Below are 144,179 nucleotides of genomic sequence, written 5' to 3'. Positions count from 1 at the left end.
TTGGTGACGTGTTGGACCCGAAAGATGTGGAGTGTTCTCTTTGTATGAGGTGAGATTTAATTTACAGCTTGATTCAGACGACTTTATCAACAGTCACACAATGCAATAAAGCTAGCAGTTGTGTAACGTCTGGTAAATTGCCACTGACAGTTATATAGCCTGTGATGAAATGTGTGATAAGCTGCAGCTTTACGGTATCAATATACAGGATTGGAGATTCTAAGAAAAGGATTAAAAAAAAAGAGTCTTTGTCTTGGCAAGTAGACATCCTGACATTTCTACGTATTTCCCAATGTTTTTTTAAATTTGTAGGCAAAATGATCAATCGATTCATCTAAAACATACCTGGGAGATTAACGGCTGATGAATCTAGTATGTCCATCATTTTTGAGGTGTTGTACTTTTGTGTATTTCCCACCTAGACTTTTCTATGAGCCAGTGGCGACGCCGTGCGGTCACACGTTCTGTCTTCGGTGTCTGGAGAGATGTCTGGACCACAACCCAAAGTGTCCACTCTGTAAAGAGGAGCTGTCTGAGGTACGTGTCGGAACACTCATCCATACTTTATAACATAAGGTGCCATTCAGTTTGCTCTAAACTGAATCCATTACGGATGCAGTGATCCAAATTTTCATTACACCAAAGTCAAGAGTGTCTATTTTCCCCCAAATTTGAAATCTACATACATCACTGTGGTCATTTTTATGTACGGGAACAAGACACCACGGATTGGAGGGAGTTGGTGGCCTGCCATGGAAATGCTGAATTCTGAAATGAAATTGATGCACAAAACTGTGTTTAATTTGGATTGGTTACGTCATGGCCGATGTCCAATTGCTTAATAAGGTCACTATCTTGGCAAATACGTATCACACACAGAATAGGATGATGTTAATGGGCAAAGTACAGAGCAGGCCACAACATGGATGTTGTTGAAAACTGAAATCAATCTCACTCACTATGTTTCTGACACTAAAAACACATTTCTAATATAGTTTCTGTCTGCATATCTCTCCAGTACCTGGTCCAGAGGCAGTTCTGTAAGACAGTACTAATGGAGAACCTGATATCGAAGTATCTTCCATCAGAGCTCATAGAAAGACAGAGAATCCACCAGGATGAAATGGCTGAGCTCTCTAAGTACGTTTGTGTCCTCCACTACCTCAACATCTGGTTTGACTTGTTCTTTATGCTCTATTCGTTCTGGTTTCTCTTCTCTTGTTAAATATTGTCTTCTCATTGATTACGGCCACTGTCTGTTGCAGTTTGCCTACGTATGCTAACTCATAAGACAAACATCACGCATTCAACCAGCTAATTGTTAATGCTAGTTAAACTTACCCATCGTTTGGTTTGCCTGTTGCGCTCTGTTCTTCTATCTTCTTCCATCATATTAATTAGGATCATAGTACGCTGGAGCCTTCGTCTTCTGTGTTCGGCCTAGTCTTTAAACGCTGCCGTTCGAACTCCGTTATGAGGATCCCGGCAAGGCACAACAGGAACATTCCGATGGCCTCCTCCATGCTGGGTTGTTGTTGTATGTGGCGCTAAAGTCAAGGGACGACGCTATAAAGACCGTTGCCGTGCTTGCGTCACTCCCTTATCCCTCCTACCAGTTCCTATGGACACTTGGCCAGTGCGAAGGCAAATGGCAGAACCGGTTTTGGGGAGAGTAGTTAGTAGAACTGTTTCGAAGTGGACTGTTCCTATAACTACGTTCCTGTAACTACTTGGTCAGAAAGAGGCTTATATATACTTAGAGAGTGGGACACCCCCCCCCCCCAAATAAAAACTCTTTGGATCTACACGATTCACGTGGATGACATTTTCCCATTAAAAACGGCGATTTTTGCCGAAAAGCGACTAGTTTGCAGGTATGATGAACCTGGAAAGGAGCACGATATGGGACCTTTACATATGGGATGTTCATTTTATGCACAATTAAAGGACTTTTTTTCATTGACGTAGGCATATAAGTTAAGATTGAAAGTACTTTCTTTACCTTGAAAACAGAAAAATATATACATATTTCCATGACTCTGCTGTGCACCACATTAACACATGCTCCTTTTTTTCTTTTCTCTCTTCAGTCTTAACAAGAATGTGCCTATATTTGTGTGCACCATGGCCTTCCCCACTGTGCCGTGCCCTCTCCATATCTTTGAGCCCTGCTACAGACTGATGATTCGTCGATGCATGGAGACGGGAACCAAGTGCTTTGGCATGTGTCTGGAAGACAACCTCAAAGGGTCAGTGCTAGGGCAGTACAGTACAGTACATATGTGTACTTATGGTAATGTGTTTAATACATGAGTGTCAGAGTATATATCCAGGTAGTGTAATATCTTGCCCTCTCCCTCCTCCCGTCTCTAGGTTTGCAGACTACGGGTGCCTGTTGGAGATCCGCGATGTAAAGTTCTTTTCCGATGGCCGTTCCGTTGCGTACACCATTGGCAGACGGCGGTTTAAAGTCATTCAACACAGCGAGAGGGATGGCTACAACACAGCCGATATAGAGTACCTGGAGGACGTTAAGGTATGAGGAAGATATAACAGAAGGGAGGAGTAGCTGGGAGAGGGATGGTTGGATGGAGAAGGGGTGGCTTGATAGAGAATTACCAGAAGATGTTCTAACTCAAAGTAGGGCTGCACAATTGATCGCCATTTTATCGAAATCGCAGAATGGACTAGTGCAATATCCAAATTGCTGGGGGTATCAAACCATTCTGAACTAATTATTGTGGTGCTGCAGAGACATCCCAGACTACAAATTGTATCCTACAGATCCTCGCAGAAATCACACTATAATCATTTTAATTTGTGTTTTAGTTTAATATTTCAATGAAAACGAGAATAAGGATACAAAAAATTATCATTCCCTCCAATTCCGTGAGACATATCGCACTCGTAATATCAGTCAAAAAGAATCGCAATTAGAAATGTTTGTGTCGTGTCGATCGCACAGCACTAACTCAAAGGTGTGTGTGTGTGTGTGTGTCTGTGTAGGTGGAGGGGGTGGCAGAGCGTGAGCTGCAGTCTCTGCATGATACGGTGTACGACCAGGCCCTGGTGTGGGTCAACTCCTTGAAAACCGAGCAGAAGGAACGCATCGAAGGACACTTTGGACCCATGCCTCAGAAAGACTCTGAACTTCAGGTAAACACAGGATTTAAAAACTCCCACTTTTTACTTATTCAGCCTTCTTTCAAATGTATCTTATGTTTCTTTTTAAATAAAATATGACTTGTGATACAGCCTCCACTGAAAACATATTTTTGACATCTCTTTAATTTCCCTTTAAAGTTATTTCGACTTCATTTTATCTTTAAAAAAAATCCTCTCACTAATATTTATTTTATTTGAGTTATTATTACATTTATTTTGTTCACTTTTGTATTGCACATTTGTTATTCAAATTTAAATGTTTTGGTTTTATATTATTATTATTTTTGTGTGTGCCATTTTTCAATTACCTTGTTTTATTTTATTCTTTTCTACATATACAGTATATTAATTTTATTTTCTCTTAAAACAGAAAAAAAGATGCATACTTGTGCTGTATTATGTAAACCATCTGTGTTCCCAATAAAAAATAAATTAAAATAAATGGATAAAAACCCCTCTCACTGTGTCTCCTCCTCCTTCAGGACAGTCCTAACGGTCCCTCGTGGTGTTGGTGGTTACTCGCCGTGCTTCCGTTAGAAGGCCGAGCCCAGCTGCCGTTCCTGGCCATCACCTCTCTGAAAGAACGCCTCAGCGGCATCCGCAAGGTGCTGCTCTTCATGGCCCACAGCAGGCACCGGTGACATGCGCTCCACATGTGTGCACCCTACCTGGAAAAATATGCAGTGACTAACCACCTGCCCCACACACACCCCTCCTCCATAAGCAGCAGTTGACCTGTTGCTTTTCCATTTTGATGCACAAAGACCTGATGTTGTTGCACCTTCCTTGTTGTAGCGCCATCCCATTCAGAAAGCAGCAGTGGACTCATACACACTGCAAAGTCTTACAACAAAAAAGCAGCAACAAAAGACTGTTGGTCTGAATACACACATTTCTTCCATTCATAACATTCCTTTCACACAGAAAACCAACCAAGCAGATCTGCAGACTGAAGCTATGTTCAGACAGGAAGGATTCTTTCTTTCTTAAAATTACATTACAAAAGCGACTACATTTAGGTTTAAACTAAGGCTGTCAAACGATTCATTTTTTCTTATCTGCGACTAATCGCTGAATTTCAATAGTTAATTAATCACATCTTTTATCACATGATTAAAATTCAATTATTTTGCATTTCATAACCAGTGTAGGCTATGTATGCGTGCAACTATTGACCCCCCGCGAAGGCAATGTATATGACTGGTCAGAACATGCCAACCGTAGTAAGTCTACAAGACCTGAGTCTTGTACGATGTTGACTGGTCTGAAGTTAGTTGCCACCTATTTTGCAAGCGCTTCAGTTCATTTTTTTCGATTTGGTCTGAGGCGACTTGCACTCTCCAAAACAGTGCTTTGCCTGAGTCCGCTAGCATCAACCTGATTAGCTGTACTAGCTGCGTGCTTAGCTCGTAGATGGTAGCTTGAAGGTGCCCTGCCACACAAAACCGTTTTTACTTGTATTTTTGTTAAATATGTTAGGTCCATATGTGTTTGTGTTATGTATTGAATCTGAAAATGAACTGCTACCTCCTCTGCCAGGTCTAGCCACTGAAAAGAAATAAGTGGAGAAATCAGGCCAATTACAAAAGCTGGTCAGTCTGAGCTCATTACTATTCATGAGCTTGCCCAGTTGGGCTGGGTAAAGGATGCTGATAGCCAGGCTCTCATTGGCTAGCTGTTAGCCAATCAGAGCCAAGCAGCTTAGCTCGTTGAATATTAATGAGAACTGGCACAAATCGAGCTGAGTCTTCCTGCAGGCTTTCTATACCACGCTAGAATGGCTTGAAACAAGGTAACCAATGCATTTTTTCCACAGAACTTCAGACATTACCACAAAGTCATGAAATATGGCAGGGCACCTTTAAACTTGAAGTGCTTCGGTGATATTTTAGCTCCATTTCACACAAAGTGCATATTGCTTTTGACATGTCAACGGAGTCATCTCCATGGCTGCAGCAGGAGGTAGGAAGTGTCTGTGGCAGCTTGACAAGAAGTAAAGGTGCCTCAAAGGGTCAAAATAGTAGCAGCCAAAGATTCTAGAGCGTAGCGTTTCTTCATAGCAAAGATTATTTGGGAACGGCACCAGTGACGGTGTAAAATAAAGAATCTTTGGTGCACGCGATGAACACAATTATAACGCGTTATGCTTGGTCATTAATCTTATTGCGATTAACGCATTAATGCTGACAGCCCTAGTTTAAACAGAATCATCACCTTCCTTTCCTTAACATTGGACGCCACTGTAACAGTGCAAATGCCCACATGCTAAGTAAATGTTTTTGTCTAACATCTCCATGTGAACAACAAGAAACTGTTGTGGTGATATGTCTTAATTGGTATGCCCATTACTAAGTGTAGTCGTCTGAAGACATCTTTACTACTCTGCCACCTTTACCGCAACTTTAACAACAACCATTTTTGGGCTGCTATTCTGTCTTCCTTCCTTCCTTCCTTGCTTCCTTCATTTCTGTCCCTGTCAGACTCTACATTACGCAGCTGAATAACAATAGATTGAAACTTTACATTGGTGTGTTTTTAGGCCCTTGTTCTTGTGTTTTATCCATCAATTTTTGTATTTGTTGGATTTATTTTTCTCCATTATTTATTTTGTCATTATTTATGCATGCCGTGACATTGTTTACATTTCACAGAAAGAGATGTTGATCTAGCTGCTCACTTTCCAATGGATTTAACAAAAAAAAGTTACAATCTCGAAGATCTCCATTTCGTTCCTTTTTGGCATCACCTATGGCGATAAGCTGTAATTGCCGGTGTGTTTTTAGATCTCACTTTCCCTTGTTTTTGAAGTTTCATTGTCTGTAGTCTGTGATTTTTCCGGGGGAATGTCGACACCAACACCCAGTTCGTAGTAATGTACATGCAAGGGCTTTCAACACTGGGCTCAGTCACCATTGCGATACCTCATCTGGCAATGGATAGTGACTTAACAGACATTTATTTATTAAAATGAAAATCTTCGAGATTATTGCTTTAACATTTAACCCTAAAAACAATACCCTGGTAACTGTAGGGTGTCATTACTGTAAAAAAAAAAACTTTTAACAACTTGGAGCCAATATGGCTGGCAACGAGTTGAGACAGATTCTCCCCCAGACCACATATTTTTAGATCACTGGGGACCCAAAGCAAAGCAGTTTTTTTTTTATCGGCCTGTCACAATCCAAGCTATGTTAACTAAACATATTCGGATTCACTCGCCGTCAGCAGGGATACTTGTAATACTTACAGGCTTTGAGAGAGCATGTCAGTAATGCAGAAAGCAACATCTGGATTTCTGATACCATTATGTCCTAAGATTTATTTAGTATTTATTCCTACTTATTTTGCACTTCCACTTTAAGTAAGGGAAAGAAATGTTGCAGACAGGCCTCAGGATGTGTATTTCTACTATTTCTAGAAGCAGAATACATTATTTGTATTACCACGGAAAAAAAGTCAAATCTTCTGGTGGTTAAATTGGTAAACGGTCCATACGTGTAAGCCTATCTGCATTGTCTAGCAGGCCAACACTTCTGGAAAAGATCTCCATTCATATGAGTTTGATTGGAGAAAAGGCCAATGCCTTCTTACCACAGAATAACATGGTATGGAACAATTCAATATGTTAAGTAGTACCAGGCTAATATCAGGCTCATTTTATTGTTCATTTACCCCCTCTATGGAAATTGATCCATTCAAAACATGATGTTGACAGTAAATAAATAAGTGTAAATGGGAATCAAACAAGAAAAACGCATTTTGAGAATTCCCACAAACATATTTCTGAGAAAATTATGTTTGAAAACATATTGGGGCCTTGCTGATATCTGTGACATGTCTGCTTTTACATGGCAACAGCTAATCTCTGGAAAATGCAAGAGATTGTTGAGCTTTGCCTTCACAACATTTTATTTTATACAAGTGTTTGACCTTACATGTTTCTATATTCAATCAGGTTCTTTGTATTGTGTAAATTTCTTCACTTACTGGTGTGTTTGTCTCTCCTTATTTCATGTGTAATAGTACAGGGAGTGCCATTTCAGATCATCCACATGTATTATTTTCTATTGAAAGGGTCCAAACCATGTAATGCTATAAAATAGAGAAACGTATTAAGTACAATACAACAATCTTTTAGTATTTTCCACAAACATTTTTTATATTGTATTGTCAGATGGTTTCAGTATGACGCAATCTAAAACAAGCAATACTGTATTCAAATGTATTGTGTAATGACCCAAGTGTAAAATTCCATTGGAAGATGCTTGTCTCAACCTGGGCAGGAAAGGGAAAAAAACATGTATACAGATTTAATCACACCTCCAGCGTAAAAGCATATTGCACAACTATTTCAGATTCAGATTTCTGATAGACGTGAAGAAATAGAGGTAAAGGAACAATCCACCTCAAGTGAAGTCACATATGTTATTCCTATTGTTTTTCTTTTCTTACAATTTGTGAACATGAGTAAACTGTTCCAAGAAAAACAGTAAAACTCTCTTTATGAATGTTCATCATTGATAGTAAAGCCTCTTGATGTTTTGCCTGTAGATACCGTCATATTTTTTGTTTTTCCCCCATCACAAATGTTAAAGTATGACACCAAAATGGAGTTTGGCTTAAAACTGATATCTGGGAATTATTGTTCATCTGTGACAGCAGTTCTAGTGCCTTAAATTGGACTTCTTCCATTTTCACTTTGTATAAACTGCAATGGTAACTACTGTATGCTAATGTTTTCTGCGACAACCTGGGATTCCCTAAATAGCATCTTAAGATGTCTTTAAGAACCTGGCTTATGGCGGAGGTGTTTTTTTGCTGAGAAACAACACCAATTAATGCTAATCTGTTATGTAATCTGGTTCCCAGAAATCCTACATATCCAGCCAGCCTAATTAGCGTTTGACATTTTGGGAAATAAGCTTATTAGAGTTAGAAGATCAATACCACTTTCATGTCTTAAGGGTTAAATTACTAATTCAAGTATTAGCTAGCATCAGCAGCTGGTTAGCTTAGTACATAACCTACCCTAAAACCACAACTTGTCGTGTTTGTTTTATATATAACATGTTAATAAGTGAATTTTCGAGCCATAGGTTCTTTAAGACATTATGGGATTGATTTGACTCTTTCCCAGACTGGCAAGCAACCAACACACTTAGCCTTATCCCCTGTAATCCGTTGACTGATATTATGAACAGCAATTATAGCATTCCAATTGCTATGTTTTTTTGTGCTTTTAAATATATGGAAAAAGGGTGAATATTTTCGTCACTGATGGGATTCCATACACTTGGATTATCACAAAGATGATTTCAGAGGAGAAGGTGTTAGTCAGGAAACAGCACAGGCTGAAAGCTTTGACCAACTGGCATTTGTCTTGGTGTCAACTATTGAAGCCTGATGGTATCATTTTGACATTTTGTAGCAATTCAAACTCTTGATAACTTTGACAAACTGGCACTGACACCAACCTTTTTATTTTAGTGTTGGGTGTAGAGTTGGCCACAAACACACTTCCTGTAAGTGATGTCAACGCCTCTGGTTTGTTCAGTATCCACAACAAAATGTCAACAATGCAGATCTAGAAGAAGTGGGATCCATTTTGATCTTTTGTTATCCAGCTATGCAAAAACAGTAGGATGGTGGATTAGCGCCTATTGATACCTTCATCTTTCAAAATTCAACCATTTATCGTTTGAGGAAGTGTTACAAAGTGTTAGTGTAACTAGCATCCTCCTAGAGCACTTACACAAAAAGAAAAACTATGCTTCCTAAGTTGTTGGTGTTTTCCTGTCATTGTGTAGTCTATGTCCAAAGTGTAATTTGAGAGTCTAAACAATTAATGTATATCATCCTAGTCTCATCACTGGTCCAAAACGTACTTTCCAAATTTGTTCCAATGTTAAAATGCACCATCTTTATCAACACTTCACACAGAGTGTGTCATTTGTCAACCAAAGTTGTTGATTCAAAGCTTTCTGTGTAATGCATTTGATACTGATCTCAAATACTTGTAAGTATTTGAAGGAGCACTTGATTTATCTCACCTGGCAAAGTGAATAGCATCTTGGAAACAAAGTGCGAGTTGACAAAATTCTGATATAACATTCATGCTTTGCGAACTCTAAAAATCTTCATCTCTTTAAAGGTCCCATGGCATGACAATTTCACTGTATGAGGTTTTTTAACATTAATATGAGTTCCCCTAGTCTGCCTATGGTCCCCCAGTGGCTAGAAATGGTGATAGGTGTAAACCGAGCCCTGGGTATCCTGCTCTGCCTTTGAGAAAATGAAAGCTCAGATGGGCCAATCTGGAATCTTCCCTTTATGATGTCATAAGGGGAAAGGTTACCTCCCCTTTCTCTGCTTTGCCCGCCCATGAGAAAGAGAGAGACATCATGGCTTGCAAACAAGCAAAGCATGGCAGTTGGTCAAGGCCACACCCCCATCCTCCACCTTGCCCCCCCTCTCTCCTCCTCAATAGCTAAAGACACAGAACTAAGAAAAGCTCATTGTGGGACTGGCGCTAGTGGCTGTAATTCTGCACCAAGGCTGAATTTCAGGAAAGGAACTTCAGATACAGTATTAGGGGACCACTAAGGCCTATATAAAAGCTTCAAAAAAGCAGCATGTCATAGGACTTTTAAAAAAAAAGGCGCTCGTCATATTTTCAAATATTTTCACTTACGTCAGTCACTACATTGCCTGCTTCTTTCAAAGGATGTTAACCTCCTGCAGAACTCCATAGCCTCTAAATGTGTCTGGGTGAATTGGCACAAGATGAATGTATGTCTCGACATCTCTCCGATGTTTTCTGTACATGTCTGTTTTTGATAGTAAAACTTTAGTGTGCATAACTTGTCTTGAAGCTACAACTTGTGAATAAACCAAAAGGTTTGGGATGTGAACGTACTGGACTGGACTTGAGTCTGACGTCTCCTTTGTTTGTGTGGGCCGGCTGAGTTTCTCAGAAAGTAACAGATCAGTTTACTAGTTACATCACTTTGTGTTTAATAATTCATAAGATGAATCATGACCTTCAATGTAATGTAAATTCTTTCCAAATAGAGAGAGTGTGAGAGTGGGAGATAGTCAGTGTTTTCAGCAACACCTGTTGATAAAACCTAACTCCATTTTCGGAAGATTTTCATGAAAGTAAAATGTATTTTTTAAAGCTGTTCTTAAAAACTCAACTGTAGTTTTGGAGGGCTTAAAAAACAGTAACGAATTACTTTGTAGCCTTAAATAAAAAGACTGATACCACTCTTGTGTTTGTAAGATAAATATGAAGCTACTGCCATCAGTTGGTTAGCTTATTTTAGCTTAGCATAAAATATGGAAACAGGTGAAACGGCTAGCCTGGGACTGTCCAAAAAGATAAAAAAATCCACAAAATAGCACTCATTAACACGTTACATCTTGTTTGTTTTATCCGTAGGAAAATGGGTCGTTATGCTAAGCTAACTGTTCAACCCTTCATTTTAATGTACAGACACAAGAGTTGTATCAGTCTTCTCAATCAACTCTTGCCAAGCAAGCAAATAAAATTTTTTATATTTCTTTTAAATCTGTAATAGTATTTTCCTGCATCTGAAAATTGACAATTCATTTTTGGTAAATTTAACTAGTTCACAGATGCTATTTACACTTGGTATCTTTGTAATCTGCTATAATTTAAAGTTCTGTGGGTTTGAACAAGGTTTAGCTGGACAGCATGCACTGCTGTAATAGGTCTGTAACAATTATTACATAATTGTCCAATTTTTTTTTAAAACGTTTTTACTGCAATTAATGAATGACATTAGCTGAGGTCTTAAGGTGTATGACCAAAACAGATTCCGCAATATGTAATATTGTAATATATAGTAATATTGGATGGTGTACACAAACTGAACAAGAACAAAAACCTTCTCCCATCCCCCACCCTCTGTGGTCTCGAGGAGAGGGGAGCCAGCGTTGAGCTATCATTTTCTTGGTTGCAGTTGGGCCGGCTAGCCAAATCTTCCTCTGTCTCTCAAGCAGGGGTAATTTAGTGTCGTCATTAAGTAACAAAACAATCGGTATTCCAGTAACTAACTGGAATACAGTTAGAAAAAAATGTTTCTTGATAATAAAGAGGCGTAGTGTACTTCATGTGTATTTGTGTTCTTACATTATCTGGGTCACATAACAGTGATATATAACCAAAAGATAGATCCTGGAATTCATTCAAAACTTTAATTTGTTTTTAAAAAGTAATACATAATTAAATATTTTTGAATTTGACTGAAAGAGACAGTTAGATTGTTAATCTTAATTATTTCTAAGACAATGCTATTGTACAGCAAAATTTGGAATTGTTACAGCTCTACTGCTGTATAGGCTACTGCCTGCCTGTGGATAGTGGAATTAAAGAGGTTACAAAATGGAGTTGGAGACAGAGTGGAAGAGAGCAGGAATGAAGTAGGGTAACACTTCAAGTTGAGCCAGATTAGATATAGACCAATGTGACACCCTCTCAAATGTTCCCATGCTGGCAATGTGCCCAGAGTTGTTGCATTTCATAAGTAAGTCCTGTTATATAGCAGTTACGCAACGAATCACATTACGGCCTTCAGCGTAGAGTTACTCTTCAACAACATTTAGTAGGCTCTATCAGGTTAGGTCAGTAGAAGGTGGGCTGAGTAAAACACTTAGGGGGTTACAGCCAAAACAAACGGTTGATACAGTCACTCTGCACTGCTGCTCATAAAAACCAATTTGGGTCATGAAAACATTCCTCTGAAGTAGAGAGTCTCTGCAGGAAAGTCTACAAACCGCTGATGGACACAGATTCAAGCAGAGTAGTTCACAGAAAAAGAAGACGGTGGTGGTTTGCATGTGTGTGTGTGCGTGTGTGTGTGTGTGTGTGTGTTTGTGTGTGTGCGTGCGCGCGACTGTGTGGTGGGATAAATAAGGCAGAATAAACAAGAGCGAGAAGCCAAGAAAAAACTGTTGAAGAGAACAAAACTGCCACTTAGAGAAAACAAGTCTGTGTGTGTGTGTGTGTGTGTGTGTGTGTGTGTGAGAGAGAGAGAGAAAGAGAGAGTGAGAGAGAGAGAGACAGGGTCATTTCGGGACAGTGACAGCTTGTTTTCACACATACGTCTCCAATATGTTAGAGCTGCACACTCACAGAAAAAAGTTAGATATACAGAGAGAGGGGGGAGCTGGACAGACAGGAAGTCTGGTTATGCAAGCAATTTAAATATAGGTCACTCAGAGTTAGAAACTTACAAAGAGGCAGAAAAAAGTATTAGAGAAGGATAGATTGGAGGGAAAGAGCAGTGGCTCCTTAACTTCCTGGCTCACTCTTTATTTGTTGCTCTTCAGTGTAATTACACTGCAGATTAGCGGGTTTAGCTCGCTGCAGTCCCATAAGGACTCTTAGAGATTTGAAGGCCTACTTATGCCAATCCCGGCGCCTCTAAATATAGAGACATAGAAGCTTTGATGAGACCTGTATATTGCATACAGTAAACGTCTTTCGTCAAAACCTCTACTTGGTGTCTAGGATGTATCCATCCATCCATCCATCTTCGTCCGCTTATCCGGTGTCGGGTCGCGGGGGGAGCAGTTCCAGCAGGGGACCCCAAACTTCCCTTTCCCGAGCAACATTAACCAGCTCCGACTGGGGGATCCCGAGGCGTTCCCAGGCCAGGTTGGAGATATAATCCCTCCACCTAGTCCTGGGTCTTCCCCGAGGCCTCCTCCCAGTATCCTGTTTATGCAAAACAGCACTCAGCCTATAACGAATCCAGAGAAATGTGTTTCATGCTTAAATGTAATTATGGGAGATTTAAAATGCCTAAATTAGCCTAAAACAAAAAAGAAATACAGTGAAATGCAATACACATTGTCATATGTATTTTATTTGTATGCATGCATTTAATGTCTTAAATGAAAAAAGTGTTATTTGACAATTATTTAGCTTTTTTTCTTTAATAACTAAACTCCACGCCACATCAACAAAATAAAATCAACACACAACACTAAACACAAAGTAAAGAGGTGCAGCGTGCTTCAGTGTTGTCCGTGCAAAGCACTGGCACTAGTTTTCATGAGGAGGCACAGGGGAGCGTCTTCTTTTTTTAAAATGGAAACGCATTGTCCATACCAAATTGAAAAACAAACTGTCCAATCATGGGGCTGAACAAAGAGCTGATTGCAGCCATGACATATTTGATTTATTTTTTTATTAAAGGTGCCCTGCCACACAAAACTGTTTTTACTTGCATTTTTTTGAAATATCTTAGGTCCATATGTGTTTGTGTTATGTCGTGAATGTGAAAATGAACTGCTACCTCCTCTGTCAGTTCTAGCCACTGAAAAGAAATAAGCGGAGACATCAGGCCAATTACAAAAGCCAGTCAGTCTGACGTGGTGTTGCCTGAGTGCATTACTATTCATGAGCTCGCCCAGTTGTGCTGGCTAAAGGATGCTGATAGCCAGGCTCTCATTGGCTAGCTGTTAGCCAATCAGATTCAAGCAGCTTAGCTCGTTGAATATTTATGAGAACTGGCACAAATTGAGCTGAGTCTTCCTGTAGGCTTTCTATACCACGCTAGAATGGCTTGAAACAAGGTAACCAAGGCATTTTTTCCACAAACAATGTTACAGAGTCCATGGTACAACTTCAGACATTACCACAAAGTAATGGAATACGTGTGGCAGGGCACCTTTAAAGTGGCTATATGTACATTTTTGTTTGTGTTGATTCCAGCGGCCCCTTTGGACAAAAGCGGTAATGTGCTTTTATCATACCTGCTGTCGGAAAGGTATTTTGTTTACTGAGTTAGCGTTACCGGGGCAAAACCGGGTATTATATTTATATTTATATTTGTTATCTTTGCGTGTTTAAAAGCTATAGTGCGTATTTTCTGTCTCCCCCATGAGGATTTCTAAGTAATGATGCAGTTGCTAGTAGCCAAGGAGAACACGGAGGATTAAAAAAACCTGATGGACTCTTCAGAAGAGTTTATTATCTTCACTCGAGTTTCTGCGCGGGAAAGTCGCGGGACGCCACCATCTTCTGGACATAGTCATACTGAGAAATCCAGAGAGAGCTGTGTGGAGCTGATAGTCTTAATTAGCTCTGTAGCAACTCATTTGGCAATGGCTTCAATGTAACAGACGTTCATTAATATCCAAAAGTAACGCACTAGATCTTTAACTTAACATGCTTATTTTAAACAACATGACTCCAGAAAAAAATTATTTATGTTTACTAAGGATTTTTAGTAATGACTACTAATGTAAAATTGATTTGTCTACTGCATCAACTTACCACTCTGGGATAATACAACTTAACATGTTAAGTTTATGGCAACGGGTTTCCACGCAAATTTCTAGTAAAGTTAACGAATTCGGGATAACTTAAGGAATACTAAATCTTCTAGTATGTTAAACAAGGTAACAATCACATTTTGCGTGTAATGAAATGAGAGGGAAATGAGAGGAAAGAATCAGATTGAATCTTTAGCTTTAATGATGATAATGTTCTCATTGATTGCACAGTTCTTAAAATATGTTACTGGAAACAGAGTGGTCACCGATGGCAACACGGGTCTGTTTTTCCAGCAGGTTTAAACCAGCTAGGGCTGTCCTTGTGTTGAAATTCACTGTCACAGGGGGCAGTTTGTACACAGCGGTCAATGAGGTCGGGCCAGTCTGACCAAAGCCCAAAGCACGCAGAGTGTCTGACTGAAGAAGTCCAGCTGGTCCTCTGCTGCCAGCATGGATCTATAATAAGAAATGGATACAGCTTACAGTATCAGAGTTGCTCAGCTCAGCGGGGCATGATGCCATCATGGAGCCAAAACCACCTACTGTGTAAAATTAGCCGGATGATTGGCACTGCTTCTGGACTCTGCGACCCATAAAGCAGGTACCCTAGAGACTCCGCTGGCCCAGCTGGCTACTTCCGAATGGATCAAATTCTGATAGTGAAACAAATCATTTCGCTGTGGTTGGGACACTCGAAAGAAAGTGCATTCACTGATTTACAGACATCTCTCTCAACAGGGCGTCACGTGACAGGCCTGGAATTGTAAACCCTGCTACTGTTTGGCCACTATGTTCAATTTGTTGGTAACACTTTACTTGGAGGTATCTACATAAGAGTGACATGACAGTGTCATGAACACATGACACTGTCATGACACAGTCATGACACATGAACCCTAACCCTAGAGTTAGGGTTAGAGTTCATGTGTCATGACTAGCGCCCATCCCGGGCGTTGCTTTTTGACCCTAACTCTAACCCTAACCCTAACTCTAACTTGTCATGACAATAACCGAATGACACTTACTAAAAGAAGCGTTATGTCATAAACGTTTATGACTTGTTTATAATGCTTATGACACGTTTATAATGCTTATGACACGTTTATTATGTTTGTGACACGTACATGACGTTCATGTCACTCTGATGTTGATACCTTCAAGTAAAGTGTAACCAATTTGTTTATAGCCCTACGCACTACCTGGGGACCTGGCTGCCAGAGAGATGTTATGTCGTTTCAGCCTTTTAGCTTTTTGTCCACTTCAAACTGCAAACAGCCAGTGCTTTCTGTTACTTTTAGCTACTTTACTGGACATGCTGTTTGTCTCAGGTTCTTAAGAGCCAAAATGTTCCCTTAGGAGGTGGTGGGGACCAAAACAGAGCTAGGCGAACAGAGCGCATGTATGTTTTATGCTAAAGTCAAGCTGAATGTTTTAAAACAGTTTTTTTTAATACAGTTTTCCCTGCCATAAGCGACCAAAAATGCAGGTTAATGCAGCTTTAGCAAACAAGTAGATGATTGATCACCCGTTGAAAGTGGGAAACTTAAACTGTTCTGCTGTTGTTTCTAGAAGAAACAAAAACTCGTCAACAGAACCTATGGGGTTACTGCACGGTGACCATCAAATTATGAATTACCACCAGAGCACCGAAATCGTCAGCGAAGGCCTTGAAGATGAAAACCAACTCCACCATGCGCGCGGTGTCCGACGGTTGCACAAATGCATGACCAGAGCAGCGCTCGCCAGAAATCCCAATGTGCACAGAGGTGCGAGGGCCCGCCCAATGCTGCTTGCATCTTTAATTTGATTTATTATTGTTCAATAGTAAAACAAAACGTAATAAAAGCCATAAGGTAGCCATGCACAGATACAGTTAAGCTTAAGGATTCAATGTGGCATATTTTAACATTAAAACATAATGCATACATATATGAATATGTCAATTATTATTTTGATTAGCTTAGTATTGTATGCACCACTAAAAGGTTTGTGTAAAGGTTCTTGGCCGCCTTATACGTAGGCCCAGTTTAATATGCAACTAAATTTTTTACACAATACATAATAAGGGGTCCTTGCTCCATCTCTTTTTCAGCTGAAGGGTCCTTAAAAACTTTGTCCCCTGATAAAAAGTGACACCAATAACGAGGTTTGACTGTGTGGGAGACTTACATTTATTTGCTGGTTACTCTTAAGTTTTATGTCTGGGCAGAAAAATGTCATATAATGTCTCACAATGTGACACAAATGCTAGCAGACATGGTCACTACCATGTCTGCTAGCATCTGTGTCACATTGGTTAAGCATGAAATTGAATTATGAGAACTATAATTACTATAATTACTTTTAACACTAAGATGATTTTTTTCACAGCAGGATTAGTAGCTATTTTGTTTATGCAAGTCTTTCTTCAATAGTTTCTGTGATCCCCTACTTATCGTAGTGCCCCCCACACCCCCTGTCAGTGTCTCCTCACCTCTGTGAATTCTGCCAAGTTGGTTGGTTATATAACCTGTAAATGAGAAGGTCAGCACCCAGCAGTCATCGCTATGGATACTTGGCATGGACACACACACACACACACACACACACACACACACACACACACACACACACACACACACACACACACATCGTACATCTTGGCTGGTCCAGCTTGGAACCGCATGTATGTATGTGTGTGTGTGTGTGTGTGTGATAGTGCATGTAACAAAAGTAGGGCACGCACACACACACACACACACACACACACACACACACACACACACACACACACACACACACACACACACACACACACATTTCATCAATCATACACATTAAAACATTGGCTCGTGTTGCAGGATTCAGGATGCAAGTAAGCACACAAACATTTGGCTCCAAATCTGGCCACACACAAGGAGAAAGTCACATTCACGCAACACAGATGTGCATACGTGTACATGCCACGACTGCACAGTGTTATAAAATGAGTTAAAAAAAAAAAGTATCATAAATTCTAAATAGTGTCCCTATAAGACCTGCATATGCTAAATCTGTTCAGTGAAATTAAGCCACTAGTTAAAAGTAAAAAAATGTGTTCCGGTGCAGCCCTTTTGTGCCATAAGGTCTGATAATTTAAAAGTCTCAGAATGTTTTAGGTTGATTAGATTTATTCTTAAAGGACAAATCCGGCGGAAAACGAACCTAGGGGTTAATAACACGTGTAAAATAGCACCACACAATGAATGCTGTGTAACCAGTAACCAGTAACGTAGCTCAAGCACGGCGTTCGTCGTTCGACTGGTCGTGACTGTTTTCCCTAGATGGCGCCTGCCTGTACACGTGAACGGTACAGTCTTTATAAACTATCTTTCTGATAAACTGTCTGTACACTTACAAAGTTCTCAATACTTTGGTTTACATGTAGGGACCCTCATAATGCATTATGTAGAAGTGTGGTGCTATTTTGAGTCTTGTTAGTGGTATAGAAATAGTGATTTCTTTATACTTTTGCATACCTCGACAACTAGCTTTATAAGCTAATTAGTGGTTTGCAATAAAACTGGTCACATTCGATTAGCATGAAAACATATCCCAGAGAATGGTCCACTCGGTACACATGTGTTATTAACCCCTAGGTTCATTTTGCGCCAGATTTCTCCTTTAAATATTTGTCTAAAGCAAGGAGTCTGCAACCTGCTGTTATGGTTGTGTTTGTTTCTGTTTCCTGTTTTATTTTGGTAGTCTGGTTTTCATCTTGTCTTGTCTGGTTTTACTTCCTGTCCTGTGTTTTCCTGCCTTTTTTGATTGTTCTGCCCAGCCCTAATGTGTTTCACCTGTCTCATGTTATCTCGTTACCCTGTGTATTTAGTCTTTGTGTTCCCCTTGTCTCGTGTCAGATCATTTTACCGTTTTCAGTTTGGATTGCATGTTTGTTATTCTTCACTGTTTTGTCTCCGCGTTCCTGGTTGCAGTTATTTCTAGTTTAGTTTGGACTTCATTTTCTTATTGGACTTCTTTTGCCTGCTTTTTCCAGATCTCCTTTTGTTTATATATTTTTCGGTTTGGAATTAAAATCATTATATCTATTCCACTGCCTACCTTGTCTGTCTTTTGGGTCCGCCGTTCTCCGGAACCTAACACCTGTGGAGCCCTCTCCAGTAGCTCCACGTGGCTTTGACATTGTTGTAGGCGTGAAGTTCAACACTCAACATTTCAGTCAAGTAAAATGTGCATCATGGCATATGTACATCTCCAGCGCTGCGCTTTATCCTCTAAATTTTGCCCAACTTTAATAGCAGACTTTTATAAGCCTCATTTACTTTCACCGCAAACAGCTTCAAAAAAAGTCATTAAGAAACAGTGATTTTGGAACTGCTGCGGAAAAGTGCAAAGAACAAATGTGACTGTTAAAGATAGGGCCATAAAAATGGCAACAAACTCATCATCAATATCACTGTTACCTTCATTATGAGGCTCAATATGTTTTGCGGCTCCCGGCAAAAGAAAGCTGAAAATGGCAAGTTTGCTGACCTCTGGTCTAAAGTAGTCTATATCCATGTTCTATGTTCCACTTCCGGGATTGCTCTGTTGCCAACGGGATTCCACCGGATTTCACTCATTTAGGCCGGATATCCGTTGCCTTGGGCTTTCTTTGTGTTGGCATTTTAAACTCGGGTGGATTTCTGAGGACTATGGTTAACTGCTCCTCAGATCTCTTCAGGGTAAATCCAGACAACTAGCTAGACTATCTGTCCAATCTGAGTTTTCTGTTGCATGACTAAAACAACTTTTGAACGTACACATGTTCCACCAAAACAACTTCCTTCCCGAGACTATTTTACAGTGGCGTCGTTGCTCCGCATGGCGCTCAGCACCGCCCAAGACAATTGTGATTGGTTTAAAGAAATGCTAATAAACCAGAGCACGTTTTTCTCCCATGCCGGAATACTGTGTGGACTAGCCAGACCTTCCTTTGTAGCGCTGTGGAGGAAGGCCCAGCAATGCAAGACTAAAATCCGTCTGTCAATGCACTACTTTCCACCACCGCAGTGCTCTTTCTCCACCCATCCCTTCTTTCTCCCCTCACCCCCAAAAGCCTACCCACCCAGTGCCTGTCTCCCCTATCAGGCTTATTTGTGTAAGAGTGACAGTGTTTCCCGCTCACACTTGAACCAGTCCCTACTCACACATTAATGGACCCACACACATGCAAACACAAACACCCACCCTCCCACCCACGGTGAGCCAATGACCTGACTTCCATTGGCATAGGAACACAATCCAACATCATGCAGACCACAGCTTTATTTGTAACACTATACTTGTGAGGACAGACTATACGGTATTGACTCGTTAACCCCTCCACAGCAGTAACGTGACGAACCCAGCATTTACTCAATTCATGGCAAACTTATTTTTAAAAGCCCACTGATACAATCCTCACTCTGGGAGATTTTTCTCATCTTACTGTTCTTGTGAGGACATCCAATAGAGAACACACATGGTATTTACCAGTCATGGAGGATCTCATGAAAGATTTCACCAAGGTGCATGATTGGAAATGTAGGATCCAGTGTTTTTGGAGCTTTACTCACATGGGGGGCTCAAAGTCATAATATCTAAACCTGTACTGCTTTAAATTTGACCTTTTTTTCATTTATCTGTCACTTGGGAGTAACCATAGCCTGGTTGACACCAGACTCTTCTCAGTTGTAACTGAGAGTGGGTCTGGGGAAGGTTCATTCACAGCTCATTTCGAAAGGGGCGTCACCAACGGATGCCGCTCAAAAGCCTCTGGGCGCAATTGAATAGTCCTTCAACCAATCAGACCAACAATCTGGGTGACGTAGCAGCGACAGCGGAATCAACGGGTTGCTGCGCTTCGGTGGCCGTCACGTTAAATGTAAACAAAAAGCTGCTCGCAAATTGGAAATGTGTTGTGGATCAGTGTCTGTCTCCCTGTCCCTGCCTGTTTTCCTGTTCCCCTTTCCCGTGTGTGTGTGTGTGTGTGTGTGTTGTCTGTGTCTGTCTCCACCGGCTTCCATGTCACTCAAGAGGATCTAGGTCAAGGGGCGTGGCCACTCTCACCTGCTCTGCTCCAGCCAGCTGCAGATCATTCCAGTAATCAACCAACAGCCAGCTGCAGCTCATTCCAGTACTCAACCAACAGTTATCAACCCAGGCTGTTCACCTCTTCAGTGCCAGTTTGTTGCAACCATTCTCGTGGTAATGTGGCTCTATGCTGTGCTTGAGAGACTTATCCCTGTTTTCAGTTTGGTTGTTGCCTCATTTATGCTCTGGAACACGCATTCCTTCTCTGCTCAGATTCTGTCTTTGGACCCGCTGCTCATCAGCTTTCATCTGCCTCCTCGCCGCCTACTCACCTCGCCACTCCGCTCTCAACCAGCCATTCCACCCAGCCGTCATCTTCGCTGCCTGGCCACATACCCGCCTTCTGATCTCCGGCTTTGACCCTACCTGGAGCAGCTATCCTGGCCATCTCCCTCCTCCACTATCAAACATTGTTTCTAATAAACACTGTAAACTGCTCATCTGTGTTCGTGTGCCTGTTTCTCAGTTCCGGGTCTGACTGGAGCCTAACAGAACGAACTGGCCATACAATGAACCCGGCTGAGGCGCCACACAAAGCACAGGAGGACTGCATGCAGCACGCCCTCCAGTCTCAGGGATTGCTGTTGGGGCAACACGACCACCTTATACGGACCTTATTTGAGAACAACCAGCAGTTGTCGAATCAAGTTTCCAAGTTAACATCACAAGTGGCTGATCTGGTAACTCCTAATTCCTCCCTTTCATTTCCTCTGTCTGCACCTCCTGTTTCCCCAGGCTCGGCTGCTCCCGCTCCCCGAGAGCACCCTGTCACCTCGCCTGAACCCTTCGCCGGTGAGCTAAAAGAGTGTCGTGGTTTCCTTCTTCAGTGCCGCTTGGTTTTTGCACAGAAGCCCCACTCCTTCGCCTCTGAGACATCCAAGGTACAATACGTTCTAGGTCTGCTCAGAGGGAGGGCTCTGGTCTGGGCAGAAGCCGTGTTCACTAATCAGCGCACTGAGGGGTATTCTTTCGCTAATTTTTCCTCACGTCTTAAGACTGTGTTTGACCACCCAGACCATGCCGGTAATGCCTCCAAGAGACTCCTGAAGCTACGACAGGGGACAATCAGTGTTGCAGACTATTCCATAGAGGTCTGGACGTTAGCCGCTGATTCCAAATGGAATGATGAAGCACTCCAGGGGGGCATTTGTAAACGGTTTGAGTGACCATGTCAAAGATGAGTTGGCTGTTCGGGATGAACCCACTGACCTCCATTCTCTCATTTCTCTAACCATTAAGATTGACAACCGGTTAAGGGAGAGGAGACGGGACATGAGCGGTCGAGCCCCCCCACTAACAGGGAGGAGCTGTCCTCTAACCACCAGGCCACACCCCGGCCAGCTCAGTGCTCACCCCCCTTTGAGTCCTCTACTAAGGAGCTTCGGGCTGGCGAATGCCTTTTACTGTGGGGACGCCACCCATTTCCTCGCCAACTGTCCCATTCGACCAAAAGACAGGGCTCGCAAGTAAGGGTGGGTGTCCTTGCGAGCCCTACATCTATCTCCCAACCCATAGGCCCCCGATTAGCTGTTCCTGCCTCACTCCAATTCAGTTCTCTGTCCCTTCCGTTAACCGCATTAATTGGAGCGGAGGATAATTTCCTCGATGCCAACTTTGTTAAACAAGCGGCTATTCCCGTTACATCTCTGCCTTCCCCTATCCCAGTCACTGTCATTGACGCTCATCGTTTTACCCGGATAACGCACCAAACTGTCCCCATCTCTCTCATTCTGTCAGGCAATCACAGAGAGACGATTCGGTTTAAAGTAGTCTCCTCACCAACCACTCCCCTTATCCTCGGTTATCCCTGGCTTAGCTGTCACAATCCCCACATTGATTGGGAAAACCACAAGATCCACAGTTGGAGCACTCGTTGCCATTCTGTCTGCCTCGGATCGGCTATTCCGCCCTCTGATAACCTCCCTGCTCTTCCGGACAAAACTCCTGACCTCTCGTCTGTCCCTGATGAGTACCGAGATTTAGCAGAGGTTTTCAGCAAAACTAAAGCTCTCTCTTTACCGCCTCACAGACCCTATGACTGCGCCATAGAGCTTCTTCCCTGTGCTCCCTTACCGTCCAGCCGGCTATTCAATCTGTCCCGGCCTGAGAGGGAAGCCATGGAGACCTATATTAGGGACTCCCTAGCTTCAGGCATTATCCGTCCCTCGTCTTCCCCTGTCGGCGCTGGTTTTTTCTTTGACAAAAAAGATAAAACCCTGCGTCCCTGCATCGACTACCGGGGACTCAACAACCTCACCGTCAAAAACACATATCCCCTGCCACTCATCAATTCGGCTTTTGAGCTCCTTCAGGGTGCCACTGTATTAACCAAACTCGACCTTCAACGCCTACCACCTCGTCCGTATCAAACATGGGGACGAGTGGGAAAACGGCGTTCAACACTCCCCTAGGGCATTTTGAGTACCTGGTCATGCCATTCGGTCTAACGCCCCTGCGGTTTTTCAGTCCATGGTAAACTATGTCCTGAGGGATTTCCTCCACCATTTTGTTTTTGTCTACTTAGACAATATTTTGATATTCTCCCAGTCCCATGAGCAACACGTCTCCCACGTCCGCCAGGTCCTCCAACGCCTCCTGGAGAACAAGGGTTTGTTAAGGCGGAGAAATGCGAGTTCCACCGTCAATCTGTCCCTTTTCTGGGATTTGTTATTGAGCGGGAACAGGTTTCCCCGGATCCAGAAAAAATAAAAGCAGAGACCGAATGGCCTACACCTACCTCACGGAAACAGCTGCAGCGATTCCTCGGCTCCGCTAATTTCTACCGCCGTTTCATCAAAGACTTCAGCCGGGTGGTAGCCCCCCTGACTAAGCTCACCTCCCCCAAGATCCTGTTCCTGTGGACATCGGAAGCTGAGACTGCTGTGAGTACACTCAGACAGTTTTCAACTGCTCCTGTTTTGATTCATCCTGACACCAGTTCGCAGTTTATTGTTGAGGTGGATGCTTCTGATTCTGGAGTGGGAGCTGTACTGTCCCAACGCACGTCCACGGATCAGAAGCTCCATCCGGTGGCTTACTTCTCCAAGAAACTGTCCCCAGCAGAAAGGAACTATGACATGGGGAACCAGGAGCTGCTTGCGGTGAAGCTGGCTTTGGAGGAGTGGAGGCATTATCGTCTGGACAGACCACAAGAACCTGGCCTACATCCAGTCGACCAAAAGTCTAAATTCTCGACAAGCCAGATGGGCTCTGTTTTTTTTTAGTTGTTTCAATTTTGTGTTGACGTACCGTCCAGGTACACATAACATCAAACCTGACGCTCTCTCTCGCCAGTTCTCAGACGCAGATGTGACCTGCACACCCGAACCTATCCTGCCCGCTTCCTGCTTGGTGGCGGTTGTCCACTGGGAGATCGAGGCTCTAGTCAGGACTGCACAAGAGACAGAACCCGGGCCTGCTGACGGACCCCCCAACCTTCTCTACGTCCCTTCTGCTGTATGACCCCAGGTTCTCCACTGGATCCATACCTCCCGCTTCGCTTGTCACCCTGGCATGAGACGTACCCTCACACTACCCAGGATACACTTCTGGTGGCCCTCCGTTGAGGCTGATGTTAGAGCCTACGTGGCTGCATGTGCCATCTGTGGCTGGAATAAGGCATCCCACCAGTCTCCCTCTGGCCTGTTGCTTCCCCTTCCAGTCCCAAGCCGCCCATGGTCCCATGTGGCCTTGGATTTCGTCACTGGCCTTCCTCAGTCTGAAGGTAATGACACCATACTCACCATTGTGGACAGATTCTCTAAATCTGCCCATTTTGTTGCATTACCGTCTGCCAGTGAGACAGCGGACCTCTTTGTCAAACATGTATTCCGTCCCCATGGAATACCTGTGGACATTGTTTCTGACAGGGGCCCACAGTTCATTTCTCAACTCTGGAAGGATTTCTGTTCTGCTCTGGGTGCCTCTGTCTTGCTCTCCTCTGGTTACCATCCTCAGACCAATGGCCAGACGGAGAGGACTAATCAAGACCTGGAGGCTGCGCTACGCTGTGTGGCAGCCCAGAACCCGGCTACCTGGGCCAGACACCTTCCTTGGGTCGAGTACGCCCACAATTCACTCACCTCGTCTGCCACCGGCCTCTCCCCATTCAAGGCATCATTGGGTTACCAACCCCCTTTGTTCCCATCGCAGGAAAAGGATCTGGCCGTACCTTCAGTGCAAGACAACCTCACCCGCTGCCGCAAGATCTGGGACGACAACCGGGAGGCTCTCCTCCAGACCAGAGCGAAACAAGAAGATGGCCAACAGACACCGGGTTCCTGCACCCCAATACCAACCTGGGCAGAAGGTCTGGCTCTTGTCCAGCAACATACCCCTACGGACTGACTCCCGTAAGCTGTCGCCCCGATTTCTGGGACCTTTCGAGGTTGAGTCCATCGTCAACCCGTCAGCGGTGTGGTTGAAGCTGCCTCGCTCTGAGGATCCATCCGACCTTTCATGTCTCCCAGTTGAAGCCAGTCTCCTCGAGCCCCTTATGTCCACCTACGGATCCCCCTCCTCCGCCTCGTCTTATCGATGACCATCCGGCCTTCACTGTGCGGGGGCTCCTTCCATTACTTGGTGGACTGGGAGGGTTATGGTCCGGAAGAATGGTCCTGGATTCCCAGGAGTTTTATACTGGACCCTCAGTTGATCACAGATTTTCATAGGGACAAGCCTGGTGGGACGCCGGGTGGCATCCGTTGAGGGGGGGTTGTGTGTGTGTGTGTGTGTGTGTGTGTGTGTGTGTGTGTGTGTGTGTGTGTCCGTCCACCGGCTTCCATGTCACTCAAGAGGATCTAGGTCAAGGGGCGTGGCCACTCTCACCTGCTCTGCTCCAGCCAGCTGCAGATCATTCCAGTAATCAACCAACAGCCAGCTGCAGCTCATTCCAGTATTCAACCAACAGTTATCAACCCAGGCTGTTCACCTCTTCAGCGCCAGTTCGTTGCAACCATTCTCGTAGTAACGTGGCTCTACTCTGTGTTTGAGAGACTTATCCCTGTTTTCAGTTTGGTTGTTGCCTCATTTATGCTCTGGCTCACGCATTACTTCTCTGCTCAGATTCTGCCTCTGGACCCACTGCTCATCAGCTTTCATCTGCCTCCTCGCTGCCTACTCACCTCGCCACTCCGCTCTCAACCAGCCATTCCACCCAGCCGTCATCTTCGCTGCCTGGCCACACACCCGCCTTCTGATCTCCGGCTTTGACCCTACCTGGAGCAGCAATCCTGGCCATCTCCCTCCTCCACTATCAAACATTGTTTCTAATAAACACTGTAAACTGCTCATCTGTGTTCGTGTGTTTCTCAGTTCCGGGTCTGACTGGAGCCTAACAAAATGGGCTTGAATGAGCTCTTGGCACGGGGGAAAGCCAGCCTCCACAAAGCGTACCTCCTATGGAGCCATTTTGTTGCTAACAAGCCATCACCCGCTGTTAGCATCCCATTGACTCCCATTCATTTTGACGTCACTTTGACAGCAAATAACTTCACATCTGAAGCGTTTAAAGACTCTATTTGTCCATTGTTTATTTCTAAAGAAACACGACAATGTATAAAATGCTCCATTACCTTGTACCTCACGTTATGGCTCCGTAACAGATGTTTTTGTAAAAATAGGCAAACAATTGTGTCATAACCACGCAACTTTCTGAGAAGAAAATGAAAGCTTGCAGGAAGTTTCGACTTATATTGGCTGTTTAATTACTAATGTTAACTAGCATTTTAGTTAGCAATAATTAGCCTGTGCCCATGTTATCTCCTTACATATACCTACGCTCTCCGTCTCTGTAAGATTGGGAATGATTGAGATTTCTCTTGGCACAGCTACCAGAAGACTTCCAACTTTCAGACAGGTTGCTCAGGTGACATAGATGTCATCTCTCTCAGTTGAGTGCTTCTAATATCCTTCACTGGTCTCCGTGGAAAACAATGGGGTCACATTGTCCATTTCGTTTACTGTCTATGACTCTTGGCCAGACTGACTTGCAGAGCAAATTTGGAAGTTTGTCAGGGTTTTTCACAAACTAGAGTAACCTATCTTTGTGGAAGTGCAATACCTAATTGCTGGAGAACTCCTTTCAAAAAGGTACTTTGATAGGGCATTAGGCTGTTTTGAGGATTGAAACAGAAAAAAAAAAAGTTTCCGTATTTCTTTTGGTAACTGTTGAATTATATTGTTTAAAATGTCTTTAGGGGATGCAATTCTGGTTGGGAAATAATGAATCCTTTATTTATTTAGTATTTGTGAAATCTAGTAAACAAGTACTGGGCTCCGTTTATAAAATGTACATGGAATTTATAGTGCATTAAAGGCATTTTAACTTTCAAACCCAAATAGATGGACTTGGCTGTGTTGATGGAAGAAACATTTACCTTTTTCACAGCAGACATTCTGACTTGTCATAGTAGGAAAAGCACAGCTGAAATTGATAACCTTAACGATGGCTCCATTCCATCAAGTGTCCCAGTAAGATATTCCATTGAGTCAGCATGCACAATACCAGGGCCTCTCCTAAGTGGAATGCAGCCATCATTAATGGTTTAATACCAGGACCTCTCCTAAGTGGAATGCAGCCATCATTAATGGTTTAATACCAGGACCTCTCCTAAGTGGAATGCAGCCATCATTAATGGTTTAATACCAGGACCTCTCCTAAGTCGAATGCAGCCATCAATGGTTTTGAATACACCTGTGCTTTTCCTACTAAGACATGTCAACATGTCTGCCGTGAAAAAAGGTCTATACATTTCCTTCATAATTCCACTGTGAAGAAACTGTGTATGGACAAAAACACAGAAAATACAACAGCAAAAAAAACTTTGATTTGTTCTTTACTGTACATTTTATGTACAAGACAAATTCTCAAAAGGCAATTAAAAAATAAAGCAAAATGCATAAACCATAACCATAACTGTGAGATAGATTTAATTGATACAAAGTAAACTTTCAGCGGTGAAACTTGCTTTCCTCTAGTGATGCAGCAAACCAATCTCCTGGGTGATTAATTAGCAGTGTATTGATTTCTGTTTTATTGACACGTTTGGTTATAAGTGGAAAATGTTTTCATAACCACGCTGCCAACATAACGATGCACTGAAAAATATTAATAACACACGAAAGTCATTGTGATGATAGGTTACTTTGATTCTCGAACAGATACGTTTTTGGAGATGATACGATTTCTGTAGGCTGCACAGACACGGTGTAGTTATGTATTGAAAATATCAAAAGAGAAATTAAATAAAAAAATATCATTTTCACTGACAACCCGGAACATGATGGACACACTCAGCACGCGCTAACACAACAAACAGTTTAGTGTCAGTGGATTGTGTTAGAATAAATCGATTTATAGAGAACCTGATACACTGGGACAACACACGAAAGCAGATTGAGGAAACATGAATCAGCAATTTGTACTAAAGCTCATGACGGGCAGCAGTTAGTTCAGCAAATTCCGCTTAACTTGGATGTTAGCCCATTTTACTGGTCTGGTCACAACATTTTCCACATTACTCAAAATGTGAGCATGTATCACTGGCTTAAAATAAGAGCACACACACACACACACACACAGACTGACAGAAAGATAACGATTTGTCTCTTTGTCACTTTTAACCAACTTTCTGTGGATAAAGTTTCCTCTTTATAAAAATTATTCTGTCTTCACTGAAATATTTAGTGATATCGGTGGAATCATCTGATACTTTAGATAAAGATTTTTACTTTCAGCTGCGAGGCCGCAGATATTTTGTCTCATTCAGGCACATTTTAATATACTGAAAATAATAGGAATCCACTTCAACTAAGACGCATTACCGTTTGGGGTCTTACCCTGTCGCTTAGAAAACATGACTGTACAACATAAGGACGTAAATAAAAAAGGTCTTCAGCTGAAAACTTAAGCCCGGATACAAACCAGGAAGTAAGAAAACTACAGAAAACAACAGCTCTTTGTGTGCAAGTGCATTCTGGGTCCATCCAAACTCTCTGCCCGCTTCAACCCCGTTCCAGATCCGCCTGGCTTGGGCCTATTTACAAGATCTTACTGAACCCTGTGCCCGTCACTGGACGATCTGGGGCATCTCGCTCCAGGCTTTGGCCTTCTTCTTGGCCAGGGCCATCCAGGGGGGCTCATCCTGGGGTGAAGCCGGGGGAGGCGGGCTCCGCTGCGAGGCCGGGGTCTGGCCGGAAAGGCCCGGAGCTCTTGAACCAGACTTTTCCGGGGCGGTTCTCGATGAAAACGGAGGGGAGCTAAGTGTCGTGCTCTGGGGCGGGGGTGTCTTGGACGAGGCGGCATTTTTGGAGGGAGGCGGCGGGCTTATGCGAGAGGGAGATTTTTGTGGAACAGGAATCGAAGTAGGGGGTGACAGGGATCTCTGGGGGGAGTTAGGGTGGGCTGGGTGTTTGGCGGCGGCAGGGGGAAGCTGGGGTTTGGGAGGGACGGGGCAGGGGAGCGACTGGGGTTTAGGAGGTTGAGGTGGCACCGGAGTTGGAGGAGAGAGAGCCCTCTTGGCCTCCTTTTCTACGGACGCTGAAGGCTTTCTGCTCTCCAACGGACTCACTGGAAGGAAAGAAAACAGAAGCACACACATCAAACAACCACACAATGTGACATCATATTAGCAAGAAAGCTGTCATATCAAAAAGTGAAAAATGTGGTTTTCAGAAAATAGATAGATAGATAGATAGATAGATAGATAGATAGATAGATAGATAGATAGATCTTTATTGTCACTGTATGCGATACAACGAAATTTGAAGTTTGGACACACCTCCTCATTCAATGCATTTTCTTTATTTTCATGACTATTTACATTGTAGATTCTCACTGAAGGCATCAAAACAATGAATGAACACATACGGAATTATGTACTTAACAAACAAGTGTGAAATAACTGAAAACATGTCTTATATTTTAGATTCCTCAAAGTAGCCACCCTTTGCTTTTTTGATAGCGCTGCAAACCCTTGGTGTTCTCATGAGCTTCATGAGGTAGTCACCTGAAATGGTTTTCACTTCACAGGTGTGCCTTGTCAGGGTTAATTAGTGGAATTATTTACCTTATTAATGGGGTTGGGACCATCAGTGGTGTTGTGCAGAAGTCAGATTGATACACAGCTGACAGCCCTATTGGACAACTGTTAGAATTCATATTATGGCAAGAACCAATCAGCTAAGTAAAGAGAAACGAGTGGCCATCGTTACTTTAACAAATGAAGGTCAGTCAGTCCGGAAAATTGCGAAAACTTTGTCCCCAAGTGCAGTCGCAAAAACCATCAAGCGCTACTACGAAACTGGCTCACATGAGGACTGCCCCAGGAAAGGAAGACCAAGAGTCACCTCTGCTGCTGAGGATAAGTTCATCCGAGTCATCATTTATTTTTCAACAGGACAATGACCCCAAACACACCTCCAGGCTGTGTAAGGGCTATTTGACCAAGAAGGAGAGTGATGGAGTGCTGCGCCAGATGACCTGGCCTCCACAGTCACTGGACCTGAACCCAATCGAGATGGTTTGGGGTGAGCTGGACCACAGAGTGAAGGCAAAAGGGCCAACAAGTGCTAAGCATTTCTGGGAACTCCTTCAAGACTGTTGGAAAACCATTTCAGGTGACTACCTCTTGAAACTCATCAAGAGAATGCCAAGAGTGTGCAAAGCAGTAATCAGAGCAAAGGGTGGCTACTTTGAAGAAACTAAAATATAAGACATGTTTTCAGTTATTTCACACTTTTTTGTTAAGTACATAATTCCATATGTGTTCATTCATAGTTTTGATGCCTTCAGTGAGAATCTACAATGTAAATAGTCATGAAAATAAAGGAAAAGCATTGAATGAGAAGGTGTGTCCAAACTTTTGGCCTGTACTGTATATAAATAGCTCAATAAATAGGTACAAATGTGATAAATTTGCAGGAAACGGCATACAATTATGCATGTAACAATATATCAACGACACTAGTTGCACAACGGGTTTGAGCAAAAGAAGCAACAAAGAATAATAATCACACTAATTACACACCAGAGTGAAGAACAGTCATATTATGTTTTTTTAATAAGTGGTTTAATTTTTTCCATTTTTATACTCTATGACCAACACTTACTTTTAATTTACTTTTACCACCCTCCTCGGCAATTAAGACAAATATCCTTATTATATTTCTGTTGAATTGTTATCCTGAACAGTCATGTGTTTATGAGTCAGTTGTCATGTGATCAATGCGACCATTCAGCGCCTCAGAGACCAGAGGATGAATGTTAGAATGTGGGTTTGGTTGCAGTAGCACAGTTTGTCCAGATGAGGTCAGAAATGCATCAGTCAAAAGCGTTACCTCCACACAACAAGAGCAGAACAAACAGTAGGAACCTTATTACACCTTATTACAGAGATGCAGCATGTTCAATGGGAGTGTGTGTGTGTGTGTGTGTGTGTGTGTGTGTGTGTGTGTGTGTGTGTGCGCGCGCTCTGACCTTTTCCGGTGGACTCCGCTGTTCTGTTGCTGGGCTCCCTGCTTGCAGCTGAGCTGACAGACATTGGCAGTGAACTCTTCTTCTCTGGTTCCTCCTGACGACAGAAAGCAGCACAGTCACTTACATAGATTATGTGAACCTAACCGAAAGCAACATGTCTGCTATGTCAACTATGTCAACATTGGACTGTAGGGGTGGGGGGGGAGTCGATACACATAGTATCGCAATATTTTCCGTGGCAATACTGGGCTGATACACGGATGCCAAGTATCGGCCTTTCATTATATAAATTGCACATGAGAATTTGACTTTTTTTCAGGTTTTCATGACAGTTTTGGTCACTTTGTCTCTTTGACAATCCCATTTTACAGCAATAAGAATTAATAGACGGAAGATGTTGACAAAGTTTTTCTTTTGGTGACACAATTTGAAGTTGGAAAAAAAGGTAATAAATTGCAATGTATTGCAGAAAATCGCAATATGTTTAAAATTGCAATAATATCGTATGGTGACATAGGTATCGTGATAATAATGTATTGTTGATTCCCACCCCTCTTGGACTGTGACTAACATGTGTATCCCTGCTATTAAGCTCACATCTAGGCTACAATGCAATTATGTCCCTTTGGTCTGATTGCATGCATTTTGTATTGTTGTTGTCAGTTCATATTTTTGCTCCACTTCTCATAGGACACCCATGTTATTGTGTTTTTTTATTTTTATTATTTATTTTTTTACTTTGTGATAGTCAGGTTTCCCTTTTGTGCACAATCTTAGACACTTTATTCTACACACACACACACACACACACACACACACACACACACACACACACACACACACACACACACACACACACACACACACACACACAAATTACCTTCTTGATAGTAATTTCTTCTAGTGAATTTTCTTTATAGATCTTCTGTTTCTGTTTGGCCACAGAGATCCAGCTGGGAGAATCTGATCCAGCAGAAAAGCCACGACCTGCAGCTGGGTCTGAATCAAAAACACAGCAGATACACTGTTACACCGTGAGCTATTTACCATTTACTTACTAGTCTGATTTAGCCCAAGTCTTGGGCAAATACACGTACATATGCATAACAAAGCTGTGAGCATTGTGCACTTAGTGTATGAAAATGAAAATGGTGTGTGTTTGCGTGTGGACACACACCTGAAATGCGCTTGTTTTTCCCTACACTGTCTCCGTGTACATCCGGTTTCTTAGGGAGGGCAGGCTTGTTGCTGACTGGCTGACTTATGGAGGGCTTTACACCGATTGGCTGTGGGGAGTCCACTCTACAGCTGGTTGGCTGAGCCGGAGGCTCGATGGGAGGCTGAATAAGGGAAAAGAAGATCATAAATACAAAATTCAATACAAATTCTTATTTTACACCTGCATTAATTAATTTATTTGGCCTCTTGGGGGCAGCAGAAACAAGCTACAAATACAGCACTAACACATTATCACCTTATTGTTTATAGTTTATTTAAGGATCCCCATTAGAAGCACATGGGTGTGCCTCTAGTCTTCCTGGGGTCCTAAAAAGTTGACAAGGCGAACATGTTAGCAAACGTTGCCCAAAAGTTGCCTTTTCATTTACACATCCAATGGATAGGGAGCAACATTAGTGTTTATTAAGTGTAATATGCGTCTAAAATTCCCTCTTCTTTTAGTTCGGTTTTTGCTCTGTTGAAAAAGTATAAAAGTTCTAAATAAAGTGTACTCTTAAACTGATATTAATGGTTTAATAAACTATAGATAAGTACCTCATGCAACCCCGCTTCAAAATATCCGAACTATCCCTTTAAATATTATTATTATTATTATTATTATTATTATTATTATTATAGCTGCATTAATGTCCTTCAATACCTCTGATGAGTGTATTAAAACTATAGTGCGTAGTTTCTGTCTCCCCCCATGAGGAATTCTAAGTAATGACAACAATTCTGTCGGTGCGTCCACATGATAACAAGCCTTCCGTGATGGTGCTTCATCCCCACCCCTCATGAAAAAAACATGATGAACTCTTCAGAGGAGGTCATTATCTTAAAGGTCAATTCGGGTGCAAAATGAACCTAGGGGTTATTAACATGTGTAACAAGTCAACAATTCTCTGGGATTTGTTTTCATGCTAATCGAATGAGTCTCTAGCTTGAAACAAACTACTGCAAACCGGTGATTAGCTGCTAACGCTAGCTTTTGGGGCAGAGGGTAAATTGCTATTTTCTACCACTAACAAGGCTCAGAATAGCACCACACTTCCACGGTAGCATAATGAGGGTCCCTACATTTAAACCGAAGCATTGAGAACTTTGTAAGTGTACAGACAGTTTATTCAAAAGATAGATTATGAAGACAGTAGCATTCATGTTTACATGCAGGCACCATCTTGGAAAGCAGTCATGAGCAGTCGAACCACAAACGCCGTGTTTGAGCTATGTTACTGGTTACTGGTTGCACGGCGTTCGTGGCTCGACTGGTCATGACGGGTTTGCGCTAGCTTTCAAGCTAGAGATCCATTCGCACCTCTGTGTTTTCCTCCTCCGAGCTGAAGCGGTGCGGAGCTGACGTCTTCCTCAGCCGAACTCCAAATGGATTGTCGGGGTTTCCCTCCACTACGACAGAACTCTCTGTAGGCGGAAAGGTGGAAAAGTTGGCCTGTGGTGTAGATTTTTTAAATTGAACTCCAACAGCAAGTTCACCTCATGTGACTTAGAGCAGACTACTTTCATTGCTTGTACTTTCTATCTATTCTACATTTACTGGGTTTTCATTTGTTTCAACTTGTTTCTATTTAGAGCTTGTTTTATGTCCACCACACCTATGTGTGTGTGTATATATATATATATATATATATATATATATACACAGTATCTCACAAAAGTGAGTACACCCCTCACATTTTAGTAAATATTTCATTATATCTTTTAATGGGACAACACTGAAGAAATTACACTTTGCTACAATGTAAAGAATTAATTTTACAGCTTGTATAACAGTGTAAATGTGCAGTCCCCTCAGAATAACTCAACACACAGCCATTAATGTCTAAACCGCTGGCAACAAAAGTGAGTACCCCCCTATGTTAAATTCCCATACAGGCAGGCAGATGTTTATTTTTAAAGGCCAGTTATTTCATGGATCCAGGATACTATGCATCCTGTTAAAGTTCCCTTGGCCTTTGGAATTAAAATAGCCCCACATCATCACACACCCTTCACCATACCTAGAGATTGGCATGGTTTTATGTCGGTTAGCCTAATAGCTGGTTTGATTTGCACTGAGAGATGATTTTATGCAAAGTACCCCATACCAAACCCTAGGTATGGTGAAGGGTATGGGGATGTGGGGGTATTTTAATTCCAAAGGCCAAGGGAACTTTATCAGGATGCATAGAATCCTGGATCCATGAAATAACTGGCCTTTAAAAATAAACATCTACCTGCCTGTATGGGAATTTAACATAGGGGTGTACTCACTTTTGTTGCCAGCGGTTTAGACATTAACGGCTGTGTGTTTTTGAGGGGACAGCACATTTACACTGTTATACAAGCTTTACACTTAATACTTTACATTGTAGCAAAGTGTAATTTCTTCAGTGTTCTACCATTAAAAGATATAATGAAATATTTACTAAAATGTGAGGGGTGTACTCACTTTTGTGAGATACTATATATATATATATATATATATATATATATATATATATATATATATATATATATATATATATATATATATATATATACATACATACATACAGTATATATGTATATATACATACGTGTGTTTATATGCATATGTTTCTGTCTTAGTGAAGCACTATATGCTATATAAATAAAATAAACTTTAAACTAGTGCAAAGAGAAAACGTAACTGAAAATAATATTTAAAAAGGCCCCAAAAAAGACATGACCTGAGTACCCAAATAAAGAATCTTCATGGTCTACTTTTGGACTTGTTCATCGCAGGGGCTGAGCGGGGCGGGGGCTTCTGGGGCTCCAGCCCCGAATGTTTTCTTAAAGGCCCAGAATCTTTTAGGCCAACTTTACTGTCTTTCAGTGGCTGTGGCGGGTTCTGTTTTAAAGCTAGATATTGGTATCATATGAAGCTAAATAACCAAAAGGTAGGCCAAGGGAGGTTTTAGCAAGGGATAAACTGGCAAGGACACTTCAAAGGTGTCCCTTGACCTCTCACCTCCAGAAATCCAAATGAAAATGGTTTCTATGGGTACCGATGAGTCTCCCTGTTACAGACATGCCTACTTTATGCTAATCTAATGCATTGTTTCCCGGCAACTATGCTATTTTTCACAAATTCGTTTACAAATTTGTAGGCATTCTATTAACAAATCGCTTGAAAAATGGTGCAAATAGCTGTCATAAACAGCTGAACAATAACAACATCTGGCCCCGCCCCCTGGTTCACCGTGCTTACTGTCTGTTCTTGCAGCAGCTGAGGTCTGAGGTTGAACGGACGATGGAGACGATGATGCAGTGCCGGTCCCTGCGTTCCTCACTCTGCCAGGGCTCGACACCAGTTCAACCGTAGCTGAACTCGATGGCTCTGCTTCCACGTCAGGGTCCTTCTCAGCCTCCACCTCCGCACCTCCGGGCCCAGTGACAGCGGACGGCGAATTGGAGACGCAGGCGGGCGGGGAGGAGGGAGGAATCAAACTCTCTTCTACATCGCCGACAGAGAGGGATCTCTGCCAGGCGGGGGCGACGGTGAAGCGGGCTCTGCTCTGATCCGGACCTCTGGACGGCGGTTTAACGTCTTCCTCCACAGAGGCGGGAGGTGGAGCTTCTCCGTCCAGGGCCCACCGTTTTTCCATTTCTACGGTTTTCACGTTGTCAGCTGGTTCTTCTTCTTCTTCTTCTTCTTCTTCTTCTTCTTCTTCTTCTTCTTCTTCTTCTTCTGTGGCTGCTGTGTTTTGCTGTGTGGCTGCTACAGCATGACAGCGTGTCTCACTTTCGGCAGTTGGGGACTGTGGAAAGAAAGGTGTGGCTTTCTCTGAGCTCGGAGAGAGCAGGTTGATGTGGATGGTGCTGGTCTTGCTGGGAGTGCTGGCTCCACTCTCCGGTGACAGAGCCTCGCAATGCGACTCGGGAAGAAACAGCGAAGAAGGCTTAGCCTGTTCTGTGTCTTCACTTTGATCCCCCCCCCCTTGCTTCATGACTAAATGGGATGTTTCGACACCCTCCCGCTGCCGAACTTGTTCGGTCAGATCTGCGTCAGGTTGGTTTGCTTCGCCCTCTTCCTCTTGCTCTGATTTCTGCTCTGTGCGGTCCATATCTACGCCTTCCTCCCCCTTCTCCTCTCCATCTCCCCTCTCCTCTCCGAAGCTTTCATTGGACGCTGTTTGACTTCCATGCGCTACAGCGAACACCTGATGGCCCCCCAGGTCTGATTCATCGTCGTTTGTGCACGCGTTGACGCCTCCGACCGCAACACCCTCCTCTTCCTCCTGCAGCGACACGGCACCGTTCTCTTCAGGAAACGTCTCCGTCATCTCTTTTGCGTCGTCCCTCTCGTCTTCCATCGCTTCCTCCGCCTCCTCAACTCTCTCCTTTGCCTCCTTCACGTTCACCTCTTCATCGTCCTCTTCCCTCGTCTCCCGTCCCTCCTCCTCCTCCACCGCGGGCTGCTTTATCTCCAGCTCGATCGCCTCCTCCTCTCCCTCACTCTCTTCTTCTTCTTCTTCTTCTTCTTCTTCTTCTTCTCTTTCCTCTTCCTCTGCCTGGTCGACAGCGTTTCCTGTAAGCGTGTCAGGTTGTTCCTCGGGGCTGACTTCCTCTGCCTCGTCTTTTTCGCCCTCCTCTTCTTGCTGGAAGATAAAGGAGAGAGGAACGTAAGACAGATCTGAGTTTTTAACTGCACACGGTACAGATAGACGCAAGCTGGTAGTGGCGCATTACTGGTTTGTAACCCTTTGAACTCTGCAGTAGAAATGGTCCGCCAGTGCCTACTTTGGTATTTTCGCTTATTGTGATGTCATTTCTTGGAGTTTCTTCAAATGCTTCATATCCCTAAAATCAGTCCAACCTAAGCTATGAGGCAATGTAAGTCAATAAACCATAATGATTAATAAAAGTATTTCAATTGTGTCATGAATAAAAAAAAAAAGGATAGCGCTGCGCCTAGTTGGGTGGCACCGCTCTCCCAATAAGAAAACAATGGAACGGCCAGCGCGGAGCAGTTTTAGCGTGGATAATGTGTAGGCGGCTAAAGGGTTAAAGTAGTGAAAGATCGTGGCCGGTTGGCTTGGTCGGTGGAGCGGGCGCGCATGTGCGGAGGTTTGTTCCTCGATGCAGAAGGTCCAGGGTTCGAATCCGACCTGTGAAGGTTTTCCTGCATGTCTTCCCCCCCCTCTCTCCCCCCTTTCATGTCTCTCTGCTTTCCTGTCCAATAAAGGCAGAAATGCCCTAAAATAAAAAAAATAAAATAAATTTAAAAAAGTATTGAAAGATCAATGTCAGAGGACAAAAATAAACGAGTTGCTAGCCAATAGAGCCAAATTTATAATACCCTCTAGAGCAGGGGTCTTCAATGTTTTTTAAGCCAAGGACCCCTTAACTGAAAGAGAGACGGGGAGGGACCCCCTACTATATATTATGTATAAAATGAAGTTGCATATTAAACTTGGCCTACAATATCATGTGGCCGTTCTATACATAGCTTTTTTTGCATACTAAGTTTTGAAATTGGCTTATAATTGTTGGCATGGTTTTATAAATCATGTTTTAATGTTAAACATAAAGTAAATGTGGCACAGTGAACCCTTAGGATGAACTGTATCTGCGGATGGCCTTAGTGACTACCTTACTTATAGGCCAGTAAGCAGTGGGGATTTATATTTGCTAATAATATGTTGGATTTGTGTTTACTGATGTTAATTTTTGAAAAAACTTAAATTAACAATAATTTTGAGGCCCCCCTGCATTGACTCTGAGGACCCCCAAGGGGTCCCGGACCCCCTGTTGAAGATCCCTGCTCTAGTCTTTAAAACCCCCTTTATTATTATTATTATATATATATATATATATATATATATATATTTTGTCGTGTGTATGTGTATGTGGGACCTGTCTTGAATGAGGACCAGCAATGTTTAGCGGTGGGCGGGTAAATGGGGGCGGGGGTGGGCGGATGGTAGGGTGGGTTGGGGGAAGCAAAGTGGGTTGGTAGGGGTGGGTCAGTATAATCCATAATAAGTATTGAGGGTAGCATAGTGTGTAAAAGTAGAGAAATTCTGATGAAACTGATTTTAATGAAATTCTAAAATTGTTTTATTGTTGTTTCACCCTTATTTGATGTACTTCCTGGTACCTAATCATGATGAAAAAGAATAAAAAAATTAAAAATAAAGAAAAATTGTTTCCCGAAGCTTCATTAGGCCATCACTAGGTTAAAGCTACTTCAATTACAAAATTCAAAAATAAATCAAAGATACATACACCATGTTGACTGACGTGTTCCACCACTAGTTCCTCCTCCTCTGCTGCTTCTTCTTCCTCTGCTGCTTCTTCTTCTTCTTCTTCTTCTTCTTCTTCTTCTTCTTCTTCTTTCTTCTCTTCGACTTTCTCCTCTTCTTCAACATCTTGACAGGAAGGAGCGCTCAAAGTGCTAACCACTACCGGTGTGGTGTGGTCGGAGCCAGCCAGATAACCGACAGGCTCGTCCACCTCTGCCTCCTCTTCCTTTACCTCCTCTCCTTCCTCTATCGCCACATCTTCTCTTTCCTGTTCCTTCCCCTCCTCCTCCTCCGTCTCCAGGACAACACCCTCCGTCTCCAGACAGGACGCCAGAGGAGTCTTCAGGGAGCTCAGCACTTCCTGTAAGAAGGAGCTCTCCTCTTCTCTGCTTTCCTGGACTTCGTCATTTTCTCCGCTCAGTGCAGAGTCACTTTCATACCCCTTCTCCTCTGCTTCATCGGCAACGCTGGGCGGGTCCAGCAGATACTCTCTGAGACCAGCAGGGGGCTCCGGTGTGGCTCTAGAAGCAGATATAATAATAATAATTATACCTTAATTTAAAAAGCGCTTTTTAAGTTACAAAGTGCTTAACATTCATTTAAAAAACAACAAACAATAAAATCAATAAAAAGCAAGTCTAAAGTAGTGAGTTTTTAAAAGAGACTTAAAAGAAGACAATGTTGTGGCTTCCCCGATCTCCGGCAGGTCATTCTACAACTGGGGGGCCCCGAGCAGAGAAGGCCCAATCACCTTTAGTTTTCAGGTTTGACCAGGGAGTGACTTAGGGGTGACCGACGAATAGTCAAATATTCAATGCTTCGATGGAAAGAGCCTGATTCGACTGCCAGTCTCACAGTCGAAACTTCTGCGCCGTAAAGTTTACACTCGTAAAGACAAGTGTAAACTTGCAGCAACTTGCAGCAACTTGCAGCAACTTGCAGCAACTTGCAACGCGCCGGTCTGCGACGTTCTGAAACCTGCCTGTTTACACCAATGAGATGAGACGAGACGCTGTATCAATTTCATGGCACAACGACTCTAACCTAACTTCCGACTTTCAGGCTTTATTTCTTGCTGGATATATCATTTGTTGCGTCTAAATATGGATGTGGATAACATTAGTGATAGTGAGATGCTTGCCACAGTTACATTTCTAGTGATGAAATGGCAAAAACGTGTTATTTCTCTGATTCACTTCGTTTTAACAACGCTCTCTCTCTTCAGTCACTCTCTAGATCGCTCTAACATTAGGCTATATTCCACTTCCGGAATTGCTCCAGTGCTGACGGAGATTCCACCGGATGTCCCTCTTTTCGGCCGGTTGTCTGTTACTTTCCTCTTTCTTTGTTTTGGCATTTTAAACTCCGGTGGATTTCTGAGGACTATGGTTAACTGCTCCTCAGATCTCTGCAGGGTAAATCCAGACAGCTAGCTAGACTATCTGTCCAATCTGAGTTTTCTGTTGAACGACTAAAACTACTTTTGAACGTACACATGTTCCACCAAAACAAGTTCCTTCTCGAGGCTATTTTGTAGCGGCAACAGGGCTCCGTGCAGACCATGACGATTGTGATTGGTTTAAAGAATTGCCAATAAACCAGAGCACGTTCCTCTCCCATCCCGGAATGCTGTGTGGACTAGCCAGACCCTCCTCCGCAGTGCTGTGGAGGTAGGTCTGGCAATGCGAGACTACTCAGGCTACTGTGCTTGCAGGCGTTTGTTGAGCCTCCGGGCAGGTTCAGACCGCTGCAACTTTTCCCTCAATGTTCTAAATCGGTTTTATCTCGCCGCGAATCTTTGAAGCTTTGAATACATCTTTATATAGTGGGTAAATAAATCCAACCGCCCCATGACAGATTTATGTTTCACTTTCCATGATCCGGGACCGACGGTCGCCCCACCCACATGATTCGACGATCAGTTGACGATAGGCAAAACATGACAATTCTGATTCGACTATGAAAATTCTTAGTTGGGGACACCCCTAGAGTAACCAAGAGTGACCTAACAGTGGATCTCAGGTTTTGTTCAAGGGGGTAAGCCAGCCTCCACAAAGCGTACCTCCTATGGAGCCATTTTGTTGCTAACAAGCCATCACCTTCCGCTAGCATTCCATTGACTCCCATTAATTTTGGCACCACTTTGACAGCGAATAACTTTACATCTGAAGCGTTTAAAGACTCTATTTGTCCATTTTTTATTTCTAAAGAAACACAACAATGTATAAAAGGCTCCATTACCTTGTACCTCACGTTATGGCTCCGTAGCAGATGTTTTTATAAAAATAGGCTAACGATTGTGTCATAACCAAGCGACTTACTGTTGCATAGTAGAGGAATTACCGTACAGTACAGGAAAAGCTCACAGGCAGTTTCAACTCACATTAGCTGTTTAAGTTTAATTACTAATGTTAACTAGCATGTTGGTGATCAATAATTAGCCTGTGCCCATGTTATCTCCTTACATATACCTACGCTCTGCGTCTCTGCAAGATTTTGAATGATTGAGATTTCTCTTGGCACAGCTACCAGAAGACGTTTGGAGGCTGATCAGTAACGCTCAGCCATCACCGGAAAAGAGCTTCTAATAGACTTCACTGGTCTCCGTGGAAATCTATGGCGTCCCATTGTCCATTTAACTGTCTATGGTTTTGTTTGGGGAAAGCAAGTTCAGCTATATGTTTTGGAGCTATCCCCGATACAAGTCTTACGAATGATCATTCTAATTTTAAAATCCACTCTAAAAACAGACTGGGAACATGTCAATGGGAGTGATTTTAAAATGTGTGTTATGTGTTCTCTCCTGTTGGACCTGGATATGAGTCTGGCTGGGGCATTTTGAATGAGCTGAAGTTTATTGAGAGGAGGAAAAAACAAGGAGGAAATGATGTCTAATCACCCGTGACTGTCCAGAGAGGAGGCTCTGGAGCTGGGCTTGGAGGAGGCCAGGGGCTGGGCGTCTGGGTGACACAGCTCCGCAGGAGGGGAAGAGTCCGGCCTGGGAGAAACATCCTGTTCTGCTTCAGACTCGTCCTCTCCCTCCTCCCTCTCCTCCTCATCTCTCACCAGGGAGTGTCTGGAATGCTGTGGCTGCTGCTCCTTCTCCTCGTCTTCTTCGTCTTCTTCTTCCTCCGTATCCACCTTTGGTTTCAGCTCATCAACACTTACAGCTGGACCACAGACAGAAGCAAAGGTCTCAGAGGGCAACCTGATATGATGCAGTGCCAGCAAAGGGTACGGAAGTCTATGGCTGCCAGATGTTTATCATGAAATCATTTAACCAAATCAAAGATTCACTATCTCATTTGTGTGTGTGCATAATATATGGCAACATTAAATTAAATTAATATTTTAAAAGTAACATTTTCATGATCATATTTAAAAAAAGACATAATTTGCTAAGATGGAACAGATTCGTTTTAACAAAAGGAATTCACAAAAATAATTTTTGAAGGTGTGGAAATTTTTTTTCGATATGAAAATGAAATGAAATGTCTGATTTGTGTGTTTGCTGCCACCCTTAATGGAGCATGCTTTGATCTTGCACTCTGATACTCTGGCAGCACTCCACCTATGTGTAGGGCTGTGTACCGAATTCAGACCAAAAATATTGAGTATTGAAAAATGCCTTGTCATTCAATACCCAATTTCAATACCTATTGAGTAAATCTCATCAGCGTCAGTGAGCCAATCAGCATGCTTCTACCAAGATCTAATCATTTTGGTGATTGGCTGTCTAACGTTACACGTCGTAGAGACACGCAGGAAAAACTCTATGTTACACACAGTAACGTAGTAGGAGCTGAAACATAAATAAGATTTGTGCCGTAATGTTGTCATTTCTTTTGTTATAATGGATTTTATAAAATTGGTATCGAAAAAAGTATAATTTAGGAACCAGTATCCAAGTCACGGTATTGGTATTGGTAGCTATATCGAAAGGTTTTGAACGATACCCAGCCCTACCTATGTGTGTGTGTGGTTTTTGTTTTTCCTTTATTTATTTATTTTTTGCTTTTTTTATTGCTGACTTGTCTAGTTTACTGTGACTGTTACGAGAAAAATTTAAAGTAAAGTTTTTAATAAAAAAAAAAGAAAATGCATAATTTGCTAAATCTAGTTCAAAATAATAATTTTGAGTGCACTCACTTAGCATATTACTATCATATTGATAATGAAATTGAATGTGAATTCTTTGTTGGACAAATTGGTGGACAAATTACGACTACATTTGAAAACTAAATTACAAATGTTTGCAGGTGAATTTTAATCATGTCTTGATTTGAGCTAATTTCTAATGAAATGGCCGGACTCTCCCACGCATATATATATATTTTTTAATCTCTTAAATTTCTCCCAAACCAATATAAAAGTGAAAAAGCCATTTTATTTTCATTAGAAATCAGGACATACAGTAATTAAAAAAGAGCAATTTCATTTTTAAATTTAGGTTGGAAATGTAAAAATGAAAAATACATTTCAGATTAAATTTCTTTTGTCATTATTGCAATGTTAGACTCGGGAGTACACTGAAAATCATTTGCCAATGGAGCTTTTATTTTAATTATAAATTTGGGAGTAATTATGCATTTTCATATATTTCATTTGCAAACTGAAATGGAATATGGAATTTCTATTTGATTAAATGATTTAATATTAATATTGGGCAGTGAAAGACTTCCATACAGGCAGTCCTTGATTTAAAGGCAAAAAAAAGTTAAGTCAAGCTGAAAAAAAAAAAGTGAACATACCTTCTGATGTCTTCTGTTGATCTCGCTCCTCCAAAGCTTCTGTTATGGAGGCGTTCAGGGTCTCCTCCAACACAGAGTCTCCCTCTGCCTTCATCTCCAGCCTCTGCATGGACAGGAGACATTCGCGATTACATCATCATTCTCAATGACCACTGTGGCGGTCATGGTGACAGTTAGATAGTCCGGTTAAAGTGCCACTGAGCAGAACACCGGTTCTATGGCTGACCCTTTCGTCATTTCAATTCCAACCCATGGCACTTTGCTGCATGTCATCTCCCTCTCTCTCCCATTTCCCTATTTTAATCTGTCAAAGGCAATAAGAGTACATGTGATCATGTTAGTGTGTTTGTATGCGTCTGAATGTCTTACACAGACAGGTTTCCTCCTGTTGCAGGCTTTGTGTCTCAGGCCCAGCTTGTGTTTGGCAGCAGAGTTATCCAGACAGCCGAAGGGACTGGCCGGCAAACTGAAGTCCCCTGGGACCACCAGGGGGCTCACCGCTCCAGACAACTGGAAAGACAACGGGACAGAGTTTCACAAATAACTTATTAACAGGGGGAATTCTCCTGAGGCATTTGAGAACACAAGTAAAACAAGTAAAGTTGATCGTGATAAAAGGTGGGGTTTCCCTTAAAAAATGAAGGCAGCAGAAAAAAAAACAACCAAAGTGAATAGAGCAACACCAGCAAAGAGAGACAGAGAGAAAGAGAGAGAGAGAGAGAGAGAGAGAGAGAGAGGGAGGAGGGAGGGAGTCCAGCTGTATAAATATTAGCTGCCCTTATCTGCAAGACCAACACTTTCTCTGTCCTCACTGGAGAAGTACCCCTCTCTGTCCTCTGACAGTTTGACATAAAAATCTTAAAGAGGTTTTTACCTTTTCCCATCCATTATCCTTAAGAAAAAAACCCTAACAGAGTACTAATAATTTACAGTTTGACATGTCAACACACACTTCACTTCTATTTTCTACTAAACAAGATTCCACGGTGAGGTCTGCGGCTGCTTTTTCAAATATCATTTTCGATGCTTTGAGCACCACTCTTGGCTCTATTGTTTCGGGTTTGTGGCAGCGGTTCAGAGATGAAAATCTCCGAACATCGGCAAACGAAACCAAAACTATTTGCGTGGCTAGAGCCCACCAGAGGTCATATGATATGTCATAACTACACTTTAGTTATTGTGTGACAGTTAGAGGCATGTGATCCAATTCTAGATTTCTGTTTATGGAGTTTTCAGGTCTCTGTGTATGTGTTGCGTGTGTGTTTGAGTGAGAGTGAGAGAGAGAGAGAGAGAGAGAGAGAGAGAGAGAGAGAGAGAGAGAGAGAGGCGGGTTGAGGCAGAATTTAAATGCTATAACTACAAGCAGACACGCTGACTGCCAGAGAAACCATTGGAATGCACTCTGAACACACACACACACACACACACACACACACACACACACACACCCTGAGGTCCATCTTTGAGCATCACACACAAAGCACATGACAGTTATTTACTGTGCGACAGATGCATTTGTCTTCGTGCATTTACTGTCTGATTCAGAGCTGCAGGAGATGGTTAAATCCTCAGGTGGACACACAAAACGTATCGGACTTAAGAAGCCTCTAAACTTTAAATTACACCATTCAAATCATCATCGAATGATCTGGCTCTTTAGCTGCTAAATGCTCCACTATGTTCACCAGCTATAGACGGCAGACGACAGTGTACAGTGCGTTTATCAGAGCTTCTTCACAGAACACAGCTGTTGGCTGCGGCTGAAAACAACACTGATAAGAGCTGCGTGAGTGAACCAGAACAGTGAAGTTGTAGGCCGGAAATTAAAAAAAAATAAACTGAAAGGCACTATAGCAGGACAGAGTCTGATTGTAATTCTCTGAGGTTTCATCGTTATGAGCAATAACTTTCACATTGCAAAAAATATTGATTAGTGCAGCTTTAACACGCAGAGTTAAAAGTTAAGCCCTCTGCACTCTTTCTATTTACAGTAAATATGAAGGCAGACTGACCCAGACCCAAGTACCCAGACTGATTTTAGACTGATATGGACATGTTGTCTAGCTCAAAGCGGTTAGCCCTGCAATGAAATCCAAGTTCATTTTCAGAATTAAAAAAATCTAAACATTCTGTATCTCCATAAAGTCTGTCGGGACTTCTCAGTGAGTGGTCAAGCTCAAGCTCCACTCTGACGGCAATTCATAAGTCACTGCAGTCCTCCTTGACCACATTCCTGTGTGGAATGCACTTTAAAAAGGGATATTTTCAGGGTTTTTTGTAGCGGGCCATTTGCGGGGTTTTTTCAGTAGGAAAATGACTGTCCAAAAACCCCTTCTGAAATTGCTAAAACGGCACTATCATTAAATGCTCATTTGTCATACTTTGCTGACTGTGCTTTTTGCCCAGCGAGACTAAATGGATAGTTGAGGGATTTTTAGGACATTTGCCTTATCACAAATTGGCAGTGTCCAGCTGAAAAGAACTAATTGCAGTGAATTGTTTTAACTGACAGTGCCGTCAGGGAGCATTTGGGGCATACCAAGGAGCATTAGTTGAACCACAAACACATACAGTGCAGTGTAGCTCAGCAGACAATTAGAGGATACAGAGGGAGAAGGATAGGAATAAGAAAGAATGGGGATTAAGAGACTGAGAGAAGATGTTCAATTTGCAATGTTTTTCAGTGATTAGATTGGACCATGAGATTTTTTATTACCATCAGTCACGTGGAGAAATGTCACACTCACACAGCCTGAAGGTTCCTCTATATAAGGTCCTTTTATAAGGCACCATGAGATGACTTGAATGGCTGTTTTGGCTGGTGACAGGGGAAATCCTTCACTATGTTACGTGGAGGCTATTTATTTTATAACAGTACCACGTATTGGAGTTTAGAAGTGGATTTAGCCTTTTGTGTCTCCAGAGGGAGCTGTATAGAGTCTGATAAATAAGCTCAAGCGATGTCACTTGAGTCAGGGTCGGTCGCGTACGAAGACCACAAGTTTGAAAATGACAATGTCCGACATTTATTGAGTAGGCGTGCTCTTTGAAGTGTTTGTTTAGGGTGGATAAGCACATGAGAAGCTGGGTCCAGACTAGTTTGATGATAGTCAGACCGATTATTTTAAGGGGATGGAAGAATGCAAGGGGGCCCATCAATCCAGGAGAGGGCGTGTGAGATGGCTAGGGTGGCGGCGTTTGAAGAAATGTCATATAACAGTTTGCCAGATTGGATGTGTACACTAGAAAATGGGGAAAGTACCTGAGCTTTCTGGAGGGCTCCTAGGAAGCTTTGTGCATTGGTTCATGTTGTGAGTTGTATGTTTTGTATATGGTTAAAAATTGTTAATCACAATAATAAAGTGTTTGTTTACCTGGTCGTCGTCACTCTCTGTTCCCTCCAGACTGATGGAGCTGTTCCTCTGAGCCTGATTCTGGGATGCAGCGAGAGGAGAGAGAGCGTGTGTTAGCAGTGCTGTCTGCAGACAGCATTCAGGTGGACCACAGAGTGGGACATTACTCAATAATATGTGTTACCATGGCCGCGTGAAGTGTGGTGTATTCAGGTGGACTACAGGGCAGGCCGTCATCCTCAGACACAGTTCCGGCATCGTCCGTTTTCTTCACACACATGAGGGACGGAGGAGAGCCCAGTCTGATGGCCTGCTTCAGCTGGAGCTGCAGAGGAAAAAATCAGATTTGTGTGTATATGTGTTTGTCATCAATGTCCAAAACCAACCCATTTCTCACTCCAAACTCATAAAATACAGACGTTTGGGCAATGTCTGTCAGCGTCAGAAACGATGCGAAAAGCACCCCTTCAGAGTGTTTGTGGAACGCACCGGGGAGAGCAGCAGCTACACGGCGCTTGAAGATGACGTAGTTGCTAGCAAGGAGTATGAAAGCCCGAACATCCGCATAGGGAGGTTGGTTGGGGGGGTGGATGGGTCAAACAACACAGGACTTTCACCCAGGAGACCGGGGATCGTGTCCCGCATCGTGTTCCACATTGTGTCCCGCGTGTCACGTTTCCTAAACCCAACCGCTGCTTTCTTCTTTTACTAAACCCAACTGTCCCGTTCTTCTTTATCTAAACCCAACTGTCCCGTTCTTCTTTACCTAAACCCAACTGTCCTGTTCTTCTTTATCTAAACCCAACTGTCCCGTTCTTCTTTACCTAAACCCAACTGTCCTGTTCTTCTTTATCTAAACCCAACTGTCCCGTTCTTCTTTACCTAAACCCAACTGTCCCGTTCTTCTTTACCTAAACCCAACTGTCCCGTTCTTATTTACCTAAACCCAACTGTCCCGTTCTTATTTACCTAAACCCAACTGTCCCGTTCTTATTTATCTAAACCCAACTGTCCCGTTCTTATTTACCTAAACCCAACTGTCCCGTTCTTATTTACCTAAACCCAACTGTCCCGTTCTTCTTTACCTAAACCCAACTGTCCCGTTCTTCTTTACCTAAACCCAACTGTCCCGTTCTTATTTACCTAAACCCAACTGTCCCGTTCTTCTTTACCTAAACCCAACTGTCCCGTTCTTCTTTACCTAAACCCAACTGTCCCGTTCTTATTTACCTAAACCCAACTGTCCCGTTCTTCTTTATCTAAACCCAACTGTCCCGTTCTTCTTTACCCAAACCCAACTGTCCTGTTCTTCTTTATCTAAACCCAACTGTCCTGTTCTTCTTTATCTAAACCCAACTGTCCCGTTCTTCTTTACCTAAACCCAACTGTTCCGTTCTTCTTTACCCAAACCCAACTGTCCTGTTCTTCTTTTCCTAAACCCAACTGTCCTGTTCTTCTTTTCCTAAACCCAACTGTCCTGTTCTTCTTTACCTAAACCCAACTGTCCTGTTCTTCTTTTCCTAAACCCAACTGTCTCGTTCTTGTCCTGCGTGTGTCACCGAAACAAACCTTTTTATTAGCCCACCCATGACTTTTTCCTTAACCTAACAGTGTTTAGATATGATGCTAAAGGAGACTTTTAGCGTCAATAACAACACCAAAGGCACTTGACCAAGCGTCCGTATTTTATGCGATGGGAGTGAGAATGTGTTGCCAAAACCATAGACTGAATAAAGTATGGACGTAGTCTCTGTCACGTCCCCTATAGGTTTCTGAAGAACCAAAATGAAGCTCAAAGTGGGCGGCTCCTAGTGGCTCTTGCTGTCGCCATCTTGGCAGTGCCTGGCGTTGGCTAATCCAAAAATGATCATAGAGGTGGAGCAAATGGATGGAGCTGAGGCAAATGAATGAAGACCTATAGTCTATACTCACCAGTGGTGGAAGAAGTATTCAGATCCTTTACTTAAGTAAAAGTACTAATACCACACTGAGTAAAACTATGTAAGTATCATCAAGAAAATGTATGTCTAAAAGTAAAAGTACTCAATGCAGAAAAATTCTAATTTTAGAAACTGGAAATGATCCAAACAGTTCTGTCATCAACTAAGTGTTTAATCAGCTAATCATTTCAGCTGGACTTGTAGGCCGTTGTATTGTCAGGTGGTTTAATTTATAATAAAACATCATTTTTAAACTACGTACTTCATTTGTAAAGTAACTAGTAACTAATGCTGTCAGATGAATGTAGTGGAGTAAAAAGTACAATATTTCTCTCTGAAATGTAGCGGAGTAGAAGTAGAAAGTGGCACGAAAAGAAAAGACTCAAGTAAAGTACCTCAACATTTGTACTTAATTACAGTACTTGAGTAAATGTACTTAGTTATATTTCACCACTGGTACTCACGTCCTGTGACGGCAGCCCACCTGTCACTCAAAGCGACACACCCTTAATTATGCATACACCCCCCCCACAATTGTTATGAAGGGGGAACTGAGCTATAGAGACCAAAACCCAGTTTCTTTTGTAGCAGGCTGTAAACATGTTTATTTCTGCTGTAAAGTTGGCCATTTTAACATGGGGGTCTATGGGGATAAAATGGCTGTCGAGTGTATAATGAGAATTTTATATATAAAAAACTATCCATATAATTTGATTGTCAGTTCTAGCTCAGAGGAAGTATCCCGAATCGACCGGAGTCTTGAATGCCAACACAAAGAAAGTGGAAGGTGACGGACTTCGGGCTGAAAATGAGGGACATCCGGTGGTAACCTCAGTCATCGGGCATCCGGAACGATCCCGTAAATGAATAATCGTCGATATAGACTACTTCCGCATTGGCTATATTTGTTTTAGCACCGGAGGTCACTGCTTGTTTAAAACACATGAATCAGAATCAAAAACCTGGAAACAATGCCGCACTTGTAGATATTACAGCAGGAAGTGAAGGTGTTTTCCAGGTCTATGTGTGTTTTCTACGGTAGAGATGGAGAAGAGCCAACTACTAGTGTAGAGTATGATTAACAGAGACTGACTGTGAGTGTGTGTGTGTTTGTGTGTGTGTGTGTGTGTGTGTGTGTATATGTGTGTGTGTGTGTGTGTTTGTGTGTGTGTGTGTGTGTGTGTGTGTGTGTGTGTGTGTGTGTGTGTGTGTGTGTGTGTGTGTGTGTTGCGCAGGTATCACAGAAACTCAAACTAACAGACTTATCTGCCTGTTATCTGTGTTGCCCTGCAAACGTCACTCAAGGACTAAGGTGCAAAGCAAACACTGGAAGATACAGCTTTTCTTTAGCCGTGCTGGACACAGGCACACGCCAAGACCTTGACATCAAGACACGACCGCTGCAGTTTTCAGTGTTGATATTCAAATATTGTTACAGTAACTCTAACACACTGAGAAACAGAGAGGAACTCCAACTAAAAAAAGGACATAGGAATAGCTTATCTCACCATTAGCACTTGTGTTAGGAAGCTCAACTTGGTAGCACATACATTTCAGTTTATTACTAAATGATTATAAAACAGTACAAAATGTTGTTGTCTAGACATATAGTATCTTTGTAATGCTGTTGTGTTATAACTTCACATGAATGAGACTTAATTTGAGATAAAAAAGCATAGTTGTGACCAAAAACTAGCAAACAACAACGTTAGCATTTTGAAAAAATAGCAAAAAGGTGGCATTTACTCTTTTCTTATTTCTCATCTTTCTTTTTTTTTTACTGTGTGCCTTCCAATTTATGTCAAACGATTTTGTTTAGTGAATATTAATATAACAACTATTACAGGACGTGCTAGCAAAGTCATTAGCATGTCTGATTCTGTTAGCTACCATTGAGGACACCATAATGTTTTTTTTCCATCAGAATGATATCCTGGCACTGTGGACAGGGCTCTGAAGTAGCATTTTGCAGGGAGATAAATTACAGAAAATAGAATGTAACAGTTGAATAAATATATTGAATGTTAAGAAAAAAATATTTGAAATATAATACAGATGTTTGGTAGCATTAGGTAGCATAGATTTGGAATACAGTAATGACCTCCATTGTATGGCCTTGTTTGGGATATCTGCAAACTGACACCAACATAGAGAGCCGAAGTCCCGCGCCTTCCGGTGGACCTCATGGGACCTTAGCTCAGAAAAAATATGAACGGTAGTGAACGGGGAGAAGCAAATTATTTTTTGATCCCGTTTGAATTGAGCCATGCATTACAATATGTTGTTCGTCAATTTAAAAGATAATTTTTCAACCGAAGACTGTCTCAGTTAGCCGTAGGTTTGTCATATGACCACTTAGTTTAGTGTGAAACCGCTCAGTGGACTACATCTCCCGTCTCACACAATCTACGTCACCTAGCTTGATGCTTGGTTTGCTCGCTAGCTAGCTAGCTTAGCTCTGTTCCCCAACACATCTAACGTTATCTTAACTGCTGTGTTTTATCCAGTCAAGTGTTTTCAGCAGATAAGCTAAAGAACAAGCGAGATCCTCTGCTCATTAGAGTAATGTTACATCCCCGGTACGATACACACAGACATTGTAGCTTCAGCGAGACGTCATCCATGAAGTTTGTAGTCTTTCTAATTACGTATTTTTACAGTCTTAACAATAAACTGAGACTTTCTTCGGTTGAAAAATAATGTTTTAAATTGACGAACATCATATATGTAATCCATGACTCAATTCAAAAGGGATCAAAAAATAATTATTATCTCTCCATTGACTCTTGTTCATATTTTTTCCGAATTAAGGTCCCATGGACCGGAAGTAGAAGGGCGGGACTTTGCCTCTCTATTATCAGAACCCTCCTGTTGTCTTCGGGTCAAATTTGACCCATTTTCAAAAGGTTTCTACATCGCGAAATTGGGTCATCGACAAAAAAAGTGGACAAAACATCAGGAAAAGTGACAAAAAAGTCGGAAAACGTTGAAAAAAAAAGTTTTAATTGAATCGACGGGAAGACAAAACAAGGGTTAAGTCAGTGACCACAGCGTTGCACTGTGCATTATAGTCTAATAACAAAGCACCTTGTAAAATATTGATCCCTACACAGTGGGTTTATATTTGGCTCTGGAACCGCCTCATTCTGCTTATCAAACAGGCAGCTCAATGTGAGGATTAAAGCGCTCATATTATGCAAATTTTCAGGTTCATAATTGTATTTAGAAGTTGTACCAGAATAGGTTTATGTCATTTAATTTTCAGAAAACACCATATTTTTGCTGCAGCTCCTCTTTTCACCCTGTGTGTTGAGCTCTCTGTTTTAGTTACAGAGTGAGACATCTCACTTCTGTTCCATCTTTGTTGGGAGTCGCACATGTGCAGTAAGTACTGCTAGCCAGTCAGTTATGCAGAGTATGAAGGCGTGCCACGCTAGCAGCTAGGCGAGCATTATAACGTGTGTTACAAAGTGACCACATTTGTCTCTGAAGTAAAGGCTGGACTACAATAGAGCTGTTTGGAGCAGTTTGTGAACAGTGTTTTCTCTGGAACATGGTAAGTCCCTTTGAGGTGGACTTTGGGCTTTTTCACTTTGTAAACCTATAACGTGCACAAAAAAGATATATAACACAATAAAGGAAAGGGGACAATCCAAAAAGCATAATATGAGCACTTCAAGGTAAAGAAATCTCCATTAGATGGAGCAGTTTAAGGTCAGTCCCTCTGTCTGGGTCTCATGTCTTCCTATTTTAGCCCATTGTTGTGACAGACATTTGTTCTGTCTGTCTGCTTTTCTTTTCATCAAGCACTCCTTCATGTTGCTTTGACAGACGCTTTCATTTTAACCTCCCTTTGTGATACACATCAGCCCGGCCCGTCTGACTAAATATAGAAAGTAAACATACAGCAGATCAGCTGGTACCACTCTCTCTCTATATCAACTCCTTTATTGATAAATACTGCTTATGACAGCTGAGAACAGTATGGGGTCATAGACACACTCACTCCCAAACACGCAGACAGTGATTCTTTGTGTGTCTATTATTCCTCATTAACCTGCAGTCAAAGGCGCTTTTTTCTTGCCTGTCCCCACAGTCAGGTCAAAGGTCAGGGACACTTTTTTATTTCTCCAGGAAAAGACCGAGATACTGAAACTAGGTTCTTCTGGTTAACCAGTGTCTCCAACCAAAAGACCAGGGAGGCTGTTAATGTCTATTTACCTGTAGTGATTTCACTTTCCCGTGAATGCTGTCCTGAGATGCCCCCAGAGCCTCGTTGGCCTCCGACAAGTCCGAAACAAAGACAGAGTCGTGGGACAAGGCCTTGCTGCCCAGGCTGATCTTTGACCTTTGGGAAACAGGAAGAAGAAGAAATAAACAAAGCAGAAAGGGATGTTTCACAGATTCAAAAACATAATAAACTAAATAAAGAGAAGTGGATGTTGGGATTCCCCATTGGTCAGTGGATTTTTTTACCCTATATTATTATTCTCTTCTTTTATCAAAGAAAATCATTTCAAATAAATCAATAATCTCTTATTATGTTCTTTTTTGTCCAACTACTTTGTGCCGTATTCCCTAATGATTATAAGGGTAAAGTTCAATAAAATTGGAGCAGATACAGTATATCCTGTGACACCGAGAAAAAGTCCAGAGTAGACGAGGCAGGAAGTGGCACAGCCTAGGAAAACAAAGGAAATTAGGACTGTCCACAGGAAGACACATTCCATTACTTGTTACGAAAACAGGAAGCCACGAGCCTCAGCTGAGGGAGAACAGGAGATGGATGTTAAAACATGATCTTCCTTTCTTAAATTATCTCTATCCGTTTTCACACAAGAGAAGATTATCTAAAGTCAAAATAGACAAGGGGAACACCAACAAATTGGGTAGACACATAAAACTGGGCTGCAGGACAATGACACATTGCATCTACTGTCAGCGGCTGTGTTTTGTTGGTGAACCCGTTAAAAATGCGTGTGGTATAAAATAAGTGGCGGCTGAATAAAACACTGGAAAGTCTGAGCATATCTTTGAAAAAAAAAAAAAAGTTTACATTGCTTGAACTGGATTCATATTTCATTGGGGTGGGTCATCTCACCTTAATGATCTGCCAACCCACCAAAATCTATTTAAAAGACAATTCAGGCACAAAATGAACCTAGGGGTTAGTAACACATGGGTACCGAGTTGACCGTTCTCTGGGATATGTTTTCATGCTAATCGAATGTGACCAGTTTTAGCTTTTACCACTAACAAGGCTCAAAATAGCACCACACTTCCACGGTAGCATAATGAGGGTCCCTACATGTAAACCGAAGCATTGAGAACTTTGTAAGTGTACAGACAGTTTATTACAAAGGTAGTTTATAAAGACAGTACCGTTCACATATACAGGCAGGCGCCATCTTGGGAAAACAAAACGTTGAATGACGAACGCTGTGTAACCAGTAACCAGTAACATAGCTCAGGCATGGCGTTCTACAACTATCTTTTTAATAAACTGTCTTAGAAACTTCTCAATGCTTCGGTTTACATGTAGGGACCCTCATTATGCTACCGTGGAAGTGTGGTGCTATTTTGAGCCTTGTTAGTGGTATAGAAATAGAGATTTCTTTTTACTTTACCCATGCCCCGACGACTAGCTTTATAAGCTAATCAGCGGTTTGTGGTATCTTGTTTCAAGCTGGAGACACTTTCGATTGGCATGAAAACATATCCCAGAGAACGGTCGACTCTGCACCCGTGTGTTATTAACCCCTAGGTTCATATTGTCCTTTAATTAGCTTCGGTTTTAGTGTACCATGATGGACTAAACGCCTTTTTAAAAGGCTTTTCTACCCTGAGACAAATACAATTATGAAGGAAACGCTAATAGTGTGCTGCGTGTGCAGTAAAAACTACTGTGGTGGAAGAAATTGGAGTAGTCGGGAATGACTTGACTTAGAGAAAATGTGATGAGGACAGTTCAAAGTCCAAACAGAAAGGATTAGATGAGGCATTCTGTAACCCTTCTCTAACAAATATAAAGCTTAATGGGAAGCAAAATGGGTGAGATTGCAGATTTGAGACGCAAAATGTAGCACTTAAACCAAACATTTCCCAAATAAACCACATAGAAGTATTTTTTTTATTTCAGTTGACAGGCACTTAGCATACATGTGTATGTAACTGTGTAGATGTTTCAATAAAAGTGTTTCTGTCACTGCTAACTCATGTTTTTGTGTATGTGTGTGTGTGTGTGTGTGTGTGTGTGTGTGTGTGTGTGTGTGTGTGTGTGTGTGTGATCTTACCCAGAGCCCTTGTCCTTCTCTGATCGAGTGAGCGTGTTATTTTCGGATGTTTTGCTGACATTGTCACTTGATTGGCTGGCTTTAAGCCCCGTGTCTGCTCCTGCCGCTGGCGGCTCCTTTCTCTTCTTCCTGGCAAAGAATTTTTTAAATGTCTGGAACTTGGACTTCTTCTTTCCTGTGAAGACAATTGAGAAAAGAGAGACAATTAAAGAAAACTGTTTGAACCCCCGTTACAGTTACCTTTTCCTCTTTACCACTAATTGCACAGTGATATGTTAACGAGACAATTACCCACACAGCGTCTTTACATACAACCCTCATCTGGGTTCTACATTGAGCAATTAGCCCTGTGTTGGCTGTAAAGGCCTAGGTAGGTATCCCTGAAGAAACTACACACCAAGACTGATGCACATAAAGAAGTACATAAAGACAGATTCCCACACACACACTCTTCAGCTTGTAAACCCTCCCCCCCTCCCCAGTGAGTCCACCTCCATTGGCACTGCAGTGGAAAAACTCAACAACTTTTTTATAACTCCTTAAACAGCTACAAAGTGCTTTCATTGCGTTCAGTCAGCAAGCTCATCTAGAACCTGAAATGCCCACTGGTCCTCTCTCTGTCTCACATTCAACAGGCTGTCTTAAAATGTAGTCTTCTATTCAACTCAAATAGTCAGTGTAAAGAAAAATGTCCTTATCCTTGTGTTTTAATAACAAGACTAAGGCCACGTTCAGACCAACTTGTGCTCTGCATGTAAAAACGCAGCCTCTTCATTTATTCGAATGAAAGCAGTCCGGTGGCACAGCGGGGCTGTGGCAAAACAAAAACCTGCAGCGACACAACTCTACATCATCTGGCAAGAAACTGCGGTGGCCAATCACAAACATGCAGGCACACATCCCTAGTAGGTTATGCTGCGTTCATGCCACCTCGGAATAACAGGCACCGCCCCCCTGGTTACGTTGTTTTTCCGACTGGCAGCGTTGACATGGTCGGGATGCGTGTTCTTCTTCTTCTGTTATATTGGCGTTTGGCATAACAACTTTTTGCATGACTGCCACCATGGTTGGCCGTAGCCTAGAGCATAAGGTGTGTGAAAACATGGAGGCCACAATAACAAAAGATTTTCTGTTGTTTTCTTATGCAAGCATCCAAACAGCACATCGTCAGGTGTTTTTTTGTGTTATCTGCAGGACAACGAACGGGAAAAGACATGGATAATGTGTTGTTTTTTTATACATAGGCCTATTTATGAATAATTTTAAACATATTATGTTTGTGTATGTTTATTGGCAGAGGAATTTGTCCACAATAAACAGTTTATTATCATTGAAATATGTTCAGTGAACCAAAGTCGCCTCTATCAAACGTCAGTTGTCAACAACGCGTCACCAACTGGGGAACTTGGTTATCAAAATCCAGCCCGAGTTTCCCAAAACTGATTCCCACAGGACGTTACGTGAATGGTGACGTTTTCACTCGGAAAAACGTTTTTCCGATGTCCATGAATGCATGGTTACTTTGTACCAAGAATGCAGTACTTCTAAACCACAGTGCACTGCAATGGATCTGTTACTCAAACTGGACTTCCTGGATCGATATCATGTCCGGCTGATACCTGAAGCAAACACAGCCCCCACTACAGCCATGCTAGCGCCTCTGTGACACTGTTTTTAAGCTCAATCTTGTTGTTCTTGAGCTTAACGCTAACATCGGCATGCTTAAATGCACACAGTGACAATGCTAACATGATGCTAACTGATGATTAGCAGGATAATGTTCGCAATGTTAAACATCTTAGTTTATAAGTTCAGCACTGTATATTTTAACAGTCTATGATTAAAATACAAAGTCCAGCTGAGGCTGTCATTAGTGTAGTAGGTATTGTAGCAACAAAAAGGTTTGACCTGCTGGTGGCGCTAGAGGGACAAGTCAAGGGATCACCAAAGTCAGTAGGATTCATCCTCTGGAGACCATGAATGTCTGAACAAAATTTCATGGCAATCCATCCAATAGTTATTGATATATTGCAGTCCGGACCAAAGTGGTTGGACCAACTGGCCAACCAATATTGCCATCACTTGGGTCACGCCATGGGATGGCTAAATACATGTGCCAGCTGGTCTTTGGCAAAGTGCATTATTTTTACACATCAAAGTCTGTTTACAGGTGTTATGGAGTACTATTGTATGTGTGAGAAAAGTTGTACAAAAGGCTTTTGTGGTTCCAGAGGGATCTGTGCAAATCTGGATAAATGTCCTCAAGTGATGTCACTTGAGTCAGCGTCAGTTGGGTCTGAAGACCACAAGTCTGAATATGACTGCTGAATCTCTGCCTGAGGCTACATCAGCCGCTATCAGCATAACAGACGAAAATCTCTGTCCAAACTGTTGATGGTTGAGTTGAATGCAGGAAGAATGCAGGGATAAAATAGGCAATATCTGCTGCATCAGTATTGATATATATTTTTTTTTTTTACTGTCCATTGCGAGTAGGCCAGTAAAAATTATTGCATAATTTTCTTATCGCAATATCTTTTAAGTATCGCCGTTTCTTTGTTTAACCGCAATTAATTGCTAACATTAGCTAAGGTCCTAAGGGGTATGACTGATGGTAATTATCATTTTCATGTTCATTTAAGAAAAAAATACAATGTTTTATGAAAATAAAGATGCGTGGTTTCATGTGTTATTACATACATTATCTGAGTCACATAACAGTGATGTAACCAAAAGGTGAATCCCGGGATTCATTCAAAAGTTGAATTTGTCTGCAAAATAAATACATAAATAGATATTTTTAAATTTGAATGAAAGAGAAAATTATATTGTTAATCGCAATTATTTCTGAGACAATTAAGTGTACAGCAAAATTTGGAATTGTTACAGCTCTTATTGTGAGTCTTACAATGTTATAGGAGTGCAACACTAAATAAGTGGAGTACTCTGATCATAGACTAATCTGCAGCTACCCTCTATCAGTGCTATAGGACAGCTTCATAGCACCAGAAGACTGCATAATGTGTCCACTAAATGACCTTTGACCTGACCAGAGATTGTAAATGAACATTTCAATACAGACAAAAGCCAGACACACTCATTACAGTTACAGACAGACAAAAACTCATTTGGAGCATCTCCAAATGAAGAAATGATCGCATATACTGTCCCAACTGACGGATGTTGTAATCCCCAGAGTCTGGACAGTGTTGAGACACAAAACAGAGGGAAACATAGGCAAAAGGAACTGTGAACAAAGAAGGAGCAGTGAAAAAAACAAACAACTGTGATCTAACTATTTTGAGAATTCACATCCCTAAGCCACAAAAATGCTTTAGAAGAGACATAAAAAAAGACACACATTCTTTATAAACTAGCTGTGTCATTTCTGTCTTTCTCCTCACGGGGAATCCTTGAGCATTCCTTCCTTTCTCTTAAAATACACTTTCTGGTTGGAACTAAATCACAGTGAAATATGTTTGGAATCTCAACCTGGAACCAGGGCAAAGACGCTTAAGAGTTTTGGGTCATACGCTAAACAACACATCACAAGAGGATTGAGCTTATTTATTTTTACATTAAAGATTTTACATGTTGTACAAGCAGTTTGGGTGCATTATTTGGCATGTTATATGAAAAAACATCACAAAATGAAGTACAAATCTGCATGGAGGGCTAAATATAGCACCTGTAACATTATTTTGATGAGTTGCCATCAAACCTCACAGTTTCTGTAAGAAATGTTGGCTGCAAATTCTCCTCTTATTTGCCCCGACCTTTAAGTGAACTGTTATATTTACGTGAGGAGCTTCCAACCAGCTTTTGATGATGCTTCAGAGGCCTTTGTGCACTGCCAAAATTAAAAATCAGGGGGAAACACCAGCCGAAGGTGCCATTTAGTGCACTATTTTAGGCACAATACATTATTATTATTACATTAAAGGTCTGCACTAAGAGAGCTGACAAAGGCCACTGCTTCAATGGAAGGTCAATATACATTCTCTCAGTTACAAACATGACTACACACACATACATATTAAAAATAACATCATGGGAATTTCAAGGCAGTCTAAGGTCAATATTAAGGGGAACTGACCTTGGCTTACACAATGAGAAGATGGTAACCTTTGACAGGGAAAAAATGCCACGGACAGAGTGAGAAAGAGGAGGAGGAGAGGGAAACTAAAACCTCTCTACATTGTTTTTGGGTCAGGACATGTACAGTACATTGTCAGGGGAGTTGGAGTGAAACGCACTATTTGTATTTATGAGCCAGTGATGGAGTACTCGAGTCCTGGACTTAGGACTCAAGTCCGACTTGAGTCATTATTCTCTGGACTCGTGACATGACTTGGATTCGCACACTGATGACTTTGACTCAAGGTTTTATAAAATTGGACTCAAGCATTCATGAAATAGGACTCTGAAGTTTCTAACTACTTTATGTTTAGCAGGCAGTGATGGAGTACTCGAGTCCTGGCCTCTGACTCGAGTCTGACTCAAGTCCCTATTCTCTGGACTCTGGACTCGACTTGAACTTGCACAATGATGACAAGGACGCGAGGATTTATGAAATCGGACTTGAGCATTCATGAAATAGGACTCAGGTGTTTCTGACGACTTTTATGTGTAACAGGCAGTGATGGAGTACTCTAGTCACTATTCTCTGGACTCAGACTCGAGTCTGACTCAAGTAGCTATTCTCTGGACTCTGGACTCTGGACTCGTGACTCGATTCGGACTCAAACTCAAGTAATGGTGACTCAACTCGGACTCTTCTTTGGTGACTCGGACTTGGACTCTGACTCTAACACTGAGGACTCGAGACTTGACTCGGACTCGACTACAACACTATTATGAGCTGCTTGCCTAATAATACAGATTCTAAGAGCAACATTTTTTTACTGTGTGATGCATTTCCTTTTCCATTCACTGCAAGGAGAGGATGTTAAAAGACATTTGGGGAGATGCAGTGTATTCTTATGTATAACTAAGAGAACAGGTTGATGTCGCTATAATATTTTAGCTCGCAATTATTGTATCTGTAAGTTTTGTGTTTATTTAAGTCCTGCAATAATAGATTTTCACTGAAGTGTCCGAATTAAAAGAGGACCTAGTTTAGATGTAGTCTAAAGCTCAGACATGAAAGACTGTTTACACTTTGTTGCACTGTCCAATAATCCCCAAAGCGCCTCAGCTAAAATTCCTGCTGTGGCTTCACCCACACACACCTACACACACACACACACACACACACACACACACACACACACACACACACACACACACACACACACACACACCTCCCTGACCTCCCAATGCACGTCTTCCTTGTTCCCATTATATCAGCAGCATGTGTGATATCCATCTGTATAGACAGTGTGCATCTGGGTTTTGTGTATGTGTGTGTGTGTGAGAGAGATGATGCTAGCTTTCTCTGTTCCTTCATTTCCTGCCAAGAGCAGTGAGGAGATCTAGATTGTTAAAGCTGCCCTGATCTTCTCTGCTGTGTCTGTGTACATAATCTCATTGCTGATATGATGTAGACTTTCATACAGTACTAGTACTACCCACCCATTCTGACACAAATATAGTTTATTGTCATCCAAGGTAAAAGCAGCAGTTCATGAGAAGCTATTTTGACCTTATAGCACATGCAGAGCTTCACATATTAAAATCTACCACTTTGCGGATGTTCCTACTACGTGAGACCATAGACTGTATAAAAGAAGTGGACGTAGCCACTGTTACGTCACTCACTGGTTTGTGGACTACTGTTTTGAAGCCTGGTTGCTGGCCCCATTGCTGGCCATTAGATAGAATGCAGGATTAAAACATTTCAGCATTGGCTTCATTTTTCAGACCTGAAAGCTCCTTCCACCTTTTTTTAAACTGTCTATGAGTAAGATCCCCGATATTTGCAAAATGTACAAAAATTGGGTCCTGGCCACAGAATATAAAGAGAGTGTATTTGGATTCAGAAAACTTTCATGTACTGCTGGAATATTTGAACTTAAATACACAAACCACCAAGCCTGTGCATCATAAGCAGATAGATCCATGTCAATGAAAATACTAGTTAGTCTAGTCTTGGGTGTCTCAAATTTTAGAAATTCAAACACTGCAAATGTTGTTTTTTGTTAATAATCTGCCGTTTTGTTTTAACAACATGAATAAATTACAAATTCTGCACATCATGGCTGTGGTCACATTGGCCACAGAATATTTGTGAATATACGAAGGAAAAGCTGGGGCGTGTGAAGGTGATCGAGGTTCTAATGATGATCCAAATTAGCTGGTCTCAGTGTCAATTAATCATGCAATTTCTTAAGAGTGGAAAATGAAATAAGTTACCACAAAAAAGCCACACTGAAGCAAAAAAGGAAAGGGCTAAAAACATGTGAAATTAAGATATCTTACTTTGTTATAATAATATAGTCAGAGTGCCTTTCTTCACTTTTTAAATGAACATTTAATCAAATTGTTACCTGAGCACTCTTCCACGACCTCAGCAGACTCCTGATTGGCCATCACATCTGGAGCTCCCGATGCCATGGCAGCGCTCTCACTGCTGTGAGACAGGGAGAGAGATAGATGAGCATAACTTTTCCTCAATAAAAACATTTTTGCAATAATGTAATGATAACATGACTAATTGGATTGATTTGCACAGTTCAGCAGAACACTGATCCAAAAAAGCTCAAGGTGAGGGAGGAGTCTCATGCTGGCCTGACAATATATGCATACAACCAATTTTTGAGCAGGAAATAGATTTTCTTCCAAGACACCTTTTGTACCTGTATTAATCCCTCGCTGGATTACAAAGTGATTAAAGTCCCGTTTGAGAGTGTCGTGACTGCCAGTGAAAGTGGCTTGGCACGTGTAACCTGAAATCACACAGGACTTATTTAGAGGATTACCAGGTGCGTCCCAGTTACGGCAGCTATTAGCACTTTTGTTCAAGCAATGTGATGATAGAAACCTAAAAATCTGAAAACCATTTATAAATACGTGATGGTACCCATAGAAGCCATTTTCATTTAGATATCTGGAGGTGAGAGGTCAAGGGACCCCTTTGAAACATTGCCATGCCAGTTTTTCCCTCTCCAAAATGTAGTTAGTTATTTAGTTTCATATTACACCAATATATAGCTTCACTAGCTTTAAAACCGAGCCAACTTAAAGCCTATGAAAGACAGTAAGTCGGCCTTAAAGATCGAGGGCTTTTGATAAAACATTCGGTTTTCTCAAAAAAACGTCTGTAACAAGCCACTGCCTTATACAATCATTTCAAAACCTGTTGGACAAACTCCTAAATTCATTCACATTGATCTATTTCTTCACTCCTTAAAAGTTAAACATGTGTAATGTTTCTTAAATTGTTGAGACAACCTTCAATTTGCTTATTTAAACTTAAGCTGTTATGTTACACTTGAGTTCGATCTAAATGCCATCTCCAGTCCAATCCTTTGCTACAATCCAAACAGTCTCAACGGAGGCATCTCAGCTGTTTCCAGTGTTCTGCTCTGCTCTGCCATCCACTTCGGTCAGCTGAAAATGTTCACGTCTTAGCACCGGCAGATGCCCAGCAACCCCCAACACAAACTCAAACAGACCTGAAATCCCATTACAAACTGATATCTTGTTATTGATCGGACTGTGAGGCAGCATGGAGCTCGTTACTCTGCTAAGCGAACCTCTACTGTACGAGAGAACAGTATAAGAGGCTAGTGTTGGATACGTTTCCAAATTATAATAACATTTTAGTTTCATAGGTCATCATAATCACAAACCCCCAGTTTTAAGTGTCTGCCTTGTCCAGCAGACAGGAAGTTGGAGGCCATGTGATAGATCAGCGCCGGCACGATGAACCAGTTAGCCGCTCTCTCTCACACAGAGGGATGATTAATTCACCAAGATTTACATGACCTCGGGTCTCAAATCTAGTTAGCTATGCACGTTATAAACTAGATTTCCTGTGCAGTTTGGCAGGAAGCTAAGTCAACACTGATATGGTTTTCAGTAAATTTACATCTGAGAATAATTGTGGCTATGTCAGCGTACACTTGGTGCAGTCATTTTCTACGGAATTTATGGACGTCATGAGAATAGGGAGGGGAGGGGAGATATGAGAATGTTTTCTTAGGCCGAACTTTTCATTTACAACATACAGAAATGAGCTTGAAACCATCCAGCCTCCAAAACAGCTGTGATGGGCTACTACAAGGCAAAACAGATGGGAGCGTATCTATGTTCTCAGGGTCCTATGTTCCTCAGCTCAACATCTTTTTAATATGACATTAATATGTTCTCAGCAATGTTTTTCCCTAGGTCAAAACTTCAATGTATGTTTCACTGGGTCAATATGTTGAGCACATGGGCTGTAACTAACACTTATTTTCTTTGTCGAATGATCGATTGTTTGGTCTATTGAATATCATAAAATGGTGAAAAATGTCAATCAGTGTTTCCCAAAAGCCCAAGATGTCATCCTCAAATGTCTTGTCTTGTCTTGTCCACAACTCAAAGATATTCAGTTTACTGTCACAGAGTGAAGAAACTAGAAAATAATAACATTTAAGAAGCTGGAATGAGAATTGTTTTGAACTCAAAACTTATTAATAGATAAATAGTTGGATATTAATTCAATAGTTGACAACTAATTGATTAATCTTTGCAGCTCTAATTACCCACATAGCTTACTCCCTACGTATGTTACAGTGGCGGATCTAGAACATTTTACATGGGGTGGCAAAGGGGTAGCGAGAGATCTTGGCAGGGTGGCAGGGAAGACTGTACATGGGAACCCCCATATGATGCTCGGGGCCACCACACCGCAGCAGACTCGCTGTGTGCGAGCCAGACTGTGCGAACGCCGCTCTCGGCTAAGATTACATCTACAATTATTATTTATTATTAATTAATATAACTTCATTATTTGTTTCAATGTTTTAAGAAGCTTGTGGACATAGTGGCATAGTGGTTTGTTTTTACAAGCAACATTTTTTGAACACCAAAGTTAGGGGGGCAAGGCCCTACAGTGGGGGGTTCAACCTCAAATAATAACATCATGGTGGCGCTAGAGGTAAAGCCATTTGGATTAATCCTGTGGGAACCATGAATGTCTGCACAACAATGTCATAGCAATTCATCCAATAGTTGTTGAGATATCTCCAAAGTGGTGGACAGATCGACCGACCAACACCAATTTCAACGTTTTCATATTTTCTAAAAACACCCATTGGTTATACCAGCGCCATAAAAGCTTGATGGTGTTTTTTGCCCCCAACTGCTCCTTCCAGGCAGCGCTGCCTGGAAGGCACCATTGGGGGCATAAACACAGATAAACGCCATAAAATGACTACGGTCTAGTGCTAACATTCCAATTGTATGCCTCACAAGTCGCATGCTTAACTGTAAGCCAAAGCGGATGAGAAGTTCTCAAAGTACTATGGATAAAATCGGCTCTTCTGAGCATCCACGTCAACAGACCTGTCTCTATGACATCAGGGCAAACTCCTTCCGCTGATGAAGACCATGTCATATGGTTAACAGCTCCAGAAAAAGCTAATAAGTTGACCTTGAGTTGGGATCATATTAGCATAACAATAAATATGTTTAAATATGGTAGAGAAATGATTGTCATTTCTTCAATTCCTTTAGAAAGTTTACAAGAAAACCATGTTTGCACTGAGTGTGAGCAGGCTCTTTCTCTCCATTAAGGAAGCGGCTGGAGAGCTTCTTGTCAACTGTGTTTACAGTGAGTTTGTGTTATAGAAACAGATGGAACATTCCAGAGGGTTTGTTGACATGCTGAGGGGCTTTCATCAGTATTACCGTTACGCAGCCATTAGCTATTATCATCAACCCCAACCCATGTTAAAGTCATGAGAATCATCAGCATCGCCACCTTTACCTATAGCAGACATGTTTTTTAGTTTTTACCTATAGAAACAACTGAACTCAACTGTAACAGTCCGTGACATCCCCTCTTAAATAAACCATAAACTGTGGTATTTACACTATTTTGATATTTGCATTATTGCATCTCACGGCCATAAACAAAGACACACACTGGTGGTGTTGTTGCTGTTGTGAGCTGATAGTGCTGGACCGATCTATTTCCTGTCTGATGCCACAGGACAGGAAGACACTACAGTCAAAAGTTCACCACACACACACACACACACACACACACACACTCTCTGGTTACAGAGCCTTAATAACATCTCTAGGAAACAGATACTTACACAACAACACAGATAAACACAGACATTCGTGTAGTATGTTGTCTATGATATGAACTCAGGAAATGATGAAGTGCCAGGGAGAGAAGGGAAACCAGTCTAAAAACCCACTAACACCACCACAGGGCTACATGTTCTATCAACAGGTGAAAAAACTGAACATACCACAATAGGCAAATGCTAAAGTATTGACCTTTTAAAATATACTCTTATATTTGGGAACTAAAAAAATAATCCTGTATATGACCGGGCTGTGAGACTTTTTTTAGGGAAATGCTATAATATGACAATGATAAAGAAAGGAATAGTGTAAAGTTATATTTCAATTGTGGAAAATAGTCTCATTCTTGTTCTTGGTGAGAGTTAATGAGAAGATCAATACCACTCTCATGTGTGTGCATTACGGAGCTGAAGCTAGGCGGCGGTTAGCTTAAGTTACTGTAGCATAACGACCGGAAGCAGGGTGAACAGCTAGCCTGGCTCCCTCAAAAATGAAAAAAAAAACACTGCCTACTTACACATGTAAAGCTCATTCATTTACACATGGTATCCCATTTGTTCATTCCAGACAAAAGGAAATTATAAGTTATTCATACTATAACTATTTAATGCGAGCTAAGCTGTATCAAGCTTCTCATCTAATTCTCAGCAAGAAAGCGAATAAGCATGTATTCCAAAATGAATAGTCCTTAAGTCAAGTCGAAGGAGAGTTTCATGAGTAATTATCAAGCTCAAAGTCAGAAGGTCAGGGGTCAAAATGACTGACATGCACCCACTTCCAAGGCTGGCTCCCCATGGTGACATCCTTGGCTTCATCTCTGAGAAGGATGGAAGGATGAAGGGAAAGGAGAGGGACACAGAAACAGATTTGAAAAGAAAAGAGAGAAACAAGAAATTATAGATGAGAGGATGAGTATGGAACACAAATAAAGAGCGAGGGGGAGTGAAAGAAGGCAAGAGAGACGGAAGACAGTGAGAAAACCGAGGAGACAGGGACCAACACAAGACAGAGGGAGGGTGGGGGGGTCAAAGAGAGGGGTTGTGGGAAAGAGCATGAGAGGAAAGAAGAGTCAGTTAGATAAACAGACGAATATTCGGAAAAACAGAGGGACAAAAGAGAAAACCGACTTTGGTTGTCAACCAAAGATTGTAAGAAGCCCTTAGTGAAATTATTTTCTCACTTAAACATATTAAAGATCAGTAAACAAAGGCTTGGGATTGGCTTAGCAACAATAAACTTGGAAAGAGAAGCGAAAATAAATCTAGTACGTCTACAGATGATTCTTGTGCAATTGCCATATTTTCCGACAAACCTCTCCGTAAATGATGGTACTTTTGGGGGGTATTTTTCCCATATATATTTAAATATTGGGGGACAAACTGGTTTCTAAATAAAAATATAAAAAAAAAAATGTAATGTCACAGCAGGCTTTATTAGCAAGCTCTGCAAAAGGAGAACTTATTTGCGATGCTTAATAGTTTCAGATCCATGAAGCCTATCTCTATGTAGTAATGTAAACTTCATCAGGTTTTAGGAGTTAATATGCCCTCAGATAAACCACTATTATTGGACAATATAAACCAGATCTGAGCAGGCAGTTAGTTGCAGTTTGACTGAGTTAATACTTTGAATCAGATATATATATTATTACAGAAACTGGTTTAAAGCTTTGGGACACTGATGCTACGTTTACACGTGGTCGGCTTTTTTCATAAACGGACATTTCAACCTCTCCGTTTTTCAAAAATGACATTGTGCACAGCTGTTAGTTTTCAGAAAAGTGTTTGTTTACACGTACCTGTGTATATATGCCGTAAATGTCATCAAGAGCATGCCAAACCTGTAGGTGGCAGTGTAAGAATCCGGAAAATAGCAACAACAGTAACAAATCACTTCCTCTCTCTTCTCTTCCTCATTTCCTTGGCTGCCTAAACCTCCGTTTGTCTCAGTTTGCATGCAAACGTGCAAACGAAGTTTTCCAAAATCTCCACTCTGGCCGGAGTTTTTAGAAAGAATCGTTTTCAGAAAGAATCGTTTTCAGAGGCGAATTCTCCGTTTGCCTGTAAACAAAGGGCAAAAACAAAGGGAAATGTCTCCGTTTTTCAAAATAACCATGTACGTGTAAACAGGGTATTAGTTACTAATTTATGAAACACCTGTTTAATCTAATTCAACAGCTCTGCATAAATCCTATCTATTGGGAAGGTTGATTAGTTAGTTAGTTTTTGTTGATTTTATGTCAGAAAGCTAAAGTTGTACTATTGTGTATTACTGTGATCTATATTGACAGCAGGTTTGATAACTAAATAATTAAAATTAAGAATTGATGATCATATTTCAACCCCCCAAAAACATCTAATCCAGATTGTAATACAGCCACAACTGAGTTTGCAACATACAGCATATCCCACAGTTCACAATACATCCATTGGTTCATCCACCAACATGGCATCATGACTTTGCATAAACATACACGCCACTTTCCTAAAGCCAAATGGCGTGTTATCTGTACGCATTTTGAGCTATCCACGTGTATGTCTACGCTGTATACAGTGGATGTAAACATACACACCACGTGGTGTTATCACGAGAACGTGCCGTACTATCGCGAGAACGTCACACGCGTGTAAAAAAAAGGTTGGGTTTAGGAAAGAAACATTGGGGAAGGCTTAAAAAAAATTATCTTTTTTTCTGCTCTCTTTTTTCCTTTGTTAAAAAAATGGAAAACAACACATCTGAATGACGATAGCCATCAGTTCAACAGACAGATGAAGCCAGCAATGCTACGTATTAGTCTAGTCTTATAGTCTTACAGTCAATATTACACATTCACAGCTGTGTTAACCAAATATAATGCATAAGCTAAATCAAGCAGTAAAACATAATTCTACAGCGTAACACGGAGGGTGTGGAACCCTATAAACACATCTTTTCTCATAATATAACAGTGAAGCTATATTTCACAGTCCAGCAAAACATTTTACAAGCTGGAGCTCCCTCTTTACTGTATGTTCTCATATACAAGAGCAAGCTACATCACTTTGTAGATCTGAACTTGTTTGTTTTTTCCAAAATGGAAAACCACAACAGCAATCTTGGGGCCTTGATTACTTATTTTTCTGGCTATTTCAACAAAGTGTTTATTTTCAGGCGGCTTTTATTTTTTTTATTTTCTATTTTCTTGGACATATTTCTGGCAGCTGTTTATTAACTTTCATTTAAGGATACTTCTACAGAGTTGCATGTAAACACTCTCAGGCACACAATAAGCATTATTGGGAAGCTACTAAGTGTGTGTGTGTGTGTGTGTGTGTGTGCGTGTGCGTGTGTGAGTATGAGAGAGAGAGAGAGAGAGAGTATTCATTACATGGATTAGCATGTAGAGGTATTTGGACCAGTAGGGGGTCTACCTTTATTAGACACATGAAATAACTTAATTGACCCCACGTACGCACGCATGCAATTCAGATCAACATGGGAGTGAATGATGGGTAGAAATGGAACACTAAGCTTCTTTGTTATAAATGACTATAGCTTGACTTTGTCCGCTGGGTTGCTGTCCTTCTGACGTAAAGCAAATCTAATCTAGTTCAGCCTTAAACCCTCAATGGAACCAGTCACCAGACTTATGCTGCAGACTAATTGGCTCTTGTTCAGATGTCGGGCATGATGTCTGACTGCAACGACTCTGAAGATCCCCCAACGGTTCAGTCAAAAATTAAGCTTTTAGTAAACCCATTCAGGATTTTAAAATGATTTCAATGTATACAGGCACATCTTGTCTACCTAAAAAAGCGTAATCTAATGTAATAACATGGGGGCTTATAGTAGGTCCTATTATGGACTTTGAGCTTTTACAACACAAATCCACTCCACTCCAGTCCTAATCCTTCTGTACCACCAGCACTTAATTGGGCTAATATGGGCCTGATTACATTACTACAGCTACTAGGTACCACAGAGTAAAAGATTTACAACCAATCAGCAGCAGAGGCAGAGCTTAGAAAGGGCAAATGTACTGTATCAGGCAGCTTTTAACAAATGATGTTGACACTGCTGAGTAAAACACCCTTAGCACTGAAACCTGACGTCCATCGCTGCAGAGTTTTTAGTGGTTAGATCTGTGACCATGTTCAAGAAATCCTGCATGCTTTGTCCCTTAGATACGTGATTAAATTACAGTAACAATTTTTCATTATAGGCTCGAACAGAACAAACCCCTCAGCTGTGCGGCGGTCCACAGTAAAAGCATAGCTAAACCTCAGTCATGTAATGAGCAAACACCAGTGAGGGTTTTCAATGCTTTGCAGAATTTAGTATTATCTATAAACATTTGAATTTTGAATTATGCCTTGAGAATACACATAATTAAAAAAGGGATGTTTGAGGTAATGATCACTGCAACGTATCCACATATAACTGTATTATATCTTTATTATTTATTTTTTTGGCATTTTGGGCCTTTATTTGACAGCTGAAGACAGGGAAGGGGAGAGAGAGAGAGAGAGAGAGAGAGAGAGAGAGAGAGAGGGAATGACATGCAGTGAAGGCCCGCCGGTCGGACTCAAACCCAGAGCCGCTGCGGTAAGGGCTAAGCATCAGTACATGGGGCGCACGCCAAACCAGGGACGCTACCAGGGCACCCCGACAGTTTGTATGATATCTTATGAAATGTTTTGCACAATTACTTGTGCATTATATCACGCATGTCCAGCAACACGAGCGACCGAGGCGCCTGCAGTGCAGAACCTTTTTAGACAACAAAACTACTTTGTTAGGTTTAGGTTAGTCTCGCTTTTGCCAGACCTTCCTCCTCAGCGCTGCGGAGGAGGGTCTGGCTAGTCCACACAGCATTCTGGGATGGGAGAAAAACCTGATCTGGTTTATAGGTATTTCTTTAAACCAATCACAATCGTTTTGGGGCAGCGCTAAGTGCCAGACGAAGCACCGGTGCCTCTGCAAAATAGCCTCGGGAAGGAACTTGTCTTAATGGAACACGTGTACGTTCAAAGGTTGTTTTAGTCGTGCGACAGAAAACTCTGATTGGACAGATAGTCTAGCTAGCTGTCTGGATTTACCCTGCAGAGATCTGAGTGTCGTCGATATATAGACTAGGTTTAGGGAAAAGACCGCGGTTTGGGTTTGTTTATAACGTAACTCACAGAAGTTAGTTACATATGTAATTTACATAACAAAAGGTAAGTTAAAATAAGTCAATGTTGACTTTTGCTTTCGCACAGGAAACCAACTCCTGGGTGACGTCCTGTGTTTGTTTGACCCATCCATCCACCCCGACCTCCTCCCTACTTGAACTTTGTCGGTCTTTAAACAATGTCACCCAGCTTCCTCCTTAGAGGCAGCCCTGCATATTTTGGCACAATGATTACATGGGTTACGAACCATTTAACTAATAAATGGTTCGTAAATCTAATTTTCCTAGGTATAGATACAAACAGTTAATGAGAACAGCCTGACCATTGTGATGGTTCTTTGGCGTTTCCGTGTATGGGGTGGAGTAATCTGGACTATTAAAGCTCTGGCTACAATATACAGTACAGTTTGTTATTTTAGTAGGAACCCCCCTTCAATATATCACTGCTTGGAATCCATGTGGGAAACCTAAAAAGTCAAGTCAAAGACCCTACTTTTAGGTGCTTGGCCAGAAAACTGAAGAATATATTCCCCATGTTTGAGACACAAAAAGACAAGCCCTAAACTTGAGTTGCAGCAGAGTGAGAGGAGATGAGAGGCTGAGCCGAGGCAGTGCCGATGAATTGGCCATGCTAATATGATCTTAGTGGGTCTATGACGAGCCGCAAACCTTCAATTTTACGCAGAGAGAAAGAGAGAGATGCAGAAAAGAATCAAGAAAGAGTTGCGAGGCAGGAAATGGGATTTTTCCAGTCAGCTGTAATGATACACTTGGCTGACTGGGATGCGCCAATGGGTTCAGATATACTGGAGCTGTAGACAGACATGTTGTGTATACAGACATAAGCAGCATGCATGTCAACTTCAAAGTGTGTACAGTACACAACATAAAGTATGTACCATATGCAATTTAAGGAAGTGTACATTTAAAGGTCCCATGACATGGTGCTTTTTGGATGCAATTATATAGACCTCAGTGGTCCCCTAATACTGTATCTGAAGTCTCTTTTATATAGACCTTAGTGGTCCCCTAATACTGTATCTGAAGTCTCTTTTATATAGACCTTAGTGGTCCCCTAATACTGTATCTAAAGTCTCTTTTATATAGACCTTAGTGGTCCTCTAATACTGTATCTGAAGTCTCTTTTATATAGACCTTAGTGGTCCCCTAATACTGTATCTAAAGTCTCTTTTATATAGACCTTAGTGGTCCCTCTAATACTGTATCTGAAGTCTCTTTTATATAGACCTTAGTGGTCCCCTAATACTGTATCTGAAGTCTCTTTTATATAGACCTTAGTGGTCCCCTAATACTGTATCTGAAGTCTCTTTTATATAGACCTTAGTGGTCCCCTAATACTGTATCTGAAGTCTCTTTTATATAGGTATTAGTGGTCCCCTAATACTGTATCTGAAGTCTCTTTTATATAGACCTTAGTGGTCCCCTAATACTGTATCTGAAGTCTCTTTTATATAGACCTTAGTGGTCCCCTAATACTGTATCTAAAGTCTCTTTTATATAGGTCTTAGTGGTCCCCTAATACTGTATCTGAAGTCTCTTTTATATAGACCTTAGTGGTCCCCTAATACTGTATCTGAAGTCTCTTTCCTGAAATTCAGCCTTGGTGCAGAATTACAGCCACTAGAGCCAGTCCCACAATGAGCTTTCCTTAGTATGTGCTATTTCTGTGTCTGTAGCTATTGAGGAGGAGAGAGGGGGGGGGCAAGGGGGAGGGTGGGGGTGTGGCCTTGACCAACTGCCACTTTGCTCGTTTGAAAGCCATGATGTCTCTCTCTCTCTCATGGGTGGGCCAAATTCTCTGGGTGGGCAAAGCAGAGAAAGGGGAGGTAACCTTGCTCCTTATGACCTCATAAGGAGCAAGATTCCAGATCGGCCCATCTGAGGATACCCAGGGCTCGGTTTACACCTATTTCTAGCCACTGGGGGAACATAGTCAGGCTAGGGGCTAGGCTAACTCATATTAATGTTAAAAAACCTCATAAAGTGAAATTTTCATGCCATGGGACCTTTAAACATTTTCCACTTGTCATAATCTGTTTAAAAGAAGCTGAGATTGTTTTGACATGCTGACATAACACATATACATTATAGAAAATGCAGATATTTTTGATTAATATCCTGCTAATCTGGGCTGAATCTCATCTCCAATCTCTCGTTGGGTCTCACTTCTTCATCCTCCACTTTTCTTTACTGTGCACATGCTAAAAATCATACTAGGATTACTTAAGTTACGTTCAGAACTCCTTCATTAGCCAGTCCCATTACTTTAAATGAAGCACAATTATCCAGTCAAATCAGAGATGGACCACAGCTTTTTTTGAGAACAGCTAGAGTGAATTTCAACAAAAAAAAGTAACATGATAACCAAGATGCATTTCAGGACTGAGGGTACATTTGGATTTGTTTTACATAAAACTAAGGACTCATCAACTGCAGTTTGTTCGTTGTTTTGCGTTGGGTACAGTATATATTGTAATCTGATATCAATGTACAAAGGTGAGTCACCAACCAAGCAGATTAAAAAGACAGCGTTTAACTCAGTTTTCTAAAACACTAAGTATTAGAAAACTAAGAACACTGACTTCCAGAAGATAACACATCTACCTAATAGAGGGAAATGAATAAAAGTCTTAAAGGGGTACGCTATCTATTTTCTATAGTAAAATATATTTAGTTTTTTTTTTGTAAGCAAAAATGTTAAATCAGATGCAAAATGACAACTGTCATCCTGAGCTGATCAGGTAACATGAGCGGTTACGTACCTCAGATGCTATTTGGCAACTTTGTATGATCAAAGACGTTAGATTTTTAGGGAATTAAGGGAAATAGTTTGACAGACTCTCATGTCCGTACATGTTTGTTTAATCCGTAAAAAAAATGTGATGTAAAATCAATGGTGTTATGGAGAGTTGCATTCTGGAACTATTTCTTTGCCAGGCCAATGACTTCCTATGATGTGTCTCAAATTTTTATCTGTACTTACAATTGCTATTTTGAGTGCATAAGTGCGTCCACACTGACAAGTAGGCCTATGGGAAAATGCAGTGCACTATGAATACCTGGATGCTGGACTCATAACTGTCAAAAAGTTGAGTGTGGAACCCTGGCTGCGAATCCTAGGATAGCAAAGAAATGTCTTGCCCTATACTCTGCCTCTAATTGGCTAATACTTGTTGTTTGTTGGTTGGATTGGCTGGTCTAGGAGTGAGTAGTGAGATTGGTTACCAGGGTAAGCCAATCAGAGGCAGAGTTAGACTAGAGTAGGGCGGGACATTCCTTCGCCATCCTAGGAAACACAGATTCGCAAATTCTGGACTTCTCACCCTCAATAGTCACCATCTTGGCTACGTGGCAGAAGGCGAGGGAGGGACCACCAAACTTGTGAAAATGGCGGCTGAGGAAGCTGCAGGGGTTGTGGTTGCTCCAGGGAACACATAGCCTATATCCACGATACATATAGCCACATAGCCTATATCCACCACATGTTCCACCAAAACAAGTTCCTTCCCGAGGCTATTTTGCATCGGCACCGTGGCTCCGTCCGGTGCTTAGCGTTGCCCCAAGACGATTATGATTGGTTTAAAGCAGTGGTTCCCAACCTGGGGTCCGGGCACCCCCAGAGGGGGCGGCAAAGATCACAGGGGGGGCGCAAGTCTTTATCTGGTTTGAGGTTGAGGTAAAAAAAAAAAATTGTTAAACAAATTATGATAATACACTACAATGTATAATGTATACAAAAGTCTGTATGAAAACTATATATTTTGTTGTATCCTGGTTTTTTCTGCCGCCACAGCATCACTATTTTATGAATGAAACATGGCGGAGAAAGGTAAAAGTCCTGATAACTCCTCTGTATCAAAAAAGAAAGTAAGGCTCTATCTCGAGAGTTACCTCAACTTTGGTTTCGGGGGGGGGCTCAGCTTTTCTTAGACATAAGTAGGGGGGGCGCCAAGGAAAAAAGGTTGGGAACCACTGGTTTAAAGAAATGCCAATAAACCAGAGCACGTCCCATCCCGGAATGCTGCGTGGACTAGCCAGACCCTCCTCCTTGCAAGTCACCGTTAAAAAGAAGAAGAAGCGGTCAAATGTCGCGATCGTCATTTCCGTTACATAACGCCTGTGTGCAATTTGAGATTACCTTGTCGAAATTCACACACTACGCAAGTAAGTACGTGTGTACACAGTGTACTACATGGAAGTGTACTAACGGAAGTATCCGATTTGATACAGAGCATTGCTGTCAGTCCAGTCTTTGAGGTAAGCTAAGCTAACCGACATGACAGTGCGTCATCAATAATCTAATTTAACTCTTGGCAAGAAAACAAATGTTTTCCTCAAGATCAAAACAGAAATATCAGGAATACAGACTTCATCATCAATCACCACCATAGATGAAGAAAAGTAGCTCTTCCTGGATCTGGGTCATTTTGTGATGGACAATTGAACGCTGTACAAGGTCCAGTCTGGCTGTTTTCTTTTGCTATCTTGTCACAAGTTTCTCTGCATGTTATCTAATAAAACATGAATGGGGGGACAGCACGTAAAAAGGGCAGCATCCACACAGAATAAACATCGTTCACTCTCCCATTACTCTCTCCACAGATGTTAAAAAGCTTTTAGTTTTGTTATTGTATAACCCATCTCCATTACTTGAAGGAGCTCAATTTGAGCCAAAGGGCCATAAAAGGATATGAGAAAGAATGTGGCCAGATAACACCACACCAACATTTCTTTGTTCCCTCCTCCCCTCTTTATCTCTTCATTCTTTTTACCTCTGGACTCAATATCTCACCATCCCTCCTCTGTCTTTCTTTGTCTGTTCCTCTGTCTCTCGGGAACTAACTGGGAACATGGCCTTTAAAACCGCGGTATTTTCTATTGACCCATTCAACAATTCAACGACGTGGGACTATGAAGGAAATTATTGATTTAAATTTCAGTCCTCAGCTCTAAAGCATGACTATGTTAATTTGACTTTCCCATGTCTTAAAATGCAGAAAGATTTCAGAAGTTAACGGTACTGCCAAAACCTCCCAAGTGTGTCATAACTGCATGGATCAGAATGGATAATATTGCTTAGTTTAAATTTAGCTGACCACCATAAAAAAAGTTTCTGCTACCAAAAGAAATAAAAGTTATTTTCTTATTTTCTTTGTTGAAATGTTTCAACAAAAATCTGCCAACAGACAATTTTCCAGGCAACGTAATCAGTGACATGCGCACATTCATACAACACCCAGAATGAGGATGGTTCTGTGTTCCTAATTTGTGCAGCTGACAAACAGCAGTAATTTTATACAGTATATGCTAACGTTACTTTCTTTACGCTAATGCAACTGATTGTGTGAGAGGGGGGCTTCTGTACGCATGCTGCCCTTTGATGTTGTTGCAGAACTGCAAAGATTCATTGAATAATTGAAGAAATTGAAGTTGTCAACTACTAACTAATTGGATAATCGGTTTGAGTCATTTTTTGACTAAATATTCCCTGATTCCAGCTTCTAAAAAAATTTTTTCTAGTTCTTTCACTCCTCTATGACAGAAAACTGAGTTATCTTTGAGTTGTGGACAAAACTTGGGCTTGGAAAACACTCATCGACATCGACATTTTTCACAATTTTTCTAACATTTTATAGACCAATCAATTAATCGATTAACCTGAGGAAATAATCGACTGATCAATCAACAATGAAAATAAACGTTAGTTGCAGCCATGGGCGTAAAGGACACGGGGTACGGGAGGGACATGTCCCCTTTCACTTTCCATCTGTCCCCCACACTTACAACACGTCTGGGTCGATTTGAACGCACCATAAGTAGGCAAGAATGCACGTTACTCAGATTGCATCAGTTGATTTACAGACTCATACAGATATAGTTGATAATAAAATAATATATAGTAAAAATACATAAGATCAGCAGGAAATCAATGGGGTGGTGTTCCAGGCACGTTCAGCTGGGAGGAGGCCTCGGGGAAGACCCAGGACTAGGTGGAGGGATTATATCTCCACCCTGGCCTGGGAATGCCTCAGGATCCCCCAGTCGGAGCTGGTTAATGTGGCTCGGGAAAGGGAAGTTTGGGGTCCCCTGCTGGAGCTGCTGCTGCTGCCGCCGCGACCCGACCCCGGATAAGCGGACGAAGATGGATGGATGGATGGATGGATGGATGGATGGATAGAAGGAAGATCAGCAAGATATTTAAGAACAGTGTATATGATGGAATAGTGGCATTAGAATGTGCCAGAGGCCACCAAATTTGGGCTATTACGGCCAAAAATATCTTCAGGGAGGCATGCCACAGGACCCCCCTACACTACCCCCAAATTTCTGTTTCCATCAATCATAAATGAAATGTAGGCTACTTGAAATACCCAATTTGGTGAGACAAATGGTAGAGGATCTTTTCAATAAAAATCATCCTCCTGAACAATCTGTCCCCCTCACTTCAGAAATTACTGCTACGCCCTTGGTTGCAGCCCTAGGTTTAGGACAGTCACAGTTTATTTCCCTATCGTTAGAGCTAACTTTGTGTATATTCACCGCTATCATTATCATTGCTACTAGCTGGCATTTCTCACTGGAATGTGTCATTTTAGCAAGCCAGAGGTTGCAGAAAGTTGCATCATTTGTAAATACTGAAAATGTCCATTATCAAGACATCAAGACACTGTGGTAAGTGACGTGTTTTCTAGTCCCTGCTGCTTGGCATTCTGGATAGAAACCTGTCTATAGGTAATTCATCGGTCGGTAAGGTAAAATGTAGGTAAGAAACATAGGTCAAATATTTAACATGCCCTTATACACGAGCCTTGAAATTCCTAACATTGTATTTAGCATTCAAACAGCCATTATTTAGTCCCGTTAAGCATCACAAAGTTGGTGAACTAATGGCCTTTAGCATACAGTTAGCTGTAGCACATCCTTGTTCAAATCATGTTCAGTGCCGACAAAAACCTTTCTAATTTGGAAATAACCATTTGATATTAGAATGCACTTAAGTATATATTTGACTGAGAGACTTTGGTGTTTGACAAATATGACCTACTGGCGTTTAAGTGTTTTCCAGAGTTTATTTGGTCAAACACAATAACTAATGTGTCTGTTTCTTTATTTCTAAAATGGACAGGACAGTGTCACACCAACCGGAAATTTGCAGTCAGCTTTAGATAAAAAATGATTGTTGAAAATAGCATTTTTGTCCAAATAGCTCCAAAATGCCTTTAACCCTTGAGGTTTGTTTACAATTTACAAACCCTTCTTTTGGGGTTTGGGGTTTCTCCAGTCTTGTAGCTCTACTCTGCCACATTCTCTCCTCAATCTCCTCCTGTTTGAAACTGGGCCGTGCTCTTAGCAACAAGCCTTACATGGACTCAAGACAGAACCTGACCAAACACTCTCATCAGTCACTCTGCAGAGTCTACATTCATTTACAGCTGCATCACCATTCCTGCTAAACAAACTCAACCTTCTGTGGTTACATAAAGACTGATGGACCAGGGAGATATTGGGAAAGATGGGGCCTGGTGAGAAAGTGAGAACACACGCTTGTCCTCAGCTTTGAGAATCTCATTTACTTTTACTGTGGAGCTCTACCACTGGTGGGCTGCATCTAAATCCTCCTGAGTTTTGGAAAAACTAAATCAAGACTAAAATATTAGGGATAAAAACTAGCCTGGTTGACACCAGACCCTTATCAGTTGTAACTGACAGTGGGTCTGGGGAAGGTTCATTCACAGCTCATTTCCAAAGGGGCCATCACCAATGGACGCCGCTCAAATGCCTCTGGCAAAACCAATCAGAGTGATGAAGGAGATAACGTATGCAGAGCGACGGAAAAACATCTCAACCAGCGAGCATGTTGCAGAGCTGGTTGCGCTATCGTCATCGTGTAAAGCCCGCCTCAATGGTTGTGATTCGTGCCTCGATTGGGAAAAATTGGAAATGGGCTTGAATGGGCTCTTAGCCAGACGGACTTGCACAGCAAATCTCAAATTTGCCGGAAGTTCGTCAGGGTTTTCCCAGGCTAGGTAAAAACTGCTTTTGTTCCACTCTTTATGGATATGAAATATTCATTAACTGTATATAAATATGGATGACACTTCCTCCCAGTGAACAAAAATGAAGCTAAAATATCCCGGATACCGGCATTGCCATCTTGCTCATTTGTAGCCAGAGTCTGCGCAGTTGTGATCAGGCAGTATCAAAGTCCCGCCCATACACTCGCCCGACCAATTGAGACGAGAGCCAATCACAGCTGTCAATCATGATGTTTCACCCGCTTTTATAGCGTCAAATAACTAATTAAAACCAAAATACACAGAAAAACAGGCCATACATTAGCATACAAACTAACTAAAATGACAGAAACCATAGTTGGGAAAAAATCTATTTGACGTTTGACTTTTTTAGTTTGGCCTATGTCCCATTCGCTAACATGAAGGGGGTGGGGTTTATGACCTACACTGCAGGGGCTGATCTACCACTCAAAATTCTTGAGCAGGACAAAAAGAAAGCAGGACAGAGCTGCTATTATTACCCACATTTGGATATTGTCAATCCACATAGTAGGAACAAAGCAACCTATAACCCCGTATTATAATTTAGTTAGCTAATGCACAGTGGTGTTGAAAGTAACGCTACATTAACATTGCTACAATCACATAAGCTAATTAGTTAGTGAGTTAGCTTACACTAGAGGAGATAAACACACTTACAGTTATGTTAAAATTACGCACTGGCACCAAAGAAACATTGTCGATGGAAAGTTAATTAGAGTCCTTTTTCCATGATGGTAGCTCACGCGTGCAGCATATTTGCGCTTCCACCTGGAATGCAAATAAAGTTGCACTTGCTCGCTGGCTTAAAGGGGAACTATGCAGTTTTTTTTAACTTAATTTACTTTAACTGAACAGCTTCCGAGTCATTGGAATGGTTATATGATTTTTTTTTCGGGTTGAATGGTGGTCATCTTGCTTCCCCCTAGCGTCTGTGAGCGGAAAAACCACCCTTGCAACTTTGGCAATACAGTAGTTCAGCAAAAATAGTTGTGTTTGGATTTCCATGAGCTGACGAACGGATACAAAGTCGTTTGGATAATGCTGCACAGGAATTTTCAAGTTTCTCAGATGTTTTATAACCTTTTATGCCACCTTTTGTTCGCTCTCCCTCAAAGTACGTTTCCACCGATATGCTTTCATTTTTGGGGCGCTTTCCTCTCCTTAATGCCATAGAGACTAGGGAGGTGAGTGCCATGCTATATACAATTTATATGGCTTTTGGGTAAACTATTTCTTTAAACCACTAAGCATATTGGGTTTGTCTGCGTGCTGAAAGTTTGTACTAAGACGTGATTCAAGTAGATCTTGGTTTCAGTGTGAACCAATTCCAGGAGATTGTGGTTCTTTAGTTGAATCTGCGTGTAGCTGTCTTACAGCTCATCCCCACTCCTAATTCACTTTCTCTCTGTCACACACACACACACACACAAACAAAATGTTTGTCTAAGTCAACTCTGCTGAGTGGGCCATAAAAGCTTGTATTGTTGTCATGTCATGAGACTGAAAGGCCAAAGACAAAGAAAGTGGAATGGGGGTTTATCAGCGCGCACAACACCACATCTCCACAGCCCTGGTACAGAAAAAGGTACTTTACTATACTGTAGTTAAAAAGCTCAAGGCACTCATTATCCTAAGCCCTCTGTGGTCCAATTCCACTGCCAAGCCCAGTCCTCTATATATAGCCAGTCACAGCATTAAAATCACTGAGGACTCCCATCAGCTGGGGCTGCAACTAACCATTATTGACTAATCTGTCGATTATTTTCTCGATTCATTGATTAGTTGTTTGGTCTAAAAACATAACAGAAAATGAGGAAAAAATGTCGATCAGGGTTTCCCAAAGCCCAAGATGACGTCCTCAAGTGCCTTGTTTTGGCCACAACTCAAAGATATTCAGTTTACTGTCGCAGAGAAGTAAAGAAAATCTGATATTTTCTATTACTTTTTTCATAAACTATGACTCAAACCGTTTAATCGATTATCAAACTAATCGTTGCAGCTATACCGCTAGCTATGACAGAAGAGCATGCACTCAAATTTGAAGCAAATAGAATTCTAATACATCCACAGCTATCAAGTATCAAGCCGTCAGTTGAGCAACAATATGACTGATCCCGCATCGGAGAGAATTAACAGGCAATCACGTTCATCTGCCTGGTTCTCCCACATAACAGCAAAACCAAAACAAAGTTCTGGGATTTTTCTAATTAGTCATTCACTTCCAGTATAATAATCAGTCTCTTCAGGTCAATCAGCTCTGAGTCATACAGCCGACTGTCAGCGCCAAACTACAAGCCATCAATTGTCTCAACAAACAAAGAGAAACAAAAGTTTGATTAGACAGCTGCAACAAAAGACAGCGTCAACTCTTGGAAAACCCCCCCGACGTGCTAATAAAATCAGTGGCCTCTAAGAAAAGATTTGGCTCTTAAGTGCAAGATACAGCCAATGGTGAAATAAATACTTCCAGTAGCAGAGGGTGACTGTGACTGTTAACACATGTTGTGTTGTTTAGTATTCCAAGTAGTCCATGGCCTCTGTCAAGATAGGCAGGAGTTGGAAAATGACAAATCTTTTAAAAAGAGCCAATTATGACAGAGATTTAAAGATGACGAGTTGAGATGAGTAATGTTATGAAGATTGCGCAATTGTATGGCTGATTTTGTAATTCAATGTCTGTTGGTGGAACATAATTGAGTATCACGATATAATCATTTGCCAGTAATACATGTAATTAAAATGCAATGGCAGAATTACAAAAAGAAACTTACTTCCTGTTTTTGAAGCATCCATACATCCCAGCCATGTTGTAAAACAGTAAAAGATTCTGTACCAAAATAATATACGTCTTTCTTTCTCTTTGCAAAATAGATGATGCTTTTTTCAACCCGGTTTGTTCAAGAATAAACAACCCCTCAGATCCAACACCCTGTGCCGTTGTCCCACATCAGAGTCCCTTTTCTTCCTGAAAACTGATGACTTCTCTCTCTTTGCAGCAGAGAAGATGCCGCTCCACAAGAAAGACTTCCAAGTCAAACCATCCTCTGAGGTTCCTCCCACTTTTGAGCTCCACTAGTCAAATTTTGACAGAGCTCCCTTCTCCAAAACTTTGGCAGCAGATGCACAACAGCAAGCCAATCCTAACCGCTCCAGTATCACATTCAGTACAAGAGCAGCCAATAGTGGGAATATAACAGGATCCAAATATCACACAACAAGCACAGAATTATAGCAAGAGAGTTTGAAAAACAGGAATCTCCTATAGTGGAAGTATAGTAGAAATCCTTGGATTGGTACGATAGTGCAGTGAGAATGCATGCCTCACTCACTGTATCCTCCGGGCCAGCACCGCGGCTGGTAATGTAGCCCAGGGAGGGCTGGAGGAGGGAAGAGGATACAGAGGGTGGAGTGAGGGAGGAGGCAAGAGTGAACAAGAGACCCCCCCATGACCTTATCCTCTTTCTTTGTCTCTCTACTGTTTAGGTCCATTCACAATTGTTTCTTTTGTAAACTAACCAATGACAAGACTTTATTTAAACAGACGCATTAATTGTACAATGGCGAGCGTTTCAGTCAGCCTGATCTCAGTCTCGCATTGCCAGACCTTCCTCCACAGCGCTGCGAAGGAAGGTCTGGCTAGTCCACACAGCATTCCTGGGATGGGAGAAAAAACGTGCTCTGGTTTATCGGCATTTCTTTAAAGCAATCGTAATTGTCTTGGGCGGTGCTAAGCCCCGGACACAATGACAAAATCTGCAAAATAGCCTCTGGAAGGAACTTGTTTTGGTGGAAGATGTGTAAAAGTTGTTTTTAGTCGTGCAACAGAAAACTCAGATTGGACAGATAGTCTAGCTAGCTGTCTGGGTTTACCCTGCAGAGATCTGAGGAGCAGTTAACCATAGTCCTCAGAAATCCACCGGAGGTTAGAACGCCAACACAAAGAAAGTGGAAGGTAACGGACATCCGGCCAAAATGAGGGACATCCGGCAGAATTTCCGACGGCATCTGAACAAACATTGTCGATATAGACTAGCCTGATCTTACAGAAATACGTGAAATGACCACGACCTGTTACCGAATTACATGGTGGTGGCACGTAACTAGTAAGGGTGTGACTCTTCACTGGTCTCACGATTGGATTACGATTATCCTGTCAACGATTCAAATCGATATCACGATGTGTCACCTCCTCAATATTATAATATATTGCTACACATCGTTTTTAATCGACAAATTCAAGCAGCCAGATAAATATGAACTCCAAATTGTTGTGTGCGTGTTGTTTTACCCTGTTAAAGAGAGTTAGTTGTGAGTTATTAATTGTTGTGTTATAAAGTTATTACCATGAGTGAGAAGGGTACGCAACCTCTCAATTCTCTCACTGTTTGCAGTGAACTGAGCCAGACAACTCAATGGTGTACTCCCACACAATGACTTCTTTTACGGTAATATCTTGCTAACTTGGCTGATATATATTAAGACACCAATGCAACTAATGTACTGGACCTCTGAAGCAAGACTCAGTATTTACCTAGAGTACGGTATTTACATTGCGTATGTTGTGTTATCAACTGAGGGTAATTAAGTGCTGTATATTGATGAACTTTACCAAAATACCAAATTGAAGCCATATAAAATAGCAAAAACACCATTCTCTCAGCCATACAGGGACATATTTGATTTAACATCCAATATATGTACTAGGACTCCATTCAGTGAAGACTTTCCTAGTACACTGTGTTGTTCAATTTTAATATAATGGATTTGCATTTTCAAAATCAATCAATATACAGCACTTAGTGATGACAGCATTGATTTTCTCAGTTGACAGTTGCTCGTGATGGGACCTCCATAATGGAGGCTGAAGTTTGATTTTAAATGCAACCGCAAAGTATGCGTGTACATAGTGTGCCGCCGCCACCATTAGCAAATATGTACACTGAGTAAAAGTGAAATCAAAAGGATCTCTCTGATGTCACATGTTGCCATGTCTATACTGTTTATTAAGATAAACAAATGTGCAGCTTGTTGAATTGGCCAACTCCTGCATGTCACCGCCCATCGAATGCTCGCACAAAAACAGCGCCTCGTGTTAATCATTCTATCCGTCGGCCGTGCAACAGCCTGTCACAGTTAATCACTACAAGTAGGGGGCTTACCTATCTACAGCCACTATAGCTCCGAGTGCTTATGTGTGTGTAGCTGCGAGGTGACGTTAGGCTTGATCCCGAGATTCCCTGCTGCTAAAACCTCACACACACACACACACACGCACACACACACAGAAATATGTCTACTTCATACAGATAAGGAAAATTATTGTTATTATTGATAGGACAGAAATCCAGTTACCAATTACACACACACACACACACACACACACACACACACACACACACACACACACACACACACACACACACACACACACACACACACATCTGGCTAGTTTAAATGATATATGTAGGATAATTACATTACAGGTTAAAGACAATCTGACTTTAAATTATCATCTACGACAGGGCACGTCTTTACATGTTAACATGTCCCAGGATAAGTGAGATTTCAAGTGAAAGTTTAAAGATTTACATCTTGGAAAAATGCTTTGTTACCCAATAGCACTTTGGAACTTATTACATATAAGGTTATTCAGATTCAGATTCAGATTGGCTAAATCACATGAATCATCAGACCACTCACAGAGGAGCGGCAGCAGTGTAGTGGAATGAATTTCTCAATCCCAACATGCCCAGACTTAAAGCTGTCTGTGTGATTAATTCCAAACTTGTTGAAATTGATCTAAGTCACTGGAGTGAGTGTGTGTGTGTGTGTGTGTGTGTGTGTGTGTGTGTGTGTGTGTGTGTGTGTGTGTGTGTGTGTGTGTGTGTGTGTGAGTGTAAACAAAGACAGAGTCAGTCTGTATCAGATCCAGAGCTCTGCCGCTCCATTTCATCAGCATGATACACAAACACAGAGTCTCTAAGATCAGTTTTTGCACGCTGGGACTGAGAAATTCCTTCACACACACACACACACACACACACACTCTCTCTCTCTCTCACACACACACACACACACACACACACACACACACACACACACACACACACACACACACACACACACACAACTCACTATAGAAGTGTCTACCACATGACATTGCCAAGGAAGGACCCTCTCAGGGTGAAGTAGTGTTGACGGAGCATTTCCACCATTTTAATGTCGATGTTAATCAGTGCTTCCACCGATACATTCAGCATTACCTCCGCTCTGATTTCCTTTTGTCAAAAAAAATTTTTATTAGGGAATCCAACAATTTGACACTCATTGTTACATCGCTTGTTATGATTCCTCATTATAAAAATAAGAGACAAAGAAAAAAAAAAAATAGAAACAAAAAGCAAAACACAATAAACAACAACAACAAAAAGAGAACAATTCCCATTACCACCCACCCCACCCTAGGGACATAAGACATATCACACTAATGGGACAATCAGTGCTACACACTCAGCCTACTGAAACACACCAACTTAAACTACGCTATCAAGGTAGCGGAGAAGGGAAGACCAAATCTTATCAAACTGATCCAGTCTGTTTGATAAAGAAAAACGAATTCTTTCCAGATGTAATAACCAAACCATTTCATCCAACCACATTTTAACAGTAGGGACTTTGGTGTTCTTCCAAAACTTGAGTATTAATTTCTTTGCAATAAGAAGTCCATAAGACAACAATTGTTGTTGAGATTTTCAAAAGGTAATGTCCTCTGAGAATCCAAATATCACCACAAGTGGATTAGGCTCTAAATCAACATGCAATATTTCTGACAGAGTTTGAAAAATATTAGTTAGTTAACTTAGAGCAAAGAGCATAACTATGCAAGAGTGTGGCTTCCTCTGTCTGACATTTATCACATATTGGGGAAACATTTGAAAAAATTCTATGCAGCTTTGTCTTAGAGTAATGAAGTCGATGAATAATCTTAAATTGAATAAGGCAATGCCGAGAATTAACAGAGCATTTATGAATATTCTCTAACGCATTAACCCATAACTTCCGCTCCGATTTCCCATCCTGAATCTCTCCATCTTTGCTCCAGCTGGGATGTCAAAACACAAGTAGCGTTTGTTACCATTATGTTTTTTTGGTTCTGCAACCGGCGGGCTGTATTGATTATTTTAACAGTGACCCCAAAATAAATGATGCTGAAAGAGCTGGGTCAACTGAGCGGAACTGCAGAGTCGGGTAATAATTATTGTCTGTCACTATGAGAAACCCTTTTCACATCACATATAGCCATTTGACCTTTTTTTTTTTATACTGTATATATATTTATTGAAGGAATTGTTTATACAGGGATTATACAGGATTACAATGAGTTTTCCCCTCTGGGTTTTCTGAAAAGCAAAACAACAAAAGCCGGCAAAGCCTATGCCACCCCCACACCCCACCCCTCAAAAAAAAAAAAAAAAAAAAAAAAAAAAGCCAGCAAAAGAGAAAAAAATGAAATAATGACAGTCAACGTAGTGCACGAGACAAATTCAGGAAAAAGAAAGAGAAAAGACGCACACTCAAGTGCTAGGGGGTGTCACCCTGGCCGTTATTTGTCTCACACGCTTCTGTCCATCTGACCAGCAGAGGATGCCATATTTTTGGGGGGAAATTCTTTCTTTTTTAGACATCTTACGTGTAGCGGAGTCTTTCCATGTGTAGTACATTGCCTAACTCTCTAAGCCAGAGATGTTCAACAGGGGGTCCAGGACCCCTAGTGGGTCCTTAGAATTGTTGCAGGAGGGCCTCCAAATTATAGTTAATTTTTGAAAGTTTTTTCTAAAATTTAAAAGTCTTAACATGAATCCAACATGTTATTAGCAAATATAAATCCCCACTGATGTTAGGCTGATTGGCCTATAGGTAAGGTAGTCACTAAAATAGCTATTCAAAGATACAGTTAATCCTGAGTGTTCACTGTGCCACATGTATGTGTAACATTAAAGATGATTTTTTTTTAAATCATGCCAACAAATATTATTTTAACAGCTTAGTATTCTATGCACTAAAAAGGTATGTATAAAGGCTTTGGGCCGCCCTACACGTTATTGCAGGCCCAGTTTAAAATGCAACTTCATTTTATACAATATGTGTAGTAAGGGGGGTCCCTGCTCCGTCTCTCTTTCAGTTAAGGGGTCCTAAAACATCGAAGACCCCTGCTCTAAGCCATTGCTGAAAAGGGGGGGGGGCTGATCTCTGATTTCCACTGTTGCAAAATGATGCAAATGGCCAACAAAGTACATAGGGACATGGCTTGCCCTTCATAGTTTGTGATGTTGATTAAACACCACTGATTAGTGCAGCTTTAATTAGAGCATTAAGGGGAGTTTGCCTATCAGTCACCGCAAATCCAGGAACGATACTTTTCTTTTGAAGTGGGAAAATGAACTTGCCTCAAGTCTTTTGCGAAGGAATCCAAAAACACTCATGTGGAGGGAGATTTATGACCTTTCAGTATACAAACCACCTGGCTTCTCACTCGTTTTAACCTCTCGAAGATCAACAAGAGGAGTTTTTTCCAAACACAGCTATCCGATGTCTCAGTGTGCGCGTGCCGTATGAATTTCTCAATGCCGACATGTCCAAACGGATCCGAGAGCATGGCGCAATTCGTCATGAAATGCATGTATCAATCACACAGCTTTCTGTTTATAGAGCCAAGAGGAATGTCGGTCAGTTTCCCTTCGAAGAAAAAAAAGTGGATGTTGGTATTTCCTGAAATGGCCCTCAGTCTGGACAAACTGAGAAAGAGAGAAAGAGAGTGTGTGTGTGTGTGTGTGTGTGTGTGTGTGTGTAATGTAATGTAATTAGTAACTGGATGCCTGTCCTATCAATACTAATAATAAGTTCCCTTATCAGTGTGAAGTGGATATATTGCTAGAGTTTTTAACATTTGAGAACACACAAATAACAGGAATGTGCAGACCAATTTGAATTCCACCAAAATGATAAGTATACTGTACCACGCTTTCTTCCCCAAAGGTGTTTGGCGTCGTTAAAGACAGCAGGAGGGATGTAGGTAAAGCACAGGTAGAAATAACAAAACAAAAGATGGCTGAATTTCATTTAGCTGCTTTAGTTTGAGCAGTTTGTTTGTGGACGGTTTTACAAATATATTTTAGACTGGTACTGGTTAGACTGTACTGTATATTGGCCAGAATCTGCCTTTGGGGGGAGGGGGTGCCATATCATAGTAGGGGGGTCTGGGTGTCCTCCCCCAGGGGAGTTTTGAGCATCAACAACTTCCTTTCCTGTATTCGGATACACTTTTATGCACCAATTTACGGTGGAAATCCCTTTATTTAGCCTATGTGAAGAAGAAAAACACAGATGGAAATTCTAAATATATCAAAACTATAATAGAAAGTATGTTGTTGCGTGTCATTGGGCATTTTTAAGCTCAATGGTGTTTTTTGCCCCCAACTGCTCCTTGCAGGCAGCGCTGCAACCGCTGCCTTAACCCACTTAACTGCCACTTAACCCTAACCTTAACCCTAACCCTAACCAGTGCCTCCCAACGGTGCCTTGAAGGCAGCGCTGCAACCGTTGCCTTCAAGGCACTTAACCCTAACCCTAACCCTAACCCTAAAAACACAGATAAACCATTTTTAAGTGGGTGTATGGAAATCCTGGAGCTTTCTTAGTGGGTATACTGCGTATACCTGCGTATCACGTAGACTACACCACTGACCCCAATAGAAGCACAACGTTTTGGGGAATAAATCTTGGCGTCAAAGTGTTTCATTTTGGTGGATTCTTTGCCCACCAATACTAAAAACCAAACGGAATTCCCATCCAGTTAGATTTCTGGACTTGTGGTCGACCAAGAGGCCCCGCTTTTATTCCCTTCTCCTCATTCTTCTTTATTCTTTCCATCCCCTTCCTCATCTCCATCACTTCTTTCCCCCCTCAGCTGGCTGGAGTTCCTCTCACACACCCCTGCAGTGCAAACGCCTCTTCCCTCTCCTCCTTTTTTTGTGTTCTTTCTCTCTCCGTCTCCCATTCTCTCCATTACAACGTGCGCATGCTGATCTAGATCTCTCTCTCTCTCTCTCTCTCTCTCTCTCTCTCTCTTTCCGTACAGAGTAGGAGGGGAGCTTTCTGAATTCCACCTCACATCTGGAAACCATCTTCTTTCTCTCTTTCATTCTCTCTCTTTGCCAATCTCTCGCCCCCTTTCTCTGTCGCTCTATGTTGTAATGTAAATAGCCCTGTAATCATACTCCAGCACTAAGCCTGCCTCATTGGGTGGTGTGTGTGTGTGTGTGTGTGTGTGTGTGTGTGTGTACGGTCTTACACATAACACACTCCTCCAAAAGCTGAGATTTCTTCTTTTTCGCAACCCCAGGTCCCAGCTGAGGTTTATGGGGCAATAAAAACAAAACAGCCGTCTACAACTGTACTCACTCACAAACCTATTCTGTCTGTGTGTGTGTGTGTGTGTGTGTGTGTGTGTGTGTGTGTGTGTGTGTGTTGAAGCGACATTAGGCAAATGAGTAAATTGATTCAAAGAGTTTGATGACGGCCTATTAACCTGAAACTGGAACTCTTATACAGCGTCAACACACACGATGCTTCCCATTCCTCCAGGGTGCAGCAAAAGGCTTGTTATAAACCGGCTACTGCAACTGTTGATCTGAGTATTCTCTATTCCATTCTACCACCCAGATGAAAGCACATCAAATACTTCAAAATGCTTGGAAAACGGAAGGAAAAAGGGTACTACAACTTAAAACTGTTACAAAGCGAAATCCCAAAACTCAGCGAGTATGGATAAAAAAAAACAAATAGTCCATAAACAAAGCATCAGGCTGTCTTTGAGATTTCACAGGAACAACGGTCAAAGTTACTCAGGCTACCGAAGAATACCATCATTCCTCCGTTCAATTAGGCCTAGGCGATGCACCCCAAGCTTCCATCCTTAACAAACAGCCATGTATATGGGCTCTTCCAGTCTCTCCGCTGCTGGCTGTTCCAATTTAACGGGAGAGAGAGAGGAGCAAGAGGGGTTAAGATGGTGACCACCATCTTCAGCCAGAGAGGACTACTAGGATTATTTCTTCAGCTTCTTCTTGCGGGAGGTGTGCCATCAGGGCTTGCAGCAGGTGAATCGGTCGTGCCATTAACGTCATCGCTACACAATTTCTTAGTAAAACCAAGTTGAATTCAACTGCTTTGTTTTCTTTTTTGCCGTGGCTATATGATGCCAATGCAGAATTGATTTCAAGGACTTTGAAATGGATTTTTTCTACAAATCTTTGAGTTAACATGTACTAAACATGAGCTGAATCACGACTTGATGCTCATGACAAGAATAGCATGTATAGTTATCTTTATTGAAGCAAATTAGGTTTAAATCGCTGGCAATTTTACAATAAAAAATAAAAACATAATATTCAACATTACAAAAGCAACTTTGTGCAAAAGCAACAGAAAGATTTGAAAATCCAATAATCCACAATGCTCACATTACACCAAACTGACATTGCACGTCAAAATGACACACTATTTTTAGACAACCCCCCAAAATTTCACAAATCACGTTTTCAGAGGAGCCTATGTCTTATTAAGGGGAGCCGTGCTCCCCCTAGCTCCCTCTAGCTCCCCCCTAGTTCGCACCCTGCTCGCAGGTCAGAGTTCACTTCACCAAGCCTACTGTGAACGCACCTTTACCAAGAGACATTACCTTTCCTGGCATGTGCTAACACCTGAGCTGCAACTCGGTTCTCTTAAATTGCATCCCCCAGCTCCTCCACTTGCGTCCCTTCATCGCGTCTTAAAGCCGAGACACGCCAACCAGACGGCCGACCGTCAACAGAAAAGCCATTCGGAATGATCAGTCGGGTCCCCGAGGTCCAAAAAACTGCCTCGGAACACACTGAGGCGACACCGACTTGAGAAACGTAATATGTCTCCATAGCAGCAGGCGGCGCTAATCTGTATTGTTGCCCAAGAAATGAAAACCGGTAGCTGATTGTTCGTTCAGAATACGATCTCATATTGTACTAAAATAGTTCACTGAAACATGTTTCTGAAAACATTTTAAGAAATAGGCCATGCAGTTGCTAAATCTGTCTTCATTTCAGATCGACAAAGGTCAGTTTGTCTGATTGTCGTCAGATTTTGAGAGACTCTAGTCACCTCATTCCGCTCGTCATTTCCGGTTGAGTCCCGACTGCCCTGTCTCCGACTGAACATGTCAGGTCGGCCAAAATGAACGCCGACAGCCCCCAGACAGACGACGGCACGGGACACACCGAACAGATTCGAGTCACTGACCTTGCCAGACTGTCAGACGACCGATTATTGGCTTGGTGTGTCTCGGGCTTTAGTCCGTCAGCTGCACGGTTTCCGGGGAAGGCTGCTCTTGTGTATCCTCGCCTATAGGTCCTCGGTGATCAATCCTCGCTCCTCGGGGTACAAATAAGAGCTTTGAGACAGCCTTCACCGAGGAGGGACAGAACAACTTCTGGTTCAGCAGAGGACCGAGGAGCTATCATATAAGAGACATGAGATGCAGCACTAGACTAGGGGCTGGGCAATGTATCAATATTACATCGACATCAGTCTATATCCACTTCCTGGATTGCTCCATTGCCGCTGGAAATTCCATCGGATGGCACTCTTTTCCGCAGGGTAAATCCAGACAGCTAGCAAGACTATCTGTCCAATCTGAGTTTTCTGTTGCACGACTAAAACAGCGATTGTGATTGGTTTGAAGAAATACCAATAAACCAGAGCATTTCATTTCATTTATTTATTTATTTGAATGCTCATTGATCAACAGACAAATTACTTGCTGTAAACAAGCCAGAGTTAACTACAAGTGCTAGTTTCCATCTGTTGTCCCTAGCCAGGTCTTAACAGGCACCCTAAAATACAAAAAGCAATACAAATACACTATAAATCTAAGAAAGACAGTAGCAGTACAGCAGAAATTTAAAATAAATATGAATATACCCTCAAACAGACAAAATGTTGCTCACCTCATCTAATCCTCAACATAATTACAGTATAATATATATGCTTTTCTCCCATCCCAGAGTGTTGTGTGGACTAGCGAGAACCTCCTCCGCAGCTCTGTGGAGGAAGGTCTGGCAATGCGAGACTATATTGACATCGATATTTAAGGCTAGATATCAGATATTATTTGCCTTTACCCACTTAGTGATTATATCCACATTATTGGTGATTATTTATATTGTGTATTGAGTAAATATTTTGTGAAAGCACCAATAGTCAACCCTACAATATCGGCGCAATATCGACATTGATGTATTTGGTCAAAAGAATTGTGATATTTGATTTTTTTCTATATCACCCAGCTCTACCCTAGACTTAACGTGGCATCCGGTTACCAAGGGGGCACTCCGGTGATTTAGTATTGCACATCCATAAATTTGTGGGACTAAGTTTTTGGGGATAAATAACTAAAATCAATTAAAGCTGCGAGCAGCGATGGACGGGCCCTCGCGCCTCTGCGCGCTTCGGGGTTACCTTTGGACGCCGCTCCTTGCGACCGTGCATTTGCGCGGCACTCAGACGCCACAAACCGTCACCAATGAAAAGGGAACTCCCCGCCGAGTTCAACGATACCTCACACAAGACTCTACGTCATACGGTTCATTAGCTGTGAAAGGGGGCGTGGCTTAAACATAGGGGGCGGGCCAAACCATCACCAATGAAGAAGGAAGTCTCTGCTGAGTTCAATGATACCTCACACAAGGGTATACCTTAAACGGTTCAAATATTATGAAAGGGGGCGTGGCTTATGCGTAGGGGGCGGGCCAAACCATCACCAATAAAGAAGGAACTCTCTGCTGAGTTCAATGACACCTCACACAAGACTCTACCTTAAACGGTTCAAATGTTATGAAAGGGGGGTGGCCTGAGTAAGTGGGCGTGGCCATATTATAGGGGGCGGCTCAGTATCACACGTAGACCACACATTCTGAGTTTCATGCAAATCAGATGATGTTTGTCATATAAGGCAGATTTCCTGTTGCGCTATGACCAAAAGTCAATTTTGGCCTGTAGGTGTCTTCAGGCCTGGACCCTTGTCAATTGTGAGAAATTTCGGGCAGATACGACAACGTACACTCAAGTTACAACAACTTCTTTGTTCATCGCTAAACACTCAAAATGGCCGTCACGCCACGGCCACACCGTCTGACGAAAAGTTTTTCTTTTAATAACTTTTCATCGTTAAGGTGTTGGGATGGTACAGACCAAGTTTGATGTCCATCGGATGAAATCTCTAGGAGGAGTTCGTTAAAGTATAGCACCTTGACTTTTAGGCCTACTTCCTGTTGCCACTAGGGGGCGCTATGACTTTAAGTAAATATCGGCCTTTATTTGTCCTCAGCGTTGGACTCTTATGAATCCTGAAAAGTTTCGAGGTAATCGGACAACGTACACTCGAGTTACACCCACTTCCTGTTTCGGTGCCGAAACGCACAAAATGGCCGCCCTGCCACGGCCACGCCCTATGACGAAAAGTTTTTCTTTTAACAACTTTTCATCTTTAACGTCTTAAGATGGCACAGACCGAGTTTGAAGTTGATTGGATGAAATCTCTAGGAGGAGTTTGTTAAAGTACGACATGTGGGAATGGCCAAAATCGCACTAATTTCGAACATTTAATTCAAAATGGCGGACTTCCTGTTGGGTTTAGGGTATGGCTCTAATGACGTTTTATGTACATCTTGACATGTTACATTTGTGTACCAAGTTTCGTGAGTCTACGTTAAACGCACTGCAGGGGCTCAATTTTCTTAACTTTCTAGGGGGCGCTAGCGAGCCATTTTTGTGCGCCTATTCCCGAAACCCTTAAAATACGTACATTTTCACCAGACTTGATGCGACCGCCAAATTTGGTGAGTTTTTGAATATATTAAGCCCCCCAAAAAGCCAATTCATTTGATGGGAAAATAATAATAATAGAAAGAAACAATAATTCCTTCAGTTCTCTACCTTCTGTACCGGAAGCAGGATAGATAAACGTACAAGTCTCCAGCCTGAGCTGTAGGGAGAAATGAAATCGCCGGCAGATCAGGCTGGGTTTACCCAGTCTAGCTAAATCCTACATTTCCCATAATACCACCAACAAAATAATTTTGTCGGATGCTCCTTGCCTGATAAATACCCTCCAGAGCCACGCAAAAACATTACACACCTTTTTTTTTCACAGGTTGAGCAGTAACAGGCAGAGTTCTCCCTTTAATAGTTATGCAGGAAATAATACAGAACTCAGTCTCAAATCAAGTGACTCAGAGAGACAAACCACAAACAGAAGTTACACTCTGAGCGGGACACAGCAACATGTCTAATTGTCTAATTATGTATTAGTAAGTTATCATGATAGGGTTTTTTCTCACAGACAGGAACAGCAAACAGGACGTCCCTGTAAAACCCCTGAGGGTGTGTTCAATGACCCAGTGACAGATGACCTGATCTGCCCTCGCATCAGGAGGGCTGTGTGACACATACACACACGCACACGCACACGCACACGCACACGCACACGCACACGCACACGCACACGCACACGCACACACACAGGTTTGTGGCACTATCTTTGTGGGGACCCATCATTGACGTATTGCATTCCCTAGCCCCTTACCCTAACCTTAACCATCACAACTAAATGCCTAACTTTAACCCTTACCCTCACCCTAACCATAACCTAATTATATCCCTAATCCTAAAACCAAGTCTTAGCCCTCAAACAGCCTTTTAAACTTGTGGGGGTCCAGCAGTTTGGCCCCACAAAGCTGTCGGGACCCCACAAGTATAGGCTACTGGGTTACTTCCCGGTTTTTGGACCCCATGAATATAGTTAAACAAGCCCACACACACACACACACACACACACACACACACACACACACACACACACACACACACACACACACACACACACACACTTCTCAGTCAGATTACCAGTCCATGTATCCTCATTCCAGTGTGATAGTGCTAACTTGATTTACAGCAAATTAGGGCTGTTATCCTAATTTTTTAAACATTCTTTTATTGAACAAATGGAATATGGAATTGAATAGGAAAGGCACCACTACAAAAAAAAGGATGACAGTTACATGATTAAATTCAGTTCTCTGCTAATATTTTCTTACAACTAAAACAAAAAAATGTGTGCGATATGTCGCAGCCTTTCGCGATTCGTTTATTGATATCGAGATGATAATAATAATTTTAAAAAAAAAACGATATATTGTGCAGCCCCAATTCCAAATGCCCAGTCTGTCATCATCATTTATTTATTTTTTTCCTCAGGGCTGTGTGTTTGCTCAGATTTGGGCTACAGTAAAATCCTCATGAGGATTCAGATCAGCAGGTCCAAGATCAGTCTTTCATCCTCTCACACCAAACCACATAACTGTCCGGGATCAGTCCGTGTCCGTGTTCAGGATCACAGTGGCTCCCACACACTCTGTAAGGGAACTGTCTAATCCGGACCGTCCTTGACCTGCTGCCACTACCAAACACTGAGCTCACTTTGCTGGCAAAGGTTGGATCTGATAACACTCCAACTTACAGTTGAGTGTGAACAATTTTTTTTGAAAACTTTTGGAAGTTTTTTTTTCTTCTTTTTGGACAGTTATCAGCATAGCCAAACCTATGTCTCAGTTTTGATATCATAGATATGTCTAAATTAAAAAACCCTCATGAACTCACCATTGGAATTCCAAGAACTCTTGAGAATACTCACAGCCCAAAAACAAACAGCCCACCTACAATCCACCAACACACACTTTTCCTCCCTTAACATCTTCAGCCCGGTTGCACACACAAAAGCAAAGCATCGCGGGAGACGGGACGCTGTATTGACCGTCATGTATCGATCACCGGTCAAACGTCAGAAATCCTCCGCAGCCCCAATAAGAACCCATCTCCGCTCCGCAACAAAGCCAAAGTTTCTGTCTCAGAAAGCTGAAGTGCGGTTAAAGGGACAGGATAGGTCTACTTACTGCGTCTGCTCTATCTCAAACGGTCTCAGCGTGAACTCATCCCTCAGAGCCTGGAACCAAGACATCTGCGCTCTTTTAGCGGACTTAATGACTGGATTATTTGTCCTGCCCTGCGTCCTCTTGCTGCTCCGCGGTGCTGCGTTCAGAGGCGGCTCGGAATTCTCCCGAATCCTAACTCTACTCGCTAATGGAGATTGGTTAAACCCTTGCGTTGTCTTCCCGTTGACCATGCAACTTGTTGTACTCCCGGGTAAAAAATGAAAATTAATTATTTTCATTTTTTTTTTTTATGTTGCTGGCGACTTTTTTTTCCCACTACCACCGGATTCAACAGTAAATTTTTTTTTTTTTTGGGGGGGATTATCATCAATAAACCTCATTTATATGAAATGATACCTCATTTTTGTGTTCAACAAATCTGAAATTATGAACTATTTTGATAAATAGTTACGATTTAGTGGATAATCACAGACTGTCACAGTTTAGTCAGGCTACTGTTTAGTAAGCAAGAGATTTCATGTTTTTTTCAAATGCTATAAAATTTTTATAAAACACCCAAAATTCAATGAAAGTAGTGAACTGATCCTGAATTTGACCTGCGATGAGCGTTGTATGGAACCATCCGTGTTATTTTTGGGGCAATTTGGTTGAAAGAGACCTGATGCGGAAACTTTGAAAACGGGTCAAATTTGACTCGAGGACAACAGGAGGGTTAAAGGTCCCATATTGTAAAAAAAGAAAAAGAATATATATATATATATATATATATATATATATATATATATATACTGTAAATGTATCAAAACGCTCAATTCACAGAGAAACGCTGACCAATCAGAGCAGAGTTGGCATGTTCAGGAGGGGGAGGGGTGGGGGGGGGGGGGGGGGGCTTAAAGAGACAGGCGCTAAAACAGAGCATTTCAGACAGAGGGTAAATACAGGTATATTCAGACGGACAGTATGAGAAACATTTTTTTAACATCATTTAACAAACATTAAATTATGTATATTTTATTGTATGTATATTATTGTATTATGTATAGTAGAAACCCCAAATACACAAATGGACCTGAAAAAGAGCATGATATGGGACCTTTAAAATAACTTTTTGGGGACAAGATTATTTAATATAGCCTTTGTGACTTTAGTGTAATATAGGCCTATAGTAGGCTTATGTTTCATCTCGTATGCTAACATAACACATATAACAATAAACTCAAGAATAGGCTACTTATTCAGTGTTAACAAACATTTGATCTATAATCAACAATAACAATTTCCCCTCTCTGGGGAGAAATGTGGGGTGAAAAATGTGTAAAGATATTCACCACATTTAGGGGGGGTCCAGAGAGGGATTCAGGTTTAAAATCACTCTGACCTAATGAAATGCTAACTGGCAGAATGAACTGTGATTTTTATTTCTGACATATTCAATTTGTGGTGGACTCAAAATTATATATTAATATTGCAACTTGTAAACCTAGCTGGAGCTTACCAAACTTCCCTTGATATATATTTTAAATTATTATTATTATTTTTTGTTTTACGAATTTCAACCTTAAAAAGTTGTAGCTTCTTATAGTTTGATAGACCACTTGACATGGTGCCTGGATATAATAATCAGAAAGGATTAGTCTATTGCTGTATTTCCTTACAAGTTTGGGTACTTTTAATTAGTTTACATTTTTACGAGGAACACTCAAACGCACCTTAAGCACAGCACAACTAACTGACTGCCAACTGACTTTGTGATGATATAAGAAATGTCGCTGAATGAAATGTCCTTATTAACAAACTATTGAATCATGTATCAACACGTCACATCTCTTTGCCTGTACAGATAAAGAACCAAACTACTAAGAAATCAGCTGTGACTGTTTCTCAGACTGTAGGCCTACTGTCTGTCTGTCTGTCCGTCTGTCTGTCTGTCTGTCTGTCTGTCTGTCTGTCATCTTTACTGGAAGAGCATGTCGCGGTGAACCTCTGGCATTGTGGGTATCAATCCAACTAAACATGGTACTTCAGCTCTGAAAAGTATGTAAACGGACTTTGGTTAAATATAGTTTGGTGGAAAATGATAGACCTTGTGTCTACATGACCTGCAACAATATAGCATGACATACCATTGCTTCATTCTATAAAGAAAAAGGGAGACAAAGAGAAACCCCAGTATCCAAAAAGACTGGAGTTTTGTTTTTGTATTATTATTATAGGACAGTTTCACAGTGCAAACGTTGAATCATTTTGGGATTATTGCTGCCATCTAGTGTTGTGCCTGGCTTAATCTATCTCAACATTATGAAATGAAACTTGATACAGTGGCACTCACAAGTTTATGAACCCATGCTAAAGTTGACTAAAAAGAGGAATACAAATATCATCTTTTGGAAATTGATCTTAATGCCTTAATTTAAAAAATGAGGAAAAATCCAACCTTTAAGGACACCAATTTTCTTTGTGAATGAATAATGTATTGTAAATAAATAAATGTTCTTCCTTAAAATACAGGGGGCATAAGTCAGTACACCCCTAAATTCCCATAGAGGCAGGAAGATTTTTAATTTTTAAAGGCCAGTTATTTCATGGATCCAGGATACTATGCATCCTGATAAAGTTCCCTTGGCCTTTGGAATTAAAATAGCCCCCACATATTATCATATACATTATTATTGGTGTCCTTTCAGGTTGGATTTTTCCAAATTTTTTTAATTAAGGCACTAAATTTCCAAAAGATGATTTTTTTGTTATTTCTCTTTTTATTCAACTTTAGCATGGGTTCATAAACTTATGAGTGCCACTGTATAAAACTTTGCAGTTTGTATGAATTGCCCTGCAGTTTGTATGAATTGCCCTGTGTTTAAAAGGTGCTATACAAACATGTCTTTCCCTAAGTCATTTATATACCACTTTACTATCTATCTATCTATCTATCTATCTATCTATCTATCTATCTATCTATCTATCTATCTATCTATCTATCTATCTATCTATCTATCTATCTATCTATCCACACACACACACACACACACACACACACACACACACACACACACACACACACACACACACACACACACACACACACACACACACACACACACACACACACACACACACACACACACACACACACACACACACACACACACACACACACACACACACACACACACACACACACACACACACACACACACACACACACACACACACACACACACACACACTTTAGAAAACTGGCCGATACAGTGATTTTGTCTCAGGCAGTTGAACCTGTCTCAGATATTCCAAACAAGTCAAATCAAAAGGCTGAGTAGAAAAAAATTACTCTTTAATTCAGTCACCATAGAAAACGTGAAAAACATTCCAAGACAGATTGACAGAAACATACTTTATCCACTGGTGTGATTCGTGTCCCGTCCATTTCTATGTTCTCTCCTTTTCTTGTAATGAAAGCAGGAATATAAAAATACAAAAAAAACACCTTGCTGAGGATTCACACAAACAGGTACAAATTATGTATGAATGTATTACCCGAAAAACACACAGTTTGGTTGGGAATCTAACTAATGCGGCGAATAAGTGCATGAGACGGTCCGTTACAGCCTCCCCGTCTCCTTGAACTTGCTGAGCAGTCCGTCGTCAGCCCTCAGGGGGAAGTACAGGGTCCGGCTTTTGTAGTACTGGCGGTCAGACTGCAGGTTTTGGATAACGTCTGCGAGGAGGTGGGCCCGCTCGACGCCGCAGCCGGGCGCCTCGTAGCCCAGCTTGGTGAAGTGGACGTGGAGGTGATAGTAGGACGGCTGGTAGTGCAGGTAGACTCTCAGCTTGCTGGCTGGAAGCTTGTAGCGCTCCAGGATGGCCTCCTAAATCACAATCACACAGGTTTTGTCATTATTTCTTTTACAATTGGCATTATGAATATGTTCAAGGATTTCTTTTTTGGTCTCTAATACTGTATTAAAAGGGTAACTTCATTTTTGTCAACCTGTAACCAGCAGCCACAAACCGGCCTGCAATGTAACAGGCATTTTCTCTCTGCTGTGTTCTGGAGGCGCCGCGGGCCGTGCATACCCTGGAAATCCAGAGTTCTCGCGAGAGCAAAATTTGAATTTGCTCAGCGAGTCGTTAACTATGCCCTTGTAGCCGAGCTGCACCAATCACACCGGTGTATCCGATATAGGCGGGCCAGAGGCGAGCTAAACAGATGACGACAGCACTGCAAAGTCGAAGTCAATGTCTACGGATGAACACCAGTTGTTGTTCGGCTTTGGCCACTACAATGAACGAGTTAGACTTGGCCTTTTATCTAAAAGAGGAACAGAAGACGGCGCTTGAATCGTTCCTTTGCAAGAAGGATGTTTTTGCTGTTTAGCCGACCGGATACGGCAAGAGTTTAATCTACCAGTTAGCTCAGCTGGTAGCTAAGAGTTTAATCTACCAGTTAGCTCAGCTGGTAGCTAAGAGTTTAATCTACCAGTTAGCTCCGCTGGGAGCTAAGAGTTTAATCTACCAGTTAGCTCCGCTGGTAGCTAAGAGTTTAATCTACCAGTTAGCTCAGCTGGTAGCTAAGAGTTTAATCTACCAGTTAGCTCCGCTGGGAGCTAAGAGTTTAATCTACCAGTTAGCTCAGCTGGTAGCTAAGAGTTTAATCTACCAGTTAGCTCCGCTGGGAGCTAAGAGTTTAATCTACCAGTTAGCTCAGCTGGTAGCTAAGAGTTTAATCTACCAGTTAGCTCCTCTGGTAGCTAAGAGTTTAATCTACCAGTTAGCTCCACTGGTAGCTAAGAGTTTAATCTACCAGTTAGCTCCGCTGGTAGCTAAGAGTTTAATCTACCAGTTGGCTCCGCTGGTAGCTAAGAGTTTAATCTACCAGTTGGCTCCGCTGGTAGCTAAGCTTTAGCCTGATTGGTCGTAGTGTTATCCAATTGCGTGCAGTGAGATTTTCAAATACATGCTTGGTGCCGCCCCTCGAGTTGGGCCATTTTCATTACTCGTTGCCAGACCAATCCAATTCTTTGGATTTGCGTCTGGATTTCCAGGCTAGGCCCCGCGAGCAATCGTGGCCATTCAAGTCAACGCCTGATATTCCACTAGCCGCGCAACGGCGCGTCCCAGAAGCTGTCTCCGCTAAAGATATGCGCTAGGTCTATTTTCAGGTGAGCCACGGGCCGTCCGGACAGCCGGGCAGGAAGGGAAACATCGAGAGCATCCAGTCAGTTTATCAAAACACATTGAACAAGGGCCTTAATCTCCAACCGCTCCAGTGGAGCTACTCAGTGGCCAGCAGATCAGACTGGTGTTAGTACTGGGCAGCTTCCAGGTATGAAGGTGGAACTGTGTGAATGTGACAGGCCGTCGTTGCAAATTAGAATTTGTTCTCAATTGACTTATCTGGATAAATAAAATGTTAAAAAAAAAAAAAAAAAAAATGTATTACAGGAGTGCTTGGGCAAATTCCTATAGGCTTTAAAGTTGTGTGTGTTTTGTCAATTTCTTCCATTAAAAGTTCTGTTTTTGCCGCTGACAGGCTCAGATTGTTATTCTAAGTGTCTGACAACATTATGGAAAGATAGACCTTTTTATTTAACCAGAAACAGCTCAGAGTTTGCTATCGCTAAACCCACCAGACTACATTTACAAAAAAAACACATGTAAATCGGTAAGCTATGTGTTTGATTCAACCAAAACTGCAGTTTTGATTGTTGGTAAACTGGAAAGACGACCCAAAATGGCTTTTTTGAATTTGATTTTGTGTCTGTCGACTTTGCATGAAGTGTAATTACTTACATGTTTGTGGACGTAAATTGAAGGTGCGCAATTGCCCATTGACTTACATTTTATCTTGTATATTGTATGCTGACTGCAGCGATCTCGCTTAATACCGGACCAATGTCAAAGATTGTTGTTCCCATCAGTCAGTTAGACACAGAAACATGGGAAAATAGGGTCCACGTTGAAAAAAGGAAAAAAACAAAGTTACCCTTTAAGAGCTATGGCTTGTCCTAGCTCCCTGAAATGGAAAGTATAACTGGTTGGAGATAATGATTATATTATCAAAGGTTACATTAATGGCAGCTGCTAGAACAACAGGACATGTTCTGCTCTTTTTTTCTCTCCGAAATAACCCCCTGGGGTGACTGCATTAGCTCACCTTTCCTTTCTGGAAGATGTTCTGCAGCAGTGGTAGATGCTCTGACGTCAGGTCTCTGAGACTCCGGATGTCTCTCTGATGTGCTATGGCAATCAGGTATAAATCATCAACCTAAAAGAAGAAGACCAATATTGTGAAACAGCATAGTCCAGTCAAGGGCTTAAGATTCTTAAAGTATGGCTCCCAAAAAACCCTGTTCTTTCTAAGGCTGGAGAGAATGCAGGGAGGGTAAAGCAAATCATACGCTTATATTCTTTACATGTCCGGTAATAAAGAGCTTTTGGGAAGAGGTGGAGAAGGCAATGAAACAAATTATTGATATTAGAGAATCCCTGACATTAGAAAATTGTTTAGGTATCAACACACAATGTAAGATAAAAGCGAAGGATGGAAATATTTTTAATATGCTATGTCTTACTGCACTGAAACAACTGACAAGGACATGGAAACAATCGAAAGCACCAGAATTATATCTATGGTATAACACAATAGAACAAGTATTAGAAATGGAAAAGCTCACTTTCATAGCTAGGAATAGGTTAGAAAAGTGGAGGAAAATATATCCCAAACACACACTAGACAAAATAACAAAGTATTTTAATGGCTTGATGTAGATTTGTTGTGTTTCCATATGCATCCATATGCACGCGCACACACACATACACGTGCACATGCACACAGGCGCGCGCACGCACATACACACACTCACATATTAACGTGTTTTTTTTCCTTCTTTTTTTGTGTGTGTTTCTTTTTGTGTTATTTAATAATATAAAACTGTACAAAATTGAAGTGCAACAGGAAAAAAATATGTAATTACGCAACTGGATATGATAAAGTATTAAAAAACAAAATTAAACACATTTTAAACAAAAAATGTCACTGACTTCTAATGTGCTCAGATTCGGAGCCATCACTTACTGCCACATGGCAGGGTTTCCCTCATTGTATTGCAAGCCTAGTGGCACACCACCAGGCCTAAGTTCCCCCCCTCCCCCACCAGGCCTCAGCCACTGGGAATTATTAATGTGTTTTGAAGACGTTTTTTTTTTTAAACTACAGTCACAGTGGGGCGGCTCGGTTGGAAACTTAAGACATGGTCATATTTAAAAAAATGTCCAGTTAGCTTTTAGCACTGACTTAGTGTGCGGCCCTATGAAATCTGTCTCATACCTTTTTAAATTCTCAATTTCGCGATTCGGCCCATGATTCTGTTCTCACAGAAACTATTGGGCTCTACATTAAATCAGTCTGACTGGCCTGAGCTGGGCCATCATCAAAAAAAGACACTTGTCACCGGGCTAAACAACTTCTCTGGGGGGGGGAACACTGCATGGCATTTCATCAAGTTTTGTGACAGTAAAAGACAGTCACATAAGGCTGCAGGCAGCACCAGTTAGGCCGGTTACACACTGGCTGCGTGGCGTGAGCGTGGCGTTTCTGTTGCGTGTCAGCTGTGTGGATTTTTCTATGTCTTTACACACCAGAAACGTGTCTGACGCGGTGCTAATGCTGCTAGCCTTGTCTGGACACATGTATGTTTCCCATTGATAAAATGAAATACCATGTTAAACATCAATATATACTGATCTGATTACAGCAAAGACAACGTCGGCAGTATTGACGGCAAAATAGGCTCCAGAATATTTCTTTCTGTATTGACAGGTGCAATATTAGAAAATCGACTTTCAAACTTTCAAACATCAACATGTCATTTATTATATTAATAAATGACATGTTGATGTTTGAAAGTCTTCCAACAAGCTCGCGTGTCGTGTGAAAAATAGGCGTCGGTTCTATTTCTAGCAGGCACGCGTTTTTGGCCTAAGACGTGCGTGTAACGCAGACAGTGTGTAAGCTCTAACCTGTTAACATGGGAGCCGAAATAAAAACGGACACGCCACGCAGCTGACACGCTCGGGCGACGCATCCCGTGTGTAACTGGCCTTAGCCTTTGTGCAGAAATCAGTCAAAAATGGCACAGGAAAAAGAATGCAGTTTGTGTCGCCATGAAAATTGCCTGTTATAGCCAGGACACACTGACCAGACGGCCGACCGTCAACAGAAAAGCCAGTCGAAATGACCAGTCTCCCCGAGTTGGTCCAAAAAGTGCCACAGAACACACCGAAGAGACGAGAAGTAATACGTCTCCATAGCAGCAGGCGGCGCTACTCTGTATTGTTGCCCAAGAAATGAAAACCGGCAGCTGATTGGACAAACGCGTCACATGGGTTTGTTTTCTCCGGAAATTCAAAGCCAGACTTTCATGGCGGCCGTTCAGAATACCATAGACAGTATATAAGAATGGACCAACAGATCCCGTTGCTCTGGACGGAGACCAGTGAAGGATATTAGAAGCATTTTTCCGGTAATCGCTAGCTTTACTGAGCAGCCTCCAACTGAGAGAGATGACGTAAATGTGACGTGAGCAACGTGTCTGAAAGTTGTAAGTCTTCTGGTAGCTGTGCCAAGAGAAATCTCAAGGAGATAACATGGGCACAGGCTAATTATTGCTAACTAAAATGCTAGTTAACATTAGTAATTAAACCTAAACAGCTCATGTAAGTCGAAACTGCCTGCGAGCTTCTCCTGTACTATACGGTAATTCCTCTACTGTGTGACACAATCGTTAGCCTATTTTTACAAAAAACGTCTGCCAAGGAGCCATAACGTGAGGTACAAGGTAATGGAGCCTTTTATACATTGTCGTGTTTCTTTAGAAATAAACAACGGAGAAATAGAGTCTTTAAACGCTTCAGATGTAAAGTTAGTCGCTGTCAAAGTGACGTCAAACCACCGTAAAATATATACCAATACATAGTCAAAATTATTTTGTGTTTTTGTCACATTAAAAGACATAATTCTATAAACAGACAAAATTGTGTGTTTGTAACAGCAGAAGGATCAGATATTTAAGCAAAACACAAGTTTTATTTTTCAAAATGGAGACTTTGCTTGCTATCTAACCTGCCTGAGTCAATGTAAAAACAACTACCCCAAACAAAATCACTCGACAGGTTCACTTCACTAACCCTGAATGATCACCTTCTCTTCGTGGTTCCTAAAATAACATACAGCAAGACAGCTATGGAGAGGAGCACTGAGTGGGGGGGTCTGAGCCAAATGACATGCAGCTGGGTCATTCTGGGTCAAAATCCAGGAAACCAGTTGGTGTATCCTCTTAGATTTTGCTCAAAGTTTATGCTACCCTTAATTTCAGTCTTTTCACACTTTTTTCCAAATCTAGGACAAATCTGGTTAAGTCATATTGACATGTTTGTCTTCCACCCTACAAAGTTTGGGCTGCCTATTAATAAATGTCCAAATATTGCTTCCCAGATAATGTGATTTTCAGGCTGTAAAACTGAAGTAATTTCAAGGGCTAAAACTTGAAGACATAGGATTTGAACAGAATATTTTAGAGGCTTTGGTTTTTATTCATACACAAGACACACAATACCAACAAACCATCAGTCATGCCCTACAGCGTTGCTTCTCCCTCCCCGTCTCCAAACCTGCTAGAAGAGCTCTATTGCTTGGCACTGATCTCCAACAGTAGCAGGGAGGAGGTATGAAGAGCGAAGGAGAGATAACCTAAACAAAGGAAGGACATTCAGAGGAGGAAGTGATGTTAAGTTTCAGAGTTGAACAAGCTGCACTTTTCTCTTCATAAGTCTTGCCCTCTTCCTTCCTGTGTTTCCTTCTCTTCCTCCACCACTCTCTTCTCTTCTTGCCTCTCCTCTTCCGTGTACTTTCTGTATTGTATTTTCTCTCTCTCACTTGTTCTTGGTGCTTTTATTATTTAGCACCTGTCGACCATAGAACAAAAACCTTGTCATGCGAACCACGCACGCACGCACTTATTTATAATCTGATTCAATCAGATTATAGATATTAGTAGTTATAACCGTGACATATACGTTTTTTTTTTAACTGTCAACATTGCTTTAGAACAACAGATTTATCACAGAAAAATGAGAAATACTTGGTGGACACAGATTTTATAAAATATATACCATATCGGTAACAATTTCTAAGACGCCCATGTCTATAATGCATTATAAAAACATACTTATAATGCATAATGCGCTTTAAGCACAACAAAGGTCAGTTTAAAAGATTTGTCAGATTTTGAGAGACTCTGGTCACCTTTTTTCCAGGTAAGTCCCGACTGCCCTGCCGTCGACTGAACATGTCAGGTTGGCCAAAATGAACGCCGACAGCCCCACGGACTGACAACGGCACAGGACACACCGAACAGATTCGAATCACTGACCTCGGCAGACTGTCCAACGGACGATTTTCGGCCCAGCGTGTCCCGGGCTTTAAGCCTACATGATTATCTTTATGAAAATGATATCAGGTGGAGGGGGGTTAAATTCTTGTGCTGATAATTTAGGTTTATTGTCTATTACTAATCATGCATATGCGAAACTTGTAAGTGGTCCCTAACAACATGCCTAAAGTTGTGATCTTTCTGTTTGATGACCTTCCTCCACAGTGCTGCGACGGAGGGTCTGGCTAGTCCACACAACATTCCGGGATGGGAGAAAAAACGTGCTCTGGTTTATTGGTATTTCTTTAAACCGATCACAATCGTCTTGGGCGGCGCTAAGCACCGGACAGAGCCACGGTGCCTCCGCAACAACATGTGTAAGTTCAATAGTAGTTTTAATCGTGCAACAGAAAACTCGAGATTGGACTAGCTAGCTGTCTGGATTTACCCTGCAGAGATCTGAGGAGCAGTTAACCATAGTCCTCACAAATCCACCGGAGATTAGAATGCCAACACAAAGAAAGGGTAAAGTAAAGGATCTCTGGACGAAAATGAGGGACGTCTGGTGGAAGCAATCCCGGAAATGAAATGTTGTTGATATAGACTAAGCCATTGCCAAATGAGTTGATACAAAGCTAATGAAGCCTATGAGCTCCACACAACTCTCTCCGTCTCTCTCAATATGGCTATGTTTACAAAATGGTGTCGTCCGGCGACTTTTGCGCGCAGCAGCTCCAAGGATGCGTTTGACGTGGCGTGGCCTTTTTTCTAGTTGAAGAGCGCTGAAAAAGAGAAAGAAAAGGGACTGAGGTCTGACACGGATGTCGCCTCACTGCTCTTGAACAGGTTAGTAATGGGTTTTGTAACGTATAAGGAGTATGGATGGCGCCGACAGTGTTTTTGTCATTACTTAGAATTCCTCATGTGGGCGACGGACACTAGGCACTATAGCTTTAACTACACAATTGGGTTTGACATTAAATTCTTTTTCATACCAGGAGAAAAGGTTGTAGTCCTGAGAGTGTAAATGTAGTGTGGCCAATATTCGTGGCACCTCACCTGTTTCTGGTCCCATTTGAAATCTGGGAGGAGGACAAAGCCAACTTTTGGATCCGGATCTTCATAAACTATCCTGTCAGCCTCTGCCTTCTTCTCAAGGATGTTGTAGACCCACTGGGGAGTGAAGGTAATGTTAAATCCATCCACACATAAATGTTGTACGTTCACAAGTATGCATTCATGATGCCAATGCAAGCATGTTACTGATGGAGGAGATTTTCAGGACACTGACCTGCACGCTGAAACTCTGCTTCTGAATGTAGGGCAATGTGATGGACTGATAGTCCTCCCCAGTCTCCTCCACGAGGAAACTCTCCTGTCGCTGGTATTTCTTGACGTGCTTCTCTGTGGCTGGGCACACGACTGTAGTCTTGATCTCTGCAAAACAGAAACACAGAGGCTGTCAAACCTCGGTCCAGCTGGCCAAAAGTGGCTGCTGGATTCACAATCTCTTTAGTCAGTTCATTTTTTTTTTTTTTCCCTTCTCCTGACTGTACCATTGAGTTGAGGGGGAGCCTGTAAACGATATGTGCTATAGATGTCGTTCTTCATCTCCAGTTTCAGCCTGGAACCGCTGAAAAGCTCAGCCAGGGTGTCTTCTCTGATGGGAGTCTTCTCCAGGATAACCACAGCCTCCTGATCGGCAAGCTGGTGATGACATGTTCAGAATCAGAAAGGAGGTTACTGCCACATTAAGTTACACCTATGTGGAATTTGCCTTGGTGATTGGTGCATACAGTGCTTAGCATAAGTGAATACACCCATGCTAAAGTTGACTAAAAAGAGGAATAAAAAAACAACAATCATCTTTTGGAAATTGATCTTAATGCCTTAATTAAAAAAATTAGGGGAAAATCCAACCTTTAAGGACACCAATTTTCTTTGTGAATGAATAATGTATCGTAAATAAATAAATGTTCTTCCTTAAAATACAGGGGGCATAAGTATACACACCCCTATGTTAAATTCCCATAGAGGCAGACAGATTTATATTTTTAAAGGCCAGTTATTTCATGGATCCAGGAGACTATGCATCCTGAATTAGTTCCCTTGGCCTTTGGAATTAAAAGAGCCCCCCCACATCATCACATACCCTTCACCATACCTAGAGATTGGCATGGTTTTATTTCAGTTAGCCCAATAGCTGGTTTGATTTGCACTGAGAGATGATCTTATGGAAAGTACCCCATGCCAATGAATAGTATCCTGGATCCATGAAATAACTGGCCTTTTTAAAATAAAAATCTGCCTTCCTTTATGGGAATTTAACATAGGGGTGTACTTACTTATGCCCTCTGTATTTTAAGGAAGAACATTTATTTACAATACATTTGTCATTCACAAAAAAAATTGGTGTTTTTCTTTTTCCTCATTTTTTTAATTAAGGCATTAAGATCAATTTCCAAAAGATGACTTTTTGTATTACTCTCTTTAGTCAACTTTAGCATGGGTGTATTCACTTATGCTGAGCACTGTACATACACAAACAAACATATTACACATTAATAAGAAATAAACAATAAATACAGCAAAACAAACAAATATACAAAATAGATATTTAGTATAACAAAAAGAAGGCTGAATTGAGTTAAGTAAATGTGCAATAGGCAGATGTATAGTTCATACAGTTCAAGTGTATTATTTCTGTCTGGGCTGATGAGACTCCTTATCCCCAGAATTAATAAAATGAATGCAAAACAGCCCTTTCCTAAGCATGTCGTTGTCATACTCATTTCTATCAAATCCATCTTTACAATAATGCACTATCACGCACACTATTATTTTGAAATACTGAACCGGAAGTCAGTGTTCCATCTTTCCTTTACAAAACTAGCTACTCGGACCAATTTGAATGAATATAGCTAACACATTTCCCTCTAACGTTAAAAAAACTTGCTGTCAACTGCATTGCTGGAGTTAGCTAAATACCTTATTTAGCTAACAGCTAAGTTAAGCTAAGTTAGCTAACTTTACGTTACAACAACCTTACCTTTCCATGAATGAAGATGTTTTTCTCCCGGGCAGAATCACTCAAGACGTTGGACGTTTTAAACTCACGCAGAATATTTTCAGATTCAGGTTCCTTTCCAACTTCTCCTCCACCATTCTCATTATCGGCTTTCGCCCTCTTGACTTTCTGAGATAATTCATCAGTTACAACACTGTCAATTTCACGTTTAGCCGGGGTATCTGCCATGTTTCGTGGTGGCTGCTATTTGTGCCCAAAGATCGTGTATGTGTAAGACGATAACTCACTTAACAACCGTGGACCCTGTCCGGAATCTCGTGCAATGACTCTTGCCGTGCTTAAAATAGGAATGTTTTTTATTAATGATAATAACGTTATGTTCTTCAATATAGATGATGCATTGCTGTAGATTAAACTACCCAACATTAAATAAACAGATATATATGTATGGTATAAAAAAGTTCAAATTAGCACAAGCTTAAACATGACATGCAATACATAAATAAATACATGCAACATACATAAAGCAGCAGTAATATTAATCCAGAAACATCACATATAATAATAAAACACTGACAGGAAACATTTTACTGCAGAATCAATACTTACTTTAAGTATTTAAGTTAATTTGGATGATAATATTACATACTTTTACATACGTTGTTAAGATTTTGAGTGCAAGACTTTTTCTTGGGATTTACCATAGGATTTCCCTGGGGTTAATTTTGTTACAATCGCAGAAGTCAATTTGGTGCAGAGTGAGACCTCGCTTCATGCACTATATCTTACCTACAGTGCCAAGTTCATAAATTAAAACACAGGTGATTGACACATCATTTAACTAATATGATTAGCGTTTCGGGGCGGGGCGACTGCTGAGTGGACCAATCAAAAAATTGTTTAAAAATGACAATGGACAAGTTCATTTGTTTAGATCCCACACGCACGCACGCTGTGGGAAGACGGCTGAAGCTGTAGTGGGGGTGCAAGACTAACTTTAAAATAACGTTACACTTTATGAAGGACAGCGTCGTGTCGTTAGTCTTCTCCATCCAGTCCAAAATGTTCAAATGGGTCCGAATATGGCTTCTCCTCACAGTTCTTCACACTCTGGCTCCTGCTGTTGTGCCAAGAATAGGTAACTTAGCTAGAGTTTGTACTTAGCAAATGCTCAATGTATTGCTAGCAAAACGTGTGGAAATTTCGTATGAAGGCTAACAGGGGCTTTACACTTAGTGTGTTTGTATATTTATTTCAGTAGTTTGTTCATCTTGCTAACTAGCTCACATTAGCGGTTAATGAGTGCTTGTTATGTTTAGTTAGTGGCTGTAGCTAGAGTAAGCTAATGTTAATTCAATTAATTTGCTCATTGAATGGTGCTTTGCTTGTAAGGTACGGAAGAGGATTAAGGCCACATGTGAAAAGATTTATTGAGTTCTAATTGAATTTAATATTAGTTGAAGGGAAACTTGCTAGCTTCTGTCAAGCTTTTATCTGTGGTATTTATGTTATCCAGTGGCACTCTTAACTTTCATTTAGTAGAGGAAAGTGGGGTGAGTTGTGCCAGTTTTTACTCAAAGTGACTGTAAAGTGAAGCCATGACAGTAATGCCTTCAACTTAAGGATGTACATATATTTCAGTATGTGGTGCATCCCTGAGAACAATAACTTTTGGATCTGAAATAAATTTGTTTCAGAAATATAGCTTTGGAAAAAAAAGTGGTCTCGTGGCACAACTTGCCCCTGATGCGGGGTAAGTTGTGCCTTTGGGGGAATACGTTGGGGTAAATTGTGCCAGTGATTTCTGAAGTAAAACAGAACATTGTAATGTTATGAACTGTAATGCTATATGAAAGCAAGACAAATGCAATTTAGATATTGTCACCCTATTAAACTGTTGGAATAAGTCGTATTTTGTAGTTTGGGAAAACACAAAAAACTGAAATACACAATATGTGATATTTGTGAATCATTTTAGGCAAAAAGGCTTTGGCAATAAATGCCCGTTTACATACATAGAACGCTGTCTGTCAATTATGTAACCTATAAGAATAAAGTGACTCGGCTTATTTCTAAACATCCTATTGCGACTTAGGCCACTTAAAAACTTAATAAAACTTCTTTAATAACTCAAAACTGAAATCCGTGTTATCTAAAGTAAACAAATGGCAGGTAGGCCTAAATCAAACACTGACAAGGCATGCCCATCTCCTCACTTCTCCAGATTATCCCCTGTCAGTATGTAGGTCTAGGTGGTCTGGATCTGGCCTACTGCTTAACATCCCACTTGTCAATGCTGCAGGGGAATATACACTTCTGCTCCCTTCTGGCTGTACCACCAAGTTTTTGGGGTGTGGGTAGTTTCTTGAGCACATCACCTCTAGGGATGACCCCTTCATCACTGGCACAACTTAACCCAGGCCCTTTGGCACAAATCACCCCAGACCCATAAGTTTGAAAAACTAGCATGATCCAGCAGTTAAGAGCTAACATCATGCTAACTCTATAGACTCATTGGGTAGACTGCTAAAGCACTAAACCATGTGTCAAATGTTTTCAAACTTTTCTATAATTGTTCAGACACTACAATCAAAAAACCTTAATCATAGAAATTTTACTTTGAGCTAAAATGTGCTTACTTCTCATGCCATGTGTCTCCCTTCTTCGGAGGATGAGTAAAATGGATGGCTTTTCAAAATGTGGTCACATGACAAATTTTTTATATGGTTTTCCGAAAACAAGGGGTGGAACCTCCTATTTAGGTGAATCATTCCTCAAAATAAATGTATTGTTTCTAGGGAAAATAATTGCTTTTAAAAATTGTCGCAAAAAAGTCACCATACATAGCCTATATTTTGTTTGTTATTTTTCACCCCCACCCCTATTACACACTGTAGTTGTTGCTGTATTTATGTATTTGACACCACTTAGTTTACAATTAAGCTTACTAGGATAATTGTATCCCTACTATTAAGGTTTCATTGCAGGAATCTGGAAAATATGCCTAAACTTAATGGGTTCATTCAGAGCAGTTGTGTGGTGTGCCTTTGCTTTCAGAGAGGAGAAATGTCCTATTCATCATGGCAGATGATTTGCGGACATCCTTGGGCTGCTATGGGGACTCTGTGGTCAAATCCCCAAACATTGACCAACTGGCATCCAAAAGCCAAGTTTTTCTCAATGCATATGCGCAGGTCAGTTGGTGTTGTAATATGTTTTATGCTCTGAAATATTACCTCATGGAAATGTTTGAAGTTGTATCTCTCTCTCTCTCTCTCTCTCTCTCTCTCTCTCTCTCTCTCTCTCTCTCTCTCTCTCTCTCTCTCTCTCTCTCTCTCTCTCTCTCTCTCTCTCTCTCTCTCTCTCTCTCTCAGCAAGCCGTTTGTGCTCCCAGTCGTACGTCCATGTTAACTAGTCGTAGACCAGACACCACCAGGCTCTATGACTTCAATTCTTACTGGAGAGTCCATTCTGGGAACTACACGACCCTTCCACAATACTTCAAATCTCAAGGGTACTTCACGATGTCTGTGGGCAAGGTGTTTCATCCAGGTGAGATTCATGATCTACGTTTTTAATTTGGGTGATACAGCAAAACTTTCACAAGCATTTTGTATGCTGGTTATGCACAGCAACATATTCAGGAAGTCATACAGAAATCCCCAGCTTAGTGAAAAGTGCTATATAAACCATTTGTTTTATATAGCACTTTTCACTAAGTGCTTTACATCAAGTGCTTCACATAAAAAAAAGAAACAAAAAACAAAAAAAACTGCCATGCTTCCCCACCCCCATACACAAGCAGAGCAGTACACGAGTACTACAAAATTACACAGGATTACAATAATGAATGGCTACAACATGAACGCACGCAAACTTCTGCTAGTATTCAGCCCGAAAGTGGATCAGCTGCTGGGTTTCCTCCGGTGTGTGATACACGACGGTTTATGTAAAGCACGTATCGATGTCTCCAAAGCAAGTAGTGTTATGCACTGATATCAAACGAAGTTTGCTGCTAATGGAGTTTAGTTAACACTGTAGACATGCATGGTGTCCATTCAAGGCAGAGAAATTCGGGACTGTTGTGCAAATAAGCAATGTATCGTTAGCGTAGCAAACTAGCGTTTTTTTTTTTTTTTTTTTTTTTTTCGTAACGTTTCAATTCCGAACATGGTTGCAAATATATATGTACAGGACTGTGTATAGCACAAAATAAGACTTTCGTAATTTTTAAATCAATTCTTTAACCCAAAAATACTTACATTTATGGGTCTCTCTGGTCATTCTGGTCGCCATTGTTGCCGGCTGCATAATGTATTCTGGGTACCCCTTGCTTTCAAGTAAGCTTGCGACTTTGCTTAAAACTAAGAGGTATCTACCCCTTCCCCTTAGCCCTACCCCTTGATCAAAATGAGAATTGGAATAGCCCTTACTCTCACGTGAATGGGCAAAACTAAGGGGAATGTTAAGGGGAAGGTGTAAGACAGAGAAATGAGATCCAGCCTTAAAGTGCTCATATTATGCTTTTTCCCTTTCCTTTGTGTTGTATATCATTTTTGTGTGCATGTAATAGGTTTTCAAAGTGAAAAAGCCCAAAGTTCCCCCAAAAAGGGACTTACCATCTTAAACACAAAACACTGTTCACAAACTGCTCCAAACAGCTCTATTGTAGTCCAGCCTTTACTTCAGAGACCAACGTGGTCACTTTGTAACACACGTTATAATGTTCGCCTAGCTGCTAGCGTGGCACGCCCTCATACTCTGCTTCTGACTGGCTAGTAGTCCTTACCTAGCTACTGAGCATGTGCGACTCCCAACAAAGATGGAACAGAAGTGAGTTGCCTCACTCTGTAGCTAAAACAGAGAGCTCAACACACTGGGTGAAAAGAGCTGCAGCAATGTGCAGTACAACAAAAATGTTTTTTTTTTTTTTTTTTTTTATTTAAACAATGTAAACCTATTCTGGTACAACCTCTAAATACAATTTATGAACCTGAAAATGAGCATAATATGAGCACTTTAATATAAAATCACAAAAACACACAGGAGCAAACATGAAATCAATAACAGGAATTGATAAAATCAGAACTTGGGGAAACACTATCATGGAAAACCTTGAGGAAACACCAAAAGACCGAACCAAACTCCCATCATTTTGAAGTAAGATAGATAAAACAAACACTTGGAGCTGCGTCAATAAATAACTGAGTAAATAGGTAAAATACAACTAAAAGGATATACTATAAATTAAAGGAAAGACTAATACACATATACTAATACAGTAAAAAAAGTGTAAAATTCAATTAAAAGCTTGTCTAAACAAAGAAGTGAAATAAAATCAATAAAAATATAAAAGAAGAATATTAAATAAAGAAGATAAAAAAAAAAAATTTAGTAAAGATAAATAAAATTCAATGAAAAGCTTAAAGGTCCACTGTGTAGGAATTTCTCCCATCTAGCAGTGAAACTGTATTTTGCATTCAAACGAATAGTGCTCTCTAGAGCCTCACTTTTTCAAATGCGTGTTGCAGCTACGGTAGCCGTTAGGTACCAAGAAGCTATGACAACATGTCTTAAATCTTTGGCGCCGGGGATTCTTTCTCCTGTGGCTTGGCATAAGTTATGATCCTCCTGTTATGAACTAAAGTGCAGTGTGGGCTTTCAAATTTGCTGGGGCGGTGACAATCGCCTCTCACTGATCTCCTTTTCTGTTTCAGCTGGTAATGTCAGCTATAAACTATAGAAATAAAATGATCCTTAATACATTTTTATTTTTATGTTACAAACAGCTGGTCAAAATGGCAGAGTTTTAGACGGAGCCTCAACGACCGCCCGATAGCACGGTAACGTTATGTGGTAAAGCGAGAGAGAGAGGGAGCACCCAGCGGCGTTGGAACAAAGCAGTGAATTGGAGAAATAAAATATTTTTTGCCGATTAATCACTCAAAATGTAACTGTAGCAAGCATCTCAATATCCCTAACGTTATCCACATTCATATTTAGATGAAACCAATTGTATATCCAGCTACAAAGCCTCCAAGCCTAAAAGTCGAAGTTAGAACGGAAGTACAAAGAGGCGTTGTTATGGAGATGATGCACCATCTCGTCTCATTGCGTTGGTGTAAACTGTCAGCTTTCAGAACGCTGCAGACCAGTTAGTTGCAAGTTTTGTCTCGTCGCAAATCTTTGGTCTGAACTGGACTTAACGGCGTCTTCAAATTGGCACAGTAGATACGGCTGCGAACCGACTGGAAGTTGTTCATTTCCTACGGAGATTCGCAGGCCGCATGCGGATGGGTCTGAACCGGTGCGGAAAATCTTGTGTCCATTGGTCATCCAGATGCGTTAAAGTTGGAACTCGTACGACAGGCAACAGACGGTTCCTATCCGACAATCCGAGCAGAAGTTAGCGTTGCTGTGGTACTAGAGGTGTGAATCTTCACTGATCTCCCGATTCGATTATGATTATCATGTCAGCGATTAAATTCGATATCTCGATGCGTCAAATACATTTTTCTATTCAAGCCATGTAGGATATTTAATTCATAGCTTTTCAAGCTTCAAAAACAAAACATTCTGCAGTGCTCTAATACTAAATAAATTGGATACATAAAACTACAGCACTGAGCACATGGCACTTCCTGAATGTGCAAAAAGGGAATGTTGTTAGGCCTAGATTAAATTGTAAACAGAAATAATTGATTGTGAGCCTGCCGATTATCGATGCAGCATTGTCAATGTCCACGATTCGATGCATCGATTATTTGATTAATTTCAACACCTCTGTGGTACTGATAAACAAATCTGAATTCTTAACTTTTAATCAAATAAATAATTATTTCATAACGATATGTTGTCATGTAGGCGTAATGGATTCATTTTGGAGTATGAGAAAAGTTCTTCTGTGTAGAAACGATGCCTAGGATACCTGCTATGGCTAAGTTGGTTAGCTACAGACATCAAACTATTGACATTACACGGCTATATCCCATTTAACCGACCTGCCGTGTCAACATCCTGGGCAACTTTTCTCCGCAGCGGCCTTTCTGTTTATATCTCTATAGCCTCATAGAGAATTAGACATTCGGACACTGACCGAATGAGTCATTCTAGTCTCTCCGCCATTTTTTTTTTCTACTCTCATCCGATGCTTTCAACGGTGTAGTACGACATCCACTGGGGGCACATTGCGTATTACTGAGCTGATTTCAAGTGCCAGTGTGAAGGCGGCGTAATGGCCGGTACACGCCAACCAGACGGCCGACCCTCTGCAGAAAAGCCAGTCGGAATGATCAGTCGGGTCCTCGAGGTCCAAAAAACTGCCTCAGAACACACTGAGGCGACACCGACTTGAGAAATGGAATAAGTCTCCATAGCAGCATGCAGCGCTGCTCTGTATTGTTGCCCAAGAAATGAAAACCGGCAGCTGATTGGACGAACAGGTCATATGGGTTTGTTTTCTCCGGAAATTCAAAGCCAGACTGTCATGGTGGCTTGTTCAGAATACGATCTCATATTGTACTAAAAAAGTTCTCTGAAACATGTTTCTGAAAACATTTTAAGCGAGAAATAGGCCGTGCAGTTGCTGAATCTGTCTTCATTTCAGATCGACAAAGGTCAGTTTAAAAGATTTTCATCAGATTTTGAGAGACTCTAGTCACCTCATTCTGCTCGCCGTTTCCAGGTAAGTCCCGACTGCCCTGCCCCCGACTGAACATGTCAGGTCGGCTAAAATGAACGCCGACAGCCCCCAGACTGACGACTGCACGAGACACACCGAACAGATTCGAGTCACTGACCTCGCCAGACTGTCCAACGACCAATTTTCGGCCTTGTGTGTCCCGAACTGTTTCAACAGCTAATAGCGATGTCAGCTGGTAAAGTCAGCTACAATCAAAGGATCTGGGGACCGGAGACTTCTAGAGGGCTCGTAGGCTGAAAGCAGATGTGCTAAATGACTAGGGCCAAGAGCATTCAGAGCTTCAAAAACCAATGAATTTGTTTACTCTCAAAGTCTGTCCATCCGATTGTATAGCAGTAACACTGGTTGTGTTGTATTTCCTTTCTTTAGGTATTGCCTCCAACCACACTGATGACTACCCTTACAGCTGGTCCATCCCTGCATACCACCCAGCTTCGTTTAGATATGAGAAAGAAAAGGTGTGAATAGGAAAAAGTCCTCATGTAATTAATGAACAAAATGATGCTGTGTGGCAGAAAAATGCTGCATTACTCTGTATAATTCTTTAACATTGTATGATTCACAATTACTCTTGAACGTATCGTCTGGCGTTTCCTGTGTTTCGATGGAAGTTAGAGTAACTACAGGGGTCAAAGGCTATATGACGCCGTTGATGACCAAACGCCTGTCATTGATTAAAATGACAGATTTCTCTGGCTTTGAACATGGTTGGAAACATTTGTAATAGTGCAAGTACACAAGTAAAAACATAGGTTTAGGCATTTTTAGACATTTTAATGAAGAAAGAATCTCATACTATTTACATGGTGTTCTTGTTGATACATGAGCTATAAGTTTTTTTTTTTTCTGAATTTTGTACATATTTCCATTTTATGTGTGTATACAATGGGGGGGAAAAAATAAAAATAAAATGCTGCATCTTTTTTCCCCAGGGAAAAGTCATGCTGAACACAAAGTTCAAAATACTGCAAATGTATAAATATTGCAATACTTTGATCAGTGGGCCATAGGCTCAATCACTATTGTGTTACCTTGTTCAGCGATAGAGAGTGACTTAAATATAGGTAAGATTGTGAAGATCCAGGACATTTGAACATCGACAACTTCTCAGTCCCTCCCTCCCCCCCTTTCCACTAAAGCCCAAACCGATCTCTTATGCCCCTCCCCCCCACAAGGGAGAATGAATGCGTGTGTATGAGCCCCGTCTCTGTGCGTGACGTAGAGTTTTCCCTGTGTCTCTACGATGTGTAGTGTTAGACAGCCAATCAGCAGCATCATTAGGTCTTGGTAGAAGCGCTGATGAGATTTACTCCTTAGGTGCTGAAATTGGGTATTGAATGACAAGGCATTGCTCGATACTATAGAGGCAATTCGGTCGGTGCCTAAAAAGTATGGAATTCTCTACCCAGCCCTAGAACTCAATGTGTCCTCCCACGTGGCATCAGTTTAGCACACCAGCCAACAGAATCTGAAGATAGAAACTGACATGTACATCTCAGCAGGAATTGTACACAAATCTTACTTTTTAATAATTTTGTATTAAAACCTTGTTTCCAGATGTGTAAAGGAGAGGATGGTAAACTCCACGCCAACTTACTGTGTGCAGTGAACGTGACCGAGCAGCCTGGGGGAACCCTCCCTGACATGGAGAGCACAGACGAGGCGGTGAGATTACTGAAGACTCGGGCCAACGACGACGTTCCTTTCTTCTTGGCTGTGGGCTTTCACAAACCACACATACCCTTCAGGATCCCACAGGTATGTACCAACGCTAGTCAGACCCTCGGTACACTGTTTGAGATGTGACGTGCATTAATGTTAGATTATAGTTAAATAATAATAGTTGTATTGTGAAAACCTGTATTGATATTAGCTGCACGTGCCAGTCTAAAAACCTTGATATGTGTAATAGGGGTGAAAATAAAAATCGAAAATCGTATGTATGGGAGGGGGGGGTTCGCAACGATTTTTAAAATTGATTCTTTTCCCTAGAATTTTTTTCTGTTTTATACTGTACCGCCGACGGATTAATCATATCCGTTTCCAGCAAAATAGGCCGAAAGCAGAAAATGCAGAAGATCCATGTTATGTACTTCTTTACAAATGAAATAAATGTCAGACTGACTGACTTTTTTTTTTTTTTTTTTAAAGAAAACTATTAGTTTTTTAGAAATGTCTCAGGGTATACCGTATTCTCTCTAGAAGTGTATCGCCACCTTAGCCTGGTCCACCCAGACTCTGGTACACTAGCCTGGTCCTACAAGACTCTGGTTCATTTCATTTGTACAAAGAGTCTGTACAAATGTTTTCTTAAATCCGCTGGGGAAATGCTTGATCTCTATCTGAGCCGCAGTTTGTAACCATATTGGTCAATGGTGCCATTTGTTAGTCTCTTTGCAGTGCGTTGTAAAAGAGTAATGCATGGCGAATCCTTCTCCTGTCAGGTGATCATATGCTGTAGCTGTGTTAACCTGCTTTCTTGTGCAATAACAGCCTGCCTCAGTACGCTTGAAAAGATTGTCCATTCACTGCCTTTTTAAATACCCTAGGCTGTATGATCCACTTTCGTAATCTTATAACACTGTTGGGATGAAGTTTCATTGGTTACTGTGAATGAGCGGTTGACTAGCATCGGTGGTTATGCACATCTAAAGGGAGCTACTTGACTTGATGATGCTGTCTGTGAAGAGCCCTTGTGAGGAGCCCTCTCAACTGGATGCAACTATTCTTCTGGTAGAATCTCTGTAATGCTCATTCATGAAGACAGACCTTCACTGACTGGGATGCATTATACAATTCACTTAGTCCCCGGCCCCTGTACTTAGAGTGGAAAAGTGAAAGTCTTTGTCCTGCTGCAAGAGGCAGTTTTGCTCGACAGTGCTGTTGTGGACAAAGACTTGAGTCTTGGAGAACCATGATTTTCACAAGATGAGGGACTGAGCAAATAATGCCAGAGCATGAGAATGAATGATGGTGTTAACCTGGAGGATGTGGAGACCAGGGGCCCTTATTGCAGAAGCTTCTGAACCTGCCAATCTTGTTTTTGTTTCGTAACCACGCTAATAAGGGTTAATTAATACCTGATTTATATAAAAAAAAAAAAGCTATTACAGATGAACATTTCCTAAGTCAATGTTCCTGTCTTAACTTAAACATGCAATATGTAATTTGGCAGGGGGCGGGGAGCATAATTTTGGCCAGACACGGGCGCCAGCTCCTGGGATCAGATATGGTTTGTTGCTATGTTAATTAGGTATTGTTTTTGTTTTTAATACAATGTTTTCATGAAGCAGAAGCCGAAAGTTACACCAATTAGGGCGCTAGTTTTGATGTGGGGTCTGTGTGTGTAAAAACTAGAGCCGGGACTTTAACGCGTTAATTAAGATTGATTGATTGATTAATTAATTAATTAATTACAGACTTAAAATGCGTTAATTACACAAATAACACGTTAAACATTTTTTTACGCATTTTAATCACTTATTTTTGCACCGCGGGACGTTTCTCACTGGATGAGTTTCGGCGGACCGATTTAGACTGAGCACCAACTAGCGTTCATGACTTCAGACCTTTTTATATATGTCAATGCTTCAGACAACCACAAACCACAGTGAACATGAACGAAAAAGCTGACGAGACCGCTTTGGTTGGCCCCGTGGATGGGGAAATATTGTTATAAAAAACAAACTGATGGAAGCGTCGATTAGAGCATGGTTGTGTGCAAGCTATGCAACAAGGAATTCTCATATCACCGCAGCACATGATGACTGGTTTAAGGACCAGGGTAACGAAGTCTGAATGTACTTGAAAGTATTGTTTTACTTAAAAAAAAATGTTTACTAGTTTACAGAAGGTCTACCTACCTATAGGCTACCTGAATTTCTGAAATGTACTATATTTCTAAATATGCTATTGGTACACTTAATGGCAAAAATTGCACTGGTCTGCTGGACTTAGTTGAACAAAAATAAACAATATTGTGTTGCTTATGTATTCAGTCATTATTCAATGGTATACTAAAAATCCATGTGAAAAAAATTACTTCTCACTGTTCTCAGGTCAAATATTTATGGAATTAAAATGCGATAAATTTCTATTAATTACAAAGCCTGTAATTAATTAGATTAATTTTTTTTTAATCGAGTCCCGGCCCTAGTAAAAACCAGGGAATAGAAAACTGAAAAGACACAAATCCAGCAGTACATTTTTGGGGAAGCGGTACCTACTTAGAAGCCACTCTGTGCGCTCGCCAAGCAGATCAGCGTGATCTTTAAGTGCATTGCTTTACCAAGTCTTCCCAAAAAGCAAGATAAGCCATTTCACTATATTTCAGACATTTGTCAGTGCTGTCTTTTATAGGGTTTGACACCAATTGGGCACCTTGTCGGTTTAAAACTAGACAAATGACTAATTGAGTGTTTTCTAATAAAAGGAATCACAGGACCTACAGTATGTTTTTAATTGCGTTATGCATACTGTCAAATGCTTTGAGTATCTGTATTTGTAGTATCTCTATTCTACCACTAGATTCTGTCCGTAAGCACGGCCAGAGCTGTATTTATGTTTACACATGTTATTTCTCCAGGTCGGAGGACGGCTTGTTTTGATGAAAATGAGTTTGTAGCTCGTTGTTAACCTTACTACTTTAGGAAAGATGCGTAGTTTGATTTAATAACATTTCGCTATAGAGCATTAATCCCAGAAGTTCGAATCTGTGAATATCTTTCTAGTTTTGCTTAAGTTTATAAAACAGAGAGCACAGATTATGAATCTGTGCGTACAGTTTAGTTTTTTTTTTTTTTTAACAGCTGACCCGAGGGGGGCTGTGTAAATTTCACACTTTTGCGTCACCATATGCACGCAGATTTCCCTCCCCAAAACGCTCGTCTAAACGCGGAATAAAAAGTGAGAACGCAACGGCGCTTTTGCGTATACTCTTCAGATCGTTTCCATCTAAACATAGCCTAAGCTACGTAGGCCCCCTCATAATGCAAATACAGTATTTATATTGTGTATATGTGTACCTGTTTTCACGGAACATCCTTTAGAAACCTGTTGTTTACATGTTACAGGAGTACCTGGGTCTATATCCCATAGAGCAAATGACTCTGGCCCCTGACCCCAATGTCCCTCAACTCCTTCCACCTGTGGCCTACAACCCCTGGACGGACGTGAGGAAGAGAGACGATGTCCAAAAGCTCAACATTAGCTTCCCATATGGACCAATTCCTAAAGACTTTCAGGTATGAACTTGCTGCTCTTTTTTTTAAACCATTTTAAAAGTTGGTTTCCATGTTGTTGCTCCCTGAAATATTCATACAGTAATCGTGTTCTGTATCATGTCTTCAGCTGCGTATCCGTCAGCACTATTACGCTGCGGTGTCTTACATGGACGCTCAAGTTGGCCGTCTGCTCCGTACTCTGGATGCGCTGGGGCTGACCAACAGCACTATGGTGGTGTTCACCTCAGATCATGGTCCGTACAGTTGATATCTTTTTTTCCTTCCAAATATTTCTTTAACTCGTTATCACAGTGTTTCCTCTATGTTGATTTGACCGTGGCGGTCCCCCACGGCAACATTTCTGCCCCCCACGGTATCATAATTAGGGCTGCATTGTTAGAGTGCATGTTGGAGAATAGCAGAAACTCTGCAGAAAGTGTGTGTGTGTGTGGCCTGGTCTTGCATATTTAAATTAACTGGTGATTTTCATTGTAAATTGCACGTGGCTGTTGATTCGATATAAATGGCGATTGCTCAACGCCCTTGCTCACGTTTGTATTTTAGGTGCATTATTTACATGCTGAAGCATTAAGATAATGTAATTAATAGTGGGTTTATTTACAGTGTTTGGACTTGCCCCCACCGCTAAAAAAACAATCCTAAAGGAAACACTGTATTAGGCTCTCAGTGCTCTCAATTATTTAGGAAGTAGTAGTAATTGCAGACTTGTGGCAGCTTTGCTTGTTTCACCACCAGATGGCAGTGTTGTAACAGCATATTGGGCCATTGGCTCCTTCCACAGTTTTGCTGTACTCTTACAAACCCAGCTCTTTCTTGCACTTTCTCTTATTTTTTTTTTAAAACTTTGTGACTCGGAAACTCAATTTCTTTTAATGTCTCCTTCAGTGGAGGACGCTGCAGTGAATCCTTTCCACGACTGTTTGATAGTACACCGTGGAGCTTAATCAAATGCCATCATTTTCAAATATTAGATGACTGGGAATCTGTATCTACCATGTTATTTTATGCTATAGATTTTACAGTTTTTGCTCAGTTTATTTCTGCCATTCTTTTTAAACTAACATCATTCTTATCGCTCTTTGTCCCCCCGTGTTGCAGGATGGTCACTAGGAGAACACGGCGAATGGGCTAAATATTCAAATTTTGATGTGACGACACGCGTCCCTCTCATCTTCTTCGTTCCTGGGGTCACCACATGTCAAGATCAGCTGCCAGAGTCCACCTTTCCCTTTATCGATCCCCTCACCCAATCTGAGCCCATCTTTAAGAGTAAGGCCCCTTCACTGACAACAAGTTACCATTGCTTAACGCGAAGCCTGTACAATCCTTCAAGACACTGAAGGGAACTCAAGTTTGATTTATTATTCATGGTCCTAATTCCTCTTTAAAAATGTGTTAAAACATTTATTATTATGCCAACTTGACTTTAATGAAGTCTTTGATTTACACAGAGCTCCCAAAAGTATTTAGACAGGAATACACTTTTGATATTTTGCTTTGGACAGTTTTCTTACTTCAAGTGCAAATGGTGCAATGATGATGAAATGAAAGAGCAGGGTATCTAGTACATTTCAGTGGATATCTTGACTAATTTGCATCGGTGGCTATGTAAGACTTTCTCTAATTGGCTGACTTCTCTATATCTCTCTATCTATCTTCCAGTTGACCAAGTTATAAGAAACATGGTGAATCTGTTGGATGTTTTTCCTACCGTCTCCTACATGGCTGGCCTCGGAGCACCTCAACCTTGTCCTGAAATTTCCTTCCAGGTATGAATGGATGAAAATGAATGCATTTATTCAATCCAGTAGTTTTCACTTAAAGCGACCGTAGGTAACTTATCAAAAATAAATGAAATAAACTTGTATTTGCTCAAAACTGTCACTATATCCTGACAGTGCTACATGATCTGTGAAAAATGTCACTTTCCTCCGCCTCCTCCTGGTGCTCCCAATGGCTTATGGAAAACGACCAATTAGAGTCGAAGAGTCTCAATGCATTGTCAACAACTTATTTTACAGCTTCAAGGCACACTAAAATATGTTTCTGAAAACCTTTTGAGGTGAGAAATAGGCAATACAATAACAGAATCTTGATTCACATTTAATCAGCGCTGCCTGGTTTTACAGTCTGACTGCAGTTCGCCAGCAGTCACTGACGCTGCGTTAGACTACTCGGCTCTGATTGGTTCTCTTCAAGCGCGGTGGAAACTTGCACTGCCGTTAGGAACACTACAGGGAGGCAGAGGAACGTGAACGTTTTTTGCTACGGTCAGAATATAGTGACATTTTCAGAAAATGTGTGTATATATAAAAAGTTATTTCATAAATGTTGCCATGTGAACTGTTTAAAATGCACTGAAAGCTATGATTCTACCTAAAACTGGATTTTTGTCTTAACCACAGTGGCAAACTTTATTCTGTTGTATTTTTTTATTAGTGGTGGCATCCGGGGCGATTCTAGGATTAGACCTTTAGGGGGTCTCAGCCCCTAATGAGACTGACACAGATACAGTGCATTCAAAAGTGTTAACCACCCCTGCTAAATCAGTAATTTCATTAGCCAATAATCTCTGAGCTAACTACTGAGCTAACTACTGAACAACAACGTTGGCTAATGTTTTTTTGACACTTAACACTAGGGGTGGGAATCACCAGAGGCCTTACGATACGATGTCATCACGATACTTATCTCACGATACGATATTATTGCGATTTTAAACCTATTGCAATATTCTGCGATATATTGCAATTCATTAACTTTTTTTCCAACTTCAAAAGGAAACTTTGTCAACATCTGTTTTATCTAAAAAGATACATTTCTCTGTTTGTTCATCTCACTTCAATTGTATTGCTGCAAAATCAGATTGTCAAGCAGACAAACTGACCAACACATATAAAATAAAAGATCTATACTTGGCGTCTGTGTATCGATACAGTATTGCCACGGAAAATATTGTGATACTATGTTGCATTGATTTTTTTTTTTGATTTTTTTTTTTTTTTTCCACCCCTAATTAAAGGTATAGTGGAGGATTTTCTTTTTCCGGGTGGATCATCAAGACGATTGATCCTCCTAGTTGTCAATCATTCTGGTGATATGTTTACGTAAGGCCGTGGTACGTGCACGTCCCGAGCTTTCAGGTGTATGTGTGGTGAGCTTGATCTACGGTTTCAGCCATTCATTGAAGCATTGAAGCTTTTGGGAGAATATTTCACACGCTGGCGTGCGCTAAAAGCACAGGTTGGGCTTCCCACTGATTCCTCAGTCGCAAAGTTTCTACTCCACAGGTAAAGTTTGGCATGCTATTTGGAGAAATCCATTTAAAATCACTGCTAGTAAAAGTTGATGTACGCTATGATTAGCGATGCTAGCCCTGGCACAAGTCACGCACCGTGCACACACGGTAAACCTCTCAATTTGTGAAAAAGTGCAAATCTTCTTTTGGAAAGTAGGCTTGTATGAGCCATGCCGACAGCAACTTGTAAACCGTGCACTCTCGTGCACACGTTTAAACCCTGTAAAACCATTTGTATCATATTTGCTACGCAAGTTTTTGAAACTTCTATCTCATCAAGTTGATCAATAATTTCCTTAAACACCTGTTGTATATAATCTGATACATGTATTCTGCCCTCTAGTAGAGTATCATTCCACTACAAGCAGTGAAAGGGATTTTTTTTTACCTTTTCAAAATGGCTGCTGTCATTAAATCCTCCACACACTTTTGGCAGGGAACAAGTTGCTAATTTTCATATAGTTATGGTAAGAATAACATTTATGTTATTACTATTTTTTTTAAATATCATCTTTATTGAAACAATGCATAATTACCTAAAAATTAATTATTTATATTATAGTTAAATCGTGTTAAAAATGTGTGTATTAAATTTGATACTGCGGGGATTTAAGGTTCTTTATCCCTGAACTTTCAAGTCACATTTTTGTAATGTAATCTACATAATGCCTACCACTATACAAACGCACACTATTTTGATTTAATTAATGTAATTAATGACTAAAATGCCATCTTAAAATACATTTTGGGTATTTTCAAAATAACAACATAATCGCTATGCTATATCGACCAATTTGTGTATTTTTAGATGTGAAAAAGACTAGAGTAAGAAGAAGTATATTAAAAATGTCATTAGCATGATAGTACATGGCAAATCAAGTGACATGGAGCAGTTAGGGGAAGATGAGGAGGAGGAGGAATGGACTCCTAAGGTTATGCATGATAATGGAAGTTCAGATAGCAGTGATGAGGAAGACTATCCAGATGAAAGTGTAGCCCATACAAGCATGGAAGTTGAGGTCCCAAAAACAACAAATTTTTGTACCTAAAATGAACATTGTTGTGAGTAAAACGTTGCCCAAACGCCCAATGTATCAAACATGATACAAAAAATATATCCTAAACAAAATCATATGGCAAATTTTTTTTTAGAATTTTGTAATAAGGTTTAATAAAAAAAAATTTATAATAAAATAAAAATTTGAATTTTCTGGTTATTTTATCATGTGTCAGGCTTTACAGGGTAGGCGTTCCCTCTCGGGAGCAGGCAGAGTGTTGCGCATGTGCATTTTTTTCAAAAAGTAGAGAGGGCGGTTCTTTTCTAAAATTCGGGAAAATCCTCCACTATACCTTTTAACACTATGATGGAACTAAACCTGACACTTTATAAGCCGGCGCTATCTTGGAAAACAGTCATGACCAGTTAAACTCTGTGTTTGAGCTATGTTATTGGTTACTGGTTGCACAGCGTTAGTCATTCGACTGGTCATGACTGTTTTCCAAGATGGCGCCCGCATGAAAACGTGAAAACTACTGTTGTTTCTAAACTATATTTTTAATAAACTGTCTTTACACTTACACTTCTCAATGCTTCGGTTTAAATCTGAGGACCCTCGTTATGCTACCGTGGAAGTGTGGTGCCATTTTGAGCCTTGTTAGTGGTGTAGAAATAGAGATTTACCCTCTGCCCCGAAAACTAGCATTCGAAGCTAATCACGGGACCCCTTTGATTAGCACAAAAACATATCCCAGAGAACGGTCGACTCGGTACACATGTTATTAACCCCTAGGTTCATTTTGCGCCGGAATTGTCCTTTAAGTTAATGGTCTTGGATGAATCTAACAGTTGTCATTGTGAGCATGCTGATGTTAGCATTTGGCTGCAAGTAGAGCCTCACAGATCAGCTAGCATGGCTGTAGACTCTCTTGTTGTTTTTAAACTTATTTAAACCTTAGAAGTGGGATTCGCAATGTAATTCAGTCTCGGTAACTTTGACTGAGCTTGTTGAAATCTTGAGTTGAAACATGTTTTCATGTCATTTCCTGTACTTCGCTTTCTCTACAAACTGCAGCACAGGAACAGAAGTGGGACCTTCAGGCGCCTTTTTTGTACAGTTAGTTCAAACGGCCTTGTATTAACATTGCCAAACAAAATGAATGGAGAAGTAAACACTTGATAAACAAGCCCGATACAAATGTCATCTAATGGACTCTTGACGTTAATTTCCTTTTTACTCTTGGGTCTGTTTTCTTGCTTTCAGAAGGAGTTGTGTACAGAAGGAAACAACATGGCCTACACCTTCCAACACCAAGAAGAAAGACGGGATGAGGAAGCCATAGCTTTAAGCCAGTACCCTCGACCTGCTGATACACCACAGGTAGCAGGCGCGAGTGTTTCTTTTTTTTTTTTTTTTTTTTTTTTTTTTTTAAAAAGCCAATCAAATAAGCTTTCATGAGCTGTCTAAGGGGTTAAATCATTTATTATTCCTGATCATTCAGAAAGCAGGTCTATGCCTAATAAATAACATGTCACACTGTTACTTTAAATTAATGGAGTTTGTACAGTAGTAGGGGCTGCTCAATCTGAGGAAAATATTGTTGAATATCGCAATAATGTCTTTTGACGGTGTACTCCGTGCTGCATTTCTGCTGCCTTCAGTATTCTGCTTGTTGTTGAAGACTGACTGACGTGCGTCGTCGTTTCCAAAGGTCTCCGTTTGTGCCCGTCCAGATTATAAGGCAACCCTAAAGATTTCAAAGCAAAAGGGGGGGCGGGGGCGTCAGTGTTTCCAATTGCCTCCGTTTTAAGGGCTTGGAAACGCTGGAGTAGTGCGGATGTGAGGGGTAAACATGAGCAAAAGATGTTGGGTTTTAAACCAAAACGTAGTAGTGTAGATTAGAGTACGGATCGAGCTGCATTTTTCTGTCCGAGCCCGGCCCGCGTCCGACAGAGCAGTAACCGAGCCCAGCCCGAGCCCCACAGGCATTAAGATATTTGTGTCTGAGCCCGACAGTTTAAAATCTTTTTTTTTTTTTTTTTTTTCATACTAATGACACATGTTTGACATTTGTAGGAAGGCATTCGGAAATGTCAACAGATGAGGGCATCAGCGCACACAGGGGCAACAAGCGCACGTTAACACAGGCGCGCACCTGCATAATAAGCTTTTTAGAAATGTTTCAATTGTTCAATGCCTTATCGCGCTGATGTGACCGAGCCCAAACATCCTTTCTAAATATCTCGGGTATCCATCCTCTAGTGTAGAAGAATTTTAAATTGATTAAAATTGATCATGATTGGTGGTTGGCTGTGCATGCAGAGCCTGCATGTCACTCATATAGCATCCAACTGTGTATCCAAGAGCACCTAAATCAGTGTCAATGACGTTCTATCAGATACAGACTGAGACCTAAGATGCTTCTACAGTTCAATGTTCTTTCTTTTTAGGTGAACTCTGACCTCCCTGATCTTAAAGACATAAAGATCATGGGTTACTCTCTACGCTGCTGGGACTATCGATACACTCTCTGGCTGGGATTCAACCCTAAAACATTTAAGGTTGGTGTATAACATATTCTCGTATTTGTGTCGTATTATTCTCCTGTTTTTTTTTTTTGTGTCTGTTTCTTTGTGTTGGCCAAGTTGGTGCTTGGAAAATACAAAGGCATAGACAAAACCACCAGAAACCATCGTGGACAGTAAAACCACCTGGCTAAAACACCCAAAACATAGACCATGTGCAAAACGTCAACCCATACTACTGCTACTTAAAATGCATACTAATTCTTCAAAAACGCATACACACTCCTCATTGTGTGTGTGTGTGTGTGTGTGTGTGTGTGTGTGTGTGTGTGTGTGTGTGTGTGTGTGTGTGTGTGTGTGTGTGTGTGTGTGTGTGTGTGTGTGTGTGTGTGTGTGTGTGTGTGTGTGTGTGTGTGTGTGTGTGTGTGTGTGTGTGTGTGTGTGTGTGTGTGTGTGTGTGTGTGTGTGTGTGTGTGTGTGTGTGTGTGTGTGTGTGTGTGTGTGTGTGTGTGTGTGTGTGTGTGTGTGTGTGTGTGTGTGTGTGTGTGTGTGTGTGTGTGTGTGTGTGTGTGTGTGTGTGTGTGTGTGTGTGTGTGCTAGTTTAATCATTCAGATATCCATGCTGGAGAGCTGTACATGCTGGCAGACGACCCCGGTGAGGATAATAACATCTACAATGAAGCTGAGGCCAGTGTGATGCTGACAAAGATGGCCGGCCTGCCTCATGTAAGTTTGAATTCATTTTTTTACGAAATTACACCCAATTACCACTCACTAATGGATTCATTTACTTACTCGTTTTCCGACTTGTGGTTGGTGTTCAGACGATGAGCCTGTGGAGGAGAATGAGGCTGCAGCTCCTCTACCTCTCAGCAGGGAGGAAAACTGGACGAAGGAAGGCGTGATGACGAGAATAAAACCCAACACATGGACAGATGGAGAGATGTATGGATGAAAACTATCTAGAAAAGGATCACGCCTTGAATATTTTGTCTGGTTTAGTATTGTGTGGTATCACTGTTAATCTTTCAGGCCCAGTTCTTCAGGCTAATGTTCCTCGTTAAGAACTTATTGGCAGGCAGATCTGGGTTCAAAAACATGGGCAAAGTGAATAATCCAAAAAGAAGACCAATATCCACAATGTGCACCGAAACCTCTGATTGGTTTGTCTTCCTGCTGCCAAACACAACTTTGAGTGTTTTTCGGTAACCCTTTACTTGAAGGTGTCTACATAAGAGTGACATGATGCGGTCATGAAAATATGACACAGTCATAACCCTAACTTGTCATGACGAAAACTGAATCACACTTAAAAAAAAAGACACTAAAAGACGCGTTATGTCATAAAGGTTTATGACTTGTTTGTTTATGACACGTTCTTTGCCTGCCGTTGACGTGCCTGCCGTTGACGTCTGTGTAAACTTGATGATTCACTTTCGAGGAGGAAGTTTTGTTCTAACTTTACATGCCAGCACACAGATTTCTGATTATCTACAGTAATTATAAAAATAAATAAATAAAAAAACAGTTTGAGGAGCATATTTACTTTCTTTCTATGAGCTGGAGTTTGGTCTGGCTGCACAAGTTGAAGGTCCCATGGCATGAAAATGTCACTTTGAGCTTTTTTTAACAGGAGTTCCCCCAGCCTGCCTATGGTCCCCCCAGTGGCTAGAAATGGTGATAGGTGTAAACCAAGCCCTGGGTATCCTGCTCTGCCTTTGAGAAAATGAAAGCTCAGATGGACCAATCGGGAATCTTCTCTTTCATGACATCATAAGGGGAAAGGTTACCTCCCCTTTCTCTGCTTTGCCTGCCCAGAGAATTTGGCCCACCCATGAGAGAGACGGAAACATCATGGCTTTCAAACGAGCAAAGTGGCAGTTGGTCAAGGCCCCCCCCTCTCTCCTCCTCAGTAGCATTTAAAGCTACACATTCTAAGGAAAGCTCATTGTGGGACTGGCTCTAGTGGCTGTAATTCTGCACCAAGGCTGAATTTCAGGAAAGAGACTTCAGATACAGTATTAGGGGACCACTAAGGTCTATATAAAAGAGACTTCAGATACAGTATTAGGGGACCACTAAGGTCTATATAAAAGAGACTTCAGATACAGTATTAGGGGACCACTAAGGCCTATATAAAAGAGACTTCAGATACAGTATTAGGGGACCACTTAGGTCTTTAAACCAATCGCAACCTTCCTGGGTGGCGCCAAGCCTCAGATGCAGCGACGGTGGCCTTGCAAAAATAATTAGCAGAGATGGCGGAAAAGGGAGGAGAATGCCCGCCGCCAGATGTCAGCCATGATACCTCCAGGAAACCAGAGCAGCTGGCAATTAGCAATTAGCTTCGCCTCAAGACCAGAAGCAAGGGGAAAACAGTTAGGCTGGCTCTTAAACTAAACTAATTTATTAACATGTTTTATCTTTATAAACAGAAATGTAAAAAATTATAAGTTAAGTTTTTAGGAACTCTCAGAAAGTTCCAGCACTTAACTCCTAATAAAAGCTACTTTCTTTGATTTTTTTACTTTTCAGTTTGTGCACAGACTTAAACAATAAAGATAAAACCTGTTAATTAGTGAAAGGGTAAGGGTTGTGGTTGGTGTTTAGCTTCCAGTCTTTATGCTAAGCTAATTGGCAGCTGGCTCATATTTAGCGTACATACATGAGAGTTGTATAGATCTTCTACTGTAACTGCAAAAAAAATCAAATGGCACATTTCCAAAAACAGTTCAACTATTCCTTTAACACAGCTAACCCTGACGTCTGAGCAGCTGAACCAGGCAACCTTTATATATATATATTTTTTTTAAGACCACTTTACCTGGAAGCATGAACTCCTGACAGACACGTCTGATTGGCTGGTACAGTACCGCCTCCTCTTTTTTTATTTATTTTTTTATTAAATGATCACATCACATTTTACAAGCAGTCATCTGCTAAAGTCTTTTCATCTGAAGGAATATTGAGGAAACGTGAAGAATTAGGCCTTTTTGATTAATAGCGACGCCACTCTTCAGCGTTCTATTGATCACGCCGTCTGCCTCAGGTGTTGTCGCTTCACTTTCAAGTACAACTGCTAAAAGGGACTTGCACAGTATTGTAGTGTAGTGTTAAACAATGTGACATTTCTTTTTGCACTTGATGTCACTCGTAGCTATTTGCCTGCCTGCTTGTACAACAGTCGGTTCAGATCAATTTGTGGACCCAAAATGAAGTGAGCAAAAGCCACCCGTAATAATTCAATGCAAATGAAACCGACTGCGGCGACATTTTACTGCCGTTCCAATGCATGAACATTTTTTGCACTGTGGGCAATTTAGAAGAAAGCAATTTCAGCTTGAATTTCAGGTCCCACAATGAAGAGGGAGGGGGGGATTTGGTCTGTCAACTTTTATTGTAGGCTGCACTGGCTTCATGTTAATGGGATGCAGATGAATCATGTAATCAGCGTGCTCTATCATATGTCAGGCGAATTCTTTAGATGGAATTGAATTTATTTTTTTTGTATTTCTGACACCTGTTGACCTCTTTGCATTTGTGCCAGTTTATATATTATATTCAGTGGCTTGCTGGTGTCCCTGCATCGTGTAATATAAGCTGTCCATGCAGATAATAAGAGGGGGGGAAATGAGCTTATTAAAAATGAGTTTGGTTGCATCAGAGCAGCTTCGAGCCTGAGCTCCAGTTTTCTGAAGGGAAAATAAAAAATAAATGCTGCAGAAATAATTCAAATCTCAAGCTTGCCAAGGACAGGCTGTTAACATATTTATGTCTGATTGGATTAGTTTGTTAAAAAAAGTGAATAAAATATTTTTGCAGCAAAAGTTGACTGTGTTTTTTTTTTTTTTTAGTAACTTATGATCACAACCTTCTCCAGTGTGTTTTAGTCTGCATTCCTGTTTGTCCTGCAGAAACAAAGCACTCTGCCACCGGTCTGTATACACACACACACACACACACACACACACACACACACACACACACCTCACCATTCTGTTGCATGCATTTTGTAGAGCTGCAGAGCAGCGAGGGAGTTCCTCTGGGAGCTCTCCAGTCTATTCTGTGTTTTCTCTCCGTCCTCGGTCTGTCGTTTCTCTCCTCTGGAGAAGAGAGTGCTTTGCTCTCTGGTGCTGGAAATCTTTGGACAGAACTGAACAGTTTCCTAATTTGTGCATGACTCCACAGAGTCAATCTGTCCATGCAACACAAACGGTTAAAAGCCTTGTAATTGCATATTGAAATATAGGATGAATTTAGTCTCATGCTTTTTTTTTTTTAGTTATTTTACCCTTTTTCAATTTCTGGGCAATCATGCGGAACATGTGTCGAACTGGCTTGAAGTGAAGTCTGTATGCTACGAATGAAAAAAAAAAATATAAAATTGTCCCAAGAGCAGAGAAAACACTTCACATCTCTTCCCTGCCAATTTCACCTCTCGTAATCATTTTCTCTCCTCTTTTCATTCCATTTACCTCTCCTTCATATTTGCCTCATGGGTTGCAGGTGTATATTTTTTGTCATGATCGTATCCATCTGTTATAAATCGTTGTATGAGAAATACATTTTACTGACACAACACTGACCTATCTATCACCTTAAAGGTACCCTGTGGAGTTCCTGCCCACTAGTTGCACTCTGTGGAGTAACATTATTAATTGTTTTCATCCTGCAGAAGGATGATTCAATTTACATTCCTGCCTCCAGTTTCGTGCTATTCTGCTGATGTTCAGTTGGCGTAGGTAACGCGGAAAGACACGAGCAACAAAGGCGGAGAAGTGAACAATGCACAGTTTAAAATATATATTAAATAAATCTGCTTTACAAATGTTTTATGACAGAGATCGTCAACAGGGGGTCCTCAGAGTTACTGCAGAGGGCCGCCAAATTATTGCTCATTTTTTTAAAGGTCCCATGGCATGAACATTTCACTTTATGAGGTCATAAGCATAGACAGTATACTGAAGATAAGAATGGACCAACAGATCCCGTAGCTCTGGACGGAGACCAGTGAAGGATATTAGAAGCACTTTTCCATTGAGTGTTGAGCGTTACTGCGCAGCTGCTAACTGAGCTTGCCGATGTAGATGTGACGTGAGCAACGTGTCTGAAAGTTGTAAGTCTTCTGGTAGCTGTGCCAAGAGAAATCTCAATCATTCCCAATCTTACAGAGACGGAGAGTGTAGGTGGATGTAAGGAGATAACATGGGCACAGGCTGATTATTGCTAACTAACATGCTAGTTAACATTAGTAATTAAATCTAAACAGCTAATGTAAGTTGACACTGTCTGCGAGCTTCTCCTGTACTATACGGTAATTCCTCTACTATGCGACAGTAAGTCGCTTGGTTATGACACAATCATTAGCCTATTTTTACAAAAACGTCTGCTACGGAGCCATAACGTGAGGTACAAGGTAATGGAGCCTTTTATACATTGTTGTGTTTCTTTAGAAATAAACAACGGACAAATAGAGTCTTTAAACGCTTCAGATGTAAAGTTATTCGCTGTCAAAGTGACGTCAAAATGAATGGCAGTCAATGGGATGCTAACGGGAGGTGATCGCTTTGTAGCATCAAAATGGCTCCATAGGAGGTTCGAGTTCTGAAGTGAAGCTTACCCCTTTCGTCATAGGGGGAAAGGTTACCTCCCCTTTCTCTGCTTTGCTCGCCCAGAGAATTTGGCCCACCCATGAGAGAGAGAGACATCATGGCTTTCAAACGAGCAAAGTGGCAGTTGGTCAAGGCCACACCCCACCCTCCACCTTGCCCCCCTCTCCTCCTCAGACACACAAATGGCACATTCTAAGGAAAGCTCATTGTGGGACTGGCTCTAGTGGCTGTAATTTTGCACCAAGGCTGAATTTCTGGAAAGAGACTTCAGATACAGTATTAGGGGACCACTAAGGTCTATATAAAAGAGACTTCAGATACAGTATTAGGGGACCACTAAGGTCTATATAAAAGAGACTTCAGATACAGTATTAGAAGACCACTAAGGCCTATATAAAAGCATCCAAAGAGCACCATGTCATGGGACCTTTAACGTTTTTTGCAATAATTAATATGTAGACATGAATCCAACATATTTTCTAGCAAATATAATTCTGCCTATTTGTGAACAAAAAACCCACATTGATGATAGACGTGCTGGCCTATAGGTGACTACCTTACCTAGGTAGACAAGGTAGACATCCACAAACACAGTTAATCCTAAGGATTCGCTGTGCCACATGTACTGTATGTTTAACATTAAAACATGATTCATAAAAACATGCCAACAATTATTTTTTGAATAGCTTAGTGGCCAAAAAAGTGATGTATAAAGGCTTTAGGCCGCCCACATGTTATTGTAAGGCAAGGCAAGGCAGCTTTATTTCTATAGCACATTTCAGCAACAGGGCAATTCAAAGTGCTTTACATAAAACATGAAAGAGCAGTTAGAAAACAATTTAAAACAATTTAAAAGACAAGAATACATTAATAATAATAGTCAGGAAACATGCTAGTTTCGTAGACTATTTTATTCTTAATTTAATAGTTTCTCAGACTATTTCTGTTCAATTGTAATTGTTTTGGTCTTCAGACCCTTTTGTTAGTTATCAAACTAACTTTGTTGACAGGCCACAGCCTCTCTTCTGTAATCTATTGTCACACCTGTATCAAAGAAATAATCAGAAATATGTCAGTTTCTGCAAAATCTCACTGGAATAATCATAAATTCAATTCTATTAATTGATCTAACTAGAACCCCAAAGAACTGAGAGATAAAATATGTGAATAAAAGTTACAGTGCAGTATAAGAAATTAAACATTAAAGAGCAGTTATAGAATGTCATACAGTGTCAACTTCAGTATAAAAAATGATAAGAATTTAAAGAAAGAGCAGTTAAAACAGTTAAACATATAAAAGCAGATAAAATAGGTTATTTAAAGAAATGCAACATCAAAAAGAAAGGTCTTCAGCCTTGATTTAAAAGAACTGAGAGTTGCAGCGGACCTGCAGTTTTCTTGGAGTTTGTTCCAGATATGTGGAGCATAAAAACTGAACGCTGCTTCCCCCTCTTTAGTTCTGACTCTGGGGACAAGTAGACCTGTCCCAGACGCAAATAAGCAAATAAATCGATGCTCTTACTGTTCGCAATTGTTCTTTCTCCAAAGTATTTTCTGTATTTTCATTTCATACGTCGATGAGTAACGTCAGGCAATCTGCTTCCTGTTTACACCGGTATGCCCAGTGTAAGGTCATGTGATATGGGTTTTTAGATGTGTTAATATGGACGGAGATTAGTTCTGCTACTGGAGCTAAATTTCTTGTGTGGAGGGAGATTAGAAATGAAAACATGCACAATGAACCCGTTCAGCCTCCTCTTTCTTATGCTAAACAGCTATTTTGTATATATTTGTTTTTGCATTTATTGTTTATTTCTTATTTATGTTTAAAGACGTGTGTTCCAAAGTGACCACGTTTGTCTCTGAAGTAAAGGCTGGACTACAATAGAGCTGTTTGCAGCAGTTTGTGAACAGTGTTTTCTGTTGGAGATGGTAAGTCCCTCTTGAGTGGACTTTGGGCTTTTTCACTTTGTAAACCCATAACATGCACAAAAAAGATATATAGCGCAATAAAGGAAAGGGGAAAAGCCAAAACGCATAATATGAGCACTTTAATATGTATGTTTGTGTATGTGTGCATCATTCACCAAGGCAAATTCCACATAGGTGTAACTTACTGTGGAATAAACCCTCTTCTGATTCTGATTCTGTTCTAGATGTAGTATAGCCTCAGTCTGAGTTGCATAGTCATGTTTTGAAATGGAGGTCTGAGTAAGTGCTGCTTTGGCTGCTCTCCTCTACTCTGCCTGTATTCATGTCAGCCCATATTTCGCCTCAGTGGTTTTATCAGATCAATATTTATCATCACAAGCAGTGATCTCTGACCGCGATCAAATTGATCTAATGACTATTACATTACTGTTTACCTGCTGTTTGTTTTTCTCCCTCTGTTCCTCTGCTACTGCCCTTTCTTTTGTCTCACTCTATCCTACCTACTCCTTCCCTCCAATCCACTCTGTCTTTGTCTCACTCTCATCGTCTATCATTATGTTTCATACCCTGGTAATCGCATTACCGCTATGGGCTCATATTCTTGCAGGTCACGCTGCCTTTCTGTTAACGTTGCCAACATACACAATTACATTAGAGAGAGGGAGAGTGTGTAAAGAACCGCTTAGCTCAGCTGCATCATGACTAGGGTTCGTCTCAAGGGTGTGTGTGTGTGTGTGTGTTGTGTGTGTGTGTGTGTGTGTGTGAATCCAGGAATAGTAAACAAACTGTAGTATACTCTGCACCCCAAGGACTCGGAAGAAGGGCTTTCAGAGTATTTCTCGGAGGAGCTGTTTTTCACCAGAAATTCTCTTGAACAGCCAAATTGATTTTATAGACTCAGTGGTCTCCTTTTGAGGCTACCAAGCTGCTCACAGTGTTTTATCTGGCTGGATTTACATCGCAGAGACATTGTAGGGAAGTTAAAGTACGCCGTAGCAGGACATTAGGTCAGTGTAGCTGCCGAATGGTTCTGTCTGCTGTTAGTGTTCAGTCGGTTTATCATAGATTGTTTTCTTTGCTGAAAATGGCTGCCACTGCGTTTTGGATATTAGAATGGCAAGCTCCCTCTATATTTTTAACAGAAAACTAAAGACTTTTTAATCTGGTTTTTAATTTGGAGTCATGTTATTGCATTATAAGTGTTAATCGTTTTTGAAGTTTTTTTGTTTTTTTTAACCCTGGTGTTCATTTTATTCTGTTGGTTTTAACATTTTATTGTGTTATTGTTGTAATTTTTCACAAAATTTTATAAATTTTTCTTTTTTTCACCTGTGTTTTAATTTTGTGATTTTTGTTTTTGTTGTGATTTTGTTCTGTGAAGCACTTTGGGGCTGCATGCTTGCATGGAAAGTGCTATATAAATGAATACAAGTTAGTTTAATCAGCCTTAAGAGCTGAAAAAAGCTCAGTGCACAGACTAACTCTACTTGAGCAACACTTGTGCAGTCTGACATTTGTTTTGCTCCGTGACAGTAGAAACCAGTACCACATACTGCTAAATGTCATCACCTTTATTCGCAGGCAGGGCCTGAAGTTAACGTTTTTGGCCTCCAGCTACTGGCAGGTGGATTTTTAAATCTACCAGCTACACAGGCTTTTTAGCAGCCAATGTTTTTGCCTCATAAAGGTGAAATACAGGAAATGCAAGACCATCGTTCTTGAACTGGTTAAGGATACACATTTAAGTGCTGTCAAATTATTAAAATCAATATCATTAATAACTCTTAGAATATATGTATTTTCAACCTTTTTATTTATTGATTTCCCCTGTCAAATTCAAGGAAATGGCAGACTTGGTTGAAATGTGAAAGAACAACAAGGTTTATTGTACATATGCATAATAAAATGTACAGGGTCTTTGGAGATTAGACTCCATCGTTGTAGTACTAATACATTTTTAAATAGGGGTAGAGAACTATGTCGTAACCCCCCCCCCCCGATGGAATCCAGACACCAGTGGTGGCGGAGAAGGAACCCGAAGACCAGACCGAAGGAGGCTCCGGAGCGTTCAGCCGGAGAAAGACGACGACTGGAGGCTGAAGGGGAGGTGGCGGGTCGCCCGCTTTGCCTGAAACAACAGATGATAGCACAGGGAGAGAAACCGATTTAAAGCAGGGTTGTGATGCTGTGATTGGCCCTTGAAATTCGTGGCCAATTCTGATTGGTTTAACAGGAAGGTTAACGCCTCCGACAGCTGATTCGATTTAGGAAGATAGCAGTGATTAATTGTTAAGTCTTCCTGAAGGAATTTACGCTGAGCTACATTTGTCATTGGCTACAGGTAGATTGACAGTTTCTCCTGCCAATGGCAAAATTCACCTGCATTTAGCACGTAGTCGGGTGTTCGTTTCAGGCCCTGTTAGCAGGATATTGTGTCTTTTAGTCTTCTGCAGCAAGCCGGTGTGTTTTATCTCTTTAACGTGCCAGTGCTTTTCTGCTCCACTGTCCTTTCTGACCCACAAAGTAGACATCTGATATCTCATCTCAAATTAGGGGTGGGGGAAAAAATCGATACAGCATAGTATCGCGATATTTTTCGTGGCAATACTGTATCGATACACAGACGCCAAGTATCGATCTTTTATGATATATGTGTTGGTCAGTTTGTCTGCTTGACATTCACATTTTGCACCAATAAAATTGAAGTGAGATGAACAAACAGAGAAATGCATATTTTTAGATAAAACAGATGTTGACAAAATTGTCCTTTCAGGACATCATTTGAAATTGGGAAAAATCTGAAGGTGGAAAAAAGGTAATACATTGCAATATATCGCAGAATATTGCAATATGTTTAAAATCGCAATAATATCGTATCGTGACGTAAGTATCGGGATGATATCGTATCGTGAGGCCTCTGGTGATTCCCACCTCTATCTCAAATACGGAACTTTTGCACATACTTCAACATTTATTTCCTTGTAGTGTTTTTGTTTATGTATGCATCATCCACCAAAAAAAATCCAATTCAAAGTGTTACTTACTTGCAGTGGCTGTTCTAGACCATTTCAAATGGAGGGGCCAGGCTGGGGCCACATCTGATTTTAGGGGTAGCAAATGTTTAAAGCACAAGTGTTACCTTCATGGGTTTGGTTCTAAAGAAGACTAACAATACAAGTTATTTATCACTGCACATGGATAATATCACCTCTTTGGGGAATAAAAAATATTGGCCACAGTTAGAGGGGCCAGAGTGGGGGTCAAGGCTTAATATTACGGCCACCCTTGCTCCCCCCCAGAACCGCCACTGCTTAGTTGGCAATACTTCTTTTTCTGATTCTAATCTGTACTGTATCCAGAGCATGTGGAGCATCACGGCTGCAGCCAATTAAAAGTCAGACAAGATGTGATATGTTGGCTGCCAATGGGAAACCAGTTTAATCAGGAGTCATTCAATTAGAGCTGTCCTCGTTAGCGCCTCTGGAGCTGTGAACTGCAGAGCTGAATAGAAGGCTGTTTGAACAAAATCCCTTTTGCAGTGGTTAGTACAGTTTTTTCTTCTTCTTCTGGGCTCGAACCTGATGGCCATGGCCTCTTTTTGTTTGCGTGTTCTTTCCGTGCCTGTGGGTTCCCCCCCCACAGTCTAAAGACATACAGTTTAGCCTAACTGGGGGCTCTAAAGTGCCTGTAGGTGTGAGTGTAAATGGTTGTCTTTCTTTATGTGTCAGGCACTGTGACATACTGATGCTTAAATGCTTAAATATGATGATTAAATAATGTATGAAATATGAAAATATCATCAGCTGTTCGAAGATCCAGTCCAGGGTGTACGCTTCCTCTTGCCCAATCACAGCTGGGATTGGCTCTTGCCCCCGAGCACCCTCCCCCCACCCTACCCTACCCCTAATGGATGATGAACTTTTAAACATGTGGCAAAGAATGAGTGCCACTCTATTAAAAGTGCCACTCTGCACAGTGAGACAGAGGGAATTCTTTTTCTGATTGGGTTTCTTTTAATGAAGTCGAATGGCTGTAATCAACTCTTAAGTGGTCGCTGGTCTGTGGTTTTAAAAATGGGGTGAAATGCATTTTCAGTGAAATGTAAATTACAGCCATAAGAAGCTGGAGAATGAAATAAAAACATCAGAATAATCAGTATTTTAACTAGAAAAAGCATTTCCTTGTCATAAAAAAGTCAGAGTATAGTTTTTTATTATTATTAGTTTATTTGTCAGGGACAATGCAGCGCACATTATTACATACATAATTATCATAGTCAAAGCCATAACAATATGTGTAGATGTGTTGCATAAAAGGTTTCTAGCCAATTGGCTAATTTGTAACCCCAGTCCCTGGTCAAGCCTTTCTAGAAAAATAATCCAAATATAATTTTTAAAAAGAACTACATAGTGTGAATTACAATCATGCAGCAAATGAATTGTATACTAATATATTACATCAACATTTCACAGAGTCGTGACCACATTACACAGAACAGCACATCACGTAACAACACAAACCCCAAGCACCCGGACGCTCACACTCACTCACCTATACCCTAACCATAACCTTGGCAGCCATATACAAACAGCCATGCATCCACAGACAATACATTACTACAAAACAATTGACTCTGTGGTTACATGTTTGGTTTTCTTTCAGCCAGTATTTCACCATTCTATTAAATGTTTTCATTTCAGTTTGTGTTTTTATTTCGCTTGGTAAATTATTCCAAAAATGGGTACCTATCACTGAAAAACATGACTGGCCGAAAGTGGTTTTGCGCCCCTCTGCTATGCAGTTGCCACCCACTGCTCCCCTTATTTGTTTTTGCCACAAAAGGACAGAGTACAGCTGGAGCTAGATTATTTGCGCATTTGAAAGTCAGTTTAAGAAAAGAAAACTTAATAAAGCTATCAAAATTTAAAAACTTGTATTACTGCACTATCAAACAGTTGTGACACACATTTTTGGTTTCCGATCCATTATTTTCAGCGCCTGTTTGTATAATGATATGATGGGTTTGACTGTTGTCTGGGAAGCTTGGCCCCATACAGTAACACAGTAGGATAAGTGAGAGAGTATCATGGCATGAAAAAAACAATAAAGCTGCCTTAACAGGTATGTAATGCCTTATCTTTCTAAAACAGTTCAGGTTTGTCCGGACAGTCTTACAGAGTTTGTTAATGTGTTTTATTGAATTTGAGTTGGGAATCCAGAGTAATACCTAGAAATTTAAATTCCTCAACTTCCTTTATGGCCTCTTGGTCTATTTTGATAGTACACTTGGCTTTCCCTCTTATAGAGAAACACATAGATACAGTCTTTTTGATGTTGAGCATCAGATGATTATCTTTAAGCCACTGGGATATACCCTCCATTTCCTTGGTCAGGGTCTCTGCTACTGCACTTGGTGTCCTAGCTAAATTACTGTATCGTCAGCATACATTTGATAGTTAGCTGACGGACAGCATGTTGGTAAATCTTTTATATATAAACTAAAGAGCAGAGGCCCCAAGATGGAGCCCTGTGGGATACCCATTGTGGATTGTAGTGGCGTTGAGAGTTCAGTTTTGATTTTAACACGTTGCTCTCTATGCTCCAGATATGATGCAAACCAACCGATAGCATGTTCAGAGAAGTTGAAGGTGGTGAGTTTCATTCAAGAGTATATTGTGGTTCATGGTGTCAAAGGCCTTTTTTAGGTCTATACACGCAGCTCCCACAACATTACCCTTGTCCAACTTACTCTTGATGTTCTCTGTAAGGTAGCAGTTATCCATTTCTGTAGAGTACCCTTGTCTAAATCCAAACTGTTTAGAGTTGACAAGTTTAAGTTTATAAAAAATTCATAGTATGGTATGTCAAATAAGTGATACAAAAATCATTATATAGTATGTTGAAAAAAGACATAGTATAGTATGTTGAAAAAAGTAATATGAAGTCATAGTATAGTATGTCAAAAAAAGTGATAAAAAAATCATTGTATAGTATGTCAAAAAAAGTCATAGTATAGTATGTTTATAAAAAAGTCATAGTATGGTATAGTATGTCGAAAAAAGTGATAAAAAGTCATAGTATAGTATGTTGATAAAAAAAAGTCATAGTACAGTATGTCGAAAAAAATTATTAAAAAATCATTGTATAGTATGACGAAAAAAGTCATAGAATAGTATGTTGAGAAAAGTGATAAAAAAGTCATAGTATAGTATGTCAAAAAAAGTGATAAAAAGTCATAGTATAGTATGTTGAATAAAGGGATAAAAAAGTCATAGTTTAATATGTCGAAAAAAAGTGATAAAAAATCATTGTATATTATGTCAAAAAAGTCATAGTATAGTATGTTGAATAAAGGGATAAAAAAGTCATAGTATAGTATGTCGAAAACATTTTATAAAAAGTCATATTATAGTATGTTGAAAAATGTCATAGTATAGTATGTCTAAATTTTTTTATAAAAAAGTCATAGTATAGTATGTCGAAAGAAATTATAAAGAAGTCATAGTATAGTATGTCGAAAAAAGTGATAAAAAGTCATAGTATAGTGTCAAAAAAAATTATAATTTTCTTTTATAAAAAGTCATATTATAGTATGTTGAAAAATGTCATAGTATAGTATGTCTAAAAAAATTTATAAAAAAGTCATAGAATAGTATGTTAAAAAAATTCATAGTATGGTATGTCAAAAAAAGTGATACAAAAATCGTTATATAGTATGTTGAAAAAGTCATAGTATAGTATGTCGAAAAAAGTGATAAAAAGTCATAGTATAGTATGTCGAAAAAAGTGATGTAAAGCCATAGTATAGTATGTTGAATGAAGGGATAAAAAAGTCATAGTATAGTATGTCGAAATAGTTTATAAAAAGTCATATTATAGTATGTCGAAAAAAGTCTTAGTATAGTATGTCAAAAAAAATTATAAAAAAGTCATAGTTTAGTATGTCAAAATAAATGATAAAGTCATAGTATAGTATGTCAAAAAAATTCATAGTATATATGTCCAAAAAAGTGATGTTAGTATATAGTATATAGTATATATGTCGATATATATATATAGTATATAGTATAGTATGTCGAAAAACATAAAAAAGTCATAGTATAGTATATCGAAAAAAGTGATGTAAAGTCGTAGTATAGTATGTCAAGAAAAGTGATTAAAAAGTAATTGTACATATAGTATGTCTAAAAAAAGTCATTTATAAAAAAGTCATAGTATAGTTTGTTGAAAAACTCATGCCAGGCCTGGGGATTGGACTCTGAAGTTGTACCTTGTTGGCATTATTTACATCATTGGAAACCATTGGGCCAATATGCCAGCAAGAATGTTGTGTTGAAATCCGTTATATAATAGTCGAAAAACGTGATTACAACGACATAGTATGGTATGTTGAAAAATATCATAATATGGTACTTCGATAAAAGTGATAAAAAAGTCATAGTATAGTATGTCCAAAAAAATTATAAAAAAGTCATAGTATAGTATGTTGAAAAAAATTATAAAAAAGTCATAGTATAGTATGTTGAAAAAAGTGATAAAAAGTCATAGTATAGTATGTTGAAAAAAGTGATTAAAAAGTCATAGTATAGTATGTCGAAAAAAGTGATTAAAAAGTCATAGTATAGTATGTCGAAAAAAGTGATTAAAAAGTCATAGTATAGTATGTTGAAAAAGTGATAAAAAAAGTCATAGTATAGTATGTCGAAAAAGTGATAAAAAAGTCATAGTATAGTATGTTGAATAATGGGATACAAAAAGTCATAGTATAGCATGTTGAATAAAGGGATAAAACAGTCATAGTATAGTATGTCGAAAAAAGTGAATAAAAAGTCATAGTATAGCATGTTGAATAAAGGGATAAAAAAGTCATAGTATAGTATGTTGAATAAAGGGATAAAAAAAAGTCATAGTATAGTATGTTGAATAAAGGGATAAAAAAAAGTCATAGTATAGTATGTCGAAAAACTCATGTCCAGCCTGGGGATCAAACCCTGGGGGTCAGACTCTGAAGCTGTCCCTCGTTGGCAT

General features: G+C 41.0%; 4 protein-coding genes across 7 annotated transcripts in view; 2 read left to right on the top strand and 2 right to left on the bottom strand.

Annotated features, from left to right (window-relative positions):
- The window catches only part of LOC114562774 (LON peptidase N-terminal domain and RING finger protein 3), a 12,303-nt gene extending 7,648 nt beyond the window's left edge, over positions 1 to 4,655 (top strand). Inside the window, exons 6-12 of the mRNA XM_028589372.1 lie at positions 1 to 49; positions 423 to 537; positions 1,019 to 1,140; positions 2,091 to 2,249; positions 2,374 to 2,536; positions 3,007 to 3,156; positions 3,648 to 4,655. The exon at positions 1 to 49 is cut by the window's left edge and continues 36 nt beyond it. Of these exons, the coding sequence (XP_028445173.1) occupies positions 1 to 49; positions 423 to 537; positions 1,019 to 1,140; positions 2,091 to 2,249; positions 2,374 to 2,536; positions 3,007 to 3,156; positions 3,648 to 3,806 (917 nt within the window). The 3' untranslated portion in view covers positions 3,807 to 4,655. The remainder of the gene's footprint in view (positions 50 to 422; positions 538 to 1,018; positions 1,141 to 2,090; positions 2,250 to 2,373; positions 2,537 to 3,006; positions 3,157 to 3,647) is intronic.
- A 23,141-nt stretch (positions 4,656 to 27,796) lies between these two features.
- Positions 27,797 to 95,511, bottom strand: zgc:66433 (uncharacterized protein KIAA1211). 3 transcript variants are annotated; one of them, XM_028589931.1, is made up of 16 exons: positions 95,384 to 95,511; positions 61,352 to 61,434; positions 54,864 to 55,038; positions 52,792 to 52,918; positions 46,815 to 46,955; positions 46,652 to 46,711; positions 43,647 to 43,787; positions 43,278 to 43,380; positions 41,426 to 41,696; positions 38,510 to 39,047; positions 35,490 to 36,879; positions 33,579 to 33,682; positions 32,220 to 32,382; positions 31,923 to 32,041; positions 31,043 to 31,136; positions 27,797 to 29,134 (listed from the first exon to the last, which is right to left on the bottom strand). In XM_028589931.1, the coding sequence occupies exons 1-16, from the start codon at positions 95,446 to 95,448 to the stop codon at positions 28,635 to 28,637; spliced, it is 4,074 nt and encodes a 1,357-aa protein (XP_028445732.1). In that variant the 5' UTR covers positions 95,449 to 95,511; the 3' UTR covers positions 27,797 to 28,634. The 3 variants fall into 3 exon arrangements, with proteins under 3 accessions (XP_028445732.1, XP_028445734.1, XP_028445733.1); XM_028589933.1 differs by lacking the exon at positions 95,384 to 95,511 and adding an exon at positions 95,091 to 95,311; XM_028589932.1 differs by lacking the exon at positions 95,384 to 95,511 and adding an exon at positions 81,113 to 81,676.
- Positions 95,512 to 98,693: 3,182 nt separating this feature from the next.
- dcps (decapping enzyme, scavenger) lies at positions 98,694 to 109,170 on the bottom strand. Its single transcript, XM_028589376.1, has 6 exons — positions 108,863 to 109,170; positions 107,370 to 107,520; positions 107,105 to 107,250; positions 106,873 to 106,986; positions 101,538 to 101,648; positions 98,694 to 99,249 (listed from the first exon to the last, which is right to left on the bottom strand). Exons 1-6 carry the CDS (start codon positions 109,067 to 109,069, stop codon positions 98,983 to 98,985), a joined length of 996 nt encoding a protein of 331 aa, XP_028445177.1. The 5' UTR covers positions 109,070 to 109,170; the 3' UTR covers positions 98,694 to 98,982.
- A 581-nt stretch (positions 109,171 to 109,751) lies between these two features.
- Positions 109,752 to 130,134, top strand: ids (iduronate 2-sulfatase). 2 transcript variants are annotated; one of them, XM_028589212.1, is made up of 13 exons: positions 109,752 to 109,979; positions 111,899 to 112,035; positions 112,216 to 112,393; positions 116,913 to 117,001; positions 118,101 to 118,301; positions 121,616 to 121,786; positions 121,893 to 122,019; positions 122,885 to 123,055; positions 123,449 to 123,555; positions 127,349 to 127,462; positions 128,533 to 128,643; positions 129,208 to 129,333; positions 129,432 to 130,134. In XM_028589212.1, exons 1-13 carry the CDS (start codon positions 109,859 to 109,861, stop codon positions 129,510 to 129,512), a joined length of 1,734 nt encoding a protein of 577 aa, XP_028445013.1. In that variant the 5' UTR covers positions 109,752 to 109,858; the 3' UTR covers positions 129,513 to 130,134. The 2 variants fall into 2 exon arrangements, with proteins under 2 accessions (XP_028445013.1, XP_028445012.1); XM_028589211.1 differs by having other exon boundaries at positions 127,346 to 127,462.
- The last annotated feature ends 14,045 nt before the right edge of the window (positions 130,135 to 144,179 follow it).

The sequence above is a fragment of the Perca flavescens genome, chromosome 10, assembly GCF_004354835.1.
Source record: "Perca flavescens isolate YP-PL-M2 chromosome 10, PFLA_1.0, whole genome shotgun sequence".
NCBI lineage: Eukaryota > Metazoa > Chordata > Actinopteri > Perciformes > Percidae > Perca > Perca flavescens.
The sequence above is the reverse complement of the archived record's forward strand: the minus strand, read 5'-3'. Positions and strand labels throughout refer to the sequence as shown.

Excerpts from the sequence above, each read along its gene's own strand:
- dcps (XM_028589376.1), bottom strand. The coding sequence starts at position 109,069 with ATGGCAGATACCCCGGCTAAACGTGAAATTGACAGTGTTGTAACTGAT. Across the intron at positions 106,987-107,104 it reads AGCAGAGTTTCAGCGTGCAG|TGGGTCTACAACATCCTTGA; the intron begins GTCAGTGTCCTG and ends TTCACTCCCCAG. Across the intron at positions 101,649-106,872 it reads TCAAATGGGACCAGAAACAG|GTTGATGATTTATACCTGAT; the intron begins GTGAGGTGCCAC and ends TTCTTCTTTTAG.
- zgc:66433 (XM_028589931.1), bottom strand. The coding sequence starts at position 95,448 with ATGTCTTGGTTCCAGGCTCTGAGGGATGAGTTCACGCTGAGACCGTTT. Across the intron at positions 55,039-61,351 it reads GGTCGTGGAAGAGTGCTCAG|GAAAGAAGAAGTCCAAGTTC; the intron begins GTAACAATTTGA and ends TTGTCTTCACAG. Across the intron at positions 41,697-43,277 it reads TCAACAGAAGACATCAGAAG|CTGTAAGTGTTGATGAGCTG; the intron begins GTATGTTCACTT and ends TCTGTGGTCCAG.
- ids (XM_028589211.1), top strand. The coding sequence starts at position 109,859 with ATGAAGGACAGCGTCGTGTCGTTAGTCTTCTCCATCCAGTCCAAAATG. Across the intron at positions 109,980-111,898 it reads TGCTGTTGTGCCAAGAATAG|AGAGGAGAAATGTCCTATTC; the intron begins GTAACTTAGCTA and ends CTTTGCTTTCAG. Across the intron at positions 127,463-128,532 it reads GACCTGCTGATACACCACAG|GTGAACTCTGACCTCCCTGA; the intron begins GTAGCAGGCGCG and ends CTTTCTTTTTAG.